Below are 144,179 nucleotides of genomic sequence, written 5' to 3'. Positions count from 1 at the left end.
GATGATATTAAACCTGATTCTGATTCTGATTACTACACTGGTTCCAGAGGTTTGTTATAAGAAGATATTGAGTAGAATAGTCCTGCATTCTCTGGAATTTGAAAGAGTGAAAGCAGATCTCTTTGAAGTATACACAATTCTTACAAGGCTTGACAGGCTAGACCAAAGGAGGATGTTTCCCCTGGCTGACCAGTCTAGACTAACACTCCAGTCAGAGGTCATAGTCTGAGAATTAGGGGTAAACCATTTAGAACTGAAGTGAGGAGAAATTGCTTCTTGTAGACAGTATGAAACTTTTGAATTCTATGTTGCATTTGGCTGTGGAAACTCAGTTATTAAGTTCAGTCCAAAGAGAGATTGATGGATTTCTTGCTGTAAAGGTATCAAAGGATATGGGGATGATGCAGGACAATGGCAATTAGGTAGAAATTGGCCTTGTGTTGATGAATGACGTTTCCAAATATTCTTTTTCTAGTTCCTATGTTCTGCCCAGTTCAACATTTGCCTGTTAAAGATCGTGATTTTCCTCGGACAAGCAAAGACAATGATAATGAACTGAAGGAAATGTTTTATTTCGTTACCGATGTATGCTTATATTGATGGGTGGTTCCTGAGGTATGGAAAGTAGAACTGCAAAGATGAAAATGTGCATCATCTGCATATTGCACTTGATGACAGAGATTAGTTTGGGAGTGGACAAATTACTAAGCATGTTGGATTGATTAGCTTCACTCCAGCTTGAAGTATGTTTGAGGCAAGGTGAGAAATCACAGCTAGAAAGATTGAAGAAAATAATGTGATAACGGTACAGCCTTGCTTGACTGAGATATAGTCCATTGCTTTAGATCACAGAGAGCATACAATAATATAGCAGCTGTGTTAATGAGGATAGTCAAATTTAAGAAGGATGTCTCAAAACTTCTCTTGTGATGCAAGTTAAAAGAGGCCGTACATGATGGCTGATGGTACTCGCCAACGTAAGACTTCCCAGCACTATGTTCTTTGCCATGTAGGAGGAAATAGTTGCAGATACATGGGGTAGTAGCATTCACAAGATTCTTCTGAATTGTAAGTCATAGTGGCCTTATGTTTCTTCATCATTTGTCTAAATTATGGAAGTCTTTACCAATATGCACCTACTAAAAGCACCTCAGTTCTTCTCTATCATCTTCTCAAGGCCCAATAGGGATCAACAGCCTTTGCAGGAAAACCCACATGCCTTGAATGAATAATAACAGGCATTCGCTTCAGATGGGGTTTGAAAATGGGAGTTTATATATAAATATATATATTGCATTTAGCTTACTCAATGGGCTGTTGATAGTAACCCACCCTGTCCCACAGTTTGATGACACACAGTTTTCTTTTCCACAACAACATAACAAAATCCTTTTGGGTTTCTATAATTAATATAATAATCCACACACAACCAGAGATAAAAGCTGACAATTGAGTTCAAACTATTAGGTTTACATCCAGATGAAGATTTGAACAGCTATAGCTAGGAATCATTTAGTTATTACTGCAGCCAAATCAACATATCCCTAGTTTCGACAAATGACAACATAAAACGACTTTTTCCAACCGTTGCATTTTATTTGAAGTGACTCAGACAAGACAAGTATGTTTATTTCAAGACAAAGCATTTTATATTTTTTTACTGATACTTGTGTAGATGATATTTCCAGCCGTTAGTTTCTGAAAGAACAACAAGATACTGAAGTTTATCCAAATGGAACATCTTTCAGATTTGTTTCAAGTATTCTTTATGAAGACCTAATACAAGTTCAAATCTTAATGACAAATATATTATAACTTTCATTAAAAGTAATTATATATGAGTAAGTTTCTCTATAAATATACTTTGACACATAATTTCCATTGACTTTCCAATGTAGTCCTTTGGAAACTGGACTTTCAATTTAATATCAACCGGACCCCAAAGAGACAAGCGTTGGAGTCTGGAGCAACACACAATATGCTGGAGGATCTCAAAGGGCCAGGCAGCATCTATGGAGAGAAATGGATGGTTGATATTTTGGGTTCAGACCCTCCATGTGGACCACAGACACTGCCTGATTTACTGAGTTCCTCCAGTGAATTACGTGCTGAGACAGACCCTCAAGGATTATCGTGGCTTTCTGTAGATACTGTAGGAGTAGCTTCTTCCACTCTGCCATGAGTCCATGAATATTATTTTGTCACTTTTTTTACACTATTTATTTATTTTGTAATTTATAGAAATTTAGTGTCTCTGCATTGAACCTCTGTCATAAAACAACAATTTTCATGACATAGATGTCAGTGATACTAAACCAGACTCTGATTCTGACTGTTACAGCTTCATAGCAACACAGCATGGAAAGAGGGACTTCGGCCCATCTCATCCGTGCTGACTCAGATGCCAATCAATGCTTATCCCATCTACCTATGTTTGGGCTATATCCCTTTTAAACCTTCCCTGTCCAAATGTTTTTTAAAATGTTGTAATTGTGCCTGTCTCCACCGCTTCTCTGGCAGTTTGTTCCCTTTACCCATCCCACTCTTCGTGAAAAAGTTGTTCCTCTGGTGCCTTCTAAATCTTTCCTCTCTCGCCTTAAATCCATGCCCTTTAATTTTAGACTTTCTTCTCTGGAAAAAAGATTGTGATTACCTGTGCCCCTTATAATCTTATAAACCTCTTTGCAGTAACTCTCTGCCTCTGCTCACTCCAGGGAATCCAATCGAATCTCTCCTTATACTCAGAAAGAAAGCATCCCAGCTAAATGTCTAATACACAGGTATACAAAGCCCAATGTATTAATGTATGAATTAAAACCATGCAGAAATAAATTCAACTTTCTAAAAAACATGACAATAGGTTAGCAATTACTTAGTTGGCATTTGAAATTTCTACTCAGATTGCAGGGGCAGAAACCCACTTAAACTAATAGAAGAATAGAGAGGCACTTACATTAATTAGTTTGTCCTCATTCAGTTCTGTAACCAATGTTATTGCATCCAATTTGACAACAATCTTGTTTGGACCATCAAAATTTGCTGTGGACTGAAGAAAAATAATATTAGAATTTAACGATTGCAAAAAAAATCCATTGGAATTTGAATATATGGATAAATCCTTTTAGTCCCTTTTAAGATCTGGGCAGCCAAGAGATCTTGGGATTTTGCTTATTTGATTGCATCAGCAGATTGTCGATAGAACATAAGGTCCTGAAGCAGATCAGTACAGCTCAGCTGATGGAGATCTATGAATTGGCCCTGAGCGGAAGCCTGGTGATAGATCCTGGATGGTTACCCAGTCATAGATGCCCGCTAGTCGGCTTGCTAGAAGTCCACGCAAAGACCCAGAGGAGAAATCAATATATAGGCCCTGAGTGAAGGGGTTCAGAGTAGGCTGGCAGCTATGGTTACTTGTACCTTAGATAGGCCTTGCTTTGTAATTTATTTTATTTTGAAACTATTCATGGGTCGGACTGAGCTGTTGAGGCATGAGTTAAATGCAGACATCTGGCTCACTGACTCTAACTCTCTCTGGAGAGGCTCACTGGCTCTTCAGTTCTACAGCTGACAACACAACGGTTCCTTGTTTCTTATGATATGAAGACCTCAATCTTTCCAACCTACTGATGAGATTAATTGGTGTGAGATACTTTGGGGCCCAGAGCTGTCATTCTATCAAAACAAGAAATCATTATAGATATTAAGAAGCAGAAAGCGGACCTTCCAAGTTGAAATTTGCAGTGTTGGTGTCCTACAAAAAAATAACCTAAGGTGACTGAAAATCCAGAAAACGATGCATGAGATGGAAAGACTTCCTCATTGGCTTTCTCTCTTCTTCCCCATCTCCACAAACATAATTTTGTGTATTTATTTATAATATGCTGTTGTGTTTTAAGATGAGATGGGTGCAAATGAAAATTAAGGAAAATAAACAAGATAAAGAGGCTAGCCCTCAGCACCAACTGACAGATACAAATTAACTCAAGCTGTAGGCAGAATACTAGAGTCGTATTGTCCTAAGGCAGAAAGCCATAGTTAAAAGATGCTTAAAGAGACCGCGAAAGCAGCAGGGGTTGATTTGCTGCCCAACTTCAGGAGGTGAAGTTGCTCTTTACGAATAGGTTTGCCATTTTGTATCACATTGTGCACTGAGAAATTCTTTGATCTGCCTAACTTCGGCGACCTGAAACAATTACTTCTAATCCTGCGTGAACAGCGAGGCTGCAAACTGTACCTTCAGCTTACTGACTGCGAGTGTTCCAAACTCAGCTTCTTGTCCTATGGTAAATACGTTGTGAATCACATTATCTCCAGTTGTGATTTTGCAATCAAAGTGATTTCCATTTTGAATGATCTCTGTGATACTTTTCACGTCTTTGTATTTTTGAATCACTTCATCTGAGGTTCCTGAGAAAAACATAAAACGAGAAAATTTGAGAATTTGGATCCAAACTTTTGTTATCTTTTCAACTAAAACATTAGATTCAGAGAAATATGAAGTAAATGTGTTTTGTTCTCAGGAAGGTCGGTATGTCTTAGTGTTTGTTTCGTAACATCGAAATGGCTTCCTAATTCCTCCTGGTTAAAGTGTGATTGTGTTCAAAGGTAGCAGCAGTTTTAATTAGATATTATCTCTTTCACTTATTCTTGAGTAAGGTGATAACCCATTTTTAAAAGTGGCTCAGAGAAAGGAATTAATGGTGCTAGTGTAAACACTTGAAGTAAAGAGATTTATTAAAAAACTTGGTGTTTAATTTTAAGCAAAGTTGAATTAAACAATATTTATGCAGTTAGTTTATAGCACTGGCTTTTAAAATATTGTGTAGGTCAATAGCTGCATTCAGATCCTTCCCGTGAATACTTAGCATTAGCAAATCGATTTTTACGCAGTTCAGAGCGTTTTCCTGGTAATTGATGAGGAGGAGAAATTTAAAATTACAAACACTTATATTTAAAAAGACAAAATTTTATCCTCAATCATATAGAATGGATAAATTATTTATTATTATCTTAGATGAAGCGGTTGAAATGTTCTGTTTATGTCATGAATGATATTCTGAACAATATCTTCTAATTGATAAAATACTTCTTCTGCTAAGTTTTGGATCAAGTAGCAGCTCAAATCAGTTTTGATTAAGAAAAGCACACTTTATTTTATTGAAATTCTGCTCAGCTCAGGAGCTGTATATTTAACTTACCAATGGCTTTCATGAATGGCTCAAAGTTCTCTCTGCTCTGAAGCTCATATTTTCCTGAGAAGGACATTTTGGCAGCTCCTTTTGCAGTGGATGTAAAATGTGATGGCTTTCTACTTTGCTTTATAGTCTTAACCATATCTAGAAATCTATTAATAGATGTTTGAGAAGTTTAATAATTAACACTGATATTGTGCAGTATCACCAATATGTATTCCTTTTTAAACTTTGATTCTGCACCATGCAATCTGGCTGGTAAGAGGAAAGGTTGTGAATATAATCCAAAACTCTGCCAGATTTAACATACCATATCACAGTAGGGAAAAGATGATTAGTTACGAGATTACCACCCTTTTTCCTTGTCACCATCTTTCTACAACACAGCTATGATCACAAAATCAATACGAGTCATTCAAAGTCCTCTACTTCTTCCATGATACGTGCACTAAACATGCAACAACCCACCAGCATCAATTTAAAAGTGCCACATTGTTTACTTTCCTGATGTATTCATGATTTCATTAAATCTGATTTATCACTGAATTATGGAAACTTTGAGCACACAAATGGTTTATTTGATCTAGTGTCTCTGTTAGTTAAAAAAGGAGGAAGTTCATTAATTTCAATGTCATGTTAGTGACTTTAAGGGCTGAAATGTAGGATAAATCTTAATGATTAAAGGGAAATTTGAATTTGATGTGCAACATGTAATTTTTAAGATAGTTGAGGCCTTTGATAGAGATAAGTGATATGTTAGCCATCAATACAAGAAGACTTGAGTGCAGTGTAAAAATTTTTTACGGCAATTATATGAACCTTTATTGAACAGCACCTGGAGTATTTTGTACAGTTTATAGTTTTCCTACCTAAAAAGAGAATATGCTTGACTTAGAGGATTTGCTGTGAACTGCCTTAACAACTATTGTCCAGTACCACAGTGATGAAGGGCTTTGAGAAGTTGGTCATGGCTAAAATCAACTCTTGCCTCAGTGAGTACCTGGACCCACTGCATTTTGCCTATTGCCACAATAGGTCTACAGCAGACATGATTTCAATGGCTGTCCATGCGGCCTTAGATCACTTGGGCAATACAAAGATCTATGTTAGAATGCTGTTTATTGACTATAGCTCAGCGTTTAACACCATCGTACCTGCAGTCCTGATCAAAAAGCTACAGATCCTGAGCTTCTGTACCTCCCTCTGCAATTGGATCCTGCACTTCCTAAGCGAAAGACCACAATCCATGCGGATTGGTGATAACATCTCCACCTCGCTAACAATCAACACTGGCGCACCTCAGGGGTGTGTGTTTAGCCCACTGCTCTACTCTCTCTACACCCATGACTGTGTGGCTAAGCACAGTTCAAATGCCATCTATAAATTTGCTGGTGATTCAACCATTGTTGCCAGAATCTCAGATGCTGATGAGAGGGCGTACAGGAGTGAGATTACCAGCTAGTTGAGTGGCTTTGCAGCAACAACCTCGCACTCAGCGTCAGTAAGGCCCAAGAGCTGATTGTGGACTTCAGAAATGGTAAGATGAAGGAACACACACCAATACTGAGAGGGATCAGAGGTGGAGAGAGTGAACAATTTCAAGTTCCTGGCTGTTAATATCACTGAAGTCCTAACCTGGTCCCAACAGATCAGTGCAGCTATAAAGAAGACAAGACAGCAGATATATTTCATTAGGAGTTTGAGGAGATTTGGTTTGTCACCTAAAACATTGGAAAATTTCTACAGATGTATCACGGAGAGCATTCTGACTGGCTGCATCACCATCTGGTGTGGTGGGGCTCTTGCACAGGATAAAAGTAAGCGGCAGAGAGTTGTTAAATTAGTCAGCTCCATCTCACACACACACTGTAATTCCCGTTTTTTTAAAAAATATCTATCACGTATTGTGTTGTACTGCTGCTGCATAGTTAACAAATTTCACGACATACGCCAATGATATTAAACCTGATTCTGATTCTGATTACTACACTGGTTCCAGAGGTTTGTTATAAGAAGATACTGAGTAGAATAGTCCTGCATCCTCTGGAATTTGAAAGAGTGAGAGCAGATCTCTTTGAAGTATGCGCAATTCTTACAAGGCTTGACACCCAGTTCCAGAAAAGCTCAGACTTGCATTCCAATAACTTATGCAAAAAAAATTAAGATCGCTATCAAAACAAATTTGAGCTCAGAAACTTCATATCGCATTGAGAGAATTGAATTGGAGATCTCAGGAAGGAACAGGGATGAATCATCTATTTTGTTCTTCTGGTCAAACATGATTACAAATACTGTATTTCAGCCTTTTCTTCAGCACTCTTATTCTGGGCCCTGCTACTGTTGAAGGTGTTTATACTCTTAGAGCAGTCCATTCCCATTAGCTCTTCTACTTCCCAACATTGCCGTTGGAGGTTGCAGAGACTCATTGTGACGTTCTTCAACTCTGTCTATTGCAAGCCTTCTATCTTGCTTACCATGCAAGTAATCTTGTATTGTGCCTTCTCTAGGATGACGCCTCATCGCTATTAGGTCCATCGGAGTTGCTCCTGACAAGCCTTTGACACCCTTCATTGAATCAGGATTGAGCTCCTTGCATGATTGTAAAGATAGAGTGAGGAACAGTTTTTCTCCAGGCTGGCAACACAATCCGGCTCCAACTAATCATGTAATCATTCGTTCCTTATGTCTTTCATATGATTGTAAGATGCTCTGAATATTAAGAACACCAAGTACTGGAAGTCTACCTCGCCAGCGAGTTGTGGGATTGCAGATTAGCTCCGCAGCATGGGCTTATTGTGTTCCGTGTTGTCACCTGCTATAGCCAAAAGTGCGGGAAGTGAGCTGGTATTCGTGCAAGATTAAAGGCAAAACCTGCAGGCCGGCTCTCCCATCAATTCTGCTTTCAAGCGTTTGAATGCTAGAAAATAAACGAGATTACCTGCGTTTGAGACTGATTCAGCGCGAGGTGAAGGACGGCTGTGTGCTCATTCTGATGGAAACATGGAGTATACCACTCCTGAAGCAGCCATCCAGCTGGAGGGTTTCATCTCCTCTTGGGCCGACAGAATTCCTGCGATCTCTGGCAAGACCTGTGGTGGGGGTATATCTATCTATGTTCATAAGAACTGGTGTGTGAACACTTTGGTAGTAATGATCCTCTGTTTGCCCGCGGTGGAGTTCTTAATGGTGAAGTGCAGGCCCTTCTACTTACCAAGGGGGGTTCACAGCTATAATGATTGTGGCTGTACACATCTCCCCCTATGGTAATGCTGGCAAAGAGCTGCTTGAGATCTACAGAGCCATCAGTGACTTGCAAACCACATACCCTGATGTTTTCTTTATTGTTGCTGGTGACTTCAAAACAGCCCCGCTAAGTCATATCAGTTCATCGGCTTTGCTGCTAGAGATGAGAACACATTAGACCTGCTTTCCACCAACATCTCTGGTGCAAACAAAACTGCTCTCAGTCCTGACCTTGGATTCTCTGACCACTTATCTGTAATGCTAGTTCCCACATACCGACCACTGATTAAACCATTAAACCACTTCAAAGGGAGGTTAAGACCTGACTAGAAGGCACAAGCTCAGCGGTGCAGGACTGTTTTGAAAACAGGGACTGGTACATGTTTAGGCAGGCAGCTACTTGCGACCATCACATTAACATTAATGAAGACGTGAAATCTATGAGTGGCAACACAGAGAAGTGCACTGAGGATTTTACTGTTATTAAATATATCTCTGTGAAGGTAAATCAGGAGCCATGGCTGACAGCAGAGTTCTGGGCACGGCTGAGAGACTGAGATGCTGCCTTCAGATCGGGGGATAAGACAGCTCTCAGATCAGCATCGCACATCAAAGTTGCTGGTGAACGCAGCAGGCCAGGCAGCATTTCTAGGAAGAGATATAGTCGACGTTTCGGGAAGGGTCTCGGCCCGAAACGTCGACTGTTCCTCTTCCTAGAGATGCTGCCTGGCCTGCTGCATTCACCAGCAACTTTGATGTGTGTTGCTTGAATTTCCAGCATCTGCAGAATTCCTTGTGTTTACGTTCTCAGATCAGAATTCCTGCACCATCAGGAAGGCAAAATGGGATTATCCGCAGGGAATATACAGCCATTTCTGTGACACCCGAGACATGAGGCAGGACATTTGGACCATGACGGACTACAAGTCCACCTTGCATGTCGATGACAGTGATGCTTCTCTCCCTGATAGGCTGAATGTCTTTTACATGTATGATGTGCTGGCGAGGAACACCCCCCTCCCCCCCAAGGAGAAGGTGTTCTGTCCGGACGCAGCTGGTATGAGGAAGACCTACCCAGAGTCAACCCACGTAAATCTGTGGGGCCTGATAACGTACGTGGGTCAGCTGCTGAGGGGCTGCGCATCCCAGTTAATGGAGGTTCTGAAAGACATCGTCAACGTTTCTCTGGAAAACTCCACTGTCCCCTTGGACTTCAAGGCAGCCTCCGCCATCCCAGTGCCCAAAAGGGTGACAATAGTCTGCCTCAACGGCACTGACATCAACGATAATGAAACGGCTTGGGTGGCTAATTATGGCTCAAATGAAATCCCATCTTCCTGCTACAGTGGACCCTTTCCAATTTGCTTATCGCTCAAGACCGTCCACTGAGGATGCCAGAGCCTCTGTATTCCATTCCATCCTGTCCCAAATGAAAAATAGTGCCTCATATGCCAGGATGCTTTTTTCGACTTCAGCTTTCCAGTTAGTACGATCAACCCTCAGAAGCTGGTGGGTAGACTGTCCTTGTTAGGACTCAACACCTCGCATTGTAACTGGATCCTGGACATCTTGCTAGAAAGGCCACAGTCAGTCCGTGTACGCTGAAGCATCTCCAGCTCCATCGCACTGGGAGCTAGGAATGTGTAGTCACCCCACTGCGTTCACACTGCTGAATTGTTACAGCTGGATCCCGTTCAAATCGATTCGTCAAGTTTGCCGACGGCACTACAGTGGATGGCCTCATCAACAGCAATGACAAGATGGTGTATGGAGAGGTGGAAGAGAGGCTGGTAGAATGGTGTGAGCACAACAAATTGTGTTGCAACATGGACAAGGCCAACGAGATGATTGTGGACTTTAGGAAGATGCAGACTGACCACTCCCCACTGCAGATACATGGGTCCTCCGTGGAGAGAGTTAGGAGCACTGGGTTTCTGGGAATGCACATAACAGATGATCACACCTGGTCCCTCAACACCACATCGAGAAAACATTGCAGTTTCCTCTTCCTGAGGAGTCTGAGGTGAGAGAGTCTCCTCCCCCCATTCTAACCAATTTTTACAGCAGCACCATTGAGAGTGTTCTGACCAGCTGCGTCACTGTCTCGTGCGCGAATATCAAAGAATCTGACAACGTTCCTACAAAGAATCTCATGGAATGCTGAGAGGATCATCGGGGTCTCTCCTCCACCCATTAGAGATATTTATCAGGGGCTCGGTTTACACAGGGCCCTCGGCATTGTCAATGATCCCTCCAATTCATCCAGCAATGTCTTGGACTCCCCCCTACCATCAGGCAGGAGGTATTGTGACATTAGGACGACAACTGTTATGACAGGCAACAGCTGCTTCAGAAACCTGGCCTTAAAAGGAGAACAATCATACCCGTGTCTAGAAAGAGCAGAGTGAGCTGCCTTAATGACTACCGTCCGGTAGCACTTACGTCTACGGTAATGAAGTGCTTTGAGAGGTTGGTTATGGCTAGAATCATCTTCTGACTCAGAAAGGACCTGGACCCACTGCAATTTGCCTAATGCCACAATAGGCTTACAGTGGATGCGATCTCATTGGCTCTTCACGCGGCTTTGGGTGACAGGGACAATATTAATGCTTACGTCAGATATGTTGTTTATTGACTACAGCTCAGTGTTTAACGCAATCATCCCTACAGTTCTGAGTGAAAAGATCCAAAACCTGTAACTATAACAGGATCAATGAAAGATCAACCAGAGTGCTGAAGTCAACAAACACTGCACATGCAAATATAAATGAATAGCAATAAATAATGAGAACAAGAGATAATGAGATAGTGTCCTTAAAGTGAGATCACTGGTTGTGGGAGCATTTCACTGATAGGGCAAGTGAGTGTAGCTCTCCCCTTTTACTCAAGGATCTGCTGGCTGAGGAGTAGAAATGGTTCCTGAACCTGATGGTGTGAGTTCTGAGGCTGTTGTACCTTCTACCTAATGGCAGAAAAGCGAAGAGAGCATGATCCGGGTGGCGGGCATCTCTGATGATGGATGCAGCTTTCCTACGACAGCGTTTCATGTAGATATGCTCAGTGGTTGGGAGGGTTTTACTCATGATGTAATGCGTATAATCCACCATCTTTTGTAGGATTTTCCACTCAAGTGCGCTGGTGTTTCCATACCAGGCCATGATGGATCCAGTTAATAAACTTTTCACTACACTAGAAGTTGGTCAAAGTTTTAGATGACATGCTGACTCTCTGCAGACTGCTAAGGAAGTAGAGGTGCTGCCGTGCTTTCTTTGCAATTACACGTATGTGCTGTTTGAGGACGGGTCCTCTGAAATAGTGACACCCAGGAATTTAAAGTTGCTAACTCTCTCCACCTCTGATCCTCTGATGAGGACTGGCTCATGGACCCCTGGTTTCCCTCTCCTGAAGTCCATAATCAGTTCCTTGAACTTGCTGACATTGAGTGAGAGGTTGTTGTTCTGACACCACTCAGCCAAATTTTCAATCTCCCTCCTGTATGCTGATTCATCACCACCTTTGATTTGGCTGGAAACAATGGAACCATCAGCAAATTTGAATATGACATTGGAGCTACGTTTAACCACACAGCCATTGGTGTAGATCGGGGGGGTTAAGCACGTAGTCTTGTGGGGCACCTGTCCTGATGGAAATCTTGGAGGAGATGTTATTGCCATTCCAAACTGAATTAAGTTCACAGGTGAGGAAATCCAGGATCTAATTGCACAAGGAGGAATTGAGGCTAAGGTCTTGGAGCTTATAGATTAGTTTTGAGGGTATGATGGCATTGAATGCTGAGCTATAGTCAATAAAGAACATCCAGATATATGCATCTTTGCTGTCCAGATGTTCCAGGATTGAGTGCAAAGCCAGTGAGATGGCATTTACTGTGGACCTGTTGACTCAGTAGGCAAATTGGAACAGATCCAAGTCGCCTCTCGGGCAAGGAGCTGATATGGTTCATCACCAACCTCTCAAAGCACTTCTTCACTGTGAATGTAAGTGCTACTTGGTGATAGTCATTAAGGCAGGTCACCATACTCTTCTTGGGTACCAGTATAATTGAAGCCTGCTTGAAGCAGGTGGGTACCGCACACTGCTGAAATGAAAGGTTAAAGATCTCAGTGAACACACCAGCCAGTTGGTCGGCACAGGTCTTTTCGTACGTGGCCAGGTATCCGGTCCAGTCTGGATGCTTTCCGTGGATTCCTGCTCCTGAAGGCAGCCCACATGTCAGCTTCAGAGGCTGAGATCATAGGATTATTGGGGGACGTTGGGGTTCGACATGGTTCCTCCATGCACAGACAGTCAAAGTGAGCATAGAAAGCATTGAGCTCATCTGGAAGCAAAGCCCTCCTGCCTCCCACGTCGCTTGGTTTAATTTGGAGATGATAGCATTCAAGCCCTGCCACAGCTCTTGAGCATCCCCCGTTGACTCAAGCTTGGACTGGAATTTCCACTTTGCGCTTGAAATGGTTTTCTGGAGATCATACCTGGACCTCTTGTAGTTTTCTTGGTCGCCAGACTTTGAATGCATCAGATCTGGCCCTCTGCAGGTTTTGGATCTCTTGGTTCATCCAGGGCTTCTGACTGGGAAAGACTCTAAATGACTTAATGAGGACACACTCATCTACAACTGTTTTAATAAAGTCTGTTACAACTTCATGAAGGTGATGAAGGTGCCTGGCCTGAAATGTCGACTGCATATTTCTCTTCATAGATGCTGCCTGACCTGCTGAGTTCCTCTAGCATTTTGAGTGTGTTACTTGAATTTTAATATGTGTAGCAAAAAAGCCTCAAATTTACAGCATGCACATGTCTGAGCTTCATAGAGTTAAATTCTAAGTTGTGCTAAATTGAACTCAATTGAGTTCAGTCTTTTCACACACTTATTCCTTCAATTTTGCCTACTGGAGTTTCAGCAATTTGACTATCCCTGATATTTCTATATTCCTTTCCAACATTTGGGAAATCAGCTTATGGCTTCCTTCGGAATTATGTCACTGTTTTCTCCAACAGCAGCTGCTGGAGCCTGGATGAAAATCAGAAACAAGAAAAACCACAGAAATATGGCTATTGCATGATCACAGCAGCAGAGTGATTCAATATGCATTGGACTTTATTTCAGATCAGTTTCAGACCATTGCTGGTGTTTAATATTGTAAGAGGTCTCTTTCCCATCAGCATCTTCATCCAACACAGACCAAGTTCAGATCAGAGTTGGATGCTTAAGTAACTAATGCTAGCTGGTTATTACTGGCTGGCTACATTTTTTGGTATGGTGTGATTGAGTAAAAAATATTTGTCGTGTTATGATCAGTGCAACTGGAAAGCAAAGGCTTCTCAATTCAAGACTGAAATCAATCAATAGTTGGCTTGACTTGAATGCATATTCCAATGCAGAAATATGCAGAAACACACTGTTAAAACAACAGGGTGCAGGAGGAAATATTTTTGTTTGGATTGAATTATTCCTAAAACTTGGCACTCAGAATGCTTAAAGGAGTTTGGTTGTGGAACAGGAAATTGGAGAACAAGTCAGGAGTCTCCACTCGATCAACAACAATTGAACCAGAAACATTCTAAGATAAGGCATCCTGTTCAATTAACACCATAAACACTCATTCTTCTATTGCTCCAGTGTACAGTGGCTGCATAAACTAGCTACAAAATACACTGCAGCAACACTTCGTTGACCACCTTGAGAGCAATTCTGTTCAAAAATTCATGTTTCAAATGGTTCCATGGAAGATACGATGGCTGAAGGAGCATTTTACGCAGTGGCCATCTTGATCGGAAGCATCATGGCGGATGAAGACAAAGGAGGTGAAATTTCAATAATATTGTAGGTTTTCCAAATAAAATGAAGTGAGGCATTTTATGCTCTATGAAGCCCATAACACATTTTATTGAACTCCAAAACCTAAGCACAGGAGTGCGCTAAAAATCTTTACATAGTAATGTCATCACGTCAGACCAGCCTCTTAAATTGAAACCCCACTCAGTGCTGGTGGTTGTGAATGATGTACGTTTCTCCACATGATGTTACCCTACACGGGCCCCCCTCCCCCAGAATTTGCTAAAACCAGCATTGTGAGCCTGTCAGGAGCTCAGCTGAGCTGCCTGGCTTGGGTCCTGTATTCCATGGCTGGAGGAACAGCAGATGTGTTGACATGCTCATGGTCATGTTGTGATGCTAGGGGCCTGGCAGTGAAATACTCGGAACCTTAGTGGGCCGGTTTAAGGCGATCCACCGAAAGAAGTTCAGGTTTACCCTTCTTATTTATGATAAAAGTCTTTTCTCCCCGTTCCAAAATACAGAACGGGCCATCGTAGGGGAGGGCCTAAGGGGATGTTGGTGTGCATCATGGCGGACAAAAACAAACCAGGCGGAATGTAAGTCGACAGGAACCCAAGAACGCTGTACGCCGTAATCGGAGGTAGGAATAGGTGAAAAACAATTGAATTTATTGAGGAGCGTGGAACACTGTTGGGAGACTGACCAGCCAGCCATGGCATCAGGATTGAGGTCACCTGGCACTCGTAATGGCCACCCGCATGCCGACATCGCCACAGATGACTGCAGGGCCTCTTTTGGAACAGTTCTGAGCAGGACCCGTGGGAGGTGATCATGCTAACATGCATCCATTAGGGAAGCCCTCAGAGCAGCCTTTAAGCAGTGGTGAAACCACTCAGATAGGCCATTGGACTGCGTGTAATGCTGCCTAACGCCGAGGTTCTGAGCCATCGCAGCCCAGAGGTCAGAAATGAATTGGGGACTGCGGTCAGATGAAATGTCAGTTGGGTGCCAAACCGAGCAACCCAGGTGCTGATGAACGCCCGAGCCACGTCTGCGACCGTCATTGATGCTAGAGGGACGACCTCTGGTTACCTGGTGGTACGGTCCACCGTGGTAATGAAACATCTGGTTTCCTTGGCTGCGTAAGTCTAGGGAAAACAAACTCTGGCCCCGCCAAACGTGTGAGACTGAGGTGCGAGCCCACCTCAAAACCCCCCGTTTGTGTGGATGCTGTGTAATTCGTTACCCTGTTACAACCGAGTGCCAGGAAATAACAGACAGCACAACGCACACAATTATAAGATTTAGCTTTATCATTCTTAATTTGACTAAAGGGTTGGTAATGAAAAGAACAAAAAAAAAGAAAAGGGCCCAGTTTAATGAAACAGTCTAATGTGCTCAAGTTGGAGCTCACGGTTTCCCCAAGTAACTGATCCTCAATTGATCTTACCCCGGGCTCCATTGGATCATGGTCCTGCTCTGGGTCAAATCCTAGGACCTCTTCCCTCTTCCTCTCTCTCGAACCACACCCAAAAAAAACCCCAAGCCCAGCCTTAGTGTCTCTCACCAAGGAAACCTCCCCTCCAATTTGACGATCCTAATTGGATGGCAGACACGTCTCCTCATCCCTTATCTTCAACAATAACCCATATATAGCTGAAAACAAGCAGCTCATACAGAACTGCATAAAATGAAATACATACAGCACAACGGTAGAAAATATGTACCAGGGTATTACAGTAAGAAAGTTCGTGAAAACGCGGGGGGCGGGTGGGGGGGGGGGGAAGAGGACCAACAAGTTCCAGATTGACATAGTCTGACTGTCGCTCAGGGATCTCATAAGGTGCCAATGGTGCATGAACATTACAGTTAATTTTTGCCTGCTGGCACTCCACACAAAGCTGCAATCTGCTTCTGTGAGGCCTTCTGGCCCGGAGATGAGAGGCCCATGCACGGAGTCAAAAACAGTACGTCTGCAGTTGAGGGCATGATGGGGTGAGGGCAACCGGTTGAGATGTCGCACAGGAAAGAAACTCTAGCTTCACCGAAATTAATGTCAGCCAACTGCATGCCTGAGTAAACCCGAACCTCTAGGTCAGTAGCTCGGTCAGCTGTCATGCCGACATAATCTACTCCTATACGTACGGCCTCAACAACTGGCCATCAGAGGCAATCAGCCACAGCATTACTTTTTCCCTTGACATATTGAATATCTGTTGTGAACACGGATATATAGGCCAGGTGGTGTTCGCTGCCATGCAGACCAAGGGTCTGATACTTTGGCCATCGCATGCACGAGGCTAATGAATGCTATGAAATGTCAACCCTCTAGAAGAAAACAAAAATGGTGAACAGCCAGATGGAGACTGAGGAGCTCACGGTCAAAGGTGCTGTACTTCCTTTTGGGAGGTGAGCAGCTGCCACACACTCTCTGACCAACTGATCCCTCTGCCGTTGGCAGCTTCCAGTGGGTTTTTGTTGCTCTTTGCCTTCTCATCAATAGGTGATGCTGGCAGGACACTCATTTGACCACCACTGTCACACAGGAAGCGTCACCCTGAAAGGGTGTCTGTAATGAGCAGTAGATGACCCTGACAGCTGGAACCCATGGTGTCACAGAGCTCTGATGTCCCGATGTGCTGGCAAAGCTGCAAGGGTGTTGGCACTTCCTAGCATTTGTACCAAAACGAGAGAAGTTTTAGCAGCTCCCTATAGTCCTTCACGGGTGCATTAGTGAAGGCTATGTGAACTTGATCAGACATATGCTGCACAAAGAGTTCTTTAAAAATAAAATGCGGATGGTGATTTCCCAGGAGAGACAGCATGTGGTCCATTAGCTCCAGAGGCCTAGCATCACCGAGACTGGGTAAGGAGAGCAACTGTTTGGCCCACTCAGACTCTGTTAGTCCTGAAGTCTGTAATAGGTGAGTTTTCAGTGATTGGTATTTATTGTGTTCAGGAGGGTGTTCAAGCAGACTCACCACTCTCGCAGCTGTGGAATTGCTGAGTGACTCTACCTCATAGTAGAATTTTGGCGCCGTCGGCAGTGGTTCCTTGCAGTGTGAATTAAGCCTTGGCTTGTACAAACCAAGCAACGGCATTTTGCTCCCAAAGCTCTGACAGTTTCAAAGCGACTGCATTGGTTGACGTACTCAATAACTGGAATCATCCGACAGCATCCAGGCCACCAATGAAGGTTTTTGCGAATAAAATGAAGAGAGGCGTTCTTTGTTTATTGAAACTTGTAACACATTTTATAGAATTCCAAAACCTAAACACAAAAGTGCACTAAGAACTCTTTACATAATAACATCATTACGACAGACCAGCCTCTTAAAGTAAAACCCGCATTCAGTGTTGGTGGTTGTGAATTATGTACATTTCTCCCCATTACTTTACCCTGCAATATCACTTCTGAATCTTCTAACCTCTGTGACTGATCGATTTAATCTCACGTAGGGCAGTCCCCTCATTCAGGAATCAATCTCATAAACCATTGTTACACCCCTCTGAGACAAATATATCTTTCATTAGGCAAAGATACCATAATTACACATATGGAGATAGATAATGAAGGATAGAAAGAGATTACTCAGTCTATTGAAACATTTTAAGTTACAGCAAAGTAGAATGAAGTGGAGGGAGAAATATAGAGACAATTCAATATAAAAATAGAATCGTAATCGTGGGCATTTTTACTTAACATTGAATAAGGTAACAAGGAAGGGTGTGAAAAAGGGGATTTTTATACCTTATGCAGAACTCCTTTCTGACCCATAATGTAAGAATCCCAGAAAGAAAATAGTTGGAACAAGTATGAAAGAAATAGAATAGCAGATAGAAGAATTGGAAGTGGGATCCCATGTAAGGAGCATTAATCACACCTGTTAGGGTGCATTCTCCAGTTACCTTATAAGGTAACCGTAGCCTTCAGCCAGGAGCAGATGTCATCAGGTGGTTCCCAACCTTCACCGAGTGTTTTGACCCTTAACCACGACACTCTCCAGTTGGTGGGCCGGCAGTGGTGGCCAAATCACTGCCCATCTCCTCCTGGCTTCCAGCTCCCCTCCTCTCGCCTACTCCAAATCCAACAAGAGGCTCGTTCTGCCTCTTCCCCCACCTACGAACTGTTTGTTTTTTGCTCCTTTCGTCCAGGCCCAGATCTGACAACAACCGCCATGCCGATTTGTCTGGGAAACCTCTGCAGCCGATCTCCACAGGGAACAACCATGCCTGCCATCCCTCGTCTTTACACTCCTGCAGTAACGGCTGGTACTTCAAGGCCTTTCTCTCGTGGGCCTCTTCCCATCCCTCCTCCCATGGCACAGTCAGCTCAACCAGAATTATTTTCTTGTCTTCGGTTGACCACAGTACAATGTCCAGGCGTAGGGTTGTGTGCACCACATCCAGAAACTGCAACCTCCTTCCCACTTCGACCCTCATATCCCAGGACCTGGCTATTAGCAGCAGACTGGGCTTTGGTTGTTTGGTTACGAAAGGGCTAGCTCCCTCTTTGATGAAGGTGACGGCCTTCCTCAAATCTGTGCCAGCCGTCCTCTTCTTGCATCTCTCCCGCTCTAGTGTGTCAGCAAGAGTCAGAAGCACCTTATCATGGCGCCCCTATACCATCCTTGAGTTAGAGCTGTTTTACACCCGGACGGTATATGAGCCAGTGTCTCCTTTTGACCACAGAGCTTACAGTTCAGGTCCTCTCTCATCCCCCATGTGTATAGATGTAATGGCGAAGGAAGGGTGTCATACATGGATCGCAAGAGGAAGGAAATACGGAAGGGCTCCAGTCTCCATAACTCTGCCCAAGAGATCTTGCGCTTAGGCAGATCCCATTTTGTCCAGGCACCCTGGGATGCTTGTTCCACTGCCTTTGAAATCCGCTTCTCTTCCTCACGGATCCGTACTTCTGCCTGTATCATGTCTCGCCTGTTCCTAATGCTTGCGTTTCCCCACTTCTGGAAGTCAACTGAGCTGAGGCCTTGCCACTCGACGCAGGGGTTGCCGATGATATCTCGCAGCTTCAGAGAACACACTGCCTCCTCCACAGCTGCGTTGGCTGCCCACTTGCGCCCAGATCTGGTTGTAACACCTGCTTGCTTTACCAAGTCATCATTGGAATCTCTCAAGCTTAACAAGGCTCTGCATTTTGCCACCTTGAATTCCTCCAAAACAGATGACAGGGGAAGCCCAAGATGCCCAGAATGAATGTAGAGGCCCACTGAAGAGAAGCTTGGGACAACTACCAACCATCTCCGCAGGTGCTTGTTGGTTTTCCTCTCGATGCCCTCTACAGCAGTCATGGGGAACTCATAAAGTGTGAAGAGCCAGAGAAGCCTGGGCAGAATGCCGTATTAGTACAGCCAGGTCTTGAATTTACCCGGAAGTCCGGATTTGTCGATCTTCTTCAGCCATTCGTCTGCCTGATTCACAGCATTGGTGACATTGGCCCCATCTGTCAGTGACACATTAAACCACTTCCCCAAGCATTTTATGGGGTTACCTTCGATGGAAGGGATGACCTCACCCTGAACTTGGAGGCTAAACTTGTTAGTAACTTTGCCCTTTCTGATCACCATGCACCCGGACTTGTTGGCCTTGAACATAATTGGCCGTGCTTTGGGTTTGATCTCCCACTTCGGAATTGTGATGAACTGTCCATTCATACCCTCACTTAACCTGTCCAATTGTGTGGGGCTTTGCTCAATGGGCCTCTATTTCCCATGGTCCACTTGTGAGCCACGGTGAGTCACAGTGCACCGAGGATGCTACTCTGCTGGAACATCCCTGACAACTGACAAGGCTGACCACCAGGGTTTCCTGGCTATAAAAACTTTAAGTTAGTTGCAATAAGTACGAACATTGAATGTGTTATTCTGGATTTTCAGCATCTGCAGAAACTCTTGTGTTTTTAAGTTAGTCGTAACGGGCTTTGAATGTCTGTGGCATTCAAAGACAATTAGAACCTATTAAAATCAAAGTAAATAACAAAAATTTGACTCTACCTAAACACTTATTAATAGCAACATTAAAGTACAGCAACTTATCGGAAGTAGTATATTTTCCCCATTCCCCTATAAATCTTGTTCTTGTGTTCCCGTTGAGATCAATGGGGCTGGACAACAGGTTTTGCCCAGCCTTGAACATGGGAAGTATGAAAGTGAATTGTTGATTAAATTAGTGCGGAGAAAGAAATAAGTATTCAAATTTGTGCCTGAATTAAGTGCCATGCTGATTCTTTCTTATGTATTTAATGTCAAAACTCCTATTTGTTGTTTAATCCTCAACTCCTCCTATCCTCACCACTGAGTGTCACCATCCTTTCGTCTTGCATTCTTTCACTCCAATTCCCAAAAAGATCATCGTCACCTCATCCCTTACACTCAACTCCTGATCTCCTCCATTTATTTGGGTGTCCCCCACCAATCCGTTCCTCCTCTGATCACTTTTGTTTTGCTGTTGTCTTTGCCCCATTTCCGTCAGCATGCCTTTCCTAGTCACCTGTCCTCCTTCCTCACTTCCCTGATCGCACTATCCACTTCCGATCTGATAACGCATTCTTCCACTCATCCGCATTGAAACCGCCCTTTTCTCTCTTGTTAACACCCAATCACCCTCCTTTTCAGGGTCTGCTTTCCAACTACAGACTGGACCTAATTGGCATCCCGTTCCCTAAATAATCCTTTCCAAACATCATATGTCTGTCTCCCCTCTTGTGCTCATTTTTGGCATCCACTAACCTTTTCTGGTCGACCTGCCACTTCGAACACCCCAGAATGTCTCCATAACAGGCAAAGCAGTGGCTGGAATTTGAACTTTAGCTTTGATGGTAATGAACTCTCATCAAGAAAACAAGGGAGAAAGGAACAATGAAATTAAGCTCAAGGAATTAATTTAACAGCCTTGAAGACCCATCGATTCAACTAATTTCTTTTGATTGCGATGAGGACAGTTGCCTGAAAAAAAAGCTGAAAACATTGTCTGCAGTGTTGGAATTTGCAGATTACAAGTTGTTGTAACTTTCTTCATTTTCACACTGATGAACATGAATAGTTTTCCATCATTACAACAGCAATATTGGGGCCAAGATGTTTCTTATGGAACTACCTGTTCATATAAAACAGCTATGAACTTGTAATTCATGTTTGATATGGGAAAAAGCAACTTAGACTGTCAAAGGGTTTTGGAAATGCTTCTCTTACATTGACACATTGCTGGAAGAGAAACGGAGGGTTATGGGCTGTGTAGGAGGGAGGGATTAGATTAATCATGGAGTAGGTTATTAAGGTCAGCACAACATTATAGGCTGCAGGGCCTGTACTGTGCTATTCTATGCTCTATGTTCAAAAATGAAAGACAAAGATGCATTAAGAGCTCCAAGTTCATTTTGACAGATACTTTATACTTCATTCTTTATTGTCGTCAAACAATTGATACTAGAATGCACAATCATCACAGCGACATTTGATTCTGCGCTTCCTGCTCCCTGAAAAAAATCGATAGTAAATATTAAAAATTTAATTTATAAATCATAAATAGAAAATAGAAAAATGGAAAGTAAGGTAGTGCAAAAAAAACCGAGAGGCAGGTCCGGATATTTGGAGGGTACGGCCCAGATTCGGGTCAGGATCCGTTCAGCAGTCTTATCACAGTTGGAAAGAAACTGTTCCCAAATCTTGCCGTACAAGTCTTCAAGCTCCTGAAACTTCTCCTGGAGGGAAGAGGGACGGAAAGTGTGTTGGCTGGTTGGGTTGTGTCCTTGATTATCCTGGCAGCACTGCTCTGATAGCGTGCGGTGTAAAGTGAGTCCAAGGACGGAAGATTGGTTTGTGTGATGTGCTGCGCCGTGCTCACGATCTTCTGCAGCTTCTTCTGGTCTTGGACAGGACAACTTCCATACCAGGTTGTGATGCACCCTAGAAGAATGCTTTCTACGGTGCATCTATAAAAATTAGTGAGGGTTTTAGGGGACAGGCCAAACTTCTTCAGTTTTCTCAGGAAGTTAAGGCACTGGTGGGCCTTCTTGGCAGTGAGCTCTGCTTGGATGGACCAAATCAGGTCATTTGTGATATTGACCCTGAGGAACTTAAAGCTTTTGACTTGTTCCACTTGCACAAGTTCCAATGTGTCCTAAGTTTTTGTCAACACCATCAAGATATTTATTTAAAAAACAATAAAATCAGGCAACCACATGGTCAACTATATTCCTGAGGACCCCCTTTTCACCCTTCACATCTGCTAAATGCAACAAGGTCAAACAAGCTCCTGTAAGTTTGCTATTTTTTCAATAATATTTACATATTTATTGATATTGCTACTGTCACAACCATGATGTCTCAACACTTTCTCTTTTGTATAGGAAGAATTATTTTAAATTATGACATAAATTTATGCATTTTAAGTAGAGGCTAGAGGCAGCTAGCAACAGAGGGAAAACAAGATGGCCCCTGTATACAACTCATGCATGTCATGTAAAAGAGTGTGTTTTTGTCACCACCGTCAGGTTTTCTGTCTGATGGTGTTGACAAAAACATCCAAATCATCCTCATGGGGGGCTCGAATATAATTTATGATTACAATAAATAGTAATATGGGGACAGGCCAAATTTCTTCAGTTTTCTCAGGAAGTAAAGGCGCTGGGGGCCTTCTTGGCAGTGGATTCTGCTTGGTTGGACCAAGTCAGGTCATTTGTGATAATGACCCGGAGGAACTTAAAGCTTTTGACCTGTTCCACTTGTGCACCACAGATGTAAATTGGGTCGTACGGTCCGCTACTCCTTCTGAAGTCAACAACCAATTCCTTTGTCTTGCTGACGTTGAGGGATAGGTTATTGTCTTCGCACCATGCCACCAGGTTCTTAATTTCCTCTCTGTACTCAAACTCATCATTACCCGAGAGACGGCCTACAATTGTTGTGTCATCAGCGAACTTATATATTGAGTTTGATGGAAACTTGGCTACACAATCATGGGTGTACAGTGAGTACAGCAGGGGGCTGAGTACACAGCCCTGTGGGGCACCGGTGCTCAGAGTGATTGTAGAGGAGAGCTTGTCCCCTACATTTACAGCCTGGGTCCTGTCTGTGAGGAGGTTGAAGATCCAGCTGCAGATCTAAGTGCTAAGGCCCAGGTTCCAGAGCTTAAGGATCTGTTTATTTGGAATGATGGTATTAAAGGTGGAGCTATAGTCAATGAAAAGGAACCTTACGTATGCGTCTTTATTCTCCAGGTGTTCCAAGGAGGAATGTAGGGCCGGAGAGATGGCATCTGCCATTGACCTGTTGCTCCAGTAGGCCAATGGCAAAGCATCGAGGTTGTCCGGTAGGCTGTGGTTGATGTGTGCCATAACCAATCTCTCGGAGCACTTCATAGCAATTGATGTCAGAGCCACAGATCGATAGTCATTCAGGCATGCCACCTTGCTCTTCTTCGGCACTGGGATTATCGTTGCCTTCTTAAAACACGAGGGATCTTAGACTGAAGCAAGGAGCAGTTGAAGATGTCAGCAAACACTCCAGCTAGCTCGCTTGCACAGGCCCGGAGAACCTGTCCTGGGACGCCTTCTGGGCCTGTCGCCTTTGTTGGATTTATCTTCAGGAAGGCCTTTCGTCCTCCTTGGTGACGATGAATCTCGGCGCCACCAGGTCCGGTTCATCCGGAGGGAGTGGGACGCTCCTCTTCTGTTCCAATCTTGCGTAGAATACATTAAGTTCGTCAGGAAGAGAAGCACCACAGTTATTGACATTCCTAGCCTTTTCTTTGCGCCCAGTGATCTCATTTAGACCCTGCCATAGTCTACTGGCATCCCTCTGCTTAGCCTGGGTTTCCAACTTGGCTCGATATTGCCTCTTGGCACCCTTAATGGCTTTCCGGAGTTCATGCCTTGGATTCCGTGTAGCGACTGGTATTCCCAGACCTAAAAGCTGCAGCTCTAGCCTTCAAAAGGGACTTAAGACCATAAGACCATAAAACAAAGGAGCAGAAGTAGACCATTCGGCCCATCGAGTCTGCTCTGCCATTTTATCATGAGCTGATCCATTCTCCTATTTAGCCCCACTCCCCCGCCTTCTCACCATAACCTTTGATGCCCTGGCTACTCAGATACCTATCAATCTCTACCTTAAATACACCCAATGACTTGGCCTCCACTGCTGCCCGTGGCAACAAATTCCATAGATTCACCACCCTCTGACTAAAAAAATTTCTTCGCATTTCTGTTCTGAATGGGCGCCCTTCAATCCTTAAGTCATGCCCTTGATCTCATAATTCATCCAAAGTTTCTGGTTAGGGAATACCCGGATTGTCTTGTGAGACCCACAGTCCTCCATGCATTTCCAAATAAAGTCCGTCACAGCTGAGGCATACTCATCGAGGTTAGCTGCCGAGTCCTTGAATACTTGTCCACTGATTCAAAGCAGTCATGGAGGACCTCATCGTTTCCTCCGTCCAAGGCGACGCTACTTTTGACACCGTGACCTCCCGCTTCAGTTTCTGTTTGTAAGCCAGGAGGAGGAGTACGGCCTGATGGTCCAATTTTCTGAAGTGAGGTCGTGGGACGGAATGGTAGGCATCCTTGACTGCTGTATAGCAGTGGTCAAGTATATTCGGGCCTCTAGGGTGGCAGGAGACATGTTGGTATAACTTTGGCAGCACCTTTCTGAGGTTGGCCTGGTTAAAGTCCCCAGCTGTAATGAGCAAAGCCTCCGGATACCTGGTCTCAAGTTCACTGATGTTGGCATACAGTATGTTCAGAGCACACTCCACGTCTGCCTGGAGTAACAGATGATCAAAGGTCAGTACTTATCTCCCGCCAAAGAAACTGCAGATCGATCAGTGTTAAATTTAAAGCTGTGCCTTAATAATCTCTTGTGCCAATGATCTCAGATGAGGAAGTCACATCCTGAGTGCAGTGTCCATGTTTGCTGCTCATTTAAAAGTCTGTGATAAAAGTCTCTGCAACGGGTCATGGGCATGTAAACTAAGTGAGCAAGAGGGTAGCAAATTTTGGGGCTGGGAGACAGTCACCAGCTCCAAAGCTTCCTTGTTAGCCATTTCCTCCCACATGCCCATCGGCTTAACTCAACACCCCAGGAGTAATACACAGCAAATGGCAACCACCACAACTTTTGGATGTAGGAGGAAAACTCCTGCACACAGAGGATGCCCGCCTGGTTACAGGGAGGATGTATAAGGTCCATGCAGGGAATTCAGGAGACTTAGATTCAATCTGAGATGCTGGTGTTGTGTCTTGTAACTTCTAAACGTTAAACTAATTCCAAGGAAGACAGAAGAGTCAGGGTATGTGGGTCTGGCTTTGGCTTTACTGTAAGCGAGGCATGTGCATATCACATGGTAGTGTGATGACGTATGTTATTCTTGTATCTTGCACATAGCTCATAATAAATTATTTAAACAAACAATAATGCTATATATATTTATTCAAGATTACTCAAATATTAGTGAAATACCCAACAGATGGATCCATGAAGCTCTGATGCTACCTGCTGTGTCACTATACCACCATTAATTATGTCTTAGAAGCAAAAAAAGCACAGGAGGAGGCAATTGAGCCCTATGTGGCCAAAAATGGAATTGCTTAGGCAATTCACAGCCCTGACTTTTGCTATCCTGAATCTTCGTTCCTGGGTATCAACATTTCTGAAGTTCCATCCTGGGGCCAGCGTATTGATGCGATTATGAAGAAGGCACACCTGTGGCTACATTTCATTCATAGTTCGAGGAGATTTACTGCGACACTGAAGACTCTAGCAAATTGCTACAGATGTACCATTCTAGCTGGTCGCATCACCGTCTAGTAGGGAGGTGCCAAAGCACAAGGTTGGCAAAAGCTGCAGAGAGTTGTAAACTCAGCCAGCTCCATCAAGGGCGCACGTCTCCCCACCACATTGAGAAAATATTCAAAAGGTGATGCCTCAAAAGGGCAGCATCCATCATTAATGACCCCCACCCCCTTCCAGGACATGCCCCCTTCTCATTGCTACTGTCAGACAGGAGGTACAGGAGTCTGAGGACACCCACTCAACATTTTAGGAGTAGCTTTTTCTCTTCCACCATCAGATTTCTGAACGGCCCACGAACCAATGAACAGTACCTGACTATTTCGCTCTCTTTTTGCACTACTTTATTATTTTAGAAGTATTTCTTATTGTAATATATAGTAATTTTTATGTGTTGTATTGTTCTGCTGCTGCAAAACAACAAATTTGATGACATACACTATGTCAGTGATAATAAACCTGATTCTGATTCTGACTCTGATTGGTAACCCTGTGGATTATGGATTTCCATCTACTCTTCCAAACAGCCTCCAGCTTTCAAATCCCTTACTCACTCTTCCTTCAGTTAGTCCTGACGAAGGGTCTCGGCCTGAAACGTCGACTGCGCCTCTTCCTATAGATGCTGCCTGGCCTGCTGCGTTCACCAGCAACTTTGATGTGTGTTGCTTGAATTTCCAGCATCTGCAGAATTCCTGTTGTTCAAATATCTTTGCCTCCTTCTGTGGGACCATGATTGGTTGGGATCCCAAGAAATAGCTGTAGTGGTGGATAAGATTTTAATTGGAAAGGCAGCCAGTTCACCGTTAGCAATTAAAGTTTATCTCAAATTAATATCAGAGAAAGAAGATCTTTTGTCCTCTTAATTGCAGGAGGAGATTTTCATATCTTGAAACTAATCCACTACATTATGAAATGATCCAAAGTTCCAATTGATAGATTTGCTTGTCAGCTCATGACAAAATCATTTCATCACGGAAATGTTCAACTGAATTGGGTTCCTACATTGAACAGCCAAACAAAGATTTAGATTGTTTCAGGATAGTATGTAGAATCAGTATTTATCACTCTTCCTAAAAAAGATGGAGCAATAGAATGTGAATTACATAGGACCATAATGAGTCATATTACCAAGATACTTCTAAGAATTTTGATAACAAGAGTTAAAAGTAATAAACAAGCTGAAATACGCAAAGAACAATGTGGTTTTGTGAAAGACAAAGGTACAAGAAACGCAATATTGATGTTAAGGATACTATCAGAATGAGCTATTCAAGTGCAAAAAGACAACTCTGAAGATGTTTCACTCAATAGGGTTGATTCTGGCCAGCAGGGGATCCCGGACCATCATCAAGCTACTGCTCATAAAATTAAAGTAACACGAAAGAAAATTATTGCCACTTGGAATGTAAGCAGGAAGTATATCAAGCAGGAAGATTGGACAATGTGATAAATAAAATGGAAAGACTGAAGATGAACATCATGGGAATTAGCAAAGTTCATTGGATAGTTGCTGGAACATGTCAGATTAGAAATAAAACACTAGTTTATTCTTGTGGAACATCCCATACTAATGGAATAGGAATTCTTATGGATGAAAACATGGCAAAAAGTGTTTTAGGACATTGGGCAATATCAGAAAGAATGCTCCTTGTAAGATTCAGAGGACAACCATTTGATTTAGCAATTATACAGGTATATGCACCTGGAACAAATGAAGATTTAGATATATTCTATGAAGAGCTTGAACAAGCAAATCTCAAGATATTGTTATTGTCATGGGAGATCTAAATGTTAAAGTAGGACAAGGTGCTGATGGAAATACCATAGGAAAATTTGGACTAGGAGAAAGAAATGAAAGAGGTGAGAAATGGGTAGAATAGTGAAAGATGAATAATCAGGTCATTATGAATACCTGCTTTAAAAACCATCCAAGACACTTGTGGACCTGGAAAAGTCCAGGTGATAACACTAGAAATCAAATTGACTTTATTACTATAAACCAAAGATTTAGAAACTCAGTGACTCAATGCAAAACACATCCAGGTGCAGACTGTAATAGTGACCATAACCCAGTAGTATGTCATGTAAAAGTAAAACTTAAAAAACTGAAGAAGCAAAAACCTGAACAATCCCTTGCCTACTTGCAATTAATTAAAGAAGAAAACTTAAGACAAAAATTTACAATTGAAGTAAGGAAATAGATTTCAAAGTCTAGAAATAGAATCTGTTGAAGATGAATACAATCATGTAGAAATGAAATTTAACTCTCTGAAGGATGCCTTGGTAGAATCAGCAAAGTCAGTGATTCCTAAGAAAGAAAAAAAGCACAAAGAATAAATGGATGACAGATGAAATCAAAAATCTAATGGAAGAAAGGAGAGGGAAGAAAGCAAATCCTATAGAATATAAGTCCTTAGATAAAAAAGTTAAAAGTATATGTCAAAAAGCCAAAGAAGAACAGTTAAACTAGGAATGTGAGCAAATAGAAAGAATCCCTATTACTGATCCAAAAAAGTTACATGAACAAATCAAGAATATCACTGGTAAAAATCTCCTCTGTTCTTCAAGTGCATGTTTGAAAGCAAAGGACGGTGCCATTATCATGGAAAAAAATGAGATTATGAGCAGATGGACTGAGTATATTCAGGAATTGTTTGAAGATGATTGAGGCAAAATACTAGAAATTTAAGAAAATCATTGAAGGTCCAAGTATTTTAAAATCTGATGTTCGTAATGCAATAAATAAGATGAAGAAAGGAAAGGTAGCAGGTCCTGATGAATTAGTAATAGAACAAATCATTGCCCTTGAAGTTTATGGAATTGAAAAAATTAGATTAGATTAGAATGATTTCTTATGATATCATTCTGGAGGAACATTGTATCATTTTTTAATGCATGCATTTCTAAATGACAATAAACAAGGACTGAGTGTCCTCATAATCTAATCTAAACCTAGTGATGTAATCAATGACATTTATGAGACTGGAATAATACCAGAAGAGATTAAAAAATCAGTATTTATCACTCTTCCTAAGAAAGGTGGAGCAATAGAATGTGAGTTACATAGGACCATAAGTTTAATGAGTCATATCACCAAGATACTTCTAAGAATTTTGATGACAAGAGCTAAAAGTAAGATACAAGCTGAAATAGGCAAAGAACAATGTGGTTTTGTGAAAGACAAAGGTACAAGAAACCCAATATTGATGTTAAGGATACTATCAGAACAAGCTATTCAAGTGCAAAAAGATTTGTTTGTTTGTTTTATCGACTACACAAAAGCATTTGATAAAGTGAAGCACAATAAATTATTTGAAATGTTACAGGAAACCCTAGATCTAGATTCGAAAGACCTCGGCCTAATCAGAAATCTGTACTGGGAACAAACTGCTACTGTAAGAATAGATAGAGAAGTGAGTCAGTTTATGAAAATCAAGTGAGGAGTTAGACAAGGGTGTGTTTTCTCCCCTGATTTATTTAATGTGTACAGTGAAACAATATTACAAAAAATAAGAGACACCTTGGGAATCAAAGTTGGCAGTGAAAGCATCAATAATTTCAGATATGCAGATGACACTCTGTTAATTGCAAGTACGAAGGAAGAACTACAAAACTTAATTGATATAATTGTTGAAGAAAGTGCGAAAATGGGTGTAACTATCAATTGCAAAAAGACAGAATGTATGGTGATATCCAAAAAGAAGGTGAATCCTATCTGCAGGCTGAGAATAAATGGGGAAGACATAAAACAAGTACAGAACTTTTGCTATTTAGGAAGCTGGGTGACATCAGATGGCAGGTGCGACTTGGACATCAAAAGAAGAATAGGGATGGCAAAAGACACCTTTATGAGAATGAAGAGTATACTGACAAATACTAAACTAGGCATGACAACCCGCCTCAGAGTACTGAAATGTTACGTTTATCCAGTTATGTTATATGGCTCAGAATGTTGGACAATATCTGGTAACATAAGGAAATGAATTGTAGCAGCAGAGATATAGTTTTTGAGGAGGATGCAAAGAATATCATGGATGAAACGAATATCTAACAACGATGTCATGAACAGAGCAAACACAAAAAGATAAATAATGTATGAGATCATGAAAAGGCAACGTGACTTCATTGGATATGTGATTAGGAAAGAGGAGTTAGAATGCATGGTAATTATGGGAAAGATTGAAGGGAAGAAAGCAAGAGAAAAACAAAGAGAAATGATGATGGAGACAGCAAGCAGAGAACTGGAAATGAATACCAATGAATTGATCCACTTGACCGGAAACAGGCGTGTGTGGGCCATGGCAGTCAAAGCTCAAACTGGGCATGGCACCTGATGATGATGTAGAATTTTATAGTATAACTGTAAAATGACTAAAATTCACCATTTTGACCACATTGAATACAGATGATAGAATGAAGCCAATTGTAAATCCTGCAGAACATATCCTTATTCGAAGTAGATTCTCCACAGATGTCGACTTCTGTTCGTTTCTGGTGATTGGTGTTTCATATCTTCATTATGACAGAAAAAGTACAATTTATTGAATGTGCATCATACACTCGATGGCTACTTTATTAGGTAGCCCATCTACTTCGAGGTTCGACGAGTTGTGCATTCAGAGGCACTCCTTTGCACTTGTTTGCTGTACCGTGTTGTTATTTGAGTTATTGTCACCTTCCTGTCAGCTTGAACCAGTCTGCCCATTCTCCTCTGACCTCTCTCATTAACAAGGCATTTTCAATCATAGAACTGTTGCTCACTGGATTTTTTTTTCGTTTTTCGCGCCATTTTCTGTAAATCAGTTATGAATGAAAATCACAGGAGATGAACAGTTTGTAAGATATTAAATCACCCCATCTGGCACCAACGATCACTCCACAGACCAAGTCACTTAGGTCATATTTTTTCCCCATTATGATGTTTGGCCTGAACAACAACTGAACCTCTTGACCATGTCTGTATGCTTTTATGAATTGAGTTGCTGCCACATGATTAGCTGATTAGATATTTTCATTAACAAGCAGGTGTACAGCTATAGCTAATAAAGTGGCTACTGAGTGTATTTTATAAATGTTATAAATTGTTCATCTTGTTAACACCTTTTTCCTGACGAATTATTCCAGAGCTGAGTCTTATTGAGATGTACAGTATCTTACTGGGTACAACAAGCATGATTTGCCCTTGTGTAAAACAAAAACAACAAATAGAAATGAAAAGTTAGAATTGGTTCATTTAACATAACTTCAGAAGTTGCAGAAGTAAATCAATATTCCAGTATGTAGAGAAGGAATTAATTTATTCAGATGAAAATTAATTTCCCACAACAAAGCTTTATTTTCTTATAGGCATCTGTTAGTCTCATGAGACCATAGATTTGCGCCTTTGGGAGGCTTCCAGGGTGCAGGCCTTGGCAAGGTTGTATGGAAGACCAGCAGTTGCCCATGCTGCAAGTCTCCCCTCTCCATGCCACCGATGTTGTCCAAGGGAAGGGCAATAGGACCCATACAGCTTGGCACCAGTGTTGTCGCAGAGCAATGTGTGGTTAAGTGCCTTGCTCAAGGACACAACACGTTACCTCAGCCTAGGCTCGAACTAGCGACCTTCAGATCAGTAGATGAACGCCTTAACCACTTGGCTACGTGCCAACACTTTATACTCAGGTGCATAAAACATAAATATTTTGCTTTCAGTGTGCCAATCTAGAAAATTAAAATAGAACTTTGCAGTTTAATGCTGTTGGATGGATTTATGGTTCTCCTGTATTGTTGGATAGATTTATAGCTCTGCTGTGACATATTAAGGAACTGAAGCTGCAGCTCGATGACTGTCGGCTCATATGGGAGACTGAGGAAGTCATAGGTTGGAGCTACAGGGAGGGAGTCACTCCCAGGCTGCTGGCGGCAGGTAACTGGGTGACTGTCAGGAGAAGGAAGGGAAATGGACATCCAGCCTGGAGTACCCCTCAATAACAAATATACTGTTTTGTATGCTGTTGAGGGGCACGACCCACCGGTGGGGAGCCGTGGTGACTGGGTCTCTGGAACCGAGTATGTCTCAGAAGAGAAGAGAGGTGAAGAGGGATCGCAGCGGCGAAAGGAGGTGCCATAGTGAGAGGAAAAGAGACAAGATTCTGTGGACACAAAAGAGACAATATGAAAGTATGTTGCCTTCCAGGTGTCAGGGTCAGGCATGTCTTGGATCGGGGCCATGACATTCTAAGGGGGAGGGCGGGCAGCCAGAAGTCTAGGTACATATTGGCATCAATGACACAGGTAGGAAAGGCAAAGAGATCCTGAAGAGAGATTTAGGGAGTTAGGTAGAAAGCTGAAAAGCAGGACTGCCAGGGTAGTAATCTCTGGATTGCTGCCTGTGCCACGCACCAGTGAGGGTAAGAATAGGAAAGTTTGGTAGGTGAGTGCGTGGCTGAAGAACTGGTGCAGGGGGTAAGGTTTCAGATTTCTGGATCATTGGAATCTCTTCTGGGGAAGGTATGACCTGTACAAAAGGGACGGGTTACACCTGAACCGGAGGGGATCCAATATTCTCGCAGGCTAATTTGACAAGGGGATGGGAACCAGAGTGATAGGCTGAGGATGGGGCACTTGGTTTAAAGGAGAGGCAGTGAGACTGCTGGCAACAACAGGCTGATGATAGGTAACATTGCACACAACAGGTTGAGTTTCAGTGTAAAAGGGGGACAAAATCGAACAGGGTGATGAATACTAGACTGAAGGTGTTATATTTGAATGCATGCAGTATATGAATAAGGTAGATAAACTTGTAGCACAGTTTTTTCATGTTCGTCTATCATTGTCAATGAAGACCTCGACACCATTAGTCACTTAAATGATGATGATAGTGTCGAGACTAGCGCATGATTTGGATTTAAGTGAGGGAGAGTTGCACAGCGTCAGTCTCACTCTCTCTTCCCAATTCCCATCTGGATCCAGTGGCAAGACGAGAGTTGAGATGGTTGGAGATGGGATTAGGCGCAGTGGATGACTAGGACATATTCTGTGTCTTGTCGTGCTCTACATGTTCCATGACGCTTGCACAGACTGCCTTCTTGACCGTTGGACCTTCCATTGGTCTCGTCCGCTCAATCCACCGGAGTCTGTCTTCACATGTTGGGATAGACATGTAGCACAGTTACAGATTGGCAGGAATGACATTGTGGACATCACTGAATCATGGCTGAGGGAAGATTATAGCTGGGAGCTTAACATCCACGAATAAACATTGTATCAAAAGCACAGGGAGATAGGCAAGGGGGATGGAGTGGCTCTGTTGGTAAAAAAAATCCTTAAAAAGATGTGACATATGATTGGAAGATGCAGAATCCTTGTGGATAGAGTTAAGAAATCTCAAGTTTAAGAAGACCATGATGGGCATTATATACAGGAATTAGAAAAGGCATGTCAAGAGGGCAATGCTATGATAATCATGGGGGATTTCAATGTGTAGGTAGATTGGGAAAATCAGGTTGGTGCTGGATCTCAAGGGAGGGAGGGATTTGTAGAATGCTACAAGATGGCTTTTTAGAGCAGCTTGTGGTTGAATCCGTTAGGGGATCAGCTATTCTAGATTGGGTATTGTACAATGAACCAGAGCTGATTAGAGAGCTTAAGGTAAAGGAACCCTTACGGGATAGTGATAATAACGTGATAGAAGTCACCCTGCATTTTGAGAGGGGGAAGCTAAAGTCAGTTGTATCAGTATTATCGTGGAGTAATGGCAATTACAGAGGCATGAGAGAGGAGCTGGCCAAAACTGATTGGATGGGGATACTAGCAGGGATAACGGCAGAGCAGTAATGGTTGGAACAATACTCACAACACGCTGGAGGAGCTCAGCAGGTTGGGCAGCATCCGTGGAAAAGATCTGTCGACGTTTCGGGCCGGAACCCTTCGTCAGGACTGTAGGGGGAAGGGGCAGAGGCCCTGCAAAGAAGGTGGAGGGGGAGGGTGGGAAGGAGAAGGCTGGTAGGTTCCAGGTGAAAAATCAGTAAGGGGAAAGATAAAGGGGTGGGGGAAGGGAGGCAGGGAGGTGATAGTCAGGAAAGGTGAAGAAAGAATAGGGGAAAACACAATGGGTAGTAAAAGGAGGTGGAACCAAGAGGGAGGAGGTAGGCAGCTGGGGGAGGGGGCAGAGTGACATAGGGATAGGGGAAGGGAGGGGGAGGGAATTACCAGAAGTTGGAGAATACTATGTTACCGGAAGTTGGAGAATTCTATGTTGGTTGGAATTTGTAATGGTTGGAATTTCTGGAAACAATTCAAAAGGCTCAGGATATGTACCTCACAAAGAAGAAGAATAAATATTCTAAAGGCAGGGTGATGCAACCGTAGCTGACAATGAAGTCAAAGCCAATATAAAAGCCGAAGAGAGGGCATATAAAGAAGCAAAAATGAGTGGAAATTAGAGGATTGGGAAGCTTTTAAAAACCAACAGAAGGCAACTAAAATGTCATAAAATGGGAACAGATGTAAGCTAGCCAATATTATTAAAGAAGGTGCCAAAAGTTATATAAAGAGTAAAAGAGAGGTGAGAGTAGATACGGTATGCTGAAAAATGATGCTGGAGTACTGGGGGAGAAGGAAATGGCAGATGAACTGAATAAGCATTTTGCATCAGCCTTCACTGTGGAAGACATGAGCAGTATGGTGGAAGTTTGGAACTGTCAGCCATGCAGAAGTGAGTGAAGCTACCATTATTAGGGAGAAGTGCTTGGAAAACTGAAAGGTCTGAAGGTAGATAAATCACCTGGACCACATGATCTACACCCCAGGGCTCTGAAAGAGATGGCTGAAGAGATTGAGGAGGCATTAGTAATGATCTTTCAAGAATCAATAGATTTTGGCATGGTTCCAAACGACTGGAAAATTGCAAATGTCACTCCACTTCTCAAGAAGGGGAGAAGCAGAAGAAAGGAAATTATAGGCCAGTTATCCAACCTCAGTGCTTGGGAAGATGTTGAAGTTGATTATTAAAGATGTGGTTTCAGGGTACTTGGAGGTGCATGATAAAATAGGCCCTAGTCGGCATGGTTTCCTTAAAGAAAAATCTTGCCTGACAAATCTATTGGAATTCTTTGGAGAAGTGACACGCAGGATAGACAAAGGAGAATTGGTGCATGTTTCATACTTGGATTTTCAGAAGGCCTTTGACTAGGATACATAAGACAGGAAAGATACTAGCATGGATAGAGCATTAGCTGATAGGCAGAAGCAAATAGTGGGAATAAATGGAGCCTTTTCTGGTTGGCTGCTGGTGACTAGTGGTGTTCTGCAAGGATCTGTGCTGGGACTGTACCTTTACATTAGATGTCAATAATTTTGGATTACGGAATTGATGGGTTTATGGCCAGGTTTGCAGACAATACAAAGATAGGTGGAGGGGCAGGTAGTGTTGGCAAAGCAGGGAGACGGCAGAAGGACTTCGAGAGATTAGGAGAATGGGAAAAGATGTGGCAGATGGAATACAGGAAGTGTATGTTCATACACTTTGGTAGAAGAAATAAGAAATAAGTAGAAGAAATAAAAGCATAGACTATCTTCTAAACAGAGAAAAAGTTCAAAAAATCTGAGGTGCAAAGGGACTTGGGAGCCCTCATGCAGGATTTCCTAAAGGTTAGTTTGCAGGTTGAGTCTGTGGTGAGGAAGGCAAATGTAATACTTGCATTTATTTTGAGAGGACTAGAATATAAAAGCAAGGATGTAATGTGGAGGCTTTATAAGTCATTCACTTGGAGTATTATGAACAGTTTTGGGTCCCTTATCTAAGAAAGGATGCGCTGATGTTTGAGAGGGTTCAGAGGAGCTTCACGAGACTGATTCTGGGAATGGGAGGGTTATCGTATGAGAGCTGATTGATGGCTCTGGGCCTGTACTCACTGGAATTCAGAAGAATGAAGGGGGATTTCATTGCAACCTATCGAATGCTGAAAGGCCTCAACAGAGTGGATGTGGGGAATGTATTTCCTTTGGTGGGGGAATCTAGGACCAGAGGGCACAACCTCAGAATAGAAGGGAGTCTACTTAGAATGGCGATGATGAGGAATTTCTTTAGCTAGAGAGTGGTATATCTGTGGAATTCACTGCCACAGATGGCTGTGGAGGCCAAGTCCTTGGGTATACTTAAGGCAGCAGTTGACAGATTCTTGATTAGTCAGAGCATGAAGAGTTATGAGCAGAAGGCAGGAGACTGCGGATGACGGTGAAATGGATCAGCCATGATGAGATGACGGAGCAGACTTGAAGGGCCAAACGGCCTCATTCTGCTCCTATATCTGAAGGTCTTATGGTTTTTAGAGTTAGTCATTTGTCAGGGCCAAGGAGCTACTTTAGACACTGTGACTGCAATATAGTTGACTTAACTTTCTCTAGCAAGAGAGTAAAAGGTAAATCTGATACTATCTGTTAAATCGAATTAGGACTATGAAGGTAAAGATGTTGGGTGAGGTTGATTGAGCTCAAAGTTGATGTCATCGGAGTTTTTCAAAACAACATTGACCACTAGACCCAGTCCTTAACAACCCATCGAAACAGATTTCATGCAAGAGTTTGTTTTACAGATATTCATATTTTTAAAAATGTAAAAAAATCAAGTCCTTTGCGCCGTTTGCTGCATGCTGCATGGATTTTGAATTGTGATGCATACCTAGATCTGTGTTTGATCTGCTCTACAGCAAGACAAAGCCAAATGCCTTGAATGGAGATGGAGGGAAGCACGATAAGAGTGGAAGGATGCATTGACTGGATTGTGTTGAAACAGGCCACAGCCTGCACTCAGCACACCCCCGCATCTCCAGTCTGGATGTTGAATGCAAATATCACCGGCTCTCTGTTCCACTGAGTCCTTTGCTAAGATCTGGACAGAGACCAGCCTGGGGCTGGTGCAGTGCAAAGATCTTGTATGAAGTGCCCCAGACCGGTTTGACAAAGGGTGAGGCAGAGCTTCGAATTCTCTCTATGTTATTTTATTATTTCTCCAAAAATCTCTGGTACTCTGGGACATTTTAAAAACATGTAAATAATTATTTAAAAAACTACCAAAGAAAGCTCAAAATACAAGTAAACAATCCATTAGAAAAACTGGGACAGATCTTCAATTAACTCTGAGATCACTGGCCATGGACAATGCAATTTATTCCTTCATGGTCATGGGCACAGCCTTTCACCGGATGGCCAGCTGCCATTGCATTGGCACAGCCCAAGTGCAGTATACCATCCAACAACCCTTCTGCCAGTGTGAAAGACCACTTCATGGTTCGGCACATGTGACAGGTGGTGCAATCTTGTCCCTGTTGGATCTCTGTTTATTTTCTGATCCCGAGGGTCCTTTTGGGAGTCAGGAATGAAGAGCAGTCTTAATTCCAAGATTTCAGTTTATTTTAGAGTGCAAACAAACATACAAATGCTAAGCAAACTAAATAAAGAGCTGAGAAACGATGCTAAGAGTTGAATGGATGCGGAGACAATGGAATAAAGAAGAAGTCACGATGGTGCCTCTGGAAAATCCATCAGTTTTATAGATAAGAGAAATATCCTAGCTAGGGAATAAACTAGCTAATTAGTTACATAATGAAAACAGTTACATCATGTGGACTAAATGCTAACACTTAGCCAATGAAAAATCAGAAAGGTGATAATACATTAGTTTAGCTGCTATACTGCTTTCTGTCGGTGAGTGTGAAAAATACATGAGTTTGTTAAAAAGCACAAAACTTATAAAAAGTATTATTAAAAGCATTGGTTTCAAACACCCAAATCCTCTGGTTCACTGTCTCACACTACAGTTGAATATTTGAAAGTGTTTTGACTTTGATTGGTACACAAAAATTTCAAAATCACCTGAGAACTATTAAAAATAAAGTTAATATTTAAAAAATATATTAAATTTTGCACAAGCTCAGAGGGAAGATTCTCCTTGTCTGAGAGTTGAGTTGCGAAACTTGCGGAAGTCTGTGCTGATCTGAAAGACTCTACTAAAGCCCTCCACTGGTACCATGCATGATAACACAGTGAAAGATGTGTTTAAAAGTTGCTTTGCAGTGAAGTCTCAAGCATGAGGAAGTCTGCAGATGCTGGAAATTCAAGCAACATACATAAAAAAATGCAGGTGAACGCAGCAGGCCAGGCAGCATCTATAGGAAGAGGTACAGTTGATGTTTCGGGCCGAAACCCTTCGTCAGGACTAGGGTCGAAGGGTTTCGGCCTGAAACATCGACTGTACCTCTTCCTATAGATGCTGCCTGGCGGGCTGCATTCACCAGCAACTTTTATGTGTGTTGCAGTAAAGTCTCTTTGTTTTGTGTTTCAACAGCTGTAGCAGCATAGGCATGGAACTAGAGCCATATAAATGTTGTTTTGCAGGTATGGACTTGTTTAAAAGAAGTAGCCATTAAGGCAAGAGCTAAGAATAACTAGACCTCCAAGTCTATCTGTTAGTCCTAGAGTGGGCAACGTCCAGGACTGCTCATCTTTGAACAGGTGAATAGTGGTTCCACTCAAGACCATTGTCCCATCCAAGATGATTACGCCCATGTCATAATGCTAATTTTGCAATGCAGTGTATGCCTGTGGAAGGGCCTATGGGGAGAAATTGTTGCCCTGGTTACTTGTATTGAATGGGCGTGAGGATATTGGTTGCTGATTATGTTCGCCCTATACATTCATTTCGGCTGGCTTCAATAAAACAAAATCTGTGAGGTGAATGCAACTGTTGGGGGGATATGAAGAAATACTGTTGGCTGGAGATACATTTCTCTTGTTACATCTTACTTACGCGATATTTAGAACAACAGGCCATAGCTGCAAATAAATTCAGTAAATATCCCTCTTAGCATTATCATGGAAAAGGATAGAATCAGAGAGGACAGGAAAATTTTTAATTGGGGAAGGGCAAATTATGAGGCTATAAGGCTAGAACTTGCGGGTGTGAATTGGGATGATGTTTTTGCAGGGAAATGTACTACGGACATGTGGTCGATGTTTAGAGATCTCTTGTGGGATGTTAGGGATAAATTTGTCCCCGTGAGGAAGATAAAGAATGGTAGGGTGAAGGAACCATGGGTGACAAGTGAGGTGGAAAATCTAGTCAGGTGGAAGAAGGCAGCATACATGAGGTTTAGGAAGCAAGGATCAGATGGGTCTATTGAGGAATATAGGGAAGCAAGAAAGGAGCTTAAGAAGGGGCTGAGAAGAGCAAGAAGGGGGCATGAGAAGGCCTTGGCGAGTAGGGTAAAGGAAAACCCCAAGGCATTCTTCATTTATGTGAAGAGAAAAAGGATGACAGGAGTGAAGGTAGGACTGATTAGAGATAAAGGTGGGAAGATGTGCCTGGAGGCTGTGGAAGTGAGCGAGGTCCTCAGTGAATACTTCTCTTTGGTATTCACCAATGAGAGGGAACTTGATGATGGTGAGGACAATATGAGTGAGGTTGATGTTCTGGAGCATGTTGATATTAAGGGAGAGGAGGTGTTAAGAGTTGTTAAAATACATTAGGATGGATAAGTCCCCGGGGCTTGATGGAATATTCCTGAGGCTGCTCCATGAGGTGAGGGAAGAGATTACTGAGCCTCTGCCTAGGATCTTTCTGTCCTCGTTGTCCACGGGAATGGTACCGGAGGATTGGAGGGAGGCGAATGTTGTCCCCTTGTTCAAAAAAGGTAGTAGGGATAGTCCGGGTAATTGTAGACCAGTGAGCCTTACATCTGTGGTGGGAAAGCTGTTGGAAAAGATTTTTAGAGATAGGATCTCTGGGCATTTAGAGAATCATGGTCTGATCAGGGACAGTCAGCGTGGCTTTGTGAAGGGCAGATCATGTCTAACAAGCCTGATAGAGTTCTTTGAGGAGGTGACCAGGCATGTAGATGAGGGTAGTGCAGTGGATGTGATCTATATGGGTTTTAGTAAGGCATATGACAAGGTTCCACACGGTAGGCTTATTCAGAAAGTCAGAAGGCATCCAGGGAAGTTTGGCCAGGTGGATTCAGAATTGGCTTGCCTGCAGAAGGCAGAGGGTGGTGGTGGAGGGAGTACATTCAGATTGGAGGATTGTGACTAGTGGTGTCCCACAAGGATCTGTTCTGGGACCTCTACTTTTTGTGATTTTTATTAACAACCTGGATGTGGGGGTAGAAGGGTGGGTTGGCAAGTTTGCAGATGACACATAGGTTGGTGGTGTTGTAGGTAGTGTAGAGGATTGTCAAAGATTGCAGAGAAACATTGATAGGATGCAGAAGTGGGCTGAGAAGTGGCAGATGGAGTTCAACCAAGAGAAGTGTGAAGTGGTACACTTTGGAAGGACAAACTCCAAGGCAGAGTACAAAGTAAGTGGCAGGATACTTGGTAGTGTGGAGGAGCAGAGGGATCTGGGGGTACATGTCCACAGAACCCTGAAAGTTGCCTCACAGGTAGATAGGGTAGTTAAGAAAGTTTATGGGGTGTTAGCTTTCATAAGTCGATGGATAGAGTTTAAGAGTCGCAATGTAATGATGCAGCTCTATAAAACTCTGGTTAGGCCACACTTGGAGTACTGTGTCCAGTTCTGGTAACCTCATTATAGGAAGGATGTGGAAGCATTGGAAAGGGTACAGAGGAGATTTCCCAGGATGCTGCCTGGTTTAGAGAGTATGCATTATGATCAGAGATTAAGGGAGCTAGGGCTTTACTCTTTGGAGAGAAGGAGGATGAGAGGACACATGATAGAGGTGTACAAGATATTAAGAGGAATAGATAGAGTGGGTAGCCAGCACCTCTTCCCCAGGGCACCACTGCTCAATACAAAAGGACATGGCTTTAAGGTAAGGGGTGGGAAGTTCAAGGGGGATATTAGAGGAAGGTTTTTTACTCAGAGAGTGGTTGGTACGTGGAATGCACTGCCTGAGTAAGTGGTGGAGGCGGATACACTAGTGAAGTTTAAGAGACTACTAGACAGGTATATGGAGGAATTTAAGTTGGGGGTTTATATGGGAGGCAGGGTTTGAGGGTGGGCACAACATTGTGGGCCAAAGGGCCTGTACTGTGTTGCACAATTCTATGTTCTATGTTCTATGTAGAACAATTTGATTGTTCAAGGTAGAACCAAATGAAAAAATTGTGGTAAATAACACTGATTCATTTCAGGGGAAGCAGTTTGGCAAATAAGAATGACATTCAGGACAGATAGGCCAGGGTGGACCAAGATAAAAGGAGATTTAAATCAAATGTAAACATACTGTATACAGCAGACAAAGGTAGGTAGTGTGAATGGTCTGGTATATTCTATTCATAGAAGCAGGAGTCATATTTTCATATTATCATGAGATGTTAACTCTGATTCTCTCTCCATAGATTCTGTCTGACAGAATTTCCATATTTTCTGTTTCCATTTCATTTTCATTAGCAGTTTGCATGGCTGTGAATTTGGGTAAATCTATGTACTTTGTATTAAAGTATGGTTTTCTACCACCCTCTTTCAGCAAAGTAATTTAGTGTTTTAACCATTTTTATTAATTCTCCCAAGAGACTGTTCACTGCAGTATCAACGAGTTTGAAAATGAACTAGAAGTAAATTATCAGCAAAGTATTCTTTGCTATTTTTGACAGTTTTTGAGCAACGCGTTTCGAGGTGGTTTGGTGCAGATTGTCCCCAAAGAGCTCCGGTGGGATTCCCGGAAGAGCTGCCGAGAAGATGGAAAGCAAAGATGGGGAAAAAGAGATAGTTTCAGCTAAGAGAGCAGCAGAATTGGAGGTGGCAGCTGATACCGTGACTGGGGACGGCAGCAGGAAGAGCCTGAAGAGCAGCGAGTGAGTTGAGGAAAAAAGGCTGCAGGCACTGACTGTGGGATTGAGCACCGGCTGCAGGGATAACAGTGTTGCCGCCTGAATATGAACGATGTAGGAAGGGAGGAGTGGAGGGTGTGGTAAGGGGGTGGGTTTGTGATACGGCAGTGGGAAGGGGAAAGGGAGGAAGGGGGAGGGGAAGGGGAAGGGAGGAAGGGGGAGGGGAAGGGGAAGGGAGGAAGGGGGAGGGGAAGGGAGGAAGGGGGAGGGGAAGGGGGAGGGGAAGGGGGAGGGGAAGGAGAGGGGGAGGGGGGGAGGGGAAGGAGAGGGGGAGGGGGGAGGGTAAGGAGAGGGGGAGGGGGGGAAGGAGAGGGGGAGGGGGGGGTAAGCGGAAGAGAGGGGAGGGGGAGAGGGGGGAGAGGGGAGGGGGAGGGGAGAGGGGAGGGGAGAGGGGAGGGGAGGGGAGAGGGGGGAGGGGAGGGGAGAGGGGGGAGGGGAGGGGGGAGGGGAGGGGAGGAGGAGAGGGGGAGGGAGGGGGAGAGGGGAGGGGAGGGGGAGGGGGAGAGGGGAGGGGAGGGGAGGGGGAGGGGGGGAGAGGGGAGGGGAGGGGGAGGAGGGGAGGGGGAAGGAGAGGGGGGAGGGGAGGAGGGGGGGAGGGGAGGAGGGGGGAAGGGGGGAGGGGAAGGGGAGAGGGAAGGGGAGAGGGGAGGGGAAGGGGAGGAGGGGTAATGGGAAGGGGGGATGGGGAAGTGATGGGGAGTGGTACAGTTACGGATGGGTAAGGATGATACAGAAGGAGGAAGGGAGAAGGTGCGAGAGAAGGGTGCATGGTACGGAAGGAGAGAGGAGGGAGAAAGGGATGCAGGAGAGGGTGAAGAGTAAGGTACAAAAGAGTGGTGTATGGTACCAACGGGGGTGGTAGAGTGACAGGAAGGGTGTGGGTGATATGGGGTGAAGGAATAGGGGAGGAGAAGAGGGATGGTTCACCTACGAAAGGGCTGTGGGAGATAGCAATGAGGGTAGGAAGGGTGAGTGGTGCAGGAGGTGAGAAGGAAGAAGGGTGAAGGTGAAGGAGGGGTCGGGTAGTGTAGGAGACCAGGAGGGATGCATGATACAGTAAATGGTTTCTTTTGATGACTTACTCTGTTTATCTTGAGTGTTTAAATAAAATATAAAACCTATAGCAATTGTGCCATAAGACTACTATTGGCTGCCAGTATGTTTCATTAACCATGCAACCCTTTGAAACCTGTTTTTGCTCAGCATTTTCATTCAGTGTCCATGAAGTTCATTTCCTGTCCAATCAGTTGATTGGTACTATCCTTGAAGCCAGTCTAATCAAGATCAGTTAATTCAGCAGAGAATTGAATTTGAAATCTTGTCACCTTTTATTAATAAATCACTTAAGATTTAATTTAGTGTGAAATTTTGCAGCCCTGATGTTGTCATGGAACAAATGATTGTTTTGCACCTCAATGAGTAACTGCAGCTTAAATTTTGAATAACCAGAATGATAATTGTTTGATATTACACCACTGATACAATTAAAAAGGGATAGCCACTGAAGAAAACATCTGTTCGTGAAATTAAAGCATTTTGTTCAAAATTCGCTTCTTTAAAAAAAGCAAGATGTAACATCTGAGTCCTCTCAATGATTTTGTGTTTCTCTCTTATGTCTAAAATATAAGATGTAACACTCCCTAGCTCTTCCTGTGCTAAATCGATGACCTCATTGGTGCTGCTTCATGTACCCATGCTGAGCTTGACAATTTTATCAACTTTGCCTTCAGCTTCTACCCTGCCCTTAAGTTTACTTAGTCCATTTTTGATACCTCTCTCCTCTTTCTCGATCTCTCTGACTCCATTTCTATTTACCAATATCTTTTATAAACCTACTGACTCTCACAGCTATCTTGACTTGACTACTTCCCACCTTGTTACCTGTAAAAATGCCATTCCTTTTCCTGATTTCCCCTGTCTCCACCTCATTTGTTCCCAGGATGAGGCTTGACTTTCCTTTCCAAACATCAGGGCTGTCTTCCTTCTCCAAAGAACGGGGTTTGCCTTCCTCCACTTCCTGGACATCCATGCTTACGCCACCTTTCATCTGCCTTAACAGGGATAGAGTTCCTCTTGTTCTTACCTACCACTCTATGATGCCTCCACATCTAGCACATAATTCTCCGCAATTTCTGCCATTTTCAAAGGCGTCCTACCACCAAACACATCTTTACATACCCCCCCCACACTCTCTGCTTTCCAGAGGGATTGCTCCCTCCATGATTCCCTTGTCTATTTTTCCCTCCCCACTAACGTCCCTCCTGGCACTTATCCCCGAAATGTTCAGGGTCCAACCAGTCTTTCTAGGTGAGTCCGTCAGCGTCATCTATTGTACTGAGTGCTTCTGATGTGGCCCCCTCGACATCAGTGAGATTCAGTGTAGATTGGGGGCTGCTTTGCTGAGCACCTTCACTCCGTCTGCCACAAGGCGGATTTCCTGAAGGTCAACGATTTTAATTTCAATCCCCATTCCCATTCTGACTTGTCGGTCCATAGCCTCCTGTACTACCATAAAGAGGCCACTCTCAGGTTGGAGAAGCAGCAACTCATTCCGCCTGTGTGGCCCTAACTTGATGACTTTAACTTACAGTAATTTTTTGCCCCTTCCCCCTTCCCGTTCTGGCTCCCCTCTTATCTCCTCACCTGCCCCTGGTGCCTCTGCTCCTTCCCTATCTCCCATGATCCCCTCTCCTCCTGTCAGATTTCTTCTCCATGGATGCTGCCCGACCTGCTGAGTTCCTCCAGCGTGTTGTGAGTGTCGCTTTGATCCCAGCATCTGCAGATTATTCTGTGTTTAGATTTCTTCTCCTTCAGTCCTTCACCTTTTCCACCTATCAGCTCCCAGCTTCTCACTTCACCTCTCCCCCACCTTTCAAACTCCCCCCCCCCCACATCACCTTTTAGTTTGTAATCCTTCCCCTCTCCCCATCTTATTCTGGCTCCCTCCCCTCCCTTCCTTTCCAGTCCTGATGAAGGGTCTCGGCTCGAAACATAGACAGTTTATTCCTTTCCTGAGATGCTGTCTGATCTGCTGACTTCCTCCAGCATTTTGTATATGTTACTCGAGTTAATTATGTTCCTTGTATACTCAAATGGCTTTTCCAATATGAGTTTTTCTGTTCATTCACATGCCACGTGTAATTACCAACGGATTTTGGTTTAATGTGAAAGATCATAAACTTGCAATTTGTCATTCCTGCATATGTGTCTTGCAGAGTTGCTCTTAGTCCAGAGGGGCATCAAGTTGATCATGTGATTCAGTATGAAGCTCCTCCACTCCCCAGTAAGTATCTGTAACTTCAACAGAATGGCGGTGAAGCACAGTAATTTTGTGTGAACGACATAATTACACTCAAACATTAACAAGAGATTGTATTTGTGACCCTGTTTTTGATCATACAAAATCCACTTGAGAAACAGTGCTTATTTCGAATATTACCTGAGGTGAAGGAACCTTCATTCCTTTCCCGTTTGTTGCAACCAGTAAATATATTACCTGATATACTGTTAAATATTCAAGGTGCGGTGAACATACTGTCCAAATTGAACTGCTGTAAGAATATCTGTATGCTTCAGTTATATCGGTACTATCACGTACCTTGTAAGAATATTTGATCTTCTGAATAAACATATTTGATCTGATGAATGTCTATGTACGATATGTTTAGTGTATGGAATGAGCTCTTAAAATGGTGGCTAAAATGTAGGATCTGTAGCGGAAATAGTTTGTTTCCTTCTCCGTCTGTCAGTGACTCTGTCTTGAAGTCACATTACAAATTGTGGACAACAGTGGAATTGTGACTCAAGTTTCAGGCTCTAAACAGAAGTTATTTGTAAGGAAGAAATAACTTGCTGGCAATTTTAACATTAAATAAGTAATCTTTTGATGAGGTTTAGGGAATTGTTTTGAAAAATAAGGATGCTAGGCATCAGAATCAATGATTTAGAATAGATGGCATTTTTGGATTGTATCGGGGGAGGGGAACCAGAGTGTTAGAGCAGATAGTGAGGTGGAGGAGGATAAAGGTCATGCGAGAACTGCAAGTGTAGTGCATGGAGTAAAGCCAGATCTAAATTACAAAGAGGCTTTGATGAAAGGCGTGTAAAGGTAGTAAGGTAGAAGGGCTAAAGTGCATGTACCTCAATGCAAGAAGCATCAGGAACAAAGGTGATGAACTGAGAGCTTGGATACCTACATGGAATTATGATGTAGTGGCCATTACAGAGACTTGGCTGGCACCAGGGCAGGATTGGATTCTCAATATTGCTGGATTTCAGTGCTTTAAAAGGGATGGGGGGGCGGAGGGGAGGAGGGGTGGCATTACTGGTCAGGGATACTATTACAGCTACAGAAAGGGTGGGTAATGTAGAAGGATCCTCCTTTGAGTCAGTATGGGTGGAAGTCAGGAACAGGAAGGGAGCAGTTACTCTGTTGGGAGTATTCTATAGGCCCCCCGGTAGCAGCAGAGATTCCAAGGAGCAGATTGGGAGGCAGATTTTGGAAAGGTGCAAAAATAACAGGGTTGTTATCATGGGTGACTTTAACTTCCCTCATATTGATTGGCACCTGATTTGTTCCAATGGTTTAGATGGGGCAGAGTTTGTTAAGTGTGTCCAGGACGGATTCCTGTCACAGTATGTTGACAGGCCGACCGGGGGAATGCCATACTAGATCTAGTATTAGGTAACGAACTGGGTCAGGTCGCAGATCTCTCAGTGGGTGAGCATCTGGGGGACAGTGACCACTGGCCTTTAACATTATCATGGAAAAGGATAGAATCAGAGAGAACAGGAGAATTTTTAATTGGGGAAGGGCAAATTATGAGGCTATAAGGCTAGAACTTGCTGGTGTGAATTGGGATGAAGTTCTTGCAGGGAAATGTACTATGGACATGTGGTTAATGTTTAGGGATCTCTTGCAGGACGTTAGGGATAAATTTGTCCTGGTGAGGAAGATAAAGACTAGTAGGGTGAAGGAACCATGGGTGACAAGTGAGGTGGAGAATCTAGTCAGGTGGAAGAAGGCAGCATACATGAGGTTTAGGAAGCAAGGATCAGATGGGTCTATTGAGGAATATAGGGTAGCAAGAAAGGAGCTTAAGAAGGGGCTGAGGAGAGCAAGAAGGGGGCATGAGAAGGCCTTGGTGAGTAGGGTAAAGGAAAACCCCAAGGCATTCTTCAATTATGTGAAGAACAAAAGGATGACAGGAGTGAAGATAGGACCAATTAGAGATAAAGGTGGGAAGATGTGTCTGGAGGCTGTGGAAGTGAGTGAGATCCTCAATGAATACTTCTGTTTGGAACTTGATGATGGTGAGGATAATATGAGTGAGGTTGATGTTCTGGAGCATGTTGATATTAAGGGAGAGGAGGTGTTGGAGTTGTTAAAATACATTAGGATGGATAAGCCCCTGGTGCCTGACGGAATATTGCTGAGGCTGCTCCACGCGGTAAGGGAAGAGCTTGCTGAGCCTCTGGATAGGATCTTTCTGTCCTCGTTGTCCACGGGAATGGTACCGGAGGATTGGAGGGAGACGAATGTTGTCCCCTTGTTCAAAAAAGGTAGTAGGAATAGTCTGGGTAATTATAGACCAGTGAGCTTTATGTCTGTGGTGGGAAAGTTGTTGGAAAAGATTCTTAGAGATAGGATCTCTGGGTATTTAGAGAATCATGGTCTGATCAGGGACAGTCAGCGTGGCTTTGTGAAGGGCAGATCGTGTCTAACAAGCCTGATAGAGTTCTTTGAGGAGGTGACCAGGCATATAGATGAGGGTAGTGCAGTGGATGTGATCTATATAGATTTTAGTAAGGCATTTGACAAGGTTCCACACGGTAGGCTTATTCAGAAAGTTAGAAGGCATGGGATCCAGGGAAGTTTGGCCAGGTGGATTCAGGATTGGCTTGCCTGCAGAAGGCAGAGGGTGGTGGTGGAGGGAGTACATTCAGATTGGAGGATTGTGACTCGTGGTGTCCCACAAGGATCGGTTCTTGGAGCTCTACTTTTTGTGATTTTTATTAACGACCTGGATGTGGGGTGGGTTGGCAAGTTTGCAGACGACACAAAGGTTGGTGGTGTTGTGGATAGTGTAGAGGATTGTCACAGATTACAGAGAGACATTGATGGGATGCAGAAGTGGGCTGAGAAGTGGCAGATGGAGTTCAACCCGGAGAAGTGTGAGGTGGTACACTTTGGAAGTCCAAACTCCAAGGCAGAGTACAAAGTGAATGGCAGGATACTTGGAAGTGTGGAGGAGCAGAAGGATCTGGGGGTACCTGTACACAGATCCCTGAAAGTTGCCTCACAGGTAGATAGGGTAGTTAAGAAAGCTTATGGGGTGTTAGCTTTCATAAGTCGAAGGATAGAGTCGCGATATAATGATGCAGCTCTATAAAACTCTGGTTAGGCCACACTTGGAGTACTGTGCCCAGTTCTGGTCGCCTCACTATAGGAAGGATGTGGAAGCATTGGAAAGGGTACAGAGGAAATTTACCAGAATGCTGCCTGGTTTAGAAAGTATTCTTTATGATCAGAGATTAAGGGAGCTAGGGCTTTACCCTCTGGAGAGAAGGAGAATGAGAGGAGACATGATAGAGGTAAACAAGATATTAAGAGGAATAGATAGAGTGGACAGTCAGCACCTCTTCCCCAGGGCATCACTGCTCAATACGAGAGGACATGGCTTTAAAGTAAGACATGAGAAGTTCAAGGGGTATATTAGAGGAAGGTTTTTTACTCAGAGAGTGGTTCGTGCGTGGAATGCACTGCCCGAGTCAGTGGTGGAGACAGATACACTAGTGAAATTTAAGAGACTACAAGACAGGTATATGGAGGAATTTCAGGTGGGGGGTTATATGGGAGGCAGGGTTTAAGGGTCAGCACAACATTGTGGGCCGAAGGGCCTGTACTGTGCTGTACTGTTCTATGTTCTATGTTCTATCTTAATATTACGTAAGTAATAACTAGTTGTATCCATTACCTGAGTGAAGAACCAGATTGAAATAGTTGAATAATTTGATTTGTAATGGGTGATAGTTTGAAATTCTTTTAAATTAGTTAATTATTTTCCTGATTATTAGATAATCTGTATTTTGTCCCCTCTCTTTGCTGATCTGAAGGGCCCTGGGTCCATTCTTCATATCACTCCCAATGCATGGCCCCTTGTCCTCCTTTACCTTCATCTCCAAGTTTGTGAAGAGATACATCTGGCTGTGAGTAATATTCACACGGAATTTAACTTAATCAAGGAATGGTGCTGACAGCGAGGTGCTTGTGGTTGAGGAAGAGGTGGGACTGAAAGAAAGGTACTTGGGCCGCCCTGGGGTTAGTTGAATAGGGAGGAGAAATATGTCCAAGCAAGTGTCCAGCTACACTCATCTCATTATTATTTTTCCCATCTTCTCATCAACTGCCCTCAGATTCTACCATTCAGCTACCACCAGTTACTAACTTCCATGCCTTTGAGACGTGTGAGGAAACGGGAGAATCCAGATCAACACACACAAAATGGTGGGGGAGCTCAGAGGGTCAGGCACCATCTATGGAGAGAAGTGAACAATCTACGTTTCGCCACATCAAACCCACGTGATCACAGGAAGAACATGCAAACTCCACAAGAACAGTGGCCGAGCTCAGGATTGAACTTGGGCCTCTGGCGCTGTGTGACGTCAGTACTAGCTGTGCCCGTTCTGTGCTGTGAATGTGATTTGCTTGGCTGACGGTAAGCAGAAGAGATGAGGACTAACCAATCAGGAGGGATGGACTAAGGGGGTATAAATACCACCGGACTAGACGTGCCCAGGCATCTTCTCTGCTGAAGATGGCAGAGTTTTGTCATTGAAACATCGATCTTAATTGATACCTGTAGCTGGCATGAAACCCGAGAAGAGTGTATTCATCGTATACGCCGAGAAAGCACTAGATCCTTTTTCAGAAGAGGTTCTGTATTTGCTGGAAATCCAGAGTAACACATACAAAATGGAGGAGGAACACCATTGGAGGAAATGTTGGAAGTCAGGCAGCATCTATGGAGGGGAATAAAGAGTTGATGTTTTGGGCTCATACCCTTCATCAGGACTGGAATGTCACCCTTACACCAGCTGCTGTGTCCTGGTGGCATTTGGGACAAGTTTCTCCAATCCGAGGAGCAGAAACAGGAACATTTTGAAGAAATCTGACCTGTGATGGAAATCCATGTATTGTGAATTTCTGAGCTACTTGCATTTGAAATGTTGTTGTCTTTGAATTTGTTTAACTTCAAGGGCTGGAAGGTTGAGAAAATGCATTTGTTTTCTAGGCCGAATATATTCAGCTCTTTTCATGAAGTAAGATTGTATCCAATAGAGAAAAGAAACTTTAATATTGTATGGGCAATGCCTAAAGCCTGGTTCAAGGACATTGTGCTTGCAGGTCACCTCATCCTGGTCTTGATGTATTGCTATGAATTTTAATAAATCATTCTAGTGTTTAAGGTGTACTGCCATGTGTAAATTAGAGATAAGGCTACTAATTGTTTTGAATTCTTTGTTACGTGTAGGCTTTTGCTACGACCCTGACACCACTGTACCAGTCAGCTTTTACATTCCATCACTCGAGCAACTGAAATTGTGGCAGCCCTCTATTCAAGACGATCAATTCAACAGAGCCGTTATCCCCTTAGCTCCGCGACAGCCTCCTCTGCAGTGTAATCGGCCAAGGACGCTGGTCTGTCATGATATGGCTGGCGGATACCTGAGTGACAGGTGCGTCTGTAAACATACCATGTCTGGTCATTGGCCTGAGAGTGAGTGTGTAATTCACTTCGCACTGTTTTATAGTGAACCCAAGTAATCTGTCCCTTAACACAAAAATGGATTGTTATGGTGGTGTTGATAACGTCGGTGATTTTATATTAATCTGCATGACTAATATGTAGCGTCATAAAGCACTACAGCACAGACGCAGGCCCTTCGGCCCACCTAATCAGTACCAAACTAGTTCCATCGACCACATCTGGACCATACCCCTCCCATCCAGGTACTTATTCAAATTTTTCTTAACTGCTGCTATTGAACCCGCATCTACCACTTCCGTTGATGGCTGGTTCCACACTCTGTCCACCGAGTGAAGACGTTCCTCCTCCGGTTCCCCTTACATATTTCACCTTTCACCCTTAACCTCTCATTCTAGCCTTACACAACCTCAGTTAAAAAAAAAAGCCTGTTTGTATTTACCCCATCTATACCCCTCATAATTTACCTCTATCAAATCATTCTCCTACACTCCAGGAGGAAAAAGTCCTACCTCATTCAACCTTTCTTCAGAACTTGTGTCCTCAAGTCCCGGCACCATACTTGTAAATTTTCTCAGTACTCTTTCTACCTTATGTAGGTGATCACCTTTCATGTAGGTGATCAGAAATGCCACACAATATTCAAGTTCAAGTTTAATAGTCATTCAACCCTGCATGAATTCCCATGAATGCAGTCAAACGAATCAGCATTACTCCAGGGCCAAGGTACAAAGCACAGTACCAACAATCACATACAGTGCAAGTCATACATAGCAGATGTAAGATGGCAGTAAAATACAGAAATATAGCGGAAGTCCTTGAGTCCATGAATGCTGCAGTAGTCCATAGTCAAACACAATGTAGCTGAGCTTCTGCTAAGTGAACTCTGGGAGGTATCACCGACTCCAGCATGGATGCCACGCCACTCTGTCTGTGGCCCTCCAGTGGAGCGCTCGGCTCCGATGTCTCCTTCGGGATGGCTGCAAGCGGGTGATTTGAGGCGTAGTCCTCACTACAATCCACGTTCACCAATAAACCAAGGAATTGGACTTGCAATATTCCACACCACCAACATCCAGCAAGGTCTTGTGATTTGGGGGAAAAAATGTTTAAAAAAGTTAATCACACCTTTTGTCGATCCTGTAGAAGCCGCTGAGTCAGACCATGCTGCTATCTAACAGGAAGTCCTGACTGGATAGATTCTCCAAATTTGCGTCACCTACGTCTTATACAACATCAGCATAACATCCCAACTCCTGTACTTAATGCCCCAACTTATGAAGGCCAATGTGCCAACAGCTCTCTTTAGGACCCTATCAACCTATGATGCCACTTTAACGATATTATAGATCTATATTCCCAGATCCCTCTGTTCTATTGCAATCCTCAGTCCCCTGTTGCTCACTGTAACTTAGCTATGTTTGTGTGTAAATATTATTTTTGATATGTTCTCCTTAGTAATTTATCCAGTGGAATGTTGGTACCTCTGGCAAGGCCAGGAGTTATTGCCAATTTTTAATTTCCCTTGTGCTGAATAGCTACTGAGCCACTTCAGGAGACAGCAGGAGTCCTACCGAGGCCAAGCTGGGTAATGGTATAGTTTCAATCCTGAAGGAAATTGTAAACCTGATGGATGTTTATGGCAAACAACAGGAATTCTGCAGATGCTGGAAATTCAAGCAACACACATCAAAGTTGCTGGTGAACGCAGCAGGCCAGGCAGCATCTATAGGAAGAGGCGCAGTCGACGTTTCAGGCCGAGACCCTTCGTCAGGGGTCTCGGCCTGAAACGTCGACTGCGCCTCTTCCTATAGATGCTGCCTGGCCTGCTGCGTTCACCAGCAACTTTGATGTGTGTTGGATGTTTATGGCAGTCTGGTGAGTTCCTAATCCTGGTTATTAATATAGGTTTTCTTTATTTTTAAATGTACTTACCTAAATTTAAAGTTTCTAATTGTGGTGGTCAGATTTGAACTGCTGCCGTGTTGGTCCAGCCCTCTGGATTGCTAGTCCAATGACGTGCATATCGTGCAACAAGTTGCAATGAAATAACTTTACCTTTGAATTAGTGGAGTAAAGTAGGCAGTTAGTACGGACTTTTTGCTCAATGGCAGAGAGGAGAATTAAGAGCTCACTTAAGTGATATTAATAATGAACATTGTTGAAGGCAAGAGTGCATGTGTTTTTAGCTTGGGATAGTAGAGGAGGTGATTTCTATCAGGGTAGAGATTTTAAAGGGCTGGAGCAAGTGGAAATAGTTTATCAGTGTTTTTCCTTTTGAGGAGAAATATTGGATCTGTAGGTCCTTCAATGTAGGAAAAAAGGCAAAACTAACTGCTTGAGAGTTTCTTTTTAAAATCCAAAAACCTGAGGAATATAAATTTTTCTCTATACTTTCAAGAATTGAGTAAAATACTCTCCTTTACAGAAGGTTCAGACTTCTCTTTGCTGATTTACCTGTTGATTTTGTAAGGGACCTTTTTAATGTACCCTTGCTACGTACACAGCATTTCTTTACCTATTTTCTTACCTTGATTTGCAGCACACAGTGACCTCTGCAAACACCAGATATCCTAAAATATCCTCCCTTGCCATTTCAGTGCTTCACTCACCAAACAGTTTTTAAAAGAAAATCCAAACAATTCTTTACCCAATGGCCCAGAATTTCAAAGATGCACTTCATCCAGAGCATACTTTATTTTTGGAATACCTTTTTAAGAGGTATTTTTATAAAGTAATATTCATTTGGATTCTTCAGGCAAGAAATACTAATAAATTATAACTAGAATCTTCCTTGATAGGCAATAATTACAGTAAACACGAGGAAATCTGCAGATGCTGGAATTTCAAGCAAAACACATAAAGGTAGCTGGTGAACGCAGCAGGCCAGGCAGCATCTCTAGGAAGAGGTACAGTCGACGTTTCGGGCCGAGACCCCTCGTCAGGACTAACTGAAGGAAGAGCTAGTAAGCAGACGGTCTTTAGTATCGAGGTTTGGTAATAGATGGAGAAAAATACCTATGTTGTCATAGAGTCATAGAGTACCTTTGGCCCATCTGGTTTGTGCTTGCCTGGTCTTCAGTCTGATCCCTTCAATCTGCACCTGGATCATAGCTCTCTATGCCCCCCCACCCCTCAATCCATGTTCCTATCTAAACTTCTCCTAAATGTAACAAGTGAACTTGCATCTACCACTTATGATAGTAACTCCTTCCATACTCATACCACCCTCTGAGGAAGTTCCCCTCAGATTCCCTTTAAAAAGTTTTACCCTTCATCCTGAACCTGTGACCTCTAGTTCTGGAGACAAAAGCCTGCATGCATTCACCCTGTCTATGCCCCTCATAATCTTGTATACCTCTGTAAGATCTTCCTCCATTCTCCTACACTCCAGGGGATAACGTCCTAACCTGTTCATCCTTTCCCGATAACTCAGGTGCTTAAGTCCCAGCAACACCTTGTAAATTTACTCTTTCAATCTTGTATCTTTTCTCTAGGTAGGTGACCAGAATTGCACACAATACTCCAAATTTGGCTTCACCAATGTCTTATACAACTTATACATAACATCCTAACTCCTGTACTCAGTGCCTTGACTTAAGAAGCCCAAATGTGCCAAAAGCTCTTTATGAACCTCTCTGCCTGTCATACCACTTTCAAGGTATTAGGAATCTATATTCCCAAGTTTCCTTGTTCGAAGCCTTACCATAAGACACTGTATGTTTTACCTTGTTTCGTCCTTCCAAAGTGCAACATCTCACACTTACATGAATTAAAATCCACCTGCTATTTTTCAGCCCATTTCCCCAGCTGATTGAGATCACACTGCCAGCTTTGACAGCCTCCCTCATTGTCCACCACACCCCCAATCTTGGTGTCTTCTGCAGATTTGCTGATCACATGTGCCCTCCCATTGTGCTGCTGCCACTTACTTTGAAAAGAAAAACAATTCTACTTCCATTTTAATCCAAGGTAGCAATAGTGTTATTTGTCATATATTGCAGCTCCATGTTATCAAACAATGCAGTTATATGTTTAGATGCAGCATCATATCCATCTCAAATTTTCTCTTTAAACTCCTGACAGTTTTGGTGCTAATGCATTGCTTTATTTTCAGGTATATACAAGGCACGTCTGATGAGAATCCTTTCACCTTTTACCATTGGGTGTATATAGACATCTTCGTATACTTCAGTCACCAAATGGTGACAATCCCACCGGTCTGCTGGACCAATGCTGCACATAAACACGGTGTTGCTGTTCTAGGTAAATATTGATGGATTTCGCAACTAAAATGCAGCCGTGCATCACTTAGCCATAAAAGAACACGTTTCTCAATGTGAAGACAATAGTCATAGTAGTCATAGTCATACTTTACTGATCCTGGGGGAATTGGTTTTCATTACAGTTGCACCATAAATAATTAAATAGTAATAAAATGATAAATAGTTAAATAGTAATATGTAAATTATGCCAGTAAATCATGAAATAAGTCCAGGACCAGCCTATTGGCTCAGGGTGTCTGACCCTCCAAGGGAGGAGTTGTAAAGTTTGATGGCCACAGGCAGGAATGACTTCCTATGACGCTCTGTGTTGCATCTCGGTGGAATGAGTCTCTGGCTGAATGTACTCCTGTGCCCAACCAGAATATTATGTAGTGGATGGGAGAAATTGTCCAAGATGGCATGCAACTTGGACAGCTTGGACACAAAGGACTTGCAATTAAATGACATCTTATTGAGCTGTATTTAGTACAAGTATAATCCATTCAAAATGTAAAGTTGAGAACAATGGGCTCCCATAGAAAGCCATTTCTTATTTTAGTTGATTGGTGGATAAATAATAACCACAGGATACCAGGAGAAACTTCCCGATTCTTCAAAATATTTTTGTGGTGTCGTTTCTGTCAAAGGAAGAACAATAAGGCAATTCCTCTAAATTGGGAAGCAGTCCCTGAGAGCTGAGTGTAACATTAGCTTAGATTTTTGAGATTAGAAGCTAGAGTGTTACTAGTTGATCTAAAATTGGTCCAACTACTACTGAATTATGGCTGGCATGGTTCAGAGGGAATTTTTTTTCCCTTTGACTTTTAGCTTATTTTAATTGCTGTCTTCATGGACTGGAGTGCAATCTCTGAACCATTTTCAATGCAAACATTGGGTTGGAAGTTTTAATTTCTTTCCCAACTGACTGTAAATATCGCTGAGTGGTTCTAGTTATCTTCTTTAGATCTCTTGTACGGTACTCATTTTGATTTCTTTCTTTCTTTTTTTTCAAAAATCTTTTTATTAATTTTCAAAATTACAAACTCAATAACAAAGTTGGTACAGAGATTGGAAAAATGTTCATCAACATATATAAAATGAATTTTAAGTAACACAGATATAAAAGACTTCCAAACTCATAATGAGATTAAACATTAAAAAAGAAATAAAAAGAAAATATATATATAAACAAAAAAAAACCCCAAAAGAAAAAAAAGAAAAAAAAACCCCAAGGAAAAAAAAACAAAACAGGGCTAGACCAACAGCTTATATCGAACATGTTCAACAATGTCATTAACTCTGCTCCTCTCCTCATATAATTCAAGTTTAGAAAAAAGATTCGGAAAGGTCAGATTACATCATATGAAAATGTTGCATAAAAGGTTTCCAAGTTTCTTCAAATTTAACCGAAGGGTCAAAAATATCACTTCTAATTTTTTCCAGATTTAAACTTAATATGGTTTGAGAAAACCATTGGAATGTAGTTGGAGGATTAGTTTCCTTCCAGTTCAACAAAATAGATCTTCTCGCCATTAAAGTAACAAAAGCTATCATTCGACAGGCTGAAGAAGACAAAGATCTATGTTCTACCATTGGCAATCCAAAGATTGCCGTAATAGGATGGGGTTTTAAATCAAAGCATAGAATTGTTGAAATAATATCAAAAATGTCTTTCCAATATTTTTCAAAAGTGGACAGGACCAAAACATATGAGTTAAAGAAGCCACTTCAGAGTGACATCTATCACAAGTAGGGTTTATATGGGAATAAGAACGAGCTAGTTTATCTTTGGACATATGAGCTCTGTGTACTACTTTAATTTGTATTAAGGTATGTTTAGCACATATACAAGAAGTACTAACTAATTGAAAAATTTTTTCCCATTTCTCTGTAGGTAGGGAAAGCTGAAGTTCCCTTTCCCATTCATTTTTAATTTTATCAGATATATCTGGCTGTAATTTCATAATTATATCATAAATTATTGCTATTAATCCCTTCTGCAAAGGATTAAAGCCTAAAATTTTATCAAGAGTGCCAGAAGGATTGGAAGTCGGAAAGGTAGGCAACGTAATATTTAAAAAATTTCTTATTTGTAAGTATCTAAAAAAGTGGAATCTAGGCAAATCAAATTTCTCAGATAACTGCTCAAAAGACATAAAGCAGTTATCCAAAAATAAATCACGAAAACATATTATGCCTTTCGTTTTCCATATCAAAAAGGCTTGGTCCATTACCGAAGGTTGGAAAAAAAAATTAGACCTAATAAGACTTGATAACATAAATTTATTCAGGCCAAAAAATTTACGAAATTGAAACCATATTCGCAATGTATGTTTAACTATAGGGTTGAAGATTTGTTTATTCAGTTTAGATAGTGCAAAGGGCAATGAAGTTCCTAAAATGGAGGCTAAAGAAAACCCTTGTACAGAATGGCCTTCAAGGTTTACCCAATGTGGGCTTGGAGTTATATTCCAATCTTGTGTCCAAAATATTAAGTATCAGATATTAATTGCCCAGTAATAAAATCTTAGGACAGGCAATGCCAAACCACCTTCTTTCTTAGATTTCTGTAAGTTTTTTTTACTTAATCTGGGATTTCTATTTTGCCATATATAAGAAGAAATTTTAGAGTCAATAATATCAAAAAAAGATTTAGGAATAAAAATCGGTATCACTTGAAATAAATATAAAAATTTGGGTAAAATAATCATTTTAATAGCATTAATACGGCCAATCAATGATAGAGACAAAGGGGACCATTTGGTAATCAGTTGTTTAACCTGATTAATTAATGGTAAAAGGTTGAAATTGAATAGATCCTTATGTCTCTTAGTAATTTTAACTCCCAAATAAGTAAAATAATCAGTAATCAATCTAAATGGAGAATTTCTATAAATAGGAACCTGCATATTTAATGGAAAGAGTTCGCTCTTACTTAGGTTCAGTTTATAACCAGAAAAGCTACTAAACTGAGCAAGCAAAGTTAATACTGCCGGAATAGATTTTCCTGGGTTAGAAATATATAATAGTAGATCATCTGCATATAGTGATAATTTATGAGTCTCATTTCCACGAGTAATACCAAATATATTAGGGGAGTCACGAATGGCAATAGCTAACGGTTCCAAAGCAATATCAAATAGTAATGGACTAAGAGGGCAACCCTGCCTAGTACCGCAAAATAAATGAAAGAAGGGGGATATTTGGTTGTTAGTAAATACTGAGGCCGAAGGGGTAAAATATATCAGTTTAATCCAGGAAATGAATATCGGACTAAAATTGAATTTCTCAAGGGTATTAAATAAATATGCCCATTCAACTCTATCAAAAGCTTTTTCAGCATCCGATGAAACGACGCATTCTGGAATTTTGGGTGAAGGCGTATAAATGATATTCATTAATCTCCTAATATTAAAAAAAGAGTAACGATTTTTAATAAATCCAGATTGATCAGCAGAAATAATTTGGGGTAATACATTCTCCGATCTCGTTGCCAATATTTTAGAAAAAATCTTAGAATGCACATTCAGCAAAGATATAGGCCTATAAGATGCACATTTCAGTAGGATCCTTATCTTTTTTAATTACGGAAATAGAAGCTCGATAGAAAGATTGTGGTAATTTACCTATTGAAGCTGCATCCCTAAAAACGTTACATAGCCATTTTGATTTCTAACTTGAGAAAAAAAAGCATTATTGTACTATTGCAGAAATAATAGGGCATCTACATTTTAGCTAGGTATGCGGATTAGTACAACTTTAAATGTCTTTGCCCTGTGACTAAACAGGGAAAATTGTTACTATTTTGAAAGGCAAAGTGTTTTGATCCTTGTGTTTTGGTTACAGGAACTTTCATCACAGAGTGGAAAGATGGGGCTGCAATCTGTGAGGCATTCTTGGAAAATGAGGAGTCTTTCTGTGCATTGGTGGAGAAGCTTGTGATGATTGCACAGTACTTTCAGTTTGACGGATGGCTGATTAACATTGAAAATCACTTGAGTGTGAGTAAAGTGATTTATTTTGTACCAAGGTTGCAAATGGGCTGGTGCCACTTTAAGCTAGGCACCAAGGAAAGGGATGCAGTCAGTGGCTGTTGACCAAAGATGACGACTTTGCTCTTAACTAGTATTTAATTGATGGCATTTTCTGTTCATTTAGTGCCAGGCATCAGATAAATGATGTGGAAGGTTTGTGCAGGGTTGTGTGGAAGATGATGCAGGTAGAGGGTGGTGATAATGGGTGCACGTTTTAACTTTGTTAGCTTACGGTAGCTGCCATCGTAATATGCAGCTGTGCAGACTATCAGAAGTAGAAATCCCTCCCAGGTTCGTACATAGAGATACAAGAAGACAAAAGCTAATTTTTAGTCAGGGTGAGCAATAGCTTGGTCAGTCACAACACAATTTTGAGAAGTTCTAAAGAAAGAAAAGAAATAAGAGGTTACTCGAGGGGAATTCGGAGTGTGAAATCAAGATGGCTGACACTGGGACAATGGAGGGAGGAAGGTGCTTATGAGGCCAGGAATGTAGGCTTTGGCTTAATGTATATGGAGTTGAAGGGAATTACAAAGCATTAGGGAGGTAGTAAGAGACAAGATGATAGAAGGTAAATAAGGAACTAACAATGAATGGCTTTGGGAACTGAATAAGAGAGAGGCTGTTTGATTTGTGAGGAGTTGAAGCTTAGGAAGTCTGGCCCTTGAAGCAGAGTAAAGGTTTCCTGCAGTGAGGGAGATGGAGTTTATTTTTTGGCTGCTATGCTGCGCCTTCCGGTAGTAGCACAGATTTCCAGGCAGATTGAGAGCAAGCTGCCTCAAAGCTTTATAGCCAAGGAATTATGTGCAGATGCCAAATGATAGGGTTTAAAAAAAAACACGATGCATAAATATTCTAGTTAACGATTTAACTATAAATATCTGGCTTCTGTCAACAAATAGGATGTTTGTATTTCAACTTGAGCTGGTGTTCACTCAAGAGTCTATTTTGTGCAGAAGGGTACGATGCTTTGTTCCTGTCTTGTTCCTGCCTGCAGTAGTCAGCTGAATTTCTTCCAGGATATTTTGAGTCGCTCTCTGGATTTTAGTCTCGTTGTTGCTCATGGTTGTCAATTGAAAGCTTTGCACTGCAGAGCAGATTTTTAAAAGGCAGTCAGTTTTATGGAAGGGGATGTTTATGATGCCATTAGTTTGGGAGGAATTGGTACTTTTATTTATAGTCTGTAGATTAGTTCTCAAAATACTGTGTGATTTGAAATAGTGACGGGAGGTATATTTTAAAAGAAATCAAACTGCTGGTTGAAATGCTAGACCCGGCTGTTGTTGCAGCTGTTGGATTCTGTTGTTTCGTTTGCTCTTGGTTTAAGCATTGTGCTTTATTTTGTGGGCTGGATGGAGGGATGTTATGGAATCATAGAAAGTGTGTCATAAGGCCATATGACATAGGAGCAGAATTAAGCCACTCGGGCCATCGAGACTGCCCTGTCATTCTGTCATGGCTGATTTATTACCCTTCGCAACCCCATTCTCCTGCCTTCTCCCCGTAACCTTTGACACGTTATAGGAGGCCATTTGGCCTGTTGTGCCTGCGCCATTTGCAAAGGAGCTACTCACTGTTATCTCACTTTTCATCACTAGATTGAAAGCCTTGCAGGAATGCACATAAAGCTACTTGTTTAATATGATGAGGGTCTTTGGGTCTGCTGCTCTATTGGGTAGTGTGTCCCAGATCAACACAATGCTCTGGCTGGGAAAAGATGAACTATTCTATCCTCTCATCCTTAACGATTTTACATCTTTGCATCGTGGCTTGTGACCATCAGCCAAGGGAACTTGGTCCTTCTCTATTTTCTCTATCCTGGCCCTGCATAATTTTATTCACCAATTACAGCTCCCTTTGGCTTTCTCTCTTCCTGTAAAAATAAATCCCATTCTGTCCAGTCTTTCCTTGGAGTTTGATGTCAAATGCCTTACCAAAATTCATGTGGATTGCAGCAACCACAATGACGTCATTGATCCTCCTTGTTACCCCAAAAAGTTCATTCTAGTTAGGCCGATGAGTCCACCCCTCTATAAATTAATGATGACTGTCCATGATAAATCTGTGCCTTTCTAAATGAAAGTTTCTACTTCAATTTGCTTTTAATTTGCAATTAAAAAGCAAAGAACTGTAGATGCTTGTACCTGAATCAAAACAGGAAATACTCATTAATATTGGCAGCATCAGTGGAGAGTGCACTTGTCCTTATCAGCAGAATCTTGGTCTCTTGCTCAGAGTGTTTGCAGATCTGTAGTATGCTCCTAATAATGTGTGATTACTCCTTTTGTTCTGTTCTTTACGACAAGCCAAATATCACTTTTTTTTTAGATTATGAAGACACGCAGTCCTCTTTTACTGTCATTTAGTAATACATGCATTAAGAAATGATACAATATCTCCTCCGGTGTGATATCACAAAACACAGGACAGACCAAGACTAAAAAAACTAACAAAACTGCATAATGATAACATATAGTTACAACAGTGCAACAATACCATAACTTGATGAAGAAGTCCATGAGCACAGTAAAAAGTTCAAAGTCTCTCAAATGTCCCACATCTCACGCAGATGGGAGAAGGAAGAAAACTCCCTCTGCCATGCCCGACCACAATCCGTCTCTGAGTCATCCGAAAACTTCGAGCCTCCGATCAGCTCTCCGACACCGAGTACTGAGCACCATCTCTGTCCGAACGATTCAACTTCAATCTCGGTCGCCAACAGCAGGCAAAGCTGGGGATTTTGAGGCCTTCCCTCCGGAAGATTCCCAACCGCTCAGTAACAACAGCAGCAAACTGGCGTTTCAGAAATTTCTCCAGGTGTTCCTCTGTCCTTTCACGTCTGTCTCCATCAAATCAGAATTGTCCACGGCTCCTATTTAACGGATACGATATCATTTTTCACCAGAGGGCTGCGCACACGTGGCGCGCTGCTCTCTCTCCTTCCGCCTATAATCCTTATAGGATATCATTTCTTTTACAGCTGTAATTATTATTTAAACTAATTCTGCCAGTATCTTCCGCCTTGCCTGTAAACCAAGATGGTAATCAGGTATGTCCTGCCCTCCTTTAAGCTAATTGTATTACAATGTGACTGGATCAAGTTCAAGCTTGCTGCCATTCAACGGTATGCATGTGTACCACCAAATGAAGTAACGTTCCTCTGGACCAAGGTGCACAAAACAGTACATATAACTCACGCACAACACTTAAGGTAATATTACCACAAATACTTTAACAAATAATAAAGTTTAAAAGGTAACCAGTATAACACTTCTGGCGCTTCGTACATGGTGAGACCTGGGTGCTGGCAGAGAGTTCAGTAGTCTTATGGCCTGGGGAGAGGAGCTGTTTCCCACCTTAACAGTCCTTGTCCTCATGCTGGGGTACCTCCTGCCTGATGGTAGATTATTGGACGGATGGAAGGGATTATTGACACTTGTAGTCAAGTGCCTTGCAATTCCCTTGCAGTGCCCTGGTCGAGGCACGCTCAATGGTTCTGCTGTAAAAATTAGTGAGAATGTGGGGAGGGGTGGCGGAGCCTCACTCACCTCTGTCTCCTCAGGAAGAGGAGACACTGCTGTGCTTTCTTGTCTAAAGAGGTGGTGTTGAGGGACCAATGCGATTGTCCATTATGAGCACTCCCAGGAACTTTGTGCTCCGAACGCTCTCCACGGAGGAGTTGTTTATGTGTAGTGAAGAGTGGTTAGTTTGCACCTTCCAATATCCCCTCTTTGATCTAGACCTTGTTGAGACTCAAATTGTTGTGCTCGCACCATTTAACCTGCCGCTCTTCCTCCTCTCTGTGTGCCGTCTCCTGGTCGTTGTCGATGGAGCCAGCCACTGCTGTGTCATCGGCGAATTTGGTGATTCTGTTTGAGCTGGATCTAGCAGTGCAGTCATGCGTCAGCAGCGTGAACAGTGGGCCGGGCTCGCAGCCCGAGGGGGTGCCGGTGCTGTGCGTGATGCAGCTTGGGGATAGAGCGAAGTGCGAATGTTAGTCGTGAAGGCTACAGTCCAGGAATTGGTGAAGGAGGCACAAATCAAAAGCATCTGCAGTCTCTGTTGTGTCAAAAGAACAGAAGCTGTTTTCTCTTTTATTTTGGTGAAGGACCATTGGCATGCCTTGCAGCATGGTGCTTATTGTACATGTCAGCTGTAGCTCAATTGGTAGAACTTGTGTTTTAAGTCAGCAGGCTATTTGTTTAAGTTCCACTCTGGAGACTAGAACTTAAAAACTCAGACTGTCACTCTAGTGGAGATCTGAAGGAGTGCAGCACTCTTGGATGTGTCGTCTTTTGGTTAAGATGTTACATTTTTCATTGTACGTTAAAAAAAATCTAACCCTAATTGAAAGAGGTATAAAATATTCATGCCCCATGCCATTGCAAGTTTTTATCTCTCAACCAGCATTACAGACTACATCGTCACTACATGGAAGGATGTTTTGTGCAAATTGGTTGCCATGTTTGTGACACTGAGAATATTAGCTGCATCTCAACAATACCTCCATGTTTGTAAGTTGCTCTGTAACACTCTGTAGAGGACATGAAAGGTACAATATAAATGTATTCCTTTGTTTCTACTAAGCACAGTGACTTGTTATAAGGTTTGGCTCAGTAGTTTTCACTGTCAGCACTGAGTCTAAAAGTTAGGGATTAAATTCCCACTTCAGTAACAAGAACACATGATCCTTGCTGGCATGCAATGTTGAGCTATTGGTAGGCTGATCTTTCAGCTGAGATATGGAACTCCTGGAGAGGGAGAGTTTTGAAGAAAAATTGCTGTCCGACTGTGCTGCTATAATTTATCTCCCAGTTAGTGAGATACGTGTCTAAGTAATTTAAAATAGATTATTTGGTCATGTATCTCAATGCTGGTTGTGTGAGCTAGCTGCTGCATTTCTTGCATTAAATTAGTTACTCTGCAATCTAAAAGATTGAAAGTTTTGATAGTGAAAGAAAGTACAAAATAACCCAAATACTTTACTGTGTTTATTTAGACATGAAACAATGGATGGGCGATTAATTACTATGCCTTTTGAATTGTGCCCAAGTTTGCTGTGAAGTTGTGTACAGTCTAGTGGTCTCAAACTTGAACTTGCTGTACAATTTTAATCGACTTTTTACCTATCAAAATCCTTGGTGAATAAGAATTAGAATTTTTAGAAAAGACCTTTAGTGCACTGAACCTGAATATAGCAGGCAAATGGATTTAGTTCAGTTCATTCCTGACCTTTTGAATGATGGAGTGACCTTTTGATCCATTCTTTCTGTTTCTTGAGCTGTTTTCAATGCTGGCATTTCAGGATTGGATTCTAGCACTGCATATCTGTTTGATGTTAATGAATATTTTTACTTGTGCTTTGAAAACTCATCCTGTTTTATGTTGTCCGTTAGTTCTTTGTGTGTGTCACTGAAAGAGAAAAATAAGTAATTGTTTCCTAGTTGACCCACTGAGTTCCACCAGCAGATTTGTTTGTTGCTTCAGATTCCTGACCCGATGGGTTTTCTCCCCCAGCAGATTGTTTATTGTTCCAGATCCCAGCATCTGCAGTGGCTTGTGTGGCTCTAGTTGCTTCCTTATTTGGAATCTTTGCATCTCGATCTTTGATCTCCCCAAATTAATAGTCTGCAGGCAATCATGACCCAAATTGAGTTCTACAGCATTAGCAATTTCTGTTAGAATGAATTGCGTGTCCCAGAGTTCATGATTGCCATTCTTTCCCTTACTGAGCAGTGACTGGTATTATTATAATGCAGTCCAATAAAATAAAAATACTGATTAAATGGATATCAAATAGTCTCCAATCACACTGACAGTCATAACAGGTCTGAGTAGAAATTTTACACATAGGGATACAGCAGACCCAATTACATTTTAATAACTGGAATTTTGTTTTAATAACTGTGCCACTGTTAGCTCAGCTTGTGTTATTTACCAGAGGTGTCATTTATTTTGAAAGTCTTGGCGTCCTTGTTTAATAGGAGTCCCACTTGAATGGCGAGGGTGGCGGGGTGGAGTTGCCAAAGGAGGTGCATGCACGGTGCTCATTCCCTCCGCCTGCGTGTAGGTCATCTTTGGGCAAGGTGCAGTACCTGCTTAGCGTCCCTCCCCCACTGATCAAGGTCACGTGAAGCCATAGGAGCAGGTGGTGGACGGTCGTACCAGCAGCTGTCACGTATCACAAGTCCTGGTTATGCGGCCACTGACGTTAGGCAGACAACCTCTGAAGAGTATTGATAATGGCTGGGGTCACCTGTCTTCTAAAGACACTGCCCAGAAGAAGGCAATGTCAAACTATTCTGTAGAAAAAAAATTGCCAAGAACAATTATAGTCATAGACCATGATCACCCATGTCATACGACGTGGCACATCATGGTGACAATGATCTGTACTTTTATTTTAAAAAGCTACCTGGTCATTACAAAGTTCAAAGTAATTTTATTATCAGAGTATGTATATGTCGCCATATGCTACCTTGGGACTCATTTTCTTGCAGGCATTCACAGTAAAACAAAGAAATACAGTAAAATCAATGAAAATCTACACACAAAGACTGACAAATAACCATTGTACAAAAGAAAAAAGACTGCAAATATATATATAAAAAAAATAGTACTGAGAGCATGAGTTGTAGAGTCCTTGAAAGTGAGTCAGTCGGTTGTGGAATCAGTTCAGACTTGAGGTGAGTGAAGCTATCCATGCTGGTTCAGGAGCCTGATGATTGTACGGTAATAACTTTTCCTGAACCTGGTGGTGTGGCACCTGAGGCTCCTGTACCTCCTTCCCAATGGCAGCAGCGAGAAGAGAGCGTGGTCTGGACGGTGGTCACTCTTGATGGTGCATGCTGCTTTCTTATGGCAGCACAACTCGTAGATGTGCTTGGTGGCGAGGGCCTTGCCTGTGGAGTATCCACCACTTTTTGAAGGCTTTTCCAATCTTAGGCTTTGATGTTTTCGTACCAGGCCATGATGCAACCAGTCAGGTTACTCTCCACAGTGCATATATAAGGAAGTTTGTCAAAGTTTTAGATGACATATTTAATCAGCCCAAACTTCTAATTAAGTAGAGGCATTGGCGTGATTTCTTTCTAAGGACACATGCTGGTCCCAGGACAGATCCTCTAATATGAAAACACCGAGGTATTTAAAGATACTGGCCCTCTGCACCTCTAGTCTTCTAATGAGGGCTGGCTCATGTATCTCTGGTTTCTTCCTCCTGTGGTCGATAATCAGCTCTTTGGTCATTTTGACGAGAGAATCCAAAAGGTTAATTTAAAAATAATGCTGTGCTATGCGATACGGCAGTCAATGTTCTACAGCAGAGCTGTTAATGGAGAAACAACGTTCCATGCTGAGAGCTCCTCTGCCTTGCTTATCTCATTGCCTGTTTGGAATGAGACAAGTCTGCAGTACACAGTGGGTGCATAAACTTGAATAACAAGAAACAAATCTGATGGCCCTTGTGATGCATCAATTACATTATTTTCCCTTCTCAAAGCTTTCACTACTTTTAAATACCCAGAAGTATACTTGAAGTTCAAAAATGTAATAGGAAGTCTTGAAATCCATTCTTGGTTCAGGCAGATATAATTGTGCAGCAAGGGAGGTCCTAGTGAATTTAAGGTACAAAGTTGCACACTTTCAATTCCAAAATATTTAGTATCCTTAAGAAACCAATGAAGTCAACTAAGAGATTACCATGCATGTCTAATATGATTTTTTTTCCTACATATTTCAGCCCACTGCAGTAAAGAATACGCCCAAGTTTCTTCGTCATTTACGCACCAGGATGCAGCAAGCTGTTCCTTGGAGCCTGGTTATCTGGTACGATAGTGTGCTGGAGACTGGTGTTCTTCAGTGGCAGAACGAGCTGAATGAGCAAAACAAGTAAGTGGGAATCATCTGTATAATAGTTAACTTGCTACTGGAATAGTATTTGATCATTATCTTGTACAAGTGTTCCAATAGTTCTAAATTCTGTCCGACCTATCCCTACTTGCAGAAATCAATTTTGATTTTGGCCTGGATCAAAATGCATCATGATCTGCACAGGGCATTGTACAAAATATCAGATCATGAGGCATCGGAGCAGAGTTAGGCCATTCAGCCCATCAAGTCTGCTCCGCCATTTGATCACGACTGACCCATTTCCCTCTCAACCCCATTCTCCTCCCTTCTCTCCATAACCTTTCATGCCCTGACTTTCAAGAATCCATCAACCTCCACCTTAAATACACTCAATGACTTGGCCTCCACAGTTGTCAGTGGCAACGAATTCCACAGATTCACGGCCCCCAGTTAAAGAAATTCCTCCTTGTCTCCGTTCTCAAGGGACGCCCCTCTATTCTGAGGTTGTACCCTCTGGTCCTAGACTCCCCCCACTACAGGAAACATTCTCTCCACATCCACTGTGTCTAGGCCTTTCAATATTCAGTAGGTTTCAATGACATTTCCCCCCTCATTCTTCTAAATTCCAGCAAGTACAGTGAATTAGGGCTTGATAAAATAAGATTTTTGGTTGTGTTATCCAAGATTTTGTATGCTGATTCAGTTTTGGTGGGGTAAACCAAGCAAAACCTCTGCAAAGTCTGAGTTGTGTGTTCTGGGAAATCCCCCTGCATTGAAAGAGTGAAGCATGGAATACCTCACAATGGCATCCATTGATTTGCAGCCTATATCTAGATGTACCTGCTGGGATTTTTATTTGTCCAGTGAATTTAATAAGCTACTTGCACAGAAATAGATTTTGAAAACATCTATGGAGTCTAAATCAGTATGCCATGAAGGGGACCTCTCTAGACAGGTTAAGGTAGGTTCTCTAAATATATTATTTATCTGGCTTTCCCATTTGAACTAGATAGTGGATATGGAGAGGATGTTTCCTATCGTGGGAGAGTCTAAAGACCAGAGGGCACAGACTCAGAATAGATGGACGTTCATTTAGAACAGAGATGAGGAGGAATTTCTTTAGCCACAGGGTGGTGAATCTGTGGAATGCATTGCCACAGACGGCTGTAGAGGCCAATTCAATGGATATATTTAAAGCAGAGATTGACAGGTCCTTGATTAATCAGGGCATCAAAGGTTAAGGGGAGAAGGCAGGGGAATGGGGACAAGAGGAATAATATATTAACCATGATGGAATGGTGGAGCAGATCCGAGGGACTAACTGGCTTAATTCTGCTCCTATGTCTTATGGTCTTAAGCAACTCAACAGTAACAGCTTTTACTACCTATACCTTTTCTCTAGCAGCCTGATCTCATCCAGCAAGCCTTCCCAAAGCATTGATTATAAATTCCCCATGCATGCACTCAACTTAACAGCCATGCAGACCAAAAATCGGTTCAAACCCCTAATCTTTCTACTGCAGACCTTGGGAATGGCTCCAGGCCTGTTTGGTTTCTTTTGCCTACTCTGTATTGTACTACGCAGTGCACTCAACTCATACAGCAAATGACTGTTTTCTGTCCTGAGCGTTTAACAAAATAAGCCTTTTGACAGCAGCGGTTTAGGAGTGTAGCGGTAAAACAAATTGAAAATCAAAACAGAACAATTGCTGCTTGCCTGCGACTGTCCGAACTTTTATCCCTGTGTGGCGCTTCCACAGCTCAAATAATTGCTCCAAAAGTCGAGCCCTTTATTAACAATTAGCAAACGCACAGTTAAGCATTATTAAGTGTTATCTCAGCGGTCAGCAAAAGATACGACCTCTGTTGATCCCAATCTAGTAATTCCACAAAATAAGCAAGAATACATAACCTATTCCCTTCATTTTTACCAATCCCCCACTCATGTGGCTAGTTACTATAAGAAACGTGCAACACAGAATGCAAAGCAGGTAGAGAACGTATACGTGGCTCCGACAAAGAGCAATATTTTTGTTCAGCTTCTGGACCTTTGTAAGAGGTGATTGCTTGCGGAAATAATTTATAGTACCTAGGGCATAAGTACAATAATTGAGGCAGAGAGTCTGTCACAATACCCCTGTGTTAATAGCTGTGATCTTCAGAATCTCTAAGAGATTGAGCAGAATTATACAGTCACTGCTGTGAAATCTACACTATATTCCTTCAGCTGCATTGAAGAAACAATATGAGTATTAACAATTTAGATAGATGAGGCACAGTTCTTAATAGCAAAACCAGATTACTGTTAAGGTTGAGCAGAAAATTAAAAAAAAGACTAGAAGAATGGTAGTTTGAAAAAAAGAATGGTTTTATCACATTAATCTTGTAGAGTAGTACGGTGTGGGTTGTTTCAAAGGGGATTGTGTTTCAAAAACTGATTGGACTTTGCACGATTGTACTTTTGGTGCTCCAGACATTTTATTTCTTGTTTAGAGTTTTCTTTGATTCCTGTGATGGTATTTTCCTGAACTATAACTGGACGGAGCAGCATCTTGAGCGAATGACGGCACTGGTGGAGGGTCGTCAAGCTGACGTCTATGTTGGAGTTGACGTGTTTGGCCGAGGAGATGTTATAGGAGGAGGGTTTAAAACCAATCGGGTAATGCTTATTTTAGAGTTCTATTCCAACGTCTTATTTAACTTTCACCCAGCCATGTCCCTATTTTTAACAGTATTTGAAAAAATGTCCTTATATTTGAATGAATTTGCAAACTAGACATACAAATATCTGATTTGTATGATTTGCTACACACATCAGAAAAAAATGTGCCAGTGGTCTTATAGTATTTTTATATTCAAAGATGCTTATTTCAACTTGACATTCTGTATGACTTAATGATATGAACCTTGGTCTTTTTGTTTTTTTGTGGCTATCTGTAATTTATATTAAAATTTCAAAGTAAATGTTATCATCAAAGTACACATATGTCACCATATACAACCCTGGGATTGGTTTTCCTATCGGCATACTCAGCAAATTTATAAAATATTAACCATAATAGGATCAATGAAAAATTGACTAGAGTGCAGAAGGCAGCAAACTATACAAATGCAAATATAAATAAATAACAATAAGTAACAAGAACATTAGATAATGAGATAAAGAGTCTTTAAAGTGAGTTAATTGGTTGTAGGAACATTTCAATGATGGGGAAATGAATGTAGTTATCTCCTTTTATTCAAGGGCCTGATTGTTGAGGGTAGTAACTGTTCCTGAACCTAGTGGTGTGAGTCCTGAGGCACTTGCACTTTCTACCTGATTGCAGCAGCAAGAAGAGAGCACAGCCAGGATAGTGGGGTCTCTGATAATGGACACTGATTTCCTACAAAAACATTTTGTGCAGATGTGCTCAATGTTTGAGAGGGCTTTGCTCATGATGTACTGGGCTGAATCCACTTCCTTCTGTGGGATTATCGTATTGCATTAACAATAATTTAATTTTATTGTTGTTAAGTAATTGACAATTTATTGCAAAAGTCTTGGCATTGATCTTTGGACTGTGTTTTATTGAAGTTCTGTTAGACTATCTAAAAGGGACTTTAATCAAGAAGGTGGTGATGTGGCCTCTGATTTTAACAATTGTATAGAATATACAAACTTAATTTGGGGTCATCATGGAATTGATAAGTTTTCCAATCATAGGTCCTTACTTACCTTTTGTGCCCAAGTAAATAAAATGCTGGAGGTCCCTTTTGTTTTGAGAATATTGATGTTAGTTTTTTGCTGCCCTCTGCTGTTGTGCCACTGTAATGAGACAGACAGAAATCTGTGCCTTTTTCAATCCAAAATCCACAGATGATCCTGCGTATGTGCCTTTAATGAATGTAAGAAGCTGTCACTGAGCACTGCTGACATTTTTCATGTTCAGAGGTTGAAGCAAAGTTTTTTTTTGAGGGAGATTATTGAAAGTTGAGAGACTGGCAGAAGAAGATTTAAGAGTTTAAGCAGGATTATGAAACGAAAACGATTCTGTGATGTACAATATGTAAAGTATTGTGTATGTGATGCCAAAGTATAAACAAAATCAACTGGAGGTTTGTGGGGCTGAATTCTGGCAGGTGAACTTTTCCGGAATAAGTTGTTCTTGTAAATAGGTTTATATGTCCTAAGCCACATTGAGAAAGAATTAGTTGGAGGTAGATTTTATGCACTGCCAAATTATTACCTTATAAATCAAAAGTATTGTAGATGTTGGAAATCTGAAATAAAAACAAATCGCAGGAAGCACTCAGATCAGGCTGCATTTGTGGCAAAACCATCATAGTTAACATTTCAGGTCAGAGATCCTTCACCAGGACCAGAAACATTAACTCAGGTTTTCTTGCTGCTGCCTGACATGTTGACTATTTCCATCACTTTGTATAAATATTGCATGATGGAAAGTTTGGAAGGATATAATTCTTTTCTGCATTGAATATAACTTTTGATATAGTTTCATGACTTTACATAAAACTTATTTTACATTAAATTTATTTGACCATAAAGATCAGATTTGGGGAGCAAGATCAGTCATAAGGAGAAAACATTTTGCCAGTCACTTTCACGTCTAACTACCGTTTATAATACTTTTTACTCAGCAAAACATCCCAAGATCCATTACAGTAAATTGGGTACTAGAAAACAATGGGATAATCAAAAGCTTGTTCAAAGAGGACCTTTAACTTGTCTTCAATGAGGAAAATGTAAAGGCTTATGGTTGTAATTAGACTTTCAGAGCTTATTGTGGAGATGGGGGTGTTGCAGGGTATATACTGAGTATAATTGAGCCAAGTATCAAACCAGGAGACAATAAAACATTTTCATTATGAATGTGAAAAGATGCAATTAACTACTATGGTTGATAAATGTCTTTTTGATAATGTCTTGTTGAAGCAAATTAGTAGTTGAGATGATTTGTGTCGACTTAAAAGTTGCATAAATATTCAGCTGTTGTCACGATGCAGCAATGAATAGAGGCTCTGCCTGCCTCTTCGTGTATTCAGGTTGTATGAAAATGAATGCCAAAGCACGGATGTTGCTGGTACTTGTTTCACCTAATTTCATCTCTTATCTTGAAACAAAAAGGGAACTGATTAACATCCTGTGTGTGAGCCACTGCAGTCTGATAGTGGCTGTATAATCATGTATAGTTTCAAACCGTTATCTTGCATATCACTTGCTAATGTTCAGAGATATTTCAGAGTTACCCGTTGGGCAAAGATTCTTTTAGGGAGTATACCATAATTAATATTAACTAAACTTTGGGTCTATATTTGTGATGAATTTGCAAAGGTGGGCTGCCTGATCAAGTACCAGTTGTAACTGGCACAATAGCTCTCATCACTCTGGGTATTGTACACTTCTCTAGGAAGATGTGTGCAGACCGGTCCTGCTCTCTCTCTTTGCCTTTGAGGAGCTGGACCTGTGCCCACTTTGGGCAGGTGTAGGGACTGGTGTGGTCATTTGATAAGAGGTTCAGTCTGGAGAGAGACTGGCCTTTGGTCTTTGTGGTTGCAAGGAGAAATTGGAAATGGGGAGGGATTGGAGCCAGAAGATTGGGGAGTGTGGTCTACAGGTATTGTAGATCATTGTAATGGATGGGTACAATGTTGCATGGCTTTGAGATAAGTAGATGTTAGGCAGGGATAGATGTTTGGGTAAGTGATAGTCCCTAAGAAACCTCTAGGCGTTCTAGTTCAGTGCTGTTTGAGTAAGACCGAACAGAAACTGGAAGTGACTGATGAAGGGTGCCACTAAGATTGAAACATGATTGTGATTATGTAACATTTAAAATATATTGTTATTCGATTGGATGTCCTGGCATTTTTATTCAAGTATTCATTGTATGTATTGCTTTTGTTTCAAGTTGTACAAACCCTGGCTTAATTTTGCTTTGAGGATATCTAGTGCTAAGGATAATTTATTTGACTTTGAAAAGAATATTCGGAACTTCCATTGAAAGCTTCTAATTCTCAGTGTTTCTTATCTGATATTTTTAACAAAGTATTTTTAAGATAATTTGTATTCTATTCCAGTCCTTTGAGCTGATTCGGAAGTACAATTTCTCAGGGGCTATATTTGCTCCTGGATGGGTTTACGAGACTCTGGATAAGGAATGCTTCCATCAAAACCAACTGAAGTAAGTTTTGAATTACAGAATCTATGACTAATATTACTATATTTATAGATGATAAGTTCTTTTAAAACCTGCACATCTACACAAATGGTATTTACTTCTCAACATCACTTGCAACTTTATGATAGGTAGCTCGGATTCAATAGTGGGTAAGGCAGAGTAGACATGCTGGAAGTAAGCCACTTACTGGGTTTAGGAAGAGGGAGAAATCGATAGGATTGGTGGTTTTCCTATCAAATATCAACCACACTCTCTCATTTATGAAACATCTTAAAAACTTAATTGATAGGCATTGGATTTTTACGGTCTGGGAAACACCTTGGGCATTTATGATATTAATATGTAAGTTGTCATAGATCAACTGAATTGATCATGTTTTTTAATTTGGTATCTGTTGCCTCTCTAGGTTCTGGAGTTTGTTAATTGAGTACTTGCCCACTCACAGCATCTGCACACTACCCCTTGTCACATCATTTTGTCAGGGCTTCGGGAAGAATATTTACAGGAATGGAGAGGTAGGATTTGAATGAACCACTTAATGGTATAGATTTCACTCTCTCACACTGTGTGTACAGTTTTCAGTATCGTCACAGTGAGATTATTAATCTCAGTTCCAATTCACCTGCTCTCACTATTTTTCCTGAATGTGTTCATCTGAGCCATGGTGATAAAATCTCTTGCTTGGTCTTCTGCTTTTTGAGCTCTATCATCTATGAAGTGCTGCTCATGTATTATGAATTGTTACCTCTGCCGCACCTGAATGTGAAAGTGGATAATGGGTGAAGAGACTTCTAAGTAGATTGCTCTTGGTAGTGACCATCGTCAATGTGTTGTGCTTCACTCATCCTGATTAATTAAGAATAGTCTAATTGATATATTCCTAGCTTGAGTCCTGTCAGTTTGAGATGATTAGGAAGGATGTCTCCTTTAAATGCTTACAATCCAAGTTTTTATGTTCATTTGGCTGTTTCTACTACTGTCTCAGTGATAACACCAGCTCTCTCCAATATGTTGATGGTGGGAGATGTTGTTGTTGGTGCTATTATGAGACTGATGCAGAGAAGATCATTATCTGACTCTAGTGCATCGTGTTATCAGCAACTTGTCTGTCCATACTTTGTCCTGAGCCTGCTGCAAGTTGCCGCAGGATATTTAATTTTTAAAGGAACTGCGGATGGAGCTTTACGTGGTAGAATCATTAATGTTGTGAGGTGCAGAGGGATCTGGTGACCCAGTGTATAAATCACCAAAGGGCTGTATGTAGGTACTACAATTGTTTAGTAAAGTTAACAATAAGGGAGACATAAAGGACTGCAGACTGGAATCTGGAGAACGTTCTGCAGGAGGAACTTACTGGGTTGAACAGCATCTACGGCGGGAGGGGAGGGGTGGATGAGGACGGTGGAAACTCTGTATTAGTCTTGAAGATCTACCTGCAAAAGGCATGTAATTCTGAGAGAACATTGGGTAGGGTTAGCTCGTAGGTGCTGGAGTTTAGAAGAGTGAGAGGAACTTGTTTGAAACATGAGGGGTCTTGAGAAGGTAAATGCTTCCTCTTGGGTAGAACCCAACACTTGGGATCGCCCTTTCTTAAGATAAATGGTTCACCCAATTAAGGTAAATTATTCTTTTCCTGAGAATCCCGAGAGTTTGAAAGTTCTTTAAAGTTCAATGGAAATCTTTGAGTATTTTTTGATATGGATAAATACTTAATAAGCAAAGGGTGAAAGGATACTGGGGTAGACAAGAATATGCTTGCAATTGGAGGAATTGACTAAGTGACAGAGCAGGGTTGAGGGGCCAGGTGGCCTATGTTTCTAATTTATATGTTCATTTGTAATCTTTAGTGTCCAGCTTTGTTCATGACCTCATAATAGTGAAAGGTCATGTATGAAACATCTGGAGATAACCGATTATGAACTGTTTTCAGTGTCTCCACAGTAGAGTTCTCCACAGCATGTCTCACAGCAGAGACATAATAGTTAGTCTCTGAAAATCATGCCTATGCTTGTTAAACTCTGATATGGGTTAAGTTACTGAAAGGTGTTTTTCTTGACCCCCTTCTGACCTATAATTGACAGACCGCTATCTTGATGTTAAGGATAGTTTTTCTCATCCTACAACTTTAGATGCAGCAGAGACATGTGTTTGGTTTGAGAACAGATGCTGTACTTTTGCGCCAAACTAAAATAGGTTAGTTTTATCTGCGTAAGGCATAGTTTTAATGTTCTAACAATGCACGTCACATGCACCATAGGCATTAGATGCCTCTTTCATTTATTTAAGAATTTATTTTCTTAAGATTACTTTCAAATTAACATTAAAGGCCATCTGCAAACACTATTTAACCTAATGGGGATCTAACACACTAGGGATCCATTGATAGTCGGTTGTAAGTACTCCTCAATCATAACTATCTGTTTGATGATCGGGATTACACCCTTGTTTTATTTAGGACTATATGGGGCATCAGAGTTATTCTTCTACTTACCTGAATATTTTATTGCCTCATGTGAAAATAATTCTGCTCATTATAATTTTTCTCCTCCCATCATTACTCTGACTAGAATGGCTCAAGAATGATTATTGCTAAATGAATATCCAATAAGTGCAAACGAGCAGCATTCTTTTCAGTTTTCATGTATCAGATCTCAACCTGTGATGTTAAAAGGGTTATATAAATTGCCATTAAATGTTTCAATAGAGACAGTACCATCTAGATTAAGTTTAAATATTGACGATAAGAAGAAAACTTTTGGCACCCCGACTCAGAATGAGGGAAGGATACCCAAGTGGCAAGTCACAGAAATAATAGCAGTTGTTAAATATTTCTTTTATAAATATTCCATGCAGTATTTCTTCCTTGGGGAATACTTCTAAATTTAAGAAAGTTTTGTTGAATGTGCAAAATACCAAATTTCAGAGCAAGCTGAGATCTCTGCAACCTGCAGGCTAAGCATAAATTAGTACGTTGACTTACCAATGTAATTATCCAAGATCCCCTTATTGTATTGCTGCATATAATGTGGAGTGACTTCAAAGACATTATCTCATGTTTGAATTCGGATAACTTAACAAGGGATCAATCTAACGAACCAGATCCTTTGATGTGATAATAAATCTGTACTCTTTTCTTGCACTCTGATATTTTTATATCTTTATTGGACACTTGCACAAATTAGATTAGATTGGTTTAAACTCTCAGAGTAAACAGTGACCATGGTAGTAATAAATATTAACAATAAATGCAATGACAAGCACAAAACAGCAAGATGGTAATATTGTAGTGCAAAAAGAAATGCTGGAGTGACAATAATGGAATAACTGGAAGAGAAGGAATTAAGAATCTGAGAAGTTGGCAGCAACATGTGAAGATGGGGGTCAGAAGTCTGATGGCAGTGGGGAAAAAGCTGTTCTTGTCTGGACGTCCAGGCTTTCAATCTCCTAGAACGTAGAAGATAGAAAATGAAAGGATATGGCTCCTTGACAGTACTGATCCCTTCCTAAACCAGCACATCGCAAAGAAGGACTGGATGGAAGGAAGTGACCAGATTGTGATGGACTGGGCTGCGTTTACCACTCAAGCAACACACACAAAATGCTGGTGGAACGCAGCAGGCCAGACAGCATCCACAGGAAGAAGCACAGTCAACGTTTTGGGCCGAGACCCTTCATCCGGACCTCGGCCCGAAACGTTGACTGTGCTTCTTCCTGTGGATGCTGTCTGGCCTGCTGCATTCTACCAGCATTTTGTGTGTGTTGCTTGAATTTCCAGCATCTGCAGATATCCTCGTGTGTGCGTTTATTTCTTGATAGTTCTAGTGGTCGAGGCAGTGCAGTTGCTACACTGGGCTGAGAGGCAACTTTTCAGGATACGTTCTACAGTGCGTCTGTAGCAGTTTGCGAGAATTCTTGTGGACAACCAAATATTCTCAGGCCCAAGAAAACATATACAGAATGCTGATATACTTTTTTGATGACTATTTCAGTGTGAAGGAGCCAGATGAAGATGCTGGTGATATGGAACTTGAAGCAGTTGACAATCTTCATTAGCAGCTCTGTTGATGAGGTGTTTACCCATCCCACCCCATCCGTGTTGCTGATGTTAAGGGCTAGGGTGTTGTTCTTTCACCATGCTACAAGGTTTGCCATTCCTTTCTTGATTCAGTTGCATTATTGTTGTTAATCCAGCAGATGTGGTGTATTGGCAAACTTAAAGAGTGAGTAGAACAAAGGATTGAGCACGCAACTCTGGGGAGCATCATTGTCGAGGATCAGGGTGAAATTTTAAGCAAAACACATAAAATACCGGAGGAACTCAGCAGGTCAGGCAGCATCTATGGAAATGAATTAACAGTTGACGTTTCAGGCAGTGACCCTTCTTCGAGACTGAAAAGGAAGGGGGAAGATGCCAGACGAAAGGAGGAAGGGGAATGAGGATAGCTGGAAGGTGAGAGGTGAAGCTGGGGAGGTTAGATGACATTCTAACCAACTGAAGCCTGCTGGTTAGGATGTTTAGAAGTTAGTTGCAGATGAGGGTCCAAGGCCAAGGACCAGAAGATTAGAGATGATCCTGTTTGTTATTTTGGTGCTGAACATTGATCAGAATTCAATGAATATCATATCATTCTGAAATGAGTATTTTGATTGTTGAGGTACAAGGGAGATGATGTCCTCCTCAGACTTATTTTCCTTCTACACAAAATGCAAGGGGTCTAGATTGTCTAGACAGCAAACATTTGAAAATACCTCTTTATACAGTATTATAAATACTATTTTCGAGTATCTGTGTGCTATTTAAAAGCAGCAAAATTTTTTTTAAAATGCATATTTAAGACTGTCTTCATACGTTTGATGCTTGGTGACTTGAATTTTACTTGTTTTTACCTGTTTTAATCCAAACACAAGAGTGTGTCGCAGCACTTTCATGTGCAAGTAGTTACTCAGTGATAGAACTTATCCCCCTGACTTAGAAGGTTGTGGACACCATGCTGACTCGGGAAGCACAGGAGTCTAGGCTAGGACTCCTATACAGCAGTCAGATGAAATGTTAAGATAAGGCACTCTCCATTCCTTCAAGCGAATGTTATAATATGTGACACACACTTTCGGGAAAGAGCATGGGTTGGGGTGTAGTGGGGATGGGCTTTCCTGGAGCTCTGGCCGATTATCTTCAACAGTTATCACTAGCTGGACATGTAACCCATCTCTCTTATTCAAGTCTATGTTTATTTCTGAGAAATACCTAGTTAATGTGAGTTGTCCCAATGTCAACTCAGTACTACGAGATCTTTTTATACTGGGAGGTTATTCAGTCATAGTTAGACTAGTAGTTGACTCATTCAGTATTGCCTCAACTTCTGAGAACTTGAAAATTTCTCTTCCAAGGTTGCTGCTTTTCTTACATTACAACTGTGTTTATACTTTCTAACCTTAATTGGCCATAAAGCACCTTGGGACTGGCTTGAGGTTTTGAAAGACTCCAAATAAATGCTGGCTTGTTTGCTTTTGCAGTGAAGGTATTCCTTATGCTCTGCTGTGGGTATGATTGAAAATGATCTGGAAAATGAACACATTGGCTGAGATTACAAGAAAACAGCTTAATGATTTAACACGTTTATGTTTTAAGTTTAGCCAATATAAATTGGAATTAAGTGCTTATTTTGCTGAAAAATTTCTGTTAACAATCTGTATTAATTATCACTGTCATTTTCTGCAGGTGGAGACCACTGGAAATTGGCTGAATCTAAGCACTCAGGAAATTCAACCTTTATTTGTTGATCAGCAGCCGGATCAAGTTGATGGTCCAGTGAAGACCTACGGGTGTTCAGAAGATGCCTGGAATGGAGGATGCAGTTTGGTAATTAAGGGGTTAATCCCTAGTACCAGGCCGGAAGTATCTGTAAGGTTAGCGCATGTACAAATATTTATAGATTTATTGGTTTCTTAACATCTTTTTGTTGCCAAGGCCAGGTTTGTGTCTGATAAATCCCTGAGATAATGCGTTATTCTGGCGCTCTCTTAGCACTTTGTGCTCTTATACTGGAAAATGAATCAGTCAATAGCTGGCATGGCACTTAACTCTGCCTTAGCATCTCAGAATTTGGCAATTTTTCCAAATGTAGGTCGTGATGTAATTTTCTTTCAGTTCCATTTATAAAATATTTATGCTGTTTTTGATAGCTAGAAGCAAATCATTGAGTTTAGACCACTTTCATCAATGATTGCAGCAGACGTGCACCCTTTACTTGATATTATAAGACCTTCTAGTGTATCATTGCATTTTCTTTGGTAAAGGGGAAAGAATTTGTAGTTTGGCCAATATCATGCTTATAGCAATTTGCTGGACAAATTTTCCTTTGAATCTGGCTGGGTAATTTTTATTTTTAATTTCGGAGATACAGCACGGTAACCGGCCCTTCCGGCCTGATGAGCCCTTGCTGCCCAAGCACCAATTAACTTTGTATTGTGGGAGGAAACTGGAGCATCCCAAGGAAACCACGTCATCAGGGAGAATGTACAAACTCCTTACAGACAGTGGCAAGAATTGAACCTGGGTCACTAACACTGTGAAGTTTTACTACGGTACGTGCGGCCCCAATTGTGTATCCTCAGGTCGAGTTGATTGCCAAGTTGGCTTTGAGCTCTTCTTTTCATTGCTGAGTACATTGAAGGCTCAGGTGAAAAAGAATATTCTTTTCTTCCCATTGTTCATCAAGTCGGGCTAAACGTCTTCTAATATTTATAGTCTACTTCATTTTCTCTTTTACTAGCTCTTGGAAGAGGCTGCAGCTGTAATATTGGTCACATTATAGGACTATGTTTACTTTGGAGCAGCTCTGCTTTTGCTCATTTACCAGAACTCTTCTGTCTCAGAGGAAATATGATTTATCAAGTGTCCCCTCGCAAATAAAACTTCATCTTACAGTTGTCTGGCTATAGTAATTTGGTTATTAAAATCTAGAATTGTTATTATTTTATTGATAAATTAACTTTTCTGCTCTTTCCCTTGATCAAAGTAAATTTATTATCGAAGTACATATATGTCACCATATACACCACTGAGATTCATTTTCTTGAGGGCATACTCAAGGAATCTATAGAATAATAACCATAACAGTATCAATGAAAGACCTATCTAACTTATAGTCATAGTCATACTTTATTGATCCCGAGGGAAATTGGTTTTCGTTACGGTTGCACCATAAATAATTAGATAGTAATAAAACCATAAATAATTAATTAGTAATATTTAAATTATGCCAGGAAATAAGTCCAGGACCAGTCTATTGGCTCAGGGTGTCTGACCCTCCAAGGGAGGAGTTATAAGGTTTGATGGCCACAGGCAGGAATGACTTCCTATGACGCTCAGTGTTGCATCTCAGTGGAATGAGTCTCTGGCTGAATGTACTCCTGTGCCCACCCAGTACATTATGTAGTGGATGGGAGACATTATCCAAGATGGCATGCAACTTGGACAGCATCCTCTTTTCAGACACCACCGTCAGAGAGTCCAGTTCCATCCCCACAACATCACTGGCCTTACGAATGAGTTTGTTGGTTCTATTGGTGTCTGCTACCCTCAGCCTGCTGCCCCAGCACACAACAGCAAACATGATAGCACTGGCCACCACAGACTCGTAGAACATCCTCAGCATCGTTCGACAGATGTTAAAGGACCTTAGTCTCCTCAGGAAATAGAGACGGCTTTGACCCTTCTTGTAGACAGCCTCAGTGTTCTTTGACCAGTCCAGTTTATTGTCAATTCGTATCCCCAGGTATTTGTAATCCTCCACCATGTGTACACTGACCCCCTGGATGGAAACGCGTCACCGGTGCCTTAGCTCTCCTCAGGTCTACCACCAGCTCCTTAGTCTTTTTCACATTAAGCTGCAGATAATCCTGCTCACACCATGTGACAAAGTTTCCTACCATAGCCTTGTACTCAGCCTCATCTCCCTTGCTGATGCATCCAACTATGGCAGAGTCATCAGAAAACTTCTGAAGATGACAAGACTCTTTGCAGTAGTTGAAGTCCAAGGTGTAAATGGTGAAGAGAAAGGGAGACATGACAGTCCCCTGTGGAGCCCCAGTGCTGCTGATCACTCTGTCGGACACACAGTGTTGCAAGCACACGTACTGTGGTCTGCCAGTCAGGTAATCAAGAATCCATGACACCAGGAAAGCATACACCAGTGTCCTTGTCAGCTTCTCCCCCACCAGAGCAAGGCGGATGGTGTTGAACGCACGCAGGAGAAATAAAAAAACATGACCCTCACAGTGCTCGCTGGCTTGTCCAGGTGGGCGTAGACACGGTTCAGACTTGGGCATTCAACCAGTGTGCAAAGGACAACAAACTGCAAAGACAAAAAAAAAACAAATAATAGTAATAATAAAAAATAAGTAAGCAATAAATATTGAAAACACGAGGTGAAGAGTCCTCGAAAGTGAGTCCATTGGTTGTGGAAACATTCCAGTGATGGAGCAAGTGAAGTTATCCCTTTTGATTCAAGAATCTGATGATTGTGGGGTAGTAACTATTCCTGAAGCTGGTGGTGTGGGTCCTGAAGCTCCTGGACCATCTTCCTGATGGCAGCAGTGAGAAAAGAGCTAGGTGGTGGGGATCCCTGATGATGGAGATTGCTAATCCAACATTTTAAAGATCTTAACTTGTAACTTGGGTTCTTCTACAATTCCTTGTGAATGAGGTAATAAAGGTTTATAAGGGGAAAGGTGTTTGCAGTGGAAGGTACCATTTTGCTGATAAGTGCAAGATTAAATTGTAGGAAAAAGTTACGATGAACAGTTTTTGATTTGGTAAACACTTATCATATTGAGGTCATTTGATTTGCTGTGTAGCATGAAATACTATGATTTTTAAGAGCTCTCTGAATGAAACTGAAGCTAGTCTCTTAATCCTCTGATCATACCGTGATGCTACTTTTTAAAGTTTTGGATGTGCATCCAGTGTTGTGAAATTCTAATATTAACTGCTGTCCTGTGACTTCCAAAAGTCCATGATGACAATAGAACAGTGACACAACCTTTTTTTTTGTATTATTTAAATTTTTATTTTAGAAGTACGGATTGGTAACAGGCCCTTCCAGCCCCACGAGCCCGTCGTGCCCAATTCCACCCTTGTGACTAATTAACCTACTAACTGGCAGGTCTTTGGAATGTGGGAGACAAATGGAGCATCCAGAGGAAACCAACGCTGGCAGAGGCAGAACTAACAAACTCCTTAACGGTGGTGGTGGGAATTGAACCTTGATCTCTAGTGCTGTAATAGCATTGTGCTAGCAATTATGCTGAATTACCACAGTCGTTTTTTTTAGCAAGCTGATTGCACTCTTTATTTTAAAAATATTTCTCCCAGCATTGTTTATCCTTTTTATCCAAATTTGATGTGTAATGATGCCTTTTTAGACTCCAAGATCCTTTTCAGGAAATCTGTTTTCCTGACTTTAATAAAGAAAGGCAACTGTGTTTATCCTGAATTAGTTGGCTTAATCTGTTGGCAACTGGGTCTGGAAAGTCCTGTGTGTGACAGAAATTGAATCTATTAACTACTCCCCAGCATCCATTTTATTAAGTACTAAACACCTTTTATAGAAATATTTCAGACTGACTTGTCAAAACAAAACAAAACTCCAGTCTTGTGTTTGGTCTCTGTAGTACTATTTGGAAGCATGCCAGCTCATTGGAATATTTGTTCCTTGGTATTGTTCAGTGATCTGGAGAAGCTAGTTATATATCATCAGAAGTTAAGACATTGAGGTTAGCATCTTGAAGGAAGCTCTGTCACATTGCGGCAGAAATGGGAGTACTGCTGTATCCTCCAGCGAGAAAACTCTTTTAAACTATCAATAAGCGAACTTGTGAAGGTTCAGTTGTAGCTAAGTCTGTTTCTTGCCTCATTTATATGTCTCTTCATTCATCTTCGATTATGCTCATTTGTGATTGAGCAAATTGTGGATGTGTTTCTGGATTGAAATTTAAAATTAATCAATTACAAAGCATATTTTAAAGTAACACACAAAATGCTGGGGGAACTCAGCAGGTCAAGAAGCATCTATGGAAATGAATAAACAGTTGACATTTTGGGCTGAGATCCTTCCTCAGGACGGGTGGGGGAAGGTAGCAGAATAAATCGTGGGGGTGAGGGGAAGGGGGATAGCTAGAATGTGATAGGTGGTCAGGTGGGTAAAAAAAGGTAAAGGGCTGGAGAGGAAGGAATCTGATAGGAGAAGAGAGTGGACCATTGGAGAAAGGGAAGGAGGTGGGGACCCGGGGGAAGTGATAGGCAGGTGAGGAGAGGTAAGGGGTCAGAGTGAGAAACAGAAAAAGGGAGGAGGAAGGAATTTTTTTTTACCGGAAGGAGAAATCGATATTCCTGATATCAGACAGAATAAAAGGTATTGGTTCCCCACCCTGAGGAGGGCCTCATCCTGACGCAAAAGGAGTCTTGGACCGACACATGAAAATATGAATGGAAATGTTTGGCCACCGGGAAGTTCCACTTATAGCAGATGGAACAGAGGTGCACGATGAAGTGGTTCCCCTAATTTATGACAGGCCTCACTAATGTAGAGGAGGCCGCATCGGGAGCACTGGATACAACAGATGGCCCCAGCAGATTCACAGGTGACGTGTTGCCTCAGTTGAATGACTGTTTGGGGCTTTGAATGGAGGTGAGGGAGGAGGTGAATGGGCAGGTGTAGCACTTTGGCCACTTAAAAGGAGGGAGATTAATGGGGAGGGATGAATAGACAAAAGAATCATAAAGGAAGTGATCCTTGCAGAAGGTGGAGAGAGGTGGGGAAGTAAAGGCATGTTTGGTGGTAGGCTCCCTTTGGAGATGCTTAAGGCAGTAGGAAGGTAAGGTGAGTGCAGATATTTGGGAATTAGAGGCGATGTGGGCGAGGGCAGCGTCAGTGGTGGAGGAAGTGAAACCTCGTTCTTTGAAGGAGGACATCTGTGATGTTCTGGAAAGGAAAGCTGCATCCTGAGAATGGCAGAGACTGATACAGTTTGGCACCAACAGCGTCACAGGAGTTGCCAGTCAGGGTGGTCCTCAACATAGGATTGCCTTCGGGACTCCAGCTCCGGATTTTTCCCTTGGGGTTTAGTCTCAAAGACTTCCCCATGAATGGGTATAGCCGCAAGGCAGTGGAAGTTTGAAATCAGAGTTTTCCTTCTCCTGAATGAGCTTCCAACCACGGCTGACAAGCCCCATGTGCATGAAGTGATTGGTCTTAAAGCGCCAGTAACCGCGCCTTTGCCCCTTCTCCTATCAATAGAAATGGTTCTGCCAGGAGCTGAACTTGGTTGTTAAAGGCCATTTGGGAGCATTTAATAAGTAGTGGGAGCTTGTCCCCAAGACCACCTCCGGCCATAATAACTTTAAGGTGGGAAGAGGTATAGTCATATTTTAAAGTGTTAATTTTTAAGCAGTTGAACCAGCATGCAAATCTGTCGTGCTTTTCCAGAGGTATTGTTTGAAAGCCTAGGGAAATGCTTATCATTCATAGGGAGCAGATTGTATGCCGGGGGACGGTGCACAAAAGAGCTTCTTATGAAAATTTTACACCTGTCTGGAATGGTCTTCAGATTCATTTTAAGCACCAACAAATGGACTGGTCAGTTACTAAATGGGATTGAGTTTAGCATGCTGTGCCCATTTCTGTGTAAGACAGCTGTTAAGCAGTCTCTTTCAACTTTGGTTAGAAATTCTAACAAAATTAGTTCAGTCCTTGGTAGGTTGGATCAGTGTAGCTGCACAAGATAGCCTCTCATGTTGAACATTGCCTTTCTCTTCAGAAGAGAAATAGTAAATTCTTTCAGTAAGGAATTCCCAATAACACTTGGTGAGTGCATTTATAAGCCTGTAAGCTGAATCCTGAAAATAATTTGAATAAGCGGATCAAATATTATTTCCCATTATTTTCCATAGAAGGTATAATTAAGCATGTCATATAGTCCCTCTCAACAGGCTTTCTGCTCTTTTTGACCACTGATTTTCCTAGGACATGCACAATGCCTGATTTTTCTGCTTGTTTTACTTTTTTAAGACGGGGAATGAGTAGGCAGAATTTTAGGCTTAATGTGTCATTGAGATGAAGCCTGATTCTGTACTGTAATGTAATTATTTTATGAAGGTCATGAGGTGTTAATGCATTTTACATATAACAGTTTGAAACAACAGGGAAAATGTTGACTAATTCAAACAGTTCCTGAAACATTAAAGGAAAATATTGTATTGTCTCATCTATTTGACCCGGGAGGGGTTTACTTCCACTGAAGTACCCTTGCAAGAAGTGGGTAGCCACTCTGTAGATATATCAACTGATCACTCCCTGGACAGCAGGCACATTGGAGCATACAAGAACATGCAAGCAGCAATAGGCCCCTCCCCCTAAGCCTGCCTTACTATTTGATATGAGTCAGATTTAGTTTTCTGTCATATACACTAGGGTGCAATGAAATTGCATGTATGAAGCTGGTAAAGTAAACACTACATGGTAATAGCAGATGCAACACAGAACAACCATGATGCAAAGATAATAGTGGAATCTGAAGTAGTGCAGAAAGCAGCTAAATTACCAATAATGGAATAAATGAGAGAGAGAGAGAGAGAACTAAGTGTCTGAGAACATGGCAGCACCACTGGGAAGGGGATGTGTAAAAATTGATTGGTTCAGAGGTCTGCTACCAGTGGGGAAGAAGCTGATTTTGAGCCTGGACATCTGGGCTTTCAAGTTCCTGTATCTGCCCTAAGAAGGTCTGAGAGAGAAAAGGGAATAGCCAGCCTGGCAGGATTCCTTGATATTGGAATTCTCCATAACCCTTCAATTCCTTGATCTTTCAAATATTTATCTTTACCTTAAAAAGATCTAAATGATCTGGCCTCCACCATCTTCTGAAGCAGAGAATTCCAATGTTCACTCCCCTCTTCGAGGATTCAGACTTGGGATTTTAGATCAGAAGCTGAGTCCTTTGTCGACTAGTCTGATAACCAACCACTTTACTGCCGTGGCATTCTGTGAGGACTAGTTTTAATAATGCACACACAGTTAAAGATTTATGTTTTGACGTATTATTTTTGTGAAATTGCTTCACATTATGTAAATTCTTCTTAATTATGTGGTGTTAAATTCAGTCAACCTTGTTCCAACAGGTTATTTGGTTTGCAGGTCCAGAGTCCTCCCAAACTTTTTGTTGCCTTTATTTACAAGCTACAAGATGGCAGTGGAATCAGTGTGAGTCCGGAGCTAACGACGTGCCCACTGTCACAGTGTCATTCTGACAAGGTTTCCTCAGTCAATGGTATGTGACATGGTATTGAATATGCATGTTAGCACTAAGTTGCTGGTAACAGTAGATATGTTTCACAAAGAAATCTGTAGTCATTATATGTGTGTGATTCGTCTGCAGCACAGAGCTGGGTCCTTCAAACCCACTGTAGCCATCCTGACCCTGGGGTACTGATCAGTACTAATCACATTTCACTTTTGGATTGTAGCATACTGTCCCTTGGCAAGTATGTTGGAAAGGAATTCAGGACTATGCAGATGACTGTCCATGTCTCTTGATCTCTTCACAATGTGAAGGGATCTGCAACCACGGCTGCTTTAATAGATGTTTGAAAGGCGGTCATAATGGACTTCCAAAGAACCTTCCTGTTGTAGAGTCATAGACAATACAGACCGGATACAAGTTCTTTGGGCCAGCTAGTCCATGCCAACCACATTGTCCACTCCTAGTTCCAACTTCCTGCATTCACCCCATAATCCCTCAAGGCCGCACCTATCCATTTACCTATCCTAGCGTTTTTTAATTAATACTATTGTACTTCCATCATTCACTTTCTCTGGAAGCTCATGCCATATACCCACTACCCTCTGCATGGAAAAGTTGTCCCCCAGGCACCTTTTAAATCTTTCCCCTCTTCCCCCTAAACTTTATGTCCTTGACTCCCTTACCTATTGTTACCATACACCTTATCTGTGCCTCTCAATTTTAGCTACTTCTATATACCTGTTTTTCATAAGTTTCAAGGAGTAAAGATCTAGCCTGGTCAGCCTCTCTCTAACTCAGGCCCTCCAGCCCTGGCAACATTCTCATAAATAATTTCTGCGGTCTTTCTAGTTGAACTACATAAGGGGTTGACCAAGTCAGTACACAGTAGTTCAGTGTGGCCTCAACAGTGACTTATACAACTGCAACATAATGTCCCAACTCCTGTACTCAGTTCCCTGACTGAAGGCCAGAGTGGCCTTTTCCACTACCCTATCCACCTGTGACACTGCTTTCAAGAATCTATGCACTTGTCCTCCTAGGTTTCTGTTCGTAGCATCTGAATTTTCCTTCCCGCTGAAGAAACAGATTAAATATTGGCTAAATCTGTTTATTACTGTACAACTACAATATTATTTCTTAATTCATCACCATTTAACATTTGTTGTGCTTGAGCACAAATTTGGCAATGACAAAATCAGACTGGGTTTACATTAGAATACTGTGGGAATAGTGAGATAATCTCCTGTCTGCTGAGCTGGTGTGTTTACTCTGCAAAATTTGTTCCAACACAAACAGCTTTGCCTGTGTTTTTTGTTCCCACACATTTGGCAGTTCTGACATATTATATAATTTAAGTGTGCTATAGTACCTTTGATCCAAGTATAAAGATTTTGTTCAATGATTCTGTTCATTCCCTGTGCAGAAGTCTTTGTCCTTGCACACAGTTTCTTGGTGTTTCCAATTCCACCTCATCTTTTTCCTATTAGTAGTCCATATCTCAATAAATGGTTGCCTGACTGCTAAGTGCAAGTTATTTTTAAATGAAAAGGAATTCTGGTATATGTTTGATCAGGCAAGTCTATTCAACACCAACAAGGGTATTAGTTATAATTTTGCACATAATAACAAACTTTGCTTATTACTTTGTTGTTTCACCATGATTTTGCAGAGCCAAAAGTGATGTGCTCTTCATGGAATGCAAGCTCACCAATTAGATAGAAGAATCCTCACTGAAATACACAATTAAACTAGACAGAATGATAGAATACTTAATTCAATGCATACTTATGTGCAGAAAGGAAAAGAAAGAAAAATTGAATTGTGACAGTGGATAAACAATTTTTTTGACACAGGGCAATATTTGCTGAAAAGATTTACTCTTGTGAGTTAATTTTCAGTATCAGACAGGTAGTTTAGCTTGAGAAAAATCACACTTGTATTTTAATGGACTTGCTCTTAAAGGTAACTCCCACAGTACAGCTATTTGGGTAATGGAAATATGCCCTTACATAATTCACCAATCACTACCAATTAAAAAAAACCTGAGATTCAAAATAAAAACTGTTCTTGTGGAACTTACGTGGGGGAAAATGTAAATGCAGAATTTACTTCTTTTCAACTTGCATTGCTTGACATATGCAAAGCTAACACTGTTTCTCATTATATTGTTATATGGAGTGCTTTCTGTGCACGGATTTACTGTACCTTTGTTGCTGTATTGAACATGTATTTAGAGAATAAATACTGTCACGTTTTTTTTGTGAATACGTTGAGATATACTCAGTGATCCTATATTTGCTACACCTGTGCACCTCGTTAATACAAGTATCTAATCAGCCAATCATAATGCAGCAACTCGATGCAGAAAAGCATGCAGACATGGTCAAGAGGTTCAGTTGTTGTTCAGGCCAAACATCAGAATGGGGAAGAAATGTGATCTAAGTGACTTTGACCGTAAAATGGCTGTTGGTGCCAGAGGAGGTGGTTTGAGTATCTCAGAAACTGCTGATCTCTTAGGGTTTTCACACACAACAGTCTATAGAATTTACAGATAATGGCGTGATTAAAAAAAACAGTGAGTGTCAGGTCTGTGGGTGACAATGCTTTGTTAATGAGAGAGGTCAGAGGAGAATGGCCAGACTGGTTCAAGCTGACAGGAAGGTGACCGTAACTCAAATAACCATGTGTTACAACAGTGGTGTGGAGAAGAGCACACAACACATTCGGTTTAAGATGGTGCTTGTGAGTCACAGTGACGTCTTGCTGGCAGCAAGCAAAAGTACTAACTGCTCTATTAATCACACTTTTTCTGGTGACGTTCACTGCAATCAATACCCTGTAACTTCTGTTTTGGGGTTGAGCTTTCAAACCACCTGTATGACCCGCTATTTTTGCGGTGTAAGCTGAAGTCTCGAAGGTGCAGGATAGTTAGAGTGTGGTGTGTATGGACCAAATCGAGGCGGCAGAGCCCGAGAGCGAGAAGTGAGTCAATGTATGGGCATTTCTGGAGCGGACTTGGAGCCATTTCACACTAGCAGAAATGAGGCGAAGCAGAATTGAGGCAGTGGGGCCTGGGCCTGAGAGCAAGAAACAAGCCAATGCCTGTTCAATTTATGCATTGGGCCAGATTGGAAAAGTAGGGCCAAATTGAGGCAGTGGGTCCCGGGCCTGACAGAGTATTGAAGCAGCAACGCCCGGTTTGAGAGTGAGGAACAACCTACTGTTTGACTGATTTAAGCGCTGGGCTGGATTGAAAAGGTCAGGGCGCTGAGGCAGGAGGAGAGCGATGGGCCCGTGTTCAGCTCACTGCTTGACAAGGTTTCTCTGTCTTTGTGCTGGACTGAGGATGTGGCCTGCAACTAACAAGCTCCTGGATCGGCTGTGATTGACTTTGTGGCTGTGGACTCATTTTTGTGAACTTCAGTTCTGAATGTTATTTGGCTACTTTTATTGTTTGAATGATTTATTTCTTTTCTGCACATTGGGTGTTTGAGAGCCTTTTTTAATGGGTTCTAATGGGTTTCTTTGAATGGCAGTGTCTAAGTGAATGTTGAACATCTAGACCTTAGGTTGAGAGTATATAGTTCCTTAAAAGTGGAAACGTGGACAGCGGTAAAGAAAGCACAAAGTACACTTGCCTTCATTGGTTGAGACATTTATCTTGAATTATGTCTGTTATCTAATCTCCAAAGCAATCAATTGACAAACTTCAACTCATTTAGAATGCTACTGCTAGACTCTTAACCAAAACTAGGATAAAGGAACATATTACACCCACACTAGCTACTTCTGCATTAGCTTCCTGCATCTTTTAGAATTGATTTTAGATTTCTCTTACTTGTTTTTAAGGCTCTTAATATTCTGGGACCGAAGTACATCAGAGAATCATTTTCATTTTATAATTGTGCTTGAGATCTCATGTTTTCTTCTGCCATTCTCTTAAATTTAAAAAAATCTCCCTCAAAAGATAGTTGGCAAGTTAGCTTTTTTGAACCACACTCCTAAACTGTGGGATTCAGTATCTAAAGCGATTAGGGATGAAGACTCAGTTGACTCTTTTAAATGCCAGCACAAAACCTGTTTATTTAACCTTGCTTTTAACTAACATCTTGTTGTCTTTTATTCTCATATTTTTATTTATTTTCATAATTGTACTTTTAGCCCTTTGTAAATCACTTTGAACTACATCATCTGTTTGAAAAGTGCTCGATAAATAAAATTGTTATTATTATTATTATTTGGTAACCGATACAAAGCTTATCAAAAGTTATGCTCGGGGGAGGGGATCTTGATCAGTCCAGTAAATGGGCTGAGTAATGGCAAATGTAGTTTAATTTGGGTAAGTGTGAGGTGTTGTATTTTGGGTAGTCAAATCCAGGTAGGACGTTGGCAGAGAACACCAAGGCCCTTGGGAGTGTTGTAGAACAGAGGGACCTCCGAGTTCAAGTGAACACTTCTCTGAAAGTAGAGTCACGGGACAGGATGATGAAGGCGGCGTTTGGCTTGCTGTCTGGGATATATCACGGCAAATTTGGGAATTCCTGTTGTGGTTGTTTGGGATGCTGGTGAGACTGCCCTTGGAGTATTGTGTTCACTTTCTGGTTGCCCTGCTATAGGAAAGATTTAGTTAAAGCGGAGAAAGAGTGTAGGAAAGATCTTCTAGAATGCTCCAGTTAGTATGATGCTAATACAGCTCCGGCTGTCGGAGTTCGATTCCAGTGCTGACTGTGAGGTGTTTGTACATTCTCAGCTTGATTCTGTGGGTTTCCTCCCACAGTCCAAAGACATACCAGTTAGTAGGTTAATTGGTCATTGTAAATGGCCATGTAATTAGGCTAGGGTTAAACGGGTGGGTTACTGGATGGCACAGTTTCTTGGGCTGGAAGCGCCTGTTCCATGTTGGATCTAAAAATAAATAAGCTGAAGGATTGAGAAATAGGGAGAAGTTGGGCAGGTTGGTACTTTATTCCTCTGTGTGTCAGGGACTGAGAGGTGATCTTATAGAAGTGTAAAAGAATTATGAAGGGCCTAGATAGGGTGAGTGCATGCAATCTTTCCCCCCCAGAGTTGGGGTATCAAGATCTAGAGTGCGTAAATTTAAGGTGAGCGGGAAAACTTTTAAATGGTGCTTCAGAAAGTGTGGCTGCCAGAGGAAGTGGATGAAGCAGATACAATGAAAACATTTAAAAGACAGTTGAACAAATAAATGAAATGGAAATGATTAGAAGGTGAAATGCTGGCAGATGGGACTGGCATAGATGGGAATCTTGATTGGCATGGATCAGTTGGGTCGAAGGTCTGCACGACGTGGAGTACAAAAATTGGGACATCATTTTAGTGTTGTACACAATGTTGGTGATAGCACATCTGGAAATATTGTGTGCAGTTCTGGTTGCCGTACTACACCTGGGATTTGATTAAATTAGAGAGGGTGTAGAAAAGATTCATGGGGACGTTGCTGGGACTGAAGGGCTTGAGTTTTAAGGAGAGACTGTTTAAGCTGGGGTTATTTCCCATGGAGCAGAAGAGGCTGAGGGTTAACCTTGTAAGAGGTTTATAAAATCCTGAGGTGGATGTTCACAGTTTTTTTCCCCCTCAGGGTAGGTTAGATCTAAAACTAGTAGGCATAGGTTTTGGGTGAGGAGAAAATAATTCAGGAAGACATGAGTGGCACATTTCTGCCCTCCATGTGAAAAGCTACATGGAATGGGCTGCCAGTGGAAGGGATGGAGGTGGGAACAATTACAACATCTTAAAAGGATTTGTGATGGGCACACGGATAAGAAAGATTTGGGGGGTAGGCAGGTGGGGATAGCTTAGGAAGGTGTCTTGATTAGCATGAATGAGTAGGGCTGACAGACCGCTCTTAGTGCTGTATAGCTCTGACTCTACCAAGCTTCTGCAGGAGCAAGGCACCCTGAGTATTTGACTTTGAATATTTTTAAATCAAACCCCAATTTTTTACTGGGTAACAGGGAATACTGATACTGTAATCTTGTCATTCTTACCATGCAGGGTCACGTTAATCTTGTTGGCTGCTCTCTGCCACTTTATAGTATTGAGTGGATTTTGAACAGGCTGAGAAGTAATAACTATGATTAATTTCTCTGCAGGTTTACCAAATTAATGATTCCCCCCACCCCCTCACTACCTTGCCTGTGTATTAATAGTCCGCCCATTATTATAGCCCAGCCCATTTACCGAACAGTCCTATTAGAATTTCTGCTTGGAGGAATTAAATTATGTATGTGGACCACATATTTTGGATGCAAGTTCACGTGCAACCAGCGTTGAAGCAGTGAGAAGATCATAAATCTTCCCCTGCTGGTGTTGAGGATTGATACTGGGTATTGGACACTGTTGCACTTTGTGCCAAGCTATAGATGTCTCTGAAATGCCCGTTTGCTAGTACTCCATGAATACACTCAACTACCGCTGTATCTTCTACCTTCATTGCACACTGGCTGACAACTTGCAGCTCATCGTGCTGCTTCTGTTAAATGCATTCAGTATGGCTGCATTAGATAATCAGTCTACTATAGCTAAATTTGCTTCAGAGTAATCAGCATACAGCATGACCCTTTGGCCATCAAGCAACGATTTGTACTTATTCTACACCAATCCCATTTTATTCTCCCTACATTTCCATCAACTCCAATTCTTCCCCCCCCTCCACTTTTTCCCCCGCAGATTCTGCCACTTGCTTACATATTGAGGGGAATTTACGGTGACCAGTGAACCTACCAATATCTTTGGGATACGGGAGAAAACTGCAGTAACTGGAGGAAATCCAAACAATCACAGAAAATGTGTGAAGTCCAGATGGACACCACCAGAGGTCAGGATTAAATCAGAGTTGTGGTGCCTCCAAACATCTTATGAGTTTATGCAATATATTCACAAACTGCTGTTTCTTGTATTTGCAGTACTGAAGCCATTACCACTACCCGAGGATAATACCTTTGTTCGGAAGTTTATTCAGAATTGTGCTCCTTGGAGCCCTGAGGGATGGACTTGTTGGTGAGTATATGTGGAAGTTTTTTCTCCCCCTGTAGTCACGGTGAAATGTAGAGGGAATAAAGTAAAATATAATTTGTTGACCGTAAGATGTGATTTCTCCCATCACATGTCAAGCAAGTTCCAGGAGACCGGAAAATTACAAATGTCACTCCACTCTTCAAGAAGGGAGGTAGGCAGGAGAAAGGAAACGATAGGCCAGTAGTCTCACCTGAGTGGTTGGGAAGATGTTGGAGTGGATTGTTAGGATGTGGTTTTGGGGTACTTCGAGACTCATGATAAATTAGGCCGTAGTCAGCATGTTTACTTCAAGGGAAAACCTTGCCTGAAAAATTTGTTGGAATTCTTTGAAGAAAAAACAAGTCAGATAGACAAAGGAGAATCGGTTGATGCTGTGTATATAGATTTTAAGAAGGTCTTTGACAAGGCGCCATACATGAAGTTGCTTAACAAACTACAAGCCCATGGTATTACCAGGAAGGATTCTAGTATGGATAAAGCAGTGGCTGGATTGGCAAGAGGCAAAGAGTGGGAATAGTGGGAGCCTTTTCTGATTGGCAGCCAGTGACTAGTGGTATTCCACAGTGGTCTATATTGGGACCAATTCTTTTTATGTATACTGTATGTCAATAATTTGAATGATGGAATTCACAAGACAAAGGAGCAGAAGTAGGCCATTCGGCCCATCAAGTCTGCTCCGCCACTGCACCATGAGCAAAACTATTCTCCCATCTAGTTCCAATTTCCGTTTTTTTCCCCATATCCCTTGATACTCTGACGAATTAGATACCTATCAATCTCCTCCTTAAACACCCTCAATGATCGGGCCTCTACAGCTGTACGTGGCAACGAATTCCATAAATCCATGACCCTCTGGCTAAAAGAATTTCTCCTCATCTCTGTTTTAAATGTGTACCCTCCAATTCTAAGACTGTTGCCTCTTGTCCTGGACTCACCCACCAAGGGAAACAGCCTTTCCACATCTACTCTGTCCAACCCTTTCAACATTCGAAATGTTTCTATGAGATCCCCTCTCATTCTTCTATACTCTAATGAATACAGTCCAAGAGCCGACAAACGCTCCTCATATGTTAGCCCCTGCATTCCAGGAATCATCCTCGTAAATCTTCTCTGAACTCTCTCCAACATCAGTACATCCCTTCTTGATGGCTTTCTTGCAAAGTTTGCACACAATGTGAAGCTAGTTGGAGGGGCAGTTAATTCTGACAAAGTAGCAAAGGTACAGGAGGACTTGCACAGATTAAGAGAATGGGCAAAGAAGTGGCAGATGGAATACAGTGTCAGGAGGTGTATGATCATGCACTTTGGTAGAAGAAATGAAAGGGTTGACTATTTTCTAAATGGAGAGAAAATACAAAAAACTGAGACGCAAAAGGACTTGAGAGTCCTTAAGCAGGATTCCCTGAAAGCTAATTTGCAGGTTGAGTCTGTGGTGAGGAAGGCAAATATAATGTTAGCATTCATTTCAAGAGAACTAGAATATAAAAGCAAGGATGTAATGTTGAAACTTTATAAAGCACTGGTGAGGCCCTACTTAAGAGTATTGTGATCAGGTTTGGGCCCATTATCTTAGAAAGGATGTACTGAAACTGGAGAGAGTTCAAAGGAGGTTCACGGAAATGATTCCAGGATTGAACGGCTTGTCATGTGAAGAGCGTTTGATAGCTCTGGCTCTGTATTCTCTAGAATTCAGAAGAATGAGTCGTGACCTCATTGAAAGCTATTGAATGATAAAAGGCCTTGATAGAGTGGATGTAGAGAGGATGTTTCCTATGGTGGGAGAGTCTAAGACCAGAGGACACAGCCTCAGAATAGAAGGACCTCTTTTTAGAATGGAGATGAGGAGGAGTTTCTTTAGCCAGAGAGTGGTGAATCTGTGGAATTCTTTGCACAGCTAGCTGTGGAGGCCAAGTCTTTATGTGTATTTAAGGCAGAGGTTGATAGATTTTTGATTGGTCAGGGCATGAAGGGATACGAGGAGAAGGCAAGAAGGGTTGAGAGGAAAATTGGATCAGCCATGACAAAATGGTGCAGCATGCTCGATGGGCCAAGTGGCTTAATTCTGCTCTTATATCTTATGGTTTTATGGTCTAATGTTGTTTGTAGACATCATCCTTGTTAAACATTAAAACCACCTGACTGGAAAGTAGTGGTGGGCATTTAAAACAAAATCTCTGTGGCCATCATCCTAGGGAAAAAGTTGATTCTTAAGTTGGAATTTTGGTCCAGACCAACTAGGGAAATTTATGAATTTTTATATAGTTGTATTTCTTTGATGTATTCAAGACTACAAATTGACACCTTTAATCGAAAATTCAGTGATGTACTCTTATAGTAAGCAATTGGTGTTTAAAGTATTAGCAGAAATCCTCCTTATTAACCATTGAATTTGATTTACTGGGGTCAGTGATACCATTAGTTTTACACATAACACTTGCAGGATGAGGGGCCTTGCTATGTGCCTGCTCACGTTGGGCAGTCTCTGAAAGTTTGTCCTACCTTGATCTTAAACAATCTGCTGGAAGAGGTGCTGGAGCCAGATACAGTTACAGTACTTAAAACGCATTTGGAATGTACTAGGATAAGGAATGTGAGGAGCAGTATGGGGCTACCCCGCGGTCGGCATGAGCAAGGTGGGCTGAAAGAACCTTACTCTACGCTGTACCATTCGATATATTGAACATGACTTTTGCAAGCTTCTAACTATTGGTTAATCTCTTAACTCCACTAAATTCTTCAATAAAATGGTTGTTGGAAGCATCATCTATAACCAAAACAATATTTTTAAAACTTTTATGACAACCAGAACTGGGCACAATATTCCAGTTGCGGTCTCTTAGCTGTAACATGAGGTCTCAACTCCTGTACTCAATGTGCTGTATGATGAAGGCAAGTATACTACATGCCTTTGTCATATTGTCTACCCATGTCACCGTTTTCAGGGTACTCTGCACTTGTACTCCTCAGTCTCTCTATTCGGTGTGTTTAAAATTCCAAAATACATCTCTTCACCCTGGTCCAAGATAAATTCCAAATGCCTACTGTCACAGTTCATCTAGCTATTGTTGTACATTTGAACAACCACCTTCATTGAAATATTAAAGACACCTGACCGAAAAGTAGTGGGAAGCATTTAAAGAACTCTCCATTGCCATTATCCTGTGGGAGAAGTCGCCAGAACTTGATCCTTTAGTTAATATTTTGGTTCAGGCAGACTGGGAAAGTTTGTGAATTTTTATGCACCCCATATCACTAATTGTAGTATCATCCACAAAGTGACCCAACGCAACACCTGCATCTAAATCAATAATATACAAGATAAACAACGCAAAGCCCAGCAGTGATCTCTGGTACACTGCTGATTATAGATCTCCTATATGGAAAAACAACTCCCTCCTTTTTTTTGTGCCCAATTGACTTGCTCACCCTGGATTCCACACGATCTCACCTTCCAGATCAGATTATCATGTTAGTCTTTGTCAAAAACCTTGCTTAAGTTCATTTAGACCATGTCTACCGCTCTGCTCTAGTCATTCCTCTTGGTCACCTATTGGGAATAAAAATACTCATGATTGCTCCTTCTGTACCAGCTGGGATTTCCTGGTTTCTGGCCAATTTAGTTTCATTTCCCTTTCCTGCACAGACATCTTCATCTATGGCCTGAAGGGTCTCAGCCTGAAACGTCGACTGCACCTCTTCCTAGAGATGCTGCCTGGCCTGCTGCGTTCATCAGCAACTTTGATGTGTGTTGCTTGAATTCCCAGCATCTGCAGAATTCCTGTTGTTTGCCCTGTATGTTCTACGTTGGTTTGTCCTTCCAACGTGCAATACCTCACACTTGTCAGTATTAAACTCCACCTGCCATTTTTTAGCCCATTTTTCCAGCTGGTCCAAGTCCCTCTGCAGGCTCTGAAAACCTTCCTCACTGTCTACTACACCTCCAATCTTTGTATCATCAGCAAACTTGCTGATCCAATTTACCACATTATCATCCAGATCATTGATATAGATGACAAATAACAATGGACCCAGCACTGATCCCTGTGGCACACCACTAGTCACAGGCCTCCACTCGGAGAAGCAATTCTCTACCACCACTCTCTGGCTTCTTCCATCGAGCCAATGTCTAATCCAATTTACCACCTCTCCATGTATACCTAGCGACTGAATTTTCCTAACTAACCTCCCATGCGGGACCTTGTCAAAGGCCTTACTGAAGTCCATGTAGACAATATCCACTGCCTTCCCTTCATCCACTTTCCTGGTAACCTTCTCGAAAAACTCCAACAGATTGGTCAAACATGACCTACCACGCACAAAGCCATGTTGACTCTCCCTAATAAGTCCCAGTCTATCCAAATGCTTGAAGATTCTGTCTCTTAGTACTCCCTCCAATAACTTACCTACTACCGACGTTAAACTTACTGGCCTATAATTTCCCGGATTACTTTTTGATCCTTTTTTAAACAACGGAACAACATGAGCCACTCTCCAATCCTCCGGCACCTCACCTGTAGGCAGCGACATTTTAAATATTTCAGCCAGGGCCCCTGCAATTTCAACACTAGTCTCCTTCAAGGTCCGAGGGAACACCCTGTCAGGTCCCGGGAATCACTTAAATCTCTTGACTTTGGATGGCTCTGCCTTGTCAATTGTTAACACTGAGCCGAAGAAAGTAATTGCAGCCACACGGATCGTGTGTTGGCAGCAGGCTGGTTTTAACATAATCTAGTACATCACCAGGGCAGTATGAAGGAATGCCACATTGACCAAGGTGAAATATTGACTGAATGTCCCATCTGTCTTTAGGTGGATGATATGTATCTGGCGGTATTATTTAAACCCGATCATGGAAGTATTTACTCCTTGACTAACACAAAATGAATCCCTCCCCAGATTTATTGAGAGCTTTAATGGGACCTTGTTTGCATTGGTTGGTATGCTTACTTCTAGTAATAATATTTTAGAGATTCACTGACAGAAATTTGATTTAGGATGTGTTGAGGATGTAGAAGATGCTCTATGTGTGTATACCCATTATTATGTTAGGAAATGTGCATCTGCCTTTGAATTATTTCACTAAAGCAACCATTAACCTGGATTTAACCCTGTGAAACCTAGATATCACAAGATCATGACTTGTACAAAAAGACAATTTTTCAAAGGTCACTGTTAATTAATAATCTAATCTGCGTTATCCCACGTGACATATTGAAATATTTTCCCAAATTGCTTTTGGTCTTCCATGTGTGTGCAGAACTACATTATAGTCTGATTCCCCAAGGATGAGTTTGCCTGAAGAATTTTCATCAAAGGTCATGTTATGGAGCTGGTTAAACCCTCTAACTTTGTAGCTAATTAAGGGCTCTGGTTATTTAATACAAGGATTTGCATAATGCATTTTCTCTTAACTTCTCTTCCCCCTGTACTTTGAAATAAAAAGTTGGAGCAATGCAGTGTAAAATCACAATTGAAGTCAATGAAGGTTAATCATAGCTTATGGCATTGTTTCAGTAAGTGTTTGTATGAAATCCTGATTGGTGCCATATATCAAAGTCCAGCAGATATCCTGGGTGTCCTTTACACTTTGATGGCCCGTATTCACTTGTGACTTCAGAAACACACATCATTCTTTTCCTCAATAGATATTTCATAACTGTAATACAAGTCAACTGGACTTGATCCTCATCTTGAGAATAATATTGGTCAGCATCACACATCACTGTTGACCATTTGGGTATTTTGTCTGTGCCGACCCTGAAATAAAATGAATATTTTTCATGAATGATGACTTGTATAGAAGCCAGAGTGCTTCATCTGAGCCAGATCTAATACTTGCTGCACAAATAAAAGTGAAACACACAAAATGCTGGAGGAACTCGTCAGGTCAGGCAGCATCTTAGGAAAGGAATGAAGAGTCGATGTCTTGGGACCTGATGAAGGTTCTCAACCTGAAACATTGACTCGTATTCCTTTCCATAAATGCTGCCTGATCTGCTGAACTCCTCCAGCATTTTGTGTGTGTTACTCTGGATTTCCAGCATCTGCAGAATCTTTTGTGTTTCATGTGCACAAATAGAAGTTTTTTTTTCTTAATTTGCTATTGCCATTTAGCCACCAATCTTTAGTTTTTCTCCTTACCTCTAGCCTGCCATTATGCCTCCAGTATGACTATTAATGACTTCAATTTTAAGGGCTGTGGTAATGTTCTAGGCACCGCTCCCCAGTGGTTATGCTTTATTTGTGAACCCAAGCTGGAGGCCATTACGAATGCAGATGATCATCTTCTCTGCCAGTGTACACACATAATTGAGAATGTTGCCTTAGTCAGGACTAGTTAATAGCAATATTTTAATCATTGTGCATTAGAAAACATTCTTTGGTGTAATTAGTAACTGGTTGTTCCATCACTCAGCTGCTTTCTCTTGGAGCTGACAGAATGCATTCTTCAGGACTTCTCTGTCAGCATTGCCCGTGAAGTGAAGGATGACAAGGACATGCAATTTAAATGCAGAATCGGAGAAATCAAGGTAACTTAAGGACTTTTTTTTGCCATGGTATTAAAAAAATAAAACAATTGAAAGCTCATGTTCCAATTATAGAACTTCCATTGCTGTTTTGTTTGCTGCTGCAATGCTTGTACTCGAGCCATTGACTTTACAGATCTTGTTTATGCAGTGTCTATGGGTACTTAATCTTTGTAGCTGTTGTCAGTTAAAAGGCACTGTATAAATATAGGAATAGTTCTATTTATTCTTTTTTACCCTCTGCAAAATCAAAGGATTTCAAATTATGGCCATGCCATTGGTCTGACTTAAGCCCTCATTTGTTTCTCTTTACACAAAAAATAAGGTATATACACCAGGGTGTAATTTCATACTGTCTGACTTGTGTAGTGCTTGAGGGAAGGAAGGCATTTTTGCAAATGCTGAGAAAGATTGAAAGTGTTAAACATTCTATTGATCAGATGTGACACTTGGGGAAGGTATAGGGAATGGATCATTTGATTACATCATCATATGACACCCAGGCAATTTAACTCAATTTAAAAGGATACTGTGGGAATCGGTGCCCAGCAAATCATTTATTTCCAACTTGTTCTACTCTGTGCACAACTCTCATATACAAAATAAGTTTACTGCATCGGTTTAGGATTCTTCTTCTGAAAGTTCAAAGGCTAAAATGAGAACAAAAAAAATTGCGTTAGGTCTGATGTAGATGGAAACCTGGCAACACAAAACAGAGAGAAACTGAAAAATTAAATAGAATTTTACTTTCTGAAGCTTAGTGGACCGCTGTACATTTTCTATACGTCATTAATGGAAGGCAATTGACTCATTTTATTTCTTCACTAAGAGGTTCATTTTAACACCTATACAATTTTATAGAAAAAGGGAGAAACTAAGAACAGTGTAGGTGAAGAGATTAGGACTTAAAACTTACACTTAATGAAAACATAAAACTCACATTTAATGAAATAAAACTGCCTCAGCATTTTGAAAAGGATTACGACACCAAGTAGCAACCTGAGTTTTAAAAAAAATCTTTTATACCTGTCCTTACAGTGCATAAGATTATTAGAATGGCACAATGCTTTACAATATCAGTGACCCGGGTTCATTTCCAACAGCTGTCTGTAAAGAGTTTGTGTGTTCTCCCAGCGACTGCATGGGTTTCCTCAGGTGCTCTGGTTTCCTCCCACAGTCCAAAGACGTACTGTTTGGTAGGTTAATTGGTCATTGTAAATTGTCTCGTGATTAGGCCAGGGTTAAATTCGGGGTTTCTGGTTGACGTGGCTCAAAAGGCCGGAAGGACTTACTCCGCACTGAATCTCCATAAATAAGTAAATTAAAAGTTCAAGCTTGTTGGATTGTATTAATACTAGCCATCTTGACTCTGACTTTCAGATCCGATAAAGGGTTCCTACTCGAAACGTTGACTGTGCGTGTCTTTCCAATAGATGCTGCCCAATCCTCTTGAGTTCCTTCAACACCTTTTGTGTTGCCCCTGGTGATCCTGCTCATTTTTGACAATGGGTACAGATTGGCTTACATCCTGGACCTTCTTTATGGACAAAATGCTGGAACTCTCAGTTTGCTGTACTTGCGGGAGGAGGAAAAGTGTTAACAGCTGAAGTTGTAGCTGAACTAGCCTTTCATTAGTTGTATTTTTTTTCTCATTTATTCAAGGAGCGTCATGAGCTGATTCATTAACTGTTTCTCCCTCCACCATTGCTGCCTCATGCTAAAGGAGCACTCCTAGCATTTTCTGTTTTTTTTTCTGATTTCTGGCATCTGAAGTTTTAACTTTGTCTCCCTAAGAGGAACTGATTATGATGCTAGTACCTACCCTTAGAGCCTTGTGGTGCCTCTCTTTGGTGTGGTTCTGTTGTAAGTATTATGTAGTTGCAAGTGTTATCCAGTGTTCTGTGCTCCATTGATTACAGTAAACAAGGCAGTAATGATCTGTGGTTCATTACAAGGTGTACTCAATTTGAGGAAGTGATTGCAAAGAACTGAAAGTTGCATTCACACATACACACACACCTTTCTAAAGCTGACTTTAATTGCTCATCCTGCTTTCTCTGAAAAAGCCACACTGACTGTAGTAGTGGAAAAAAATAATCCCACGATGCCATTATAGCCATGTAGTGAACTGAGCCCAGATGAACTGCTTCACATCTGAAGGACAGTGTCAGAAGATCATGTATTGCATTAAAGTTTCTATTGCAGATAAAGCAGGAAGTGAGGCTTTGCTCCCAAGTGGATTAGGCCCTCTGTATTCTTTTCCTTGACCTTCTTACAGAGTGGTTGAAGTTCCAATCAACTTGGCTGATGAGTACATCACAGTCCAATAATATACATTGTTAATTGACCTAAAATGCCAAATGAAAGCCAAAGTCATCACTGTACGGGCTCTACCTAGGATTAGCTCACGGTCCAGTTGAACAGAAGCCTAAGATCTTGGTGGGGCTTGAAGGAGCACAATAGAACTAGTGTTTTTTGGACTGGAAGCTGGCCTGATGCAACATAACCCAAAGCCAGGGAACATTATCCAGATGTTTGAATGCTAATCAGGTTCCACCTCAGGATAGATGGTCCACATGCTGACTGCTCACTCTCATTTCCAACCAAGTGAATTTCTAAAGTCAGAGCTTTATTTGTCACGTGTATCAAAACATAACAGTAAAGTACATCCTTTGCGTCAGCACCCAGCACAGTCTGAGGATGTACTAGGGCAACTTGCATCTGTCGCCATGGTGCTGCGACCAGCACAGCACGCCTACAATTTACCAACCCTAATCCGTACATACTTGGAATGTGGGAGGAAACCGGAGCATCTGGAGGAAGCCCATGTGGTCATGAGAAGGATGTACCAACTCCTTACAGACAATGTTGTGAAATAAACGCCAATCACTGGACTTTAAAACGCCATGCTGACCCCTAACCGCTCTGCTATCATGCAGCACTATCCTTTTCTAATGCTGGAAAGCTATGGAAAGGACATGGCTCTTTTGCTGGATTAGAAAAGCCATCTTGCAGTCTCTCTTTTAGATTAGGTTAAATTATGAGGACACGCAGTCCTCTTTTATTGTCATTTAGTAATGCATGCATTAAGAAATGATACAATGTTTTTCCAGAATGATATCACAGAAACACGTGACAAACCGCCTTAAAAACTGACAAAAACCACATAATTATAACATATAGTTATAACAGTGCAAAGCAACACCGTAATTTGATAAGAACAGACCATGGGCACGGTAAAAGTCTCAAAGTCTCTTGGAAGTCCCATCATCTCACGCAGACGGTGAACCTCCAGCGCCGCAAACTTGCCGATGCAGCATCCCGGAAGCATCCAACCACAGTCCGACTCCGAGTCCGCCCGAAAACTCCGAGCCTCTGACCAGCTCTCCGACACCGAGCACCATCTCTGCCGAGTGCTTCGACCCCGGCCCTGGCAACAGGCAATAGGCAAAGCCGAGTATCTGGGGCCTTCCCCTCTGGAGATTCTCGATCGCACAGTAGCAGCGGCAGCGATGCAGGCATTTCGGAAGTTTCTCTAGGTGTTCCTCCGTGCTTCTCACGGCTGTCCCCATCAAGTCAAGATTGTGCACGGCCCCCTAGTTAACACATCGATATCATTCGGAACGGCCGCGCGTGCTGCGTCGCGCCGTCATCTTCTCCTCCTCCCTCCTCCTCCAATATCTGAGGTGGCTTTTGAATTGCTGATAATACTCGAAGAGTCTTTGGCATACAAGCCAAAGAGACTGCTTATAGCAGAGCAAAAATTAGTGGGAAGTTAGAGGATTGGAAGACCTACAGAAGACAACTAAAATGGTCATTAAGAAAGTAAAGATGGAGTACGAAAGTAAGCTAGCCAATAATATTAAAGAGGGTACCAAAAGTTTATTCAGATACGTAAATTGTAAAAGAGGCGAGAGTGGATATCAGACACCTGGAAAATGATACTGTAGAGGAAATAATGGTGGACAACGAAATGGCAGATGGACTGAATAAGTATTTCGCATCAGTCTTCACTGTGGAAGATATTAGCAGTATGGTGGGAGTTCCAGGTGTCAGGGGTCATGAAGTGTATGAAGTGTGTGAAGTTACCATAACTAGAGAGAAGGTTCTTGGGAAACTGAAAGGTCTGAAAGTAGATAAGTCACCTGGACCCTATGGTGTACACCCTAGAGTTCTGAAAGAGGTTGCTGAAGAGATCGTGGAGGCATTAGTAATGATCTTTCAAGAATCACTAGATTCTGGAATGGTTCCGGAAGACTGGAAAATTGCAAATGTCACTCCAAGAAACAAGACAGGCAGAAGAAAGGAAACTGTAGGGCAGTTAGTCTGACGTCAATGGTTGGGAAGATGCTGGAGTCGATTGCTAAGGATGAGGTCTCAGGGTACTTGGAGGAACAAGATAAAGTCGGCTGTAGTTAGCGTGGCTTCCTCAAGGGAGAATCTTTCCTGACAAATCTGTTGGGATTCTTGGAAGAAGTAACAGGCAGGGTAGAAAGGAGAACTGGTTGATGTTGTGTACTTGGATTTTCAGAAGGCCTTTGACAAAGTGCCACACATGAGGCTGCTTAACAAGCTACGAGCCCACAATATTACAGGAAAGATTCTAGCATGGATAAAGCAGTGGCTGATTGCAGGAGGCAATGAGTGGGAATAAAGGGAGCCTTTTCTGACTGGCTGCTGGTGACATGGTGTTCCACAGGGGTTTGTGATGGAACCAATTCTTTTCCATTTTTTGTTAATGATTTGGATGATGGAATTGATAGCTTTGTTGCAAAGTTTGCAAATGATATGAAGATAGCCTGGGGGGTCAGGTAGTTTTGAGGAAGTAGAGAGGCTACAGAGGGACTCAGACAGATTAGGAGAATAGGCAAAGAAATGACAGATGGAATATAATGTTGGGAAGTGTACGGTCATGCATTTGCGTAGAAGAAATGAAAGTAGAATATTTTCTAAATGGAGAGAAAATACAAAAACTGAGGTTCAAAGGGACTTGGAAGTCCTTGTGCAGGATTCCCTTAAGGTTAATTTGCAGGTTGAGTCTGGTGAGGAAGACAAATGTAATGTTAGCATTCATTTCAAGAGGACTAGGATATAAAAGCAAGTATGTAATGTTGAGACTTTATAAAGCACTGGCGAGGCCTCAGCAGGTTTGGGCCCCATATCTTAGAACGGATATGCTAAAACTGGAGAAGGTTCAAAAGAGGTTCAGGAAAATTATCCCAGGATTGAATGGCTTGTCATATGAAGAGCGTCTGATGGATCTGGGCCTGTATTCTCTAGAATTCAGAAGAATGAGGGATAACCTCATTGAAACCTATTGAATGGTGATAGACTGGATATGGAGAGGATATTTCCTATGGAGGGAGAGTCTAAGACCGGAGAGCACAGCCTCAGAATGGTGAGGCATTCTTTTAGAATAGAGATGTGAAGGAATTTCTTTAGCTAGAGAGTGATGAGTCTGTGGAAGTTTTTGCTACAGAGAGCTATGGAGGCCAAGTCTTTATGTGTTTTTAAGGCAGAGATGGATGGATTCTTGATTGGTCAGGGCATGAAGGGATATGGGGAGAAGGCTGGAAACTGGGGCTGAGAGGAAAATTGGGACAGCCATGATAAAATGGACTCGATGGGCCAAATGGCCTAATTCTGCTCCTATATTTGATGGTCTTATAGTCTAGATACTTGAAGACCAATTAAATTATCTTTTCACCCAATATTATCAGCAGTTAGTGAAGTTGGCATCAGAGAAAACATTATGTAAAGATGGGCATTGATTAAGCAGGAGGTAGTGCTTGCTACTTTTAGAAGCAATGATGTAGGAGATTCTCATATTTGTGCAAAAGATTAATATAGCATCACATGGGTGACACGTAAAAATGTTATCTTTTTCAGAAGTACAAAATTCGGAGAAAGAAGCCTTAATTCCAGTTTATAGAGAATGTCCACTGTTGTGAGAAATAAAATCACAATGATTTACTGATTTACATATATTGAACTTTATCTGTAGACCAATCTATTTTACCTTGCATGATACAGTTGACTGCCATGTTTCAGTTGTTGGATTAACTGAAATACACCCCTGCTGAAATATAAAAATTTCAGAAGCCAAATAAAATTCACTAGCTGCACAGAATGAGTAGGTGTATAGACAGTTTTTTTTTTGCAACTTACATTTATAGATGCATGAGTAACTCATATGACATTGTTACGGAAGTTCATGATGTGGATTTCTTGGAGTGCATCCCACCAAAATGTGGTGGTTGCCTGTGAGAAACACAGGCTGGCAGGTGATAGGTGAATCCAGGTGAGGGGGATTGTAGGTGAGTGAGGGAGAGGTGGGATAAAAAGTGGAAGAGGTAAAGGGCTAAAGAAGAAATGGTTGCCTATATTGTTTCACCAAATGTAGTATCCTTTGACTTGCTCTGGTCAGAAAAGAAAAATGTATGCTTTTTTAGAATACAGCACACTACTACAGAAACTATGATACTTTTTTTTCCTCTGATATGTGCTAAAGCGGCCTACTGCGTACAAACAAATAGCTCTATCATTTGGTGCAGATAATCTGTTTTAGATATATTGTTGTGAAATAAGTATTTTCCAGTGCACAACATCTTTCCTAAGTGCATCAAATGATATTTGATGTAGTATTCCTTTACTTTCGCACATCACAAGAACGTAAGAAATAGGAGCAGGAGTCGGCCGTCTGGCCTGGTGAGCCTGATGTGCCATACAATAAGACCATGGTTGATTTAGTTGTGGGCTCGGCTCCACCTACCTCCCTTTTCCTCATAATCATTAATTCCCCTGCTGTGCAAAAATTTATCTAACAGTGTCTTAAATATATTTAATGAGGTAGACTTTACATAAGAGAGCAGGCTGTGCCTTTCTTTAAAGTCTAATCTGTGAGGTTACACTCTCTCTATACTCTAATTGAACTTGGTGTATAAAAAAGTTCTTTGAAATTATAAATTAACCAAATCTAACTGTCATAATTAAGCAGCACGTCCACTGCCTGTTAGCTAGCTTCAGACAATTGCATATTTTATTAAAATAGACTCCATAATCCTTTGTGTGTTTTGGATCTTAATGAGCTTCTGGAGAAGGACAATTTTATTGCTCTACCTGCTGTTTCACAAGTTGTATCCAATAATCTCTTTTGTCAGAAGAGACAATTCCTCTATTTATTCTAAGTCCCTCATGAATCTGACACCTGTTATTGTATCTTCTGTCCCCCTTCTGTCTTTTCTGCAGATCACAGGTTCTTTAATCTTGGCTCATGACTTCCCTTTCCTGGTATTATCCTAGTAAACACAATTCTCTCTCTAAGACTAGGACAGACTTGACAAATTGTGGAACTTAGATAAGACAGGACACCATATCAGAATATCTTAACCAGTGATTTGCTAAAGTTTAGATTGTAAATAGAGAAGAGAAGGGAGTAAAGAACTTGAGGCTGATTCAAAGTTCAAAACAAATTTGTTATGAAAATATGTATATGTCATCATATGCTACCCTGAGATTCATTTTATTGCAGGCATTCATAGTAGAACAAAGAGTTACAATAGAATCAATGAAAATCTATACACAAAGACTGACAAATAACCAACGTGCAAAAAGACAAACCGTGCAAATACAAGAAAAATGATAATATAGATATTACTGAGAATACTGGTTGGATCTGTTCAAGATTGCACTGGTGAACCATGGCGACATGTTACAGGCAGCTTACAGAACTTCTAAATGTACTTCTGAATTACTCTCACTGCAAACTGCAGTCTGTAATTTTCCTTTAAGCAACACTATTTTGAACTGTCATAATGAACTCTTGATTCCACGGTCTTCTGAGGGACTCGGCAGATTCAACTCTCAGGCACGCAGGTTTGGCGTCTTTAAGTGGACGAAGTACACTGCCATGGCCAAAAGTGGGGGAGGAGAGGACGACTCAACGCCAGGCCAAAATGCCAAGGAATTAAACTCCCTCTATCCGGCATCTTGTTGGCAAATGTAGAGGATTGCTTTGAGTAAGCCCATAGGCCATAAGACAAAGGAGTAGAATTAGACCATTTGGCCCTTCAAGTTTGCTCTACCATTTAATAATCATGGTTGATCCTCTTTTTCTTAAAAGTAGACTGGGCTGGTTCAAGGACTCATCAGAGGATCTGAATGAATACACTATAGTTGTCATGGACTCTGTAAAAAGTTGAGATGAGTGTATCCTCACAAAATCATTCAAAGTCTTCCCTAACCAGATGCCCTGGATGAACCTTGAGATCTACAAACTGCTGAGGGTCAGATCAGTGGAACTGAGGTCTGGTGACCAAGTTAAATACAAGAGGTCCAGTATGATCACTGGAAAGCCATCTTGCATGCTCAACAGCTGTGTCAGGGCTCCTACAAAGTGAAACCAACTGATATAGGTGACAAGGCTTTGATCGCAGATGAGCTCAATGTCTTTTAGGAATCAGAATTGGATTTAATATGACTGGCATATAGTGCAAAAAAAATGTACTGAGGTAGTGCTCCTGTTCAATGTCCATTCAGAAATCGGATGGCAGAGGGAAAGAAGCTGTTCCTGAGTTACTGAGTGTGTGCCTTCAGGCTCCTGTACCTCCTCCCCTGATGATAGCAATGAGAAGAGAGTATGTCCTGGGTGACGAGGGTCTTTAATGATGGATGCTGCCTTTTTGAGTCATCGCTCCTTGAACGTGTCCTGGGTGCATGGAGGCTAGTGCCCATGATGGAGCTGACTGAGTTCACAACTTTCTGTAGTTTCTTTTGATCCTGCACAATAGCTCCCATCCCACTATACCAGATGGTGGTGCACCCAGTTAGAATGCTCTCCACAGTACATCTGTAGAAATTTGTGAATGCCTTTGGTGACATACCGATTTTCCTCAAACTCCTCGTGAAATATAGCTGCTGTCATGCCTCCTTTGCTACTGCATCGATATGTTGGGCGCAGGATAGACCCTTAGAGACGTTGACACCCAGGAACTTGAAATTGCTCACTCTTTCGACTTCTGACCCTCCATAAGGACTAGTGTGTGTTCCCTCATCTTGCCTTTCCTGAAGTCCATGATCATTTCTTTGAGTGTAAGGTTGTTGCTGCGACACCACTCAACCAGCTGATATATCTGGCTCCTGTACGCCTTCTCGTCACCATCTGAAATTCTGCCAACAATAGTTGTGTTGTTAGCAAACTTATAGATGGCATTTGAGCTCTGCCTAGCCACAGTCATGAGCGTAGAGAGAGTAGAGCAGTGAACTAAGCACTCATCTTTGAGGTGTGCTGGTGTTGATTGTCAGCAAGGTGGGGATGTTATTTCCAATCCTCACAGACTCTGGTCTTCCAGTGAGGAAGTCAAGGATCCAGTTGTAGAGGGAGGTACAAAGACCCGGGTTTTGAAACTTTTCGATAACGACTGTAGGAATGATTCTGTTAAATGCCGAGCTGTAATCAATAAACAGCATCCTGACTTAAGTATTAGTGTTGCTCAGGTTACCCAAGGCCACGTGAAGAGTCAATGACATTGCATCTGCTGTATGTAGACCTATTGTGGTATTAGGCAAGTTGTAGTGGGTCTAGATCCTTGCTGAGACAAACTCCCACAGCCCTCGATACCCCATGATTTCAGTCTCTGAGGCAGACATGAGAATATCCTTGAGGAGGGAAAACTCACAGAAGGCATCTGGCCCAGACGGGGTACCTGGCCAAGTATTAAAGACCTGTGCTGATCAAATGGCTGGAATGTTCACTGACACCTTTAAATTCTCACTTCAACAGTCTGATGTACCCACCTGCTTCAAGCAGGCTTCAATTATACTGCTGCCTAAGAAGAACCTGGTAATCTGCCTCAAATACTATCATCCAGAAGCACTTATATCCACTGTGATGAAGTACTTTGAGAGGTTGGTGATGAAACATAACAACTCCTGCCTGAGAAATGACTTGAATCCTCTTCAGTTTGCCTACTGTCACAACAGGTCAACAGCTGATGCAATTTCACTTAATCCGAGATCATCTGGACAGCGAAGATGCATACATCAGGATGCTCTTCATTGACTACAACTTGGCATTCAATACTATTGCCCCTTCGAAACTAATCAATAAGCTTCAAGTCCTAGGCCTCAATACCCCCTTGGGCAACTGGATCCTTGATTTCCCACTTGCAGACCTTAGTCGGTTCAGATTGGCAGCAACATTTCCTCCACAATCACCATCAGCATAGGTGCATCTTCACCCCCTGCTCTGCTCGCTTTATTCTTTTGATTGTGAGGTTAAGCACAGCTCCAGTATCGTATTTAAATTTGCTGACGACACCACTGTCATTGACTGAATCAAAGGTGGTGACGAATCAGCGTATAGGAGGGAGATCGAAAATCTGAGCAACAACGTCTCACTCAATGCCGGTAAGACCAAGGAGATGATTATAGACTTCAGGAGGAGGAAACTGGAGCTTCTTGAGCCAGTCCTCATTGGGGGATCAGGAGTGGAGAGGGTCTGCAACTTTAAACTTCTCAGTGTTATCATTTCAGAGGATCTGTACTGGGTCCAGCACGTAAATGTCATCACAAAGAAAGCAGAACAGAGCCTCTGCTTCCTTTGAAATTTGTGAAGATTTGGCATGACATCTAAAACTTTGACCAACTTCTACAGATGTGCGGTGGGAAGTATATTGACTGGTTGATCACGGCCTGGAATGGCGACACCATGTCCTGGAATGGAAAATCCTACAAAAAGTAGTGGATCCAGCCCAGTCCATCTTGGGTAAAGCCCTCCCCACATTGAGCCCATCTACAAGGAGTGCAGTTGCAGGAAAGCAGCATCCATCGTCAAAGACCCCCCACCATCCAGACCATGCTCTCTTCTTGCTGCTGCCATAAGGAAGAAGGTACAGGAGCCTCAGGACTCGCCCCACCAGGTTCAAGAACAGTTATTACCCCTCAACCATCAGACTCTTGAACCAGAGGGGATAACTTCACTCAGCTTTGCTTGTCCCATCACTGAACTGTTCCCAAAACCTATGGACTCACTTTCAAGGACACTTCACCTCCTGTTCTTGATAATTCTTGCTTATTTATTTATTGTTATTACTTCCTTTATTCCTCTCTCTTTTTGTATTTGCTCAGTTTGTGTTTTCTTTTTGCATATTGGTTGTTGTCCATCCTGTTGGTGTGGTCTTTCATTGATTCTATTGTATTTCTTGTATTTACTGTGACGGCCATCAAGAAAATGAATTTCAGGGTTGCATATGGTGACATATATATACTTAGATAATAAGTTTACTTTGATATCTTCTGTGCAGAAAATACATCGAGTAATTCAAGGTGTGTGATTAAATTATGTGTTTTTTTTAAGATTCTGGATGCTGCCGAATTAAGTGTGGAACATATTCCAGTTGAGAAGCTCACCATTTTCAATATTTTATGGAGAAAGGTACATGAAGCTGAAGGCCAGCTGTCTCTGAGTGCCACACTGCAGTGGACTTATCCTCCAAACACAGCAAGTTGCTTCAAGATATATTGTCAAGGAATAAGCCAATATCAAGACCAAAAGGTTGCTAAGTCTGAATTGATTTGTGTTGGCCGGACACGTGCAAACTTTTACCGTGTGGTGGGCCTGCGGGTTCATAATGCTCCAGTGGGTAAGGCCTGTCAGGTAGAGTTTCTAATCCAGCCAGTGAGTCGGGCAGGCTTTTTGGTGAATCAATCAGCTTGGGGAAAGTTAACACTGAACTACAAACATCCACACTGAAAAAGTGGTGTGCAGCATTTGTCTTTTGGTGGTCGATACACCATAAGCGCAGACTTGCGCTGCTTTGTATTTGCATCTGGGGCTTTTCAGCAGTCTGTCAGCCTTTATTGACGATTGTGACTGATGAAACAACTGTGTCACTTCCATGCAATTGTTACACAAGAACAGAAAGTTTGAAGTTTATTAGTTGCATTGAGACAAATATTTCTTGTTCCTGGCTATTCTGTGTTTCTGAATACTTTTTCTATTAAAATTAAGAATTCTTTCCTGAGAAAGAATGCCTTGAATAAAATATCTTTAGAATTTCTTGTATGTTACTGTTAACTTATTAAGCATGAGCTTTAGTCTTTCTGTCACATCTCTGTGGGCAACATTTTCAAGCATCAGTTCCTGAAACAGAGTGTACCTCAGTTTGTTATGGTGTTGATTATAAATCCAATGTTGCACTTTCTTGGGTCTTTCGAATTGCAATCATATAATTGTGCTCCTTACATTGTAGAAATAACACTTTAAGTCACATTTCCAGCAGTAATACTATTTGAGATCCCAAGTGAGAGGTTTTTGGGTCTATAAATCCTACAAGTTTCAAACCTCACTGGCTGTGATTTCTGAGTTGCTGGATTCTTTCAGTAAAGGCAGATCCATGAAACGGTGACTGAAAAGATTTTCTTGGCAGCAGCTTCCTCTTTGTGGCCGCTCCCATTTTATCCATTGAAAACAATCAATTAGCAAGGATTGATGCCATGGAAACACGTAGAACTTTTCCTTTAACGTGCAGTAGCTTTCCCAAGGACAAAAATTATGGTATTACTTAAATTCAGTTCCTCAATACAGTAGTCAGATCTTTTTGAATGTAGAATTTGAAAAGTTGCAGCTCAGCAGTTAGTGACTTTCATTTGTGTTTCTGAAATTTGAGACCCTTGTCTGAAGTCTCTGCAACGTGGAAGCCAGTGCACACTCAATTCTCCACTATCTTTTGGGAGTGAAAAACAGCTTGTGGATGCATTCATAGTCATTGTCATACTTTATTGATCCCTAGGGAAATTGGGGAATTCCTCTGACTTGCCAGCCTTCCATGCCATTTCATAGGGTTTGTCCTGTGGGATCAGATGTTGGCTGACTACATATGACTCATAGAGTAGATCCAAAATTCCTCAAGTTTACTGGATGGGTAAGTGGTTCTCTCCCAGACAACACAGAGTCACTAGATACTCAATTGTCTCTGTTGGATTGGGCAGGCTTCACTACTCACAAGCTTGACATTAGACTCTCAATATACTCTATTCTGAGTTCTGTTATGAAAAAAATTGTGAATATGATCAAAGCAGAAAAGTATTTGGGATGGTATTGAGAGCAGAGCCCATGCATCAGAGCCACACAGAATCTTTAGAAGGGGTGTACCACCTCAGAGCCTATCCACCTGCCTGCCCTGAGACATGTAATCAAAAACCTTGGAAAAACTTCTATAGCTGTCTGGTGGAAAGTTTATTGACTAATGGCATTATGGCCTGGTATGGGAACACCAGGGCTGGTGGTGTAGTGGCATCAGCACTGGACTTCAAGGCAGATGGTCTTGAGTTCAAACCCCGGCTACTTCCGTATCTTGCCATGAAAATCCTGTGGTCCATGAGGTCATGAAGAGTTGGACTCGACTTAAGGACTGAACAACAACAAATAGGAACACCAATACCTTTGAGTGAAAAATCCTATGAAAGCTGATAGTTTTGTCCCAGTACGTCACAGGTAAAGCCCTCCCAACCATTAAGCACATCTACATGAAACGTTGCTGTACAAAAGCAGCATCCATCGTCAAAGATCCTCACTGCCCTGGCCATGCATTTTTCTCACTTGCTGCCATCAGGTAGAAGGTACAGGTGCCTCACACCACCAAGTTCAGGAACAGTTACTACCCCTCAACCATCAGGCTTTTCAACAAAAGTGGATAGCTGCACTCATTCTACTTCAGGTGTTCCCACAGCCAATGATCTCACTTTAAGGCAAACACGAGAAAATCTGCAGAGGCTGGAAATCCAAGCATCACACACAAAATGCTGGTGAACGCAGCAGGCCAGGCAGCATCTCTAGGAGGAGGTACAGTTGACGTTCCGGGCCGAGACCCTTCGTCAGGACTTACAGTCGATGTTTCGGGCCGAGACCCTTCATTCTGATTAAGGGTTTTGGCCCGAAACGTCGACTGTACTTCTTCCTATAGATGCTGCCTGGTCTGCTGCGTTCCACCAGCATTTTGTGTGTGTTGCTTGCATCTCACTTTAAGGACTCTTTATCTTGTTATTTCATGCTCTTGTTATTTATTTCTATTTGTTTATATTTGTATTTGTGCAATTTGTCATCTTCTATGCTTTTGCTCTTTCATTAATCCTGTTTATGGTTACTGTTCAATTGATCTGCTGACTATGCCCACAGGAAAATTAATCTCTCAGGGTTGTATGTGGTGACATGTATGTACTCTGATAATAAACTTACTTGGAAGTTTGGAAGGAAGACATCCTTGTTCCTGACCAAATGGCTGCATTAGGAAGACTGTTTCCTGTTATTTCCTGACAGCTGGGCACACACAGATTACCTGCTGGCTCTCAGGGTAAAATGATGGAATTGTGGCTGTAGGGGAACAAATGGTAAAAATCAAAAGACAGCTCTGTGCAACACAATCAACAAATTCAGCTGAGAGGTGAGTGGCAGGAGAGCCTCATCCGCAAAGTGTGTGAGGAAAGAAGAGTTCAACCTTAGTTGGGACTTTACTTGCTCAGAGAACAGTAGGTCCATGGAAGAAGTTAACAGTCTGTAGAGTGAGGGCTGATTCAATTTGTCTGTTGATAGTGCTGCTATGCTTCCTGTTTAGGGTTTGCATTGAGCCAGAAGTAGGTACCAAATAATGTGTGAGAAACAGTTCCCAGAAAGGATCAAAGGAAAACTTTCCGATTATTAAATTCCTCCATGGAAAATGCAATGTAACTCAGTAGGTAAGAAATCAATAGTGTATGTTGTTGTCCCTTTTCACACCTTGAGCATTTTTTTTTGCCATTTCCTTAACACATAACCAGCACAAATGGAAAGGGGCCAACTTCCAACCTTGGATGCTTTCAAGAAAGAGATGGATAGAGCTCTTAAAGATAGCGGAATCAAAGGTTATGGGGATAAGGCAGGAACTGGGTACTGACTGTGGATGATCAGCCATGATCACAGTGAATGGCGGTGCTGGCTTGAAGGGCCAAATGGCCTACTCCTGCACCTATTGTCTATAACTGGGTTTGAACAAGGTACCATTCACCTCAAAGTCCGGTGCTGATGCCACTACGCCACCAGCCAGCTTATTAGTTTATGAGCAGTAGAGATAGGCCAGCTGCTTTTATCCTGGTCAACATGTTTCTATGCTTATGTGAAGTAGGAGGTTACTTGGGGATGAAACAAAACCAATTTCGCAGAGATCACATTCTGATAACTTTTTGTCTATTATCTTGATGGTCTGTCTCTGCACTTCTCCAGCTCCAGGATGAAGTGGAACACGGAGAAAGACATCTTCATGGGGTCCAAAATAGAAATGGCAGTCAGAGGCTGGACAGAAATCCCAGCAAGACTTAAGTGCCACTCAATTTGTGGATTAACTGAAGCTAATACCCTTTAGCAACTTGCCAGATGACGCACACTTAACCATTTCTTACTGATGGCCACTTCAGTAAGGGCAACTACTAATAGAATTCTCTAGGATGTTGCCTGGTTATTTTTGTCACTGAGTAATTAGCCTGATGTTGTATTTTTATTTTCTCTGTTCTTTTTCTCCTTTTCAGTTAAATTCACTGACTTCCCAGCTGGAGTTTCAAGATCACAAGAGGTGTTATATATTTAGGAGTTAATTTTTCCTGCATTAGAGTGGATACTGCAGACAGCAATACATCAGGGTTGCATGTTCATCCATCTTCCATACATGCAGAGCAGGAGGTCAAAACTTAGATGAGAGCCCCAACATATCTGCTTCTTCCTCTTTCATCTTCCATCCCTGGAACCAGTCTTACTGTTGACTCAACATATTCCAAAGACGTGTGCTTCTGACCTCTTGAGTTTTGCTCCAACTGAACACAATGGTAAAAATTTTTCCTCTCAAACTTTCAAGCTATCAAGTTGCACTCCAACAGGCTGGCATTGTTAGCCTGGTGTAAGCAGCTGGCAGGCAAAGCACACCTTGTTCAGTTGGTCTGTGCAATTGATCAATTTTTTGTGATCTTTAAAGGTTGAGGCACGTTAATACACCCAACTCTGGCTAAAATGGAGGCAAGTTGAATTAGGGTTGAATCTCTTTAGACTGTGCAAACAAAGAGGTCATGCATATAGGAAGGGAAAGCGAAGGGCCGGGTGATTTTTAGATGGAAACATCGTTCCTGCTATTTATAAATGTAATTACTATCTCCAACTTCCAGAAAAAAGAACACCACATAATTTCACTGGATACAATACTCCTTCCTTCTGACTTGACCAGAGGAATTACAGACAACACCAGTGTTATAAGTCAGCAGTCTACTTCAGTGTTTCCATAGTCTGGTTAATAATGAGCAGCTAATTTTACTTTGGCGTTACTCAAATAACAGCTTTAACATTGTGTAATCTTAAAATTTCTGCATCTTGGTATTTCTGTAAGCAATTTTATTCTGTAAAGTGTCAGTTTTACAAAGCAGCAGGTGTAGCAATCTATTAAAATGATTACTTTAAAAATACAATATTTATTCCTCTGTTCCATACTTTCTTTTCCAAGGCTGGCAGATGAAATGCTATTCCAGCCATTGAACATTAACCTCTGTAAAACAGCTCCCTCTCTTGGATTGTTCTGTAATTGCAGAATTCATTTACCCTTGTTTGGCAGAACTACTAGTCTGCAGTTGTGGTGAGGTCAGGAAGGGAAGGGCAATCGACAGAAGAAAGTTATTTTAATTTTGGAGTGCTTTGAATTTCATTCTGCAACGAGCTTGTATTGACTGGATTTTCACACATTCAGTTGCCTGATATCAGTTTCTATACAAAATTCAAATGTTGAAGAAAAAGCTTTTTATTTTCTCTTCAAATACCATCAGATACCAGAATCCTAACAAATGATTAAACAACAATCAGGTTACTCATGAAAATACTGCACTGTACATTCATTTTGCCCACTGAATACACAATTTGTTGAATCATATGCGTCTTTATATGAAATAAATGACTGGTAATTGAATTGACTTTATTTCATACATCCTTCACATACATGAGGAGTAAAAATCTTTACATTACATCTCCATCTAAATGTGCAATGTGCAATCTTAGTAATTTATAATAAATAGAATAGTCAATGTAATATAGAATACACTCAAATCAGCGTGAGTTAATCAGTCTGATGGCCTGGTGGGAGAAGCTACTCTGGAGCCTGTTGGTCCTGGCTTTTATGCTGCGGTACTGTTTCTCGGATGGTAGCAGCTGGAATAGATTGTGGTTGTGGTGACTCGGGTCCCCAATGATCCTATGGGCCCTTTTAACACACCTGTCCTTGTAAATGTCCTGAATCATGGGAAGTTCACAACCACTGATGCGCTGGGCTGTCCGCACCACTCTCTGCAGAGTCCTGCGATTAAGGGAGGTACAGTTTCCATACCAGGCAGTGATACAGCCAGTCAGGATGCTCTCAATTCTGCCCCTGTAGAAAGTTCTTAGGATTCAGGGGTCCATACCAAACTTCCTCAACCGTCTGAGGTGAAAGAGGCTGTGTTATGCCTTTTTCACCACACAGACCACGTGAGATCCTCGGTGATGTGGATGCCGAGGTACTTAAAGCTGTTTACCCTGTCAACCCCAGATCCGTTGATGTCAATAAAGGTTAACCTGTCTCCATTCTTCCTGTAATCCACAACCAGCTTCTTTGTTTTTGTGACATTGAGGGAGATGTTGTTTTCTTGACACCACTATGTCAGCGAGCCTTCCCTCTAGGCCACCTCATTATTGTTTGAGATGAGGCCAAATCAATGTAGTGTCGTTGGCAAATTTAATTAGATTAGAGCTGTGGGTAGCTACCTAGTCATGGGTCTACAGGGAGTAATGGAGGGGACTTAGTACACAGCCCTGAGGGGCTCCTGTATTGAGAGTCATACGGTTGGAGGTGAAGGAGCCCACTCTTACCACCTGCTGGCAATCTGACAGGAAGTCCAGAATCCAGCTGCACAAGGCAGAGTCAAGGCCAAGGTCTCTGAGCTCCTTGTCGAGCCTGGATGGAAGTATGGTGTTGAATGCTGAACTGTAGTCCAAGAACAGCATTCTCACGTAAGCATCCTTCTTCTCCAGATGTGTAAGGACGTTATGTAGAGCAGTGGCTATTGTGTCGTCAATCATTCGGTTGTGTCGGGAGGCAAATTGTAGGCATAATGAAGGCATATAACTGCTGATTGCATGAGAATTACAGCTGCACAAATACAAACGTGAAGTTATGTAACTTCTGTTGTAGAAACAAGTATATCTACATGTCGTATGATGCCGAAGAGAATGGTGTTTTCATCTGTGCAACTCAAATAATTAAACAGTGACTTCAGACTGAAACAGGCTCTTTGGCTTCAGTGTTTCACCAGGTTTTGTGATATTACATGTTGCCTTCCTCCTCTGTTCATTTAACCTGCATTTCCATCTGTTAACTGCCTTATATTAATCTGGCTTACGTTACCCATGTCCTCCAAACTCTCTGAGGTCATATGTGGCAGGGTTTCCCAACCTTTTTTATAGACCAATATCATTAAGCAAGGCGTTCATAGATCCCTGGTGGGGAATCTCTGATCTGTGGTAACTATAGAATGTAGAACAGAAATCGGTCTGTCCACTGGCAGTGCATGTCCCGACCATGATGTCAGTCAGGGGTTCAGGACTTTCTTACGCCATGGACCAATACTGTTAAGCAACGGGCTGGGAACTCCTGGTAAACTAATCTCATCTGCCAGCACATGGTCTATATCCCTCAATTCCCAGCCTGTTCAGGTCTTTCAAATATTGTTATCATATCTGTTTCAACCACTTTCCCTAACTGCATATTCCTGGTATTTACCAGCTAGTACATTTTGCCTCTCCTCGCCTAAAAGGGAATCCCAGTCAATGTAACATAGGACAGGAATGAACAAGCTTGTGATGTCCAATATGACCATGATGCTAAATTCAACTGATCTCTTCTGCAGGCACATAGTCTATGTCCCTCTAATAGTCTTGTGTGCATATGGCTGTCCAAAATCCTCTTAAATGCTATTCTATTATTGTTTCCAGCATTTTCCCTGTAGCCCATTCCAGACATCCACCACTCTCTGTGTAAAAAAAAACCTACCCCTCACATCTCCTATGAACTTACCCCTTTCTCACCTTAAATGCACGCTTTCTTGTATTAGATGTTTCAAATTAAATTTCAAGGTAAAACTTACTTCAACTCTCGGGTGGGGGCGTGAAGATGCCAGCTATCTATTCTATCTATGCCTCTCAGAACCTTATAAATTTTTATCAAATCTCCTCTCAGCCTCTGCTGCAGCAGAGAAAACATCCCAAGTTTTTCCAACTTCTCCTTATAGCACATTCCCTCTAATCCAAGTAACTTCCTCTTCTGCACATGCTTCAAAGTCTCCATGTCCTTTCTGTAAAAGGGTGACCAGGATAATAGTTTGATGAATCAAATGTTGAATTCGCAATCAATCTTGTGGTCTGTGGAAATAGGGGATGATTGGGGAACATAAGATCTCCTTGTTTTGTTTCTTTCCATGACCTGCTTGCTTGTCTTCTCCTCGAGCCCCAGGTGGCTGTTGGAAAGTCTGTAAGTCTGTAGAATAATTTCAAAGTGTTGCATCTTTCCAGTTCCTGAGTTCTACCATCTGGCCTTGCTGGATTAGCTCTCCAGGATGTCCCCTTTTTGTGCAGATGTAACATTTTCCCCTATCAGTGGTGCAACCCCCACTCCTCTTTGATATTTCTCTCATTCATATTTGAAATGCCTATACCTCGGAATATTCAGGTGAGAGTTCTGTGCTTCTTTCAACCAAGTTTCTGTATGAATTCCAGCCCCGAGCTCATCTGCTTTATCCCTGATTCTCCTTGCACTGCAATAAATACATTTCAGACCTTCACTAGTCTTCATTGTCCCGGCCTTGCCTGTATTTCCTGAGACACTGCTCAATTTGACTCCTGCCTTCTCCTCAATCACTTTGTCTCCTAATCTCCTAGGCTAATTCCCATCTCCCTGTCACACCAGTATTAACCCTCTCCAGTTGAACTAACAAGCTTCCCTGCAAGTTTATCGGTGTCCCTCCAGTTTGGGTGCAAATTGTCCTTCTTGTGTACCCTACCTGCCTGGGGAAGAGATTCCAAATCCAGGAAAATGAAGCCCTCCCTCTTGTACTATTTCAACTGTGGCATGAACAAACTGCTGGAGGAACTTCAGATGAAGGGCCTCTATCTGAAACCGTTGATCTTCCTCCATAGATGTTGCCTGACCTGCGGAGTTCCTCCAGCAGTTTTCTGTTCCTGTAGTCTCTTGTGCCTCCACCTACTATCTTCCTAACTCTGGCCGCTCTAGCAAACATGGCACAGGGAGATCATAACTCTAGAGGTCCACTTTTTCACTTTTTACGCACGTGATTGTATAATGTGTCTTTTGCACATTGGTTGGCAGTCTTAGTTATTTAAAGTTTTTCATAAATTCTATTGTGTTCCTTTATTTTCCTGTAAATGCCTGCAAGAAAATGCAGGTCAAGGATATCTTGGATCCGGTCCATGGCATTCGTAAGGGGCAGGCTGAACAGTCAGAAGGCGTGGTACATAGGTAGGGAAAAGGAGGAGGTCCTGAAGAGAGAAAATAAGGAGTTAAGCAGAAAGTTGAAAAGCAGGGCCTCCAGGGTAGTAATCTCTGGATTCTAAGTGGATGCAGTGTGTCATGTGATTGAGGAAGGACAGGCAAGATGGGCCAAAATTACAGACAGTGGGATGAGTTAAAGTGTAACAGGGAGCTAAAATCAAAAAAGAGTGATGAATACAGGACAGAAGGCATTATATTTGAATGCACGCAGCATCCGGAATAATGTAGATGATCCAGTAGCACCGTTAGAGATTGGCAGGTATGATGTCATGGGCATCTCTGAGTTATGGCTGAAGAAAGATCCTGGTTGGAAGCTTAACATCCAAGGAAACACATTGTATCGAAAGGACAGGCAGGTCGCAGATGGTGTGGGGTGGATCAGAGAATGTAGAATTCTTTTGGGTAGAGTTAAGAAACTGCAAGGGGAAAAAGACCCTGATGGGAGTTATATACAGACCTCCAAACAGTAGCCAGGATGTGAGCTACAAGTTACAAAGGGGGATTTTAAAAAAGCATGTAAAATAGGCAATGTTGCGATAATCATAGGGGATTTCAATACAGAGGCAGATTGGGAAAATCTGTTGGTGCTGCATCCCAAGAGAGAGAATTTGTAGAATGCCTACAAGTTGGTTTTTTAGAGCAGCTTGTAGTTGAACCATTAGGGGAACAGTAATCTGGATTGGCTGTTATGTAATGACCCAGATTAGGAAGCTTAAGATAAAGACCTTTAGGAGACAGTGATCATAATATGATAGCATTCACCCTGCAGTGTGAGAAGGAGAAGCTAAAATTGGAATGGAGTAAAGGGAATTACAGAGGCATGAGAAAGGAGCTGGCCAAAGTTGATTGGAAGGGAACACTAGCAGGGATGACAGTAGAATAACAATGGCTGGTGTTTCTGGAGGAGATTCAGAAGGCACAGGAAAGATACACCTCAAAGGTGAAGCAGTATTCTGAAGGGAAGATGAGGCAACTGTGGCTAACAAGGGAAAACAAAAACAGCATAAAAGCAAAAGAGAAGGTATATAATATAGCAAAAATTAATAGGAAGGAAGAGGATTGGGAAGCTTTTAAAAACTAACAGAAAACAACTAAAAAAGCCATAAACAGAAAAAAGACGAAATATGAAGGTAAGCTAGCCAATAACATAGAACGGGATACAAAAGGATTGTTCAGATATATATGAGAGATGAGAGAGAATACTGGACCACTGGAAAATAACACTGGAGAGGCAGTAATGAGGGACAAAGAAATGGCAGAGGAATTTAATAAGTATTTTGTATCATTCATTACTGTGGAAGACACTAGCAGAATGCCGGGAATGCCAAAATATCAGCAGCAGGAAGTGAGTGAGTTGCTATTACAGGTACTAAGGAGAAGGTGCGTGGGAAACTGAAAAGTGTGAAAGTAGGTAAGTCACCTGGACCAGATGAAATACACCGTAGGGTTCTGAAAGAGGTGGCTGAAGAGATTGTGGAGACATTAGTAATGATCTTTCAAGAATCAATAGATTCTGGAATGGTTCCTGAGGACCCGAAAACTGTGAACGTCACTCCATTCTTCAAGAAGGGATGGAGAGAGAAGAAAGGATTTTTCAGTCCGTTAGCCTGACTTCAGTGGTTGGAAAGATGTTGGAGTCGATTACTAAGGATGAGGTTTCAGTGGACTTGGTGGCTCATAATAAAATAGGCCAAAGTCAGGATGGTTTTCTAATCTTGCCTGATAAATCTGTTGGAATTCTTTGAGGAAATAATGGGCCCGATAAACAAAGGACAGTCAATCTGAATTTTCAGAAGGCCTTTGACATGAGGCTGCTTTACAGAATAAGAGCCCGTGGTGTTATGGGAAAGATACTAGAATGGATAGAAGGCTGGCTGACTGGCAGGAGGCAAAGACTGGGAATAAAGGAGGCCTTTTCTGGATGGCTGCCAGTGACTAGTGGTGTTCCACAGGAGTCGGTGTTGGAACTGCTTTTTTATGTATGTCAATGATTTGGATGAAGGAATTGATGACTTTGTAGCCAAGTTTGCGGATGATAGGAAGATAGGTGGAAGGGCAGGTAGTGATAAGGAAGCAGGGTGTCTGCAGAAGGACTTAGACAAATTGGGAGATGCGTAAAGAAGTGGCAGATGGAAAATAATCTAGGGTAGTGCATGGTGATGCACTTCAGGAGGAATAAAGGTATGCACTATTTTGTAAATTGGGAGAAAATTCAAAATTCAGAGGCACAGAGGGACATAGAGTCTTCTTGGAGGATTCCCTAAAGGTTAACTTGCAGGTTGAGTCAGTGATGAGGAAGGCAAATGCAATATTAGCATTCATTTTGAGAGGACTAGGATATAAGAACAAGGATGTGATACTAAGGCTTTATAAGATATTTTACAAGCTACACTTGGAGTACTGTGAGCAGTTTTGGGCCCCTTATCTAAGAAACGATGTGCTGGCATTGGAGAGAATCATGAGAAATGATCTCAGGAATGAAAGGGTTAACATATCAGGAGTGTTTGATGGCTCTGAGCCTGTACTCATTGGAGTTTAGAAGAATGAGGGGGGTATCTCATTGAAATCTTTTGAATATTGATAGGTCTGGGTAGAGTGGATGTGGAGATGATGTTTCCTATAGTGGGGGAGTCTCGGACCGGGGGCACAGCCTCGGAACTAGAACAGAGTTGAAGAAAATTTTCTTTAGCCGGAGGCTGTTGAATCTGTGGTTGATAGATTCTTGATTAATCAAGGCATCAAAGTTATGGTGAGAAGGCAGAAGATTGAGGTTTTGAAGTATAATAAATCAGCCATGATGGAATAGCGGACAGCCTTGATGGATTGAATGGCCTAATTCTGCTCCTCGGTCTTATGGTCCTATGGTTATAGTCAAAATAGAATCTCAAGGTGTATATGGTTACATATACATACTTCGATAATGAATTTAGTTTGAAGTTTGAAATTGCTTAACTCAGTGAACTCTCTGTGCAGGGCACCATCTCTTTTCCTGCCTATGTTGTTATTATCAGTATGGACCATGCCTTCTCTCTGCTCACACTCCCCTTTTATAATGCCCTGTACATTCAGAAGACATCCTTGCCACTGGTAGCAGGGAAGCAACAAAGTATCCTGCGGTCTTGTTAACAAGAAAGTAAACCAAGAAATGGTGGATAGAAATTATGCAAGACTTGCGAAGGTGCTTTGCGTCATAAGCTTGCTGGTATGGTATTGCTGCACAAGTCAATATCATAGGCAGAGCCTGTGATATTGTTGTAGGCTAGGTACAATATTTGCACCCTTCTTCTATAAACAGTGTTGGAATATATAGAAAAAGAGTGCAATAAATTGATTTGTAGAATAAGTTTTGGATTTTCTAATTCCTTATTTATTAGAAGACAGGAAAGAAAATTAATTTTCAATTATTTTGAAATGTTTCCACTTTAATCTATATAACATGCAAAAAGAAAGAAAAGGTTAAAGATTAGCTTTATTTGTCAGAGGTATATGAGACATAGAGTGAAGTGTATCAATTGCATCAGATCAAATCGGCGAGGGTTGTTTCCGGCATCCCGGAAGTGTCACAAACACATCTGGCATCAACATAGCACGCCACAACTCACTTATCCTAACCATCTGTCTATGGAATATGGGAGGAGACCAGAGCACCAGGAGGAAACCCACATGGTCACGGGGAAAGTGTACAAACTTACAGGCAGTGGCAGGAAATGAACCTGGATTGGAGATCGCTGGAGCTGTAAAACGAAGTGCTAGCCACTATGTGTTAATGATAAATGATCTCTTATACACCTCTGATGCCAGCAGCATTTTCTCCAGGCTCTATGTTCTGCAGCACCCAGCTTAAAGCAGCCTTCACTTTAGTTCACAAGGACTTTGATTTTAGAAAAATGAAACCTTTAGATCGAGCGAATCGAAACAGTCTCTCCTTGTCTTGAAAGTAATGAAAACGTAAGATAACATGCCTAGGTCTATCTGACCTAGACGAGTATGATGGGATTCTGTGAACACGATCCAGTAGCGGTGGTTGGTCAGGAAATACAGTAGGGAATGCATCTTTTAAAAGTTGAGAAAAATACTTTGATTTTAGAAAAATGGTTGATAAGGGATAACATAAGAGTTCTTCTTCTTCTTCTTGCGCCCTTAACTCCTGGTGGCGTAGTCGTGGTGCCGTCATGACAAGCTTTGCCCCAGTTTGGTGTGCTCATCGTGCGGCATCTTGGGCATCTGAAACCTGGCAGAGCCCATCCCTCTCCAGGTCTGACCACAGCCGATTTCCTCCAACGAGGTGGCTCGCCTTGGTCGTGAACACGTGGCCGTTATAGTTCATCTGAGAACCTTTCCACCCCGGCCGGTGACTTCATCATGGAATTCATTCGCCCAGTGGTGCCGTGTTAACACCACCCCCTCACGTGGTTTAGCCCGCCAGCTGAAGCGGTTTACCCGGGTATGGCACTTGGAGCCAACACGTCAGAGATTTAGGAGATGGATGAGGACCAGTGATGCCCATCCACCCTGTCTAGTAGGGAGCAGCATGCCAGACATCAAAGGTACTACCTCTATCCAGAGCCCCCTATACCCCAACATAAGAGTTAATAGTTATTAAAGAAAGTTCCAACTATACTTAGTGCTAGGCCAAGCATTTGAGTGAAAATCTTTGCAAGAGTCTCTAAAGATCTGAAGTATAAAGAGCAGTGTGTCTTTTAATACACCATAATTTCATGTGTAGTATAAAACTCCTGCAGATTTGTAGCATCACATATGTAACTGCTGTAAGTACACAGATAATGGTAAAAACAAATATTGTACTTGTATGGATTAAGAGTATTGCTTGCTCTATTCTCATTTTTTTAAAGGTTACTCATGTTATCCAGTTTTGATGAATTTTAAATTGGATCGAGGATGAGAATTTGTTTTTAATTTCCTTTTCAGGATCTTGAGCATCCCCTCTGCTATCTCTGAGTTCAATCAGTGGTGGATTTCACATTCTTGGCAGCTCTGCATTTGGTCTTGTGTCTGCTACTGGTGAAGTTTGGCTGGAACCTCGTGACTCTGACAAGACGCGGGTCACTGCAGAAGGGTTTGGGCTGTCCACTCCCGCAGGCCTGCACCTAATTGGTGCCTAAGGTCTGTGATGCCTAAGTTCCAGGGTATGCCCCAGCCAACAGCAGCACCTCCTCCCACACTAGAACATAGAACAGTACAGCACAGTACAGGCTTTTTGGCCCACTGCTGTGCAGGAATTTTATTTGTTTATTTAGAGATACAGCGTGGAATAGGCCCACTGAGATACACTGCCCAGAAACCTGCCTATTTAACCCTAGCCTAACCACAAGACGATTTACAATGACCAATTAACCCCCTACCCGCTAGGCCTTTGGTCTGTGGGAAGAAGCTAGAACACCTGGTGGAAACCCACACGCTCAAGGGAAGAGCATACAAACTTTCTTACAGGGGATGCAGGAATTGAGCTTCCCGCACTCTAGTTAGAGAATAGACAATAGGTGCAGGAGTAGGCCATTCAGCCCTTCGAGTCAGCACCACCATTCACTGTGATCATGGCTGATCATCCACAATCAGTACCCTTTTCCTACCTTCTCCCCATATCCCTTCACTCCGCTATCTTTAAGAGCTCTACCTAACCCTTTTTTGAAAGAATCCAGAGAATTGGCCTCTACTGCCTTCTGAGGCAGAGCAATTCCACAGAACCACAACCCTCTGTGTGAAAAAGTTTTTCCTCAACTCCGTTCTAAATTGTCTACCCCTTATTCTTAAACTGTGGCCTCTGGTTCTGGACTCCCCCAACATCTGGAACATGTTTCCTGCCTCTAGCGTGTCCAATCCCTTAATAATCTTATATGGTTCAATCAGATCCCCTCTCATCCTTCTAAATTCCAGTGTATACAACCCCAGTTGCTCCAATCTTTCAACATATGTCAGTCCTGCCATCCCGGGAATTAACCTTGTGAACCTACGCTGCACCCCCTTAATAGCTAGAATGTCCTTCCTCAAATTTGGAGACCAAAACTGTACACAATATTCTAGGTGTGGTCTCACCAGGGCCCCGTACAACTGCAGAAGGACCTCTTTGTTATGAAGGCCAGAATGCCATTAGTTTTCTTCACTGCCTGCTGTACCTGCATGCTTACTTTCAGTGACTGATGAACAAGGACACCTAGATCTCGTTGTACTTCCCCTTTTCCCAACTTGACACCATTCAGATAGTAATCTGCCTCCCTGTTCTTGCCACCAAAGTGGATAACTTCACAGTTATCCACATTAAACTGCATCTGCCTTGCATCTGCCCACTCACCCAACCTGGCCAAGTCACCCTGCATTCTCATAACATCCTCCTCACATTTCACACTAATTCCATCGTGCTAACAGATATGCTACTCTGGGTTTTAACACACCCTAAGATTAGTCAGACATTCTCGCTCACATGCCCCTCCATTTTTCTTTCAACCATGTGTCTCTCTAACAGTATCTTAAATGTCCCTGAAATATCTGCCTCTATCACCACCCCTGTGTTAAAAACTTACCTCTGACATCTCCCCCTAAACGTTCCTCCAATCGCCTTAAAATTATGCCCCTCGTTTTAGCCATTTCCATCCAGGAAAAAGTCTCTGGCTGTCCACTTGATCTATGCGCATAATCAGCTTGCACATCTGTATCAAGATACCTCTTGTCCTCCTTCGCTCCAAAGAGAAAAGCCCTACCTCACTCAACCTATCCTCATAAAGCATGCTCTCCAATACAGGCAGCATCCTGGTAAATGTCCTCTGTGTCTTCTCTAAAGCTTGCACATCCTTCGCATAATGAAGCGACCAGAACTTTTTTCCATGTATGGTCAACCAGAGTATTATAGAGCGGCAACTTTACCTAACATCACTTGACCTCAATCCTCAACTACTGAAGTCTAACACACCATACGCCTTTTTAACCTCCGTATCAACTTGTATGGCAATTTCGCTAAGCAGCAGTGTTCATTCTAAATCAGATTTTACTGGAGGCCCCATCCAGTTTTCAACTGGTGAAGAAGGACACCAGGAAGCCCTGGAGTTAGAGAAAGCTGCACTGGGAATACACTCGGACGGGATGAGCTGCCCCCCTCCCCTTTTGCTCAGCCTCCAGCAACAGAGTTGTGAGATGGCTCAAGCCGACTGCATAATGTGTGTCTGTAACAGCTGGGAGCTTGAACTGGAACAATAAAGTGTAAACCTTGGGAAGTTAACTTGTGCAGAATCCTGGTCTCAGTTCTGCAGGAAAGATATCCGTGTGTGAGAGATGCTGCACAAAGAAACTGATTTTGGGCTTAGGTACCAAACAAAAACAGCCGTGAGGAGAGACAGCAAATGTTTAACATGGTTGAGGATGTGCTTTGGGGATAATATTATTAAACATAAATTATTATGGGGAATAAAAGATCATAAGCACTGCCTTCTACAAAAGGACTTGATTTCGAACTTGAAAGATGGGATGTGAAAACTCAATTTAGCGACATCTCACAAATGAGGACAGTCTGGGATGACAAGAAGGGATGGTTGTGTTAGTAAATTCAAGAGAGTGCTGGGTAGTGAAAAAGGGTAAGGAAGCAACATGAGATATAAACACTGCAGTGGCCAGATGCATTGCAGTAGTTTCTGGTTCACTAAGTTCGAACATTTCTATAATGTGCCTGATTAATTGCCTGTGATGCTGGATCAAGAACTCACTCACAATCTTATTAAAAAAAACTGTGTTTAGTTGTGTAGAGGATGGAGATATCTGCATGCCTTGCTTAATCCTTCAGATCTTGTTTGCAAATTGCAGCGGCTATTAAACTCATTTCAGCCTGTTCTGTAAATAAACATCTGCACTATCTTCACAAGAGTTTCACATCACACCCCAACCCTATCAAAAAATTTCAGGGGATATTAAAACTGACAGCAAGAATAATTAATATGCAGCTGGAAATGATTTTACAGTTATTTGATCACGGGTCTCACACTCAGATTAATTTGTATATCTTAATTTCAGGATCTGTTTTGCAGCTGTGACTGGCTATTGCAGATACAGCAAACAGGAGAAGCTCTTGTTACTTGACTGCTGTAAGTGATAACCAGTGTGGGGAACTTCACTCACCTCAACACTGAATTGATTCCACAACGTATTTACTCAATTTTAAGAACTCTACAACTCATGTTCTCAGCATTATTTACTTATTTATTAATCAATTTTTTTTTTTGTTTTGGTGCAGTTTACCTATTTTGCACATCAGTTGTTCGTCAGTCTTTATGTATAGCTTTCCATTGATTTATTGTATTGTTCTGCTGTGAATGCCTTCAAGAAAATGAATCTCAGGGTAGTAAACTGTATGGTGGCATAAACGTACTTTAATAATAAATTTGCTTTGAAGTAAAGAAGTTCTGATGGGAACTGATGGAATCACTTGGCAAAGGAATTGGGAAGCGTAGAAGCATTCTTCTTCACTAAAATACTAGGCAATGCTGTTGAGTTGAAAGAGAGACATGAAGCTATTATTGATATTTCCAAGTAGCAGCACCGCATGGGGCAGCCAAAGCTCAGTACAATGGCCAGCCAGAGTGGAGCTGAGTAAGTGCCCTTTCATCAAGTTTGAGGTCCACACTGGTAAAGTGAATGAGGTAATTCAAATGTGGCATATTCCTGGAGAAATCATCCTTGCTTTTTATTGAGAAAATTGTAGTTGTTAGTGCATCCACCACACTTTACATGCTCTCTGCTGTCTGAGTTAAGTTGTTTGGCATTCAGTTTGGTTTGTGCATATTACCCACTGCCCCAATGTGCCCCAAGTGCTCAGTAATCATATTACTGATGCCGTCTAAAGCAAATGAATTTAAATAATAATAAATTGCATACACATAGTACTTCCACTGTAAAGGGAACACTCTTCTAGGGGCAAGCAGATTACACAGTAAAGGTTTTGGGTAAATATGCTGAGAAGGCGGGGAAACTTTGTGGACTGACCCCCATGGTTTCTCACCACTTTCCAGATTTCTGGAGATGAATATTAATTACAATTATAAATTTAAACTAAAATTAAATATGCTAATTGCCAAAATAATAGAAGATTAATTACTGGACTCAAATGACTGCCTGTCAGATGTTGTGTTGGAAGTTATATGGGATGTTTGGTCCTTCAGGAAGGATGGGCTCATGACCCAAGAGACCAGCTAACTCCATTGTGTGTCTTTTAAATATACGACAAAGTAAAACAGCTGAACATAGAACATGGAATAGTACAGCACAGCACAGGCCCTTCGGCCCACAATGTTGTGCCAACCCTCAAACCCTGCCTCCCATATAAGCCCCCACCTTAGATTCCTCCATATACCTGTCTCTTAAACTTCACTAGTGTATCTGCCTCCACCACTGACTCTGGCAGTGCATTCCACGCACCAACCACTCTCTGAGTAAAAAACCTTCCTCTAATATCCCCCTTGAACTTCCCACCCCTTACCTTAAAGCCATGTCCTCTTGTATTGAGCAGTGGTGCCCTGGGGAAGAGGTGCTGGCTATCCACTCTATCTATTCCTCTTATTATCCTGTACACCTCTATCATGTATCCTTTCATCCGCCTTCTCTCCAAAGAGTAAAGCCCTAGCTCCCTTAATCTCTGATCATAATGCATACTCTCTAAACCAGGCAGCATCCTGGTAAATCTCTGTACCCTTTCCAATGCTTCCACATCCTTTCTATAGTGAGTCATTGAGGTTGGTGAAGGGACCACCCCATAAAAAGATGGGTAGGAGGTGGAAGCCTTTGAACCTAATAGGGGGAGGTTGGACAAGCTAAGTTTTCCTTGGAACAGAAGAGATTGATGGAGACTGGAATGAGGTGTGCAAAATTATGAGGAAACTTTTCCCCATAGCAAAGGTGTTAAAAACTGGAGAATACATGTTATGGTAAATGGTAAAAGGGATGAGGTTTAGAGGAAGAAATTTTTCACCCAGAGGGAGCTCTCATATGTATAACTGATGGTTGGCATAGCCGTGAAGTCACAGTGTCATAGTCATACAGCACAGAAGCTGTCCAGTTGGCCTATTGTGTCCATGATGAGTGTCAAGTGGCCTAACCAATGTTTTATAAAATTATACCACAATCTCCTTTCTCTTGCAATCAATGTCCCAGCTAATGAAAGCAAGTATCCTTTATGTCTTCTTCACCACCCTGTTTCGCTGTGCTGGCATCTTCAAGAATATTTGGACTTGTTACCAAGGTGTCTTTGTTCCTCAATACTCCTTAATGCCCGACAGTTCATTATCTACATCCTATCTTTACTTGTTCTCTCAAATTGCATCACTTCACACTAATCAGGACTAAATTCCATCTGCCATTGTTATGTCAGTCTATTAACAGATCAATATCATCCTGAAGCCTGAAATTTCATTTCTTTTCTCAATGTCATCATCAATCTAACTAATAATACTTCCTGCATTCATATCCAAGTAATTAATGTATATAAAAAGCAATAAAGGCATCAGCACTATTCCTATGATACACCATTCGTCATAGACTTCCAATCATAATGACAACCTTCCACCAACATCCTGGAGATGGAGCAGGTGAGAGGAGTTGAGCTGGAAGTCAGGAGCAGCTGGGCAGTGAGTTGGCCACCTCTGCTGACCCACCATCTGGAGATTGTGGTGGTTAAGGTTTGAAACATTCTCTGAAGGTTGGGCACTACCGGTCGGCATCTGCTCCTGGCCGAAGGCTATGGTTACCTCATCAGGTAACTGTAGAGAGCACCCTGGTGTATGAAGCAAGTGTTTCCCAGTACAAAGCCAAATTTGGATCGAATCATAATCAGCTCCAACTTTTTGGATGAGCCTACCATGTGAGACCCTGTCAAAGGTCATACTGAAGTCGACGTAAATCACAATATTTGTACTAGTCTCATCAACATATATGTTTACCTCTTCAAAAAAATTCAATTAAATCATTCAGATGGAATTTGCTACCGACAAATCAGTGCTGACTACCCCTGATTAATCCATGGTGTAAAGTAATCCTGTCCTTCAGTTTTTTTCAGTAATTATTTATCACTGCCCTTTAACTGACTTGCCTATAATTACATGGTTTTTTTTCCCACTGTACTTCTTGCGTATATATAACAGATTTGCTATTTTCCAGTCACCTGTGGCTAGTGCAGATTTAAATAACAATCAGGGATCTAGCAATCTCTTCCTTTGCCTCCCATAGCAACCTGGCTGACATTGGAGAGGGTCCAAGGGCAGTTCACGAGAATGATCCTGTGAATGAATGGGTTAATGTTTGAGGTAGGCTCTGGGCCCTGTACTCATTGGAGTTTAGAAGACTGGTGGGGGATTGCATTGAAACCTTTCGAATATTGAAAGGCCTAGGTAGAATGGATGTGGAGAAGATATTTGCTACAGGGGGGAGTCTAGGACCAGAGGTCACAGCCTCAGACTAGAAGGGCATTCCTTTAGAACAGGAGGAATGTTTTTAGCTAGAGACTGGTGAATCTGTGGAATGCAATGCCATAGATGGAGGTGGAGGCCAAATCAATGGGTATATTTAGAGTGGAGGGTGATAGGTTTTTGATTAGTAAGGATGTCAAAGGTTACAGGGCGAAGGCAGAAAAGTGGGGTTGAGAGAATATTAAATCAGCCTAATTCTGTTCGCAAACACGAGGAAATCTGCAGATGCTGGAAATTCAAGCAACACACACAAAAAATGCTGGTGAACGCAGCAGGCCAGGCAGCATCTCTAGGAAGAGGTCCCTATAGATGCTGACTGGCCTGCTGCGTTCACCAGCATTTTTTGTGTGTGTGGCCTAATTCTGTTCCTATGTCTTATGGTTTTACAGTTTTATGGCTACATTTCATCAGTCCCAGGAAATTTATTCACCTTCCTCCCACTAAAATATCTAATATCTTCTCAATTTTAATAGTGGGTCAAATGCCTATATCTATATTGTATAACTTATAAGTCTATAATGTCATCATTGCATGGAACTCCCAGTCACATAGCAACAACTGAAGTCATCAATTAAATGTAGCATTAGTAGAGGAATCTTTAATAAGTGGAACAAGGCTAAACAGGAAAGGACACCACAGACCGAGTAATCTGACAAAGGACATGAAAGTACTCAGCAGGTCAGGTGGCATCTGTCGAGAGAGAGCGAAGTCAACACATGCGGCCAATGGCTTTTCATCAAGACATGAAAGGAAAAGGACTAAAATGAGTTACAGAAAAGCAGAGCAACGGGAGGTTGAGATGAAATGGGAGAATTTGTGGTTAAACATGAATTAAACTCTACAGCAAAGCACAGAAAAATTCTGCAGAAATGGAAGGAATGATTAAGGCAAGAAGCCAAATATAGTCAGGATTACAGAGATATGACTAGAGAAAATTGTAAAAATCTTTGCGGGATATAACCTATTTATAAAAGATGGAGAGGGAATAAGGGAAAGTAGAATAGCTATAGTATATAACGTAAGGGCCTTGGAAGGAAATGAATGAATCTGTCGGTAAGACAGAAATAGAATCCCTGCATGTGGAGATAAAAGATAATTGCCTGATCTTCTGATTAAAATGTAGCAATTCCACTTGGAGTTACACAGTACTGCACAGGTTTGGGATCTCCCAGTGACGACTTGAGAGCTGAATGCTTCTACAACTGACCACCAGTAATGGGATGATCATGTTCTCCCCTAGAACTCCTCCAGCAAATCCCATGTGGACAGCTGCCCGGTGATAATCTGATACCTTCAACAAGGCCATTCTGTTTAATGGAGAAAAGGCAAGCAGCACTAAATTTCTGTTCTCCCTCTTCTTAAACATAGCTAATGGTGTTTTAATCATTTGCTGGTATTTTGAGTATTTTACTTCAATTTTTAAGTGACTTTTTACACTATTTTAAAATTTTTATTGTTTCTGAATGTTTGCTTGTCAGAGACATTCACAAACCTTTCATCTCTTTGACAAGCTGGTAGGCCTGAGGGCAGGGCATCACTGGCTCTCAAAGCAGGTCTGGGAATGGTGCCTGTCAGTTTTGGCAAGTACAGTGTAGCCCACCCTTCATCTGGGAGAACTGTGTCTAGGGACAGACTCCAGGAAGAAGCAGGCTTCATGTATAGGAGACAGGTAAATTCAAATAACCCACTGACGATCTGGGCCAACAAAAGATCAATTTCACAATAGGCAGGATCTACAAATCAATTAATCACCAAAGGCTGAGGGAAATATATGAAAACAAGCTAGGAACCTGAAAATTCATCACGGGGAATGTCAACTATCTTGAAATTAGTTGTGTAGCAGAGGTAGGCAAAGTGGAATGGAGTCCTCACTGTGTAGCCCAGTAAGTAAGAAGCCTAATGAGACAGGTTTCACTGCTGGATGCAGTGAAAATCAGAGTGAGTCAGAGACAAGGATGCCAGAGAATGTGCAGGCATTAGTAACGATAATATAATGCACTTCAAGATAAAACTGAAATGAGCAAGAAACTTGGTAATAGATCGGTGGAAAGCCAGTTTGAGGCTTAGAACTTAGCAAAAATTAAATGCATTACATTACCGGCAAGCAGTGATGTAGGGCAGCAATGTGAAACATTTAAAACAGTAATCTGCCTCTAAAAAAAATATTCTGCTAAAAGACAAAATAAGCAAAACATTTATGAGAATCTACTGATTAATAAAGGCACAAGGGTAAATTGCTGGTGCAGTAGGAGGACTGCTAAGTTTGTAGATAGCAGGCTTGATAACGGAGAGGATGGAAAGATTAGGAGAGAAGGAAAAATAAGAAGGCAGCAGTAATTATGGAACTAAATTATCAAGAAGGCAAAACAGTAAAATATTCTATAGGCACATTAAGATAAGGGCCACTAAGCAGCTGTGAACAATAAGCAATGGCGGCAAAAATTAAATCATTACTTGGCTCTAAAAGCTACCAGATTGACCTGACATCAGATGAAAGTGCAGATGAAATAATTGTGTTTATTAACTGGTGCTCTTCCTTTTATTTTAATGTAGACATATTCAAGGAAGATAAATCTTGATGGATTGTATCCATACATTAAAAAAAATAATAAGCCCCAGAAGCCCTGGAAGACACATTTAATAATTCATTATTGAAAAGTTTTAATGGCAGGAAATTATTGGTTAACTAATGTTATATTTACACTCAGTGGCCACTTTATTAGGTATCTCCTGCACCTAATAAAGTGGTCACTGAGTGTATGATCAATCATAAGCAAGAAAAAATCTGCAGATGCTGGAAATCCAAGAAATACACACAAAATGCTGGAGGAGCTCAGCAGTCCAGGCAGCATCTACGGAAATAAGTACAGTCGACGTTTTGAGCCAAAATGTCGACTGCACTTTTTCCATCGATGCTGCCTGGCCTGCTGATTTCCTCCAGCATTTTGTGTGTGTTACTGAGTATATGATTGTGGTTTTCTGCTGCGATAGCCTATCCACGTCAAGTTTTGATGTATTGTGTATTCAGAGATGCTCTTCTGCACACCACTGTTGTAACTTGCACGTCTTTGAGTTACTGTCATCTTCCTGTCAGCTTGAATCAGTCTGGCCTTTCTTCGCTGACCTCTCTCATTAACAAAGTGGTTTTGCCCACAGAATTGCCACTCACTGGATTTATTTTTTTTGTTTTTTGCACTATTCTCTGTAAATTCTAGAGACTGACGTGTGTGAAAATCCCAGGAGATCAGCAGTTTCCGAGATCCTCAAACCACCCTGCCTGGCACCAAAAATCATTACACGATCAAAGTTGCTTAGACCACATTTCTTCGCCATTCCGATGTTTGGTCTGAACAACAACGGAACTTCTTGACCATGCTTTTATGCATTGAGTTGCTGTCACATGATTGGCTGATTAGATAATTGCATTAATGTGTAGGTATACAGATGTACATAATAGAGTGGCCTCTGACTGTATTTCTAATAACATCTATTAATAGTTATAGCGACAGCAAAAATAATGGAAATCCTATTTCAGGAGAAAATACAAAAATGTGGTCAAAATGGCTTCTTTTCGTGCCTTCCTGCCTCAGCAGCAATCCCAATTTAGACTAATCTTATACTAATGGCAAGCATCCCATGACCAGCAACAGGCTTACCTTGTGTGGTCACAGTTTGAATGCTTCCTTTGTTCACCACGTGTATATACTGCTATACAGTATCTCATATTAAATAACTATTGTATGGGGGAGGGCTGAAAGGTTTAATATTACAGGGATAATGCATGACGGCCAATAAATTCTTGATTTTATTCTTAGCCTTTTCTTGAAAAGAAATTATCAATTTGTCAAACCGTGTCATGTTTCCCATTTATTCCGTTGACTAATTGAATAATCTCAGGACTTAATATTCTGAATGGGAGTGCACTCTGCTGGAAGCACATAATGGAAATTTGGCATTCATTGACAACTTGCAATACTGTCTGTCTGTCTGTTTAGGTACCATATCCGATGCGGACTTTGGTGACCATGGTTTTCCATGTAGATCTATCCTTTGTTTTTTTGGATGACTTCCATTTCCTCGATGTGTAACCACCTGGCTATGCTTTTGATGTACATTAGCCGAGGTCTTCCTCTAGGTTTGCTCCCCTCAATCTTTCCAGAGAGTATGAGTTTTTCTAGTTCATCTTTCCACATGATGTGTCCTAGGAATCTGAGTTGTCTTTCTCTTATTGTTGGTATGAGTGATCAAACTGCTTGGGTTCTTCTGAGAACTTCTTCATTTGATGTGTGTGTGGTCCATGATATTTTTAACATTCTCCTGTAGAACCATAATTCAGCTGCTTCTAGTCTCTTTTCCATTGCTGGAGAAATGGTCCAGCATTCACTTCCATAAGTCAGGACAGAATAAATGTAGCACTGCAATATTCTGTTTTTAGTGTGCGTGCTCATCTTTCTGTCTGTTAATATGGTCTTCATTTTTTGGAAAGCTTCTTTCGCCATTGCTATTCTGTATTTGATATCTATGTCACACCTGCCATTACTTATTATTAGGCTGCCAAGATACTTGAATTTGTTGACTTGTTTGATGTTTGTATTTCCGATCTTGATCACACATTGTGGGATGTTTGTCTTTCTGGAGATGACCATGCTTTCTGTCTTCTTGGTGTTGATTGAGAAGCCTCTGCGATTGCTTTCTGCTGCCACGATAGTGAGTAGTTCTTGAAGTTTTGTTTCTGAGTCAGCTATTAGTACGATGTCATCAGCATATATGATGTTATTTACAAACGTTTGTATATTTTGGCCTCCAATTGTGAATCCTTTTTGATATCTTTGATACTTCTCAAGATATTTTCACTATACAGGTTGAATAAGTCTGGCAAAAAGACACAACCTTGCCTGTCTCCTCTCATGATATTCACATATTCACTCACTTCTCCTTCTATTCTGATGGATGCTGTCTGGACCCAGTATAAATTTCTTAAGAAACGTATATCTTTCCCATCTATGTCAAGATCTTAGATTATTAGATCAGATTATGAGGACATGCAGTCCTCTTTTATTGTCATTTAGTAATGCATGCATTAAGAAATGATACAATGTTCCTCCAGTGTGCTATCACAGAAACACAAGACAGACCAAGACTGAAAAACTGACAAAAACCACCTAATTATAATATATAGTTACAACAGTGCAAGCAATACCGTAATTTGATAGAAGAACAGACCATGGGCACTGTAAGAAAAAGTCACAAAGTCTCTCGAAAGTCCCAACATCTCACGCAGATGGTAGAAGGAAGAAAACTCTCCCTGCCACGAGCTTCCAGCGCCGCAAACTTGCCGATGCAGCGTCCTGGAAGCACCTGACCACAGCCGACTCTTGAGTCCGTCCGAAAACTTCGAGCCTCTGATCAGCCCTCCGACACCGAGCACCGAGCACCATCTCTGCCAAGCACTTCGACCCCAGCCCCGGCCACCAGCAACAAGCAAAGTCGAGGATTTGGGGCCTTCCCTCTGGAGATTCTCGACCGCACAGTAGCAGCGGCAGTGAACCGGGCATTTCAGAAGTTTCTCCGGATGTTCCTTCGTGCTTCTCAGATCCGTCTCCATCAAATCAGAATTGTGCACGGCCCCTGTTTAACAAATACGATATCATTTCACCGGAGAGGCCGCGCGTGCTGCGTCGTGCTGCCATCTTCTCCTCCCTCCATTTCTAGAAGCATTTCCAGACGATCTTGCTTCCTGACAGTATCAAAAGCTTTTGTATAGTCAATGAAACATAGGTAGATGTCTTTTTGTACCTGGATGGCTCGTTCACAGATCATCCGTAGCATGAAAATTGCATTTCTGTTTCCAGTGTTTTCCACAAAGCCGCATTGTTCTTTACTGATTTCTGGTTTTATGCAGTGTCTTGCTCTCATCATGGTTACTCTGAGAATAATTTTTGTCACGTGGCTCATCAGACTTATTGTATGATGTAACTCATATTCTGTTGCTCCCTCTTTCTTTGGAAGTGTGATGAACACTGATTTACTTAAATCATCAGATATCTCCCCATGATCGTAGATTTCATTCACTTACAATACAGGAGGGCATTTTGGCCAGCAATGAGCCACCCACCTTAGTTCTACCTTCCAGCACTAGGTCCCCTGTCCTTCACATTACGGCATTGCAGGCACATATTTAAAAGTGATGAATGTTTCACCCTCGGCCATCCTTCCAGCCAATGAATTCCAGACCACTATTTAAACTTTTGCCCCTGGTTTGGACCCTTTGAGCAGATAAACAGATCCTTCCAATGTACTCCGTCTAGGATTTCCATAATTTTATACAACTAATTAAATCTTCCCTCGTCTTCCCAAAAAGGACAAGCCTAATGCATGCATTTGTTATCCTGACCACAATTTTCCAGTCTTAGTAACATTCTTTAAAGTCTCCTGTACTGTCTGTCCTGTTCCATTTGAAGTATGGTGACCAGAATTGTATTCCAGCTTCTGACATTCATAATCTCCTCACTTTTATATAAAGTATGTTGCATTCCTTTATAACTGTCCTTTCCTTGAGTGTTACGCATGCTATGAATATTCCAAAAATTACTGTTCATTCTCTTGCCTTTTTGCACCTTCCCAATATGCTTTCACACTTAGAAACATAGAAACATAGAAAATAGGTGCAGGAGTAGGCCATTCGGCCCTTTGAGCCTGCACTGCCATTCAGTATGATCATGGCTGATCATCCAACTCAGAACCCTGTACCTGCCTTCCCTCCATACCCCCTGATCCCTTTAGCCACAAGGGCCATATCTAACTCCCTCTTAAATATAGCCAATGAACTGGCCTCAACTGTTTCCTGCGGCAGAGAATTCCACAGTTTCACCACTCTCTGTGTGAAGAAGTTTCTCCTAATCTTGGTCCTAAAAGGCTTCCCCTTTATCCTCAAACTGTGACCCCTCATTCTGGACATCCCCAACATTGGGAACAATCTTTCTGCATCTAGCCTGTCCAATCCCTTTAGGATTTTATAAGTTTCAATAAGATCCCCCCTCAATCTTCTAAATTCCAACGAATATAACCCTAGTCGATCCAGTCTTTCATCATATGAAAGTCCTGCCATCTCAGGAATCAATCTGGTGAACCTTCTTTGTACTCCCTCTATGGCAAGGATGTCTTTCCTCAGATTAGGGGACCAAAACTGCACACAATACTCCAGGTGTGGTCTCACCAAGGCCTTGTACAATTGCAGTAGTACCTCCCTGCTCCTGTACTTGTCTGGAATAGATTCCATTTGCCACTTATCTGTCCAATAGACCAGACCAATGATGTCTTTCTGTAGAACTAAAACTTCTCTTCTCACTTGCAACTGCAGCTAGCTTTTGTATCATTTACAAATTTATTTACCGTTCCCCCTGCGCTTAACCCAAATTCATACTATGCAGTATATTACAAAAGAGACAAGGACAGGTAAAATAGTGTAAACTCCCCAGTTTACAGTGATTGACTCCCCAGTTCCAGTTTGCTAGATAACCTGCTTAGGAACACAGAATTGATTATGGGTAGAATAAATGTTATCTCTATAAATATTGATGTAACCATTGCTATAAAGCTTTCACTTCCATCCATGCTATTGATTTACCCAATCTGATGTGCAGTGCTAAAAATTTCAAAATGATGTTTTGTAAATAAACTTATTAATTACAAAAGCGTAAATTCAAACATTATAAGTGGGAAAGCATGTGTTGTCCTATTCTTAGAAGTAGTTGAAGCATGTATTTCAGAATGCTCTGATTAGATAGCAAGGGAGTTCTAATCTGCCAGTTCACGTTACTGCATGATGGCTTTATTTATTAGGGCAATAGAGCAACAATGAAATATTATTATAAGCTATTTCTGAAAAACTCAGGATTAAACTTTCCTGGAAAACAAAATTATACAAAATTTAAATCTTCCAATATATAAAACTTTAAATTGAAACTACATTACTTTCTCTATTAGACGCAGAACTGACCTGCAGAAGTGTTAAGCCTCCTTTCCCATTTGTAAAATATTTCCTTACACTATAGTCAGATGTCACAGAATGTAGGAAGCATTTTTATGTGTACTACTCAGTTCTAATTGTTGAAGCAATTTCCTTAACTATCAGGTGAAATAAAACTCACAAGCATGAGGTAAACAAAGTTTTCTTTTCAGAATCAGAGAACAAGAGAATTAGGAGTGGAAGTAGCCCATCTGTCTCTTCCGGGTTACTCTTCAATTCGTTGCAACACAATGCAGTCCAAGGAAGCTACAACCCCTCCCGGGTGAGCAGCCTCTGTGTGTAACAGCAGCGGACGTGAAAAACACTCTGCAAAGAGTCAACCCCTGCAAGGCAGCCAGGACAGACAACATCCCAGGCTGAGGATTCAGGGAGTGCGCACACCAGCTTTTACACGGACATCTTCAACACCTCACTCATCCAGACTGCAATCCCCACGTGCTTCACATCAGCCACCATCATCCCAGTACCAAAGACCTTGACACCTCCAGAACTAAACAACCACTGCCCAGTGGCACTAACACCAATCATCATGAAGTCCTTTGAACAGATGATAATGGCACATATCAAAAACTCCATTTCTGCCACATTGGACTCTCACTGATATGCTTACCGATAGAACTGCTCAGTAACAGATGCCATAGCATCTGAAATGTATGTGCCCCTGATACACCAAGAAAACAAGGACTCTTATGTCAGAATACTATTTCTGGATTTCATTTTCAGCATTCAACACCATTGTCCCACAGACCTTTGTGAATAAACTCCTACTCCTTGGTCCAAATACACTGCTGTGCAACTGGGTGTTGGACTTCCTAATGACCAGACCTCAGATAATCAGGATGCAAAACTGCTCCTCCCTCCCCATTGTCCTCGACATGGATGCCGCCTAGGGCTGTGTCCTGAGCCCATTGCTGGACACTCTGCTCACATGTGACTGCATGGTCAAACACTGAGCAATCACATTGTCAAGTTCACCAATAGCGGTAGGGCTCATCACCAACAATGATGACATGGCCAACAGAGAGGAGATAGAAGAGTATGAAGCCTGGCGCTAGGCAAATAACCTCTTCCTCAATGGCAACAAGACAAAGGAGATGGTTATCGACTTCAGGAGAACTCGTGTTACTCAGACCCTTCTTTACATTGGTGCTACGGCAATGGAATCTAAAGCTGTTTCAAACTTCTGGGAGTGCACATCACACAATTCCTCTCATAAGAACATAAGAAATAGGAGCAGGAGTAGGCCATCCGGCCCATTGAGCCTGCCCCGCCATTCAATAAGATCATGGCTGATCTGTCTGTAAACTCAGCTCCATCTACCTGCCTTTTCCCCATAACCCTTAATTCCCTTACAATGTAAAAACCTATCTAATTGTTTCTTAAATATATTTAGTGAGGAAGCCTTAACTGCCTCCCTGGGCAGAGAATTCCACAGATTCAACACTCTCTGGGAAAAACAGTTTCTCCTCACCTCTGTCCTAAATCTTCTCCCCTGAGCCTTGAGGCAATGTCCCCTAGTTCTAGTCTCACCTACCAATGGAAACGACTTTCCTACTTCTATCTTATCTATCCCTTTCAAAATTTTGTATGTTTCTATATGATCCCCTCTCATTCTTCTGAACTCCAGAGAGTATAGTCCCAGGCGACTCAATCTCTCCTCATAAATTAACCCCTTCATCCCTGGAATCAACCTGGTGAACCTCCTCCGCACTGCCTCCAAAGCCAGTATATCCTTCCTTAAGTATGGAGACCAGAACTGCACACAGTACTCCAGGTGCGGCCTCACCAGTACCCTGTATAGTTGCAGCATGACCTCCCTGCTCTTGAATTCAATCCCTCTAGCAATGAAGGCCAACATTCCGTTTGCCTTCTTAATTACCTGTTGTACCTGCAAGCCAACTTTTTGCAATTCATGAACAAGCACTCCCAAGTCCCTCTGCACAACAGCATGCTGCAATCTTTCACCATTTAAGTAATACTCTGCTCTTCTATTATTCCTTCCAAAGTGGATGATCTCGCATTTACCAACGTTGTATTCCATCTGCCAGACCTTGGCCCACTCACTTAACCTATCTATACCCCTCCGCAGACTCTCCACATCCTCTGTACAATTTGCTTTTCCACTCAGTTTAGTGTCACCGGCAAATTTTGCTACACTACACTCAGTCCCCTTCTCATGGTCCCAGATCACATCCTACACAGTCAAGAAAGCTCACCAATGTCTCTACTTTCTGAGGAGGCTGAAGAGAGCTGAACTTTGCACATCCATACTCACGTCATTCTACAGATGCCAGTAAAGAGCATCGTAACATACGGCATCATTGTTTGTTACGGAAACTGCACAGAGGAGAACAGGAAAGCTCTACAACAGGAAATCAGAACTGCCCAACACATCACTGGCACTAGCCTGCCTACCATAACTATATAGAGTGGTGCCAGAAAAGGGCCAGTGGTATCATGAAGGTTCATGGATTGTTTGTCCCATTCCCATCAGGGAGGAGGCCATGTTGTATCCGTGCCAGGACTACCAGACTCAAAAAACAGTTTCTTTCCTCAAGCAGTAAGGCCGATCAACACCCCCACTCACTATCACCACCACTACTTTATTAGTCACCTTATGTACATCCTAATATCACTTTAAAAAGGCAAACACGAGGAAATCTGCAGATGCTGGAAATTCAAGCAACACACACAAAATGCTGGTGGAATGCAGCAGGCCAGGCAGCATCTATAGGAAGAAGCACAGTCCTGGCAAAGGGTCTCAGCCTGAAACGTTGACTGTGCTTCTTCCTATGGATGCTGCCTGGCCTGCTGCGTTCCACCAGCATTTTGCTAATGTCACTTTATCAATCAATCTATGTGTATAAGCTACCTTATGTGTTTGTATTTATTTTGTGTTTATTATTATTACTATTATTGTGTTCTTTTTATTTTTGTGGTTTTTGATGCTGTTTTGTGTCTGTGGTAACAATTCTTTCATTACACTTATGTGGAGGAAATTAAACTAAACAATCTTGAAAGAATGTCAAAATAATGGCACATCTTCTGCTTCAGTGGCCTATTCAAGTTCAAGTCCAAGTTTAATTATCATTTAAGTATACATGAATACCCATGAATACAGCCAAATGAAACAGCATTTCTCTGAGCCCAAGGTGCAAAACACAGTACCAACTGTCATACACAGCATGTCACATATAGTACATTATCAGCACCTAATTGCCCACCATTGAGAACATCTACCATAAACGCTGCCTCGGCAAGGTGAAAAGCATCATTGAGGACTTTTTACTCTCCTCCCATCCGGTAGGCGCTACAGGAGCCTCCACTCCCGTACCAGCAGGCACAAGAAGAGCTTCTTCCCCGAGGCTGTGACACTGCTGAACCTCACATCACAGGGCTAAGCAGTATTTTACCCATATTGGACTGTCTCAGTACTTTTATATTTGTGTGCTGTAGCACTTACTTCTTAATCGCAGTTATTTTGTAAATAATACTATTCTTTTGCACTTCTGGTCAGATGCTAACTGCTTTTCATTGGCTTTGTATCTGTACTCAGCACAATGACAATAAAGTTGAATCTAATCTAATCTAAATACAGCACATATAAGATAGCAAATAAACATACAGCCACACAAAAATATATATAGTCCAAGTCACTGAGTGCCCTGTTCTGTAAATTGTTGGTGCATGGATGTTTATGGCAAGAACAATTAGTACTCAGCAGTCTGCAGATGAACGTACACATACAATCCAGCTTGCATTTCACCAATCAAACACTGGATGGCAGCACTGATGGGAGGAGCCAGCTCCCAACCTAGCATGGATGGCATGATACATTGCTTCCTGCATCACCTCTGCTGAACTGCTGCAACAGGCAAACCCGCGGCTTGAGCCCTGCATCTCACTTCAACCGAGGCCACACAGCTCCCCTGCCTTCTGTCTCACCAATAAATAGGGAAGTGGACTTGCAGCAGCTTACATTACCAATGTCCAACAGGATTTTGTGTTTGCAAAGGAAATATCCAAGACAATCACTCGCTGTTGGACTGAACACTGCCTTCGCATACCATCTGTGCTACTCCTTTGCTATCTCCATGTTCTTCAATTCCCTTAATATCCAGAAATCTATCAGTATCTATTTACTCAGTGACTAAACCTCCAGAGCCCTGTCAGATCATGAATTCCGCAGGTTCATCACTCTCTGAGAACAAATTTCTTCTCACCTCAATCCTAATTGGCCTATCCCTGGTTCAGAAATTGTGA

General features: G+C 41.8%; 2 protein-coding genes across 2 annotated transcripts; one reads left to right on the top strand and one right to left on the bottom strand.

Moving 5' to 3' along the window:
• Positions 1-1,575: 1,575 nt before the first annotated feature.
• LOC134360261 (fatty acid-binding protein 1, liver-like) lies at positions 1,576-5,352 on the bottom strand. The gene is made up of 4 exons (XM_063074407.1): positions 5,199-5,352; positions 4,235-4,407; positions 2,954-3,046; positions 1,576-1,698 (listed from the first exon to the last, which is right to left on the bottom strand). Exons 1-4 carry the CDS (start codon positions 5,332-5,334, stop codon positions 1,648-1,650), a joined length of 453 nt encoding a protein of 150 aa, XP_062930477.1. The 5' UTR covers positions 5,335-5,352; the 3' UTR covers positions 1,576-1,647.
• Positions 5,353-41,703: 36,351 nt separating this feature from the next.
• engase (endo-beta-N-acetylglucosaminidase) lies at positions 41,704-116,518 on the top strand. The gene is made up of 14 exons (XM_063074404.1): positions 41,704-41,831; positions 45,083-45,150; positions 50,402-50,606; positions 54,753-54,901; positions 58,747-58,901; positions 66,676-66,824; positions 69,279-69,444; positions 72,861-72,964; positions 73,368-73,476; positions 78,681-78,868; positions 86,139-86,287; positions 93,187-93,280; positions 99,714-99,828; positions 111,182-116,518. The coding sequence occupies exons 1-14, from the start codon at positions 41,716-41,718 to the stop codon at positions 111,575-111,577; spliced, it is 2,163 nt and encodes a 720-aa protein (XP_062930474.1). The 5' UTR covers positions 41,704-41,715; the 3' UTR covers positions 111,578-116,518.
• Positions 116,519-144,179: the final 27,661 nt, after the last annotated feature.

This window comes from Mobula hypostoma, chromosome 22 (assembly GCF_963921235.1).
Source record: "Mobula hypostoma chromosome 22, sMobHyp1.1, whole genome shotgun sequence".
Taxonomy (NCBI): domain Eukaryota; kingdom Metazoa; phylum Chordata; class Chondrichthyes; order Myliobatiformes; family Myliobatidae; genus Mobula; species Mobula hypostoma.
This window is presented reverse-complemented; position numbering and strand designations above follow the sequence as displayed.

Excerpts from the sequence above, each read along its gene's own strand:
- LOC134360261 (XM_063074407.1), bottom strand. The coding sequence starts at position 5,334 with ATGGTTAAGACTATAAAGCAAAGTAGAAAGCCATCACATTTTACATCC. Across the intron at positions 3,047-4,234 it reads TCGCAGTCAGTAAGCTGAAG|TCCACAGCAAATTTTGATGG; the intron begins GTACAGTTTGCA and ends ATTTTTCTTCAG. Across the intron at positions 1,699-2,953 it reads ATGAGGACAAACTAATTAAT|AAACTAACGGCTGGAAATAT; the intron begins GTAAGTGCCTCT and ends TTGTTCTTTCAG.
- engase (XM_063074404.1), top strand. The coding sequence starts at position 41,716 with ATGGAAAGCAAAGATGGGGAAAAAGAGATAGTTTCAGCTAAGAGAGCA. Across the intron at positions 41,832-45,082 it reads AAGAGCCTGAAGAGCAGCGA|AGTTGCTCTTAGTCCAGAGG; the intron begins GTGAGTTGAGGA and ends TGTGTCTTGCAG. Across the intron at positions 66,825-69,278 it reads GAGCTGAATGAGCAAAACAA|AGTTTTCTTTGATTCCTGTG; the intron begins GTAAGTGGGAAT and ends TTTCTTGTTTAG.